Source organism: Sapajus apella, unplaced genomic scaffold (genome assembly GCF_009761245.1).
Source record: "Sapajus apella isolate SASKATOON/1434 unplaced genomic scaffold, GSC_monkey_1.0 scaffold15, whole genome shotgun sequence".
NCBI lineage: Eukaryota > Metazoa > Chordata > Mammalia > Primates > Cebidae > Sapajus > Sapajus apella.
The window spans coordinates 23,501,165-23,645,343 of NW_022436955.1; the positions used below are offsets into that span (position 1 = coordinate 23,501,165).

Consider the following 144,179-nt stretch of genomic DNA (forward strand, 5'->3'; position numbering starts at 1 on the left):
GGTACTGAAACACTCAAAAGCTCACCCAACCTTGCCTTTTAGCTCACGGAGGCATGGCACAGACCAGAAAGGTCTGGCGAGCCTGTCATCTGTGGGCTGATTACCTGGTTTCTCTACTGGGGCACAGGATTGCTTCCCCCTCTTCTCCCTGATTGGAATAAATACAAAAAAAGAAAAAAAATTTTCCATGATCCCTCCACCCACAGATAATGACTCTAACCTTTCAGAATATTGCCTTCTAGTCTTCTGGCCAAATATAGTTTGTAATAAAATTGAGATTCCTCTGATAGCCAGTTTTATTTCTATACGTTTTTCAGTTCACGCCACATCGTTTAGCTTTCCCAAGCTACTTAATACCGTTCTTTAATAACAAACTTAATAATTGCATAATTGTATTACAGAGCTGTATCAATGTTTACTCCACAATTTCCCTCTATTCAGATTTTGTCTAACATTTTGATACAACAATTCTGCCATATAAGGATGGACTCCTTAATGAAAAAAGAATAGACTCCTTGGATTGGAATCAACTGATCAGAGATTGTTTTATTATTTTAGTGTATGTCTTTTAATAAATGGGCCATGTTCCTATTGCAATCAGACTTAATTCCAAACCTCTCAGCGAGAAGAGCCAACACCTTCTCAAACTGATTTTTATTCAGTCGTCTTTTGATTTTTGTCTTTAGCCACTAACACACACACACACACACACACACACACACACACACACACACACACACCCCTTTCATGTCGTAGCCTTGCTAAAACACCTGCAGACATCTCGGTGTGGCTCAGATACTCACACCAAGGCTTTTCTACGTATTTCTGTGACCATTGGGATGCACTTTCCCTCTCCCGAAGTGGCCACATTCTCATCTTTTCAAAACTCAAATATCGCCTTCTCTCTGTGAAGTTTTCTCTGAGCTTCCAGGCAAAATGAGCCGTCCCCGATCCACCCACCCATCCTGATGTTCCCATTGCAACCTGTGTGTTCAATAATAATAATTATATTGATCATAATAGTAATCAAGATGTATTGAGCCCTCATCATGTGCTCAGACAGTATTCTAAGCACTTTTCATGGATTATCCCAGCATTCATGGCTTTGTGGTTTAATGATCAGTTAGCACGTACATCTGTTCCCCCACCCCAGCCACACGCTGTTGACACAGAAGAAGGCTGCACCTTCTTCCTCTTAATACTCCCAGTAACTCAAAATGCCTGGCATGAGTAAACTACAGGGTAAACATGTAAGAAATGGGTATCTGAACCAATCCTCTACTCATGACTCAGCCAATTTAGGGCTGTGTTAAAAATGACTGAAGACCTGGGAAAAGACTGCCTAGATGCTAATCCCTTGATACTCCCCACCCCACAAACCCCCAAGCAATCTCCGCCCCTGGAGAAAAGCTGCAAAGGAAAACCATGCAAAGTCTGGATATGCTCGCAATGCAAAGGGCCTTTCTCTTCTCTCCAGAGCACTGTTGTTTATGTTGAGGTGTTATTTGTTGTTGTTACTGTTGTTTTGTTTTCCATTTTTTGTTTCTGACAGAGTTTTGCTGTTGTTGACCAGGCTGAAGCGCAATGGTCCGATCTTGGCTCACTGCAATCTTCGCCTCCTGGGTTCAAGGGATTCTCCTGCCTCATCCTCCTGAGTAGCTGGGATTACAGGCATGTACCACCAACCACAGCTAACTTTTTGTATTTTTGGTAGAGATGAGGTTTCACTATGCTGGTCAGGCTGGTCTCGAACTCCTGACCTCAGGTGATCCACCCACCTCGGCCTCCCAAAGTGCTGAGATTACAAGCGTGAGACACCATACCTGGCCTAGGCTGAAGTTTTTATAAATATCATCTCGTTTAATACTCTCATTTCAGATCCTGGAGCCCTCTGATACAGCTCTTTTCTTACAGATGGCTTGAAAAAGAAAACAGAAGCTCAACAATAGATATCGCTCACAACAAACTCAGAAGGCTGACCCTGTATGCACATTTTGCCTATATTACCTGCCCCAAATTTTATTGAATGAGCCCTTGAACTCCTGTCACTGACAAACATAGTTTCTCTTGAGGAAATTGAGGCTCAAAATGAAGTAATCCCCCTGAGTTTGCCCCAAGAAAGCAGGAGTATCAAGAGGAGAAGACAGGTTACTGGATTCTGCAAACTTCTCTGCCGCTTCTTGATTTCAACAGTTTCCTTGTGAGGCAAATCTGTCTTTTGAATTCTCACCTGCCTCTGCACGGGGAGGGTCCAAGGCCACCCTGCATTGAACATCTGTGATGTGCCTGGCGCTGTGCTGGTTTCTTTATAGACCTTATCTCCAGATTTTCCTGCAAGCTAAGGTATTATTTTCTCCTGGTTTAATGGCTAAAAAATTGAGGCTCACAGAGGTGACTTTCCTAAACTCGCTCTGCTTATAATGTGGCAGAAGCTAAAATTTGGGCGTGGGAGTATTTGTATCCCAAGTCCAAGCTCTTTCCACTATACCATGTCTTAAACTGATCCTCTCCAGAACATGAGTGTGCATATTGTGATGCCAAAAATTATTCTGCGCTCAAAGGAGTTGGTTAAGCAAAGATAAATTGCCTTATTAACTCTAGTACTCATCAAAGCTTTATATATACCAATGTCCATTGCGTATTTCCAAGAGTAGCTAGAATATGCCCCTAAATTGTGAAAATATTTGATTGCAAATCCCTGTTTTTGGAAAGCATCATGTGGGGGTAAAATGTGGAAGAAAACATTTGGGAAAACGTTTTATCACACTTGGATTCTCATGGCTCAGAATGTAACTCCATTCTTGTTAACCTGTTTACTGGTTCTCTTTACTTGCTCCTCTGAATTTATTACTGTGCCTTGATAAGATCTTTGAACTCATCAGGGCTCCTCTAGTAGGTCCCTCATCTTCTAAGGTGACCCTCTTCTGATTGTGCTGCAGGATGCACCTCCTTCCCCCAGTTCACCCCATGCCCCCACACCCGGAACACAGAGTCAGACTATCCTGCGTGTCTGACGCCTGCTCCAGCTCTTAAATCAACTTCCGGAACACAGTGCCCAGTGCAATTGGCTTAAATTAACAGCTGCCATAAACAGAATCCCCTTCCTGCTTCTAGACAAATTCTTTTTTTCCCGGTTCATAGGTTGCATTCCCATTCACCACCCTAATGGAAACAATACTTCAAAATCCTGGCCCCAAACTTGCACTTGATTTAAAAGCACCATGGTGTTCCATCTGCAAAATTATAAGACCAGATCCATTAATATGCTCAGAGGAGACTGGCTTAAAAGAGAGAGAGAGAGAGAGAGGGTGAGCAAATTTAATCTAAGCCACAGCTTATTTAAAAATTGATAGGAACTAATTAAATTAATAAAATTTTATTGAACTTTAAAACAAAAATCAATTCTTTAAAAATCCCCCCTTCGCTGAATTCAAACACAATGAAGTTCTTTTTAATTAAATTACATGGTTTTCATTCCACTCATTTTGACCTCAAAATAGAAGTTCTAAATTGAAAGTTTTCTCTAGCCTCAAGTACATACATTTTATTTGTCTATTTAAAATAAAGACAAAATCTTTGTGTGTAATACAGCTTCTTTACCTTCTTTACCTTTTAACGAAGCTGCTTAAATGTTTTACTTCCTGACTTGTCAATCCATGCGTGTGCTAGCCTTGGAGAGTAAGCAAGGACTGACTTGTGGCTTTGCCAATTTCCATGATGTAAATATTCCCAGCATGGCTTATGATTTCTGATTTCAAGCTACAAGGGTGACCGATGATTGTGAACAGGAAGCTAGGACAAAATGCACACAATCTATTCTTATGAGCTGGGAGGAACTGGCTCTAGCCAACTACTGTGGTCTTCCTTTATAATCTGATTCCACCAGTATCATCCATCTAGAACAACAAGATGGCAGCAACTTGCGCCTCATTCCCAGCCACACTTCATGGACATTAAAAAAACATGAAAAGTGCTTCTTGATAATGACAGTGGTGATTACCACACTGGCTCCAAAATATACTTAGGTACAGGGCATTATTAGATTTAGGAAAGATCTCTAAACTCTGGTTTATCAGCAATCCACTAAATTATTAATTAACTTTCTTTTTTCTTTTGAGATGGAGTCTTGCTCTGTCTCCCAGGTTGGAGTACAGTGGCACGATCTCGGCTCACTGCAACCTCCACATCCTGGCTTCAAGCAATTCTCCCACCTCAGCCTCCCAAGTAGCTGGGACTACAGGCATGTGCCACCACACCTGGCTCATTTTTGTATTTTTAGTAGAGATGGGTTCCACTGTGTTGGCCAGGACAGTCTCAATTTTTTGACCTTGTGATCCACCCACCTCGGTCTCCCAAAGTGCTGGGATTATAGGCGTGAGCCACTGCACCCGGCCCTGTTATTTAACTTTCTGTGGATTCAGTCCATCTACTTTCTCTTTAGAGTTTTATTTTTGTTTTTAAAATTAAATAAATGCTACAGTTGTTACAAGTCAAAGAAAATTTTGAATTCATTTTTTTTCGCTCCACTATCCTTCCCATTCATAGTAAACAACTCAACCTACTTCCCAAGTTTGTTTAATTCCATGAAAGAAAATGTTAGAACTTCAATGAGTCTTCTTTTCTGGACTTGATATGTCATTTCTAGAAAAAAATATTCAGGAGTACTGGCCAAGTATATGAAATCTTAACTACGCCAACCAACTCAGAGAATAAAAAAGAAGGAGTAAATATAGGCAATTTTGAGAGAGGAAGGGCCCTAGCATTTTGGGAATGTTTACTATAAACTGTACTAAGGGTATTGCATATGTTATCACAACCAATCCTCAAAATGCTCTTTGCTGGCTATTATTATCTTTTATTTTTTAAGAGATAGGTTAAAATGCAGTTTCATTACATGCCCGTGGTCACACAACTAGCAGGTAGAGTCAGTGGGATTCAAATACAGTACTCTTTGATGGCCAAACCCATTATTTTTCCATGATGCTATATTGTCCTCTAAAAGTAGCCTAAAGATTATTTCATCCAGTTTTCTGAGTCTTTCCCTGGGCTTCTCTCTTCTCTCATCTTGTGACCTACTTATCTACCTTACCTTCATGGATTTGAGCAGATCTATTGCTCACATCTCTAAGGCTCAAGATAGAAAGCAGGTGCACTATCTCTCTCCACTCAGCTCATCCAAAACATTTCTGCCTCTGTGTAAGAACTGGGAAAGCTCTCCAAATAAATAGAAGATTTCCTCTACCATAAGAGTCAAGACACATTCCAACATATATTGCCTCTGTGTTGTCTCTCTGGGCAGCAAGGGTCTTTACCCAGGAAATCAGCACCCCAGCCTAAGGAAACTGGTCTCCTCTACCCTCTTCCCTCATTCATGCAGATGCCTGTTTACAAAACTGCTAAGGCCCTTGCAAATTTGCCCACAGCTCTTAGGTATGCCCAGATCCAGCATTTGGATATGATCAGGTTAGAGTATTAAGGGACCTAGTATTTGGCAACCTTCTATAATATGCTGGGCATTTGACTCCCATAGGGTCACAATCCTACATGTAATTACCCATATGTTTCAGGACAAAATTTTTTCTGAGGTATCAAAGACTATACAAAAATATAAGGTAAAATAATAAGGCAAAACATATCTTAAGTCTCAGATCATGTCACTTCTCTGCTCAAAACCCTATAATGGAAGAGAAAAATCGAACACCTTTCCATGGTTTATATGGCAGATTTCATTTTCTACGGTTGCCAAAATAGCATGACCTATCCAATATTCTCCTCTTACTTCCCCATAAAGAGAAGTCTATGCTCCATCCTCTTGAAACTACATATGACTTTGTGACTGCCTTGATCAATCGAGTATGGTAGAAGGGACACTATGTGACTTGAAATTCTAGATCATAAAAATGCCAAGTACTTCTGCCTAGATCTATTGGGATGCCTACTCTTGGAACCCAGCCACCACAATATGAGAAAGTCCAAGCTGCCTAAGGAGAAGCATACAGCCTTTGAGCTCCCAGCCAACAGCCAACACCACCTTACCAGTTGTATAAAAGGGCACATTCTCCAACCCTGGCATCAAGCTGCCCCAGCTAATGCCATGCGCAGCAGCAAGGAACCATCCTTGCTGAGCACTGCCCAAACTGTAGGTTTGCTAGAAAAATAAAGATTGTTGTTTTTAGCCATAAAATTTGGGGGTGATTTGTTATAGAATAATAGATAACTAGAAAAGCCTAAAAGGTCTCACATGGATTGGCTTTCTGTTAACTCTCCGATTTCCCATCTAGTCACTCTGTATTCTTTTCACTATCTGTACTAAAAAAAAAAAAGAAAAGAAAAAAAAACTTGGCAAGCACAAGACCACTTTCAGACATGGGCTGCAAATGCCACACTAGCCAGGAGGATAGCTAGGGGAAGAGCAATCCAGGCAAAATGTCATACTCTTGAAAATCATTGCACAAATCCAGTGAAGTTCACACTCACTACCGTACTTTAAAAATATCTAACAAGCAGAATGAAAAGTATACAAATTGTAATTATACAACCTAGTGAATTTTTACACACTGAACACACCCATGTAACTCCCATCCAGATCAGAAATACATCATTGACAACCTCAAACTCTCCTTATGACCTTATCCAGTCAGCCAAAGGTAATAATTATTTCAACTACTGATGGCATAAATAACATTTGATTACTTTTGAATACCATATACATGGAATCATATATGTTCTTTTGCATCTGGCTTTATTTACTCAACATTATGTTTGAGAAATGCATCCACAATACATTTTTTGCTACATAGAATTTCACTATATTAACACAAGGTTTATTTATTCATTCTATCACTGAGGGAAACTTGGCTTGCTCTCAGTTTTTGGCTATTACAAATAATGCTTCTAGAAACACTCTTACTTGTGAGGCTTCTGGTGTACATATAAATGCACTTTTGTTGTATATATATACCAGGAGTGAAACTGCTGGGTTACAGAGTATGTGTATGTAAACTTTGGTAAAAGCTGAAAATGTTCCAAAGTGGTGGCTTCGATTTTTGCTCCCACCAGCAATGCGTGAGTGTTTCAGTAACTCTGCAGCCTGGAGAATGCTTGTTATTGTTTTCTATATTAACTATTCTGGTGAGTGAGCAAAGGTATTTTACTGTGGCTTTACTTTGCTTATAACCATTTAAATATCACTTATTTTTATATTGCTTTTATTTTTATTATTGATTTGTGTGTGTGTGATATAAACGCTTTGTTATATGGTTGTAAATATAATCTCCATTTTATAGTTTATCTTTTCATTCTTTTAATGGATATTTTAAGACATACACAGAAGTCTCTAATTTTAATATTAGTTTATAATCTTGTCCTTTAGGGTTAGGGCTTTTTAAGTCCAGCTTAAGGATTTTTTTTTAACCCTAAGTTCATCAAGATTCTCTCTTGCATTAACTCCTAAACATTTTAGTATTTTACATTTAGATCTACACGTGGAATTAACTTTTGTGTTTGCTTTGAGATAAACATTTAGTTTTTGTCCATGTGGACAAAATTAATATAATTGACTTGGCATCATTTATTGTAAGGCCCATTTTTTCCCGTTTCTCTCCAAAGTCATCTATGCCATAAAGTGAGTGACATGTATGTTTCTGCACTCCCTGATAATAGTTTGGATATTTGTCCCTTCTAAATCTCCTGTTGGAATTTAATTCCCAGTGTTGGAAGTGGGCCTGGTGGGAGGTGTTTGGATCATGGGGGCGGGTCCGTCATGAACAGCTTGGTGCCGTCCTTGTGGTAAAGTGTGAGTTCTCGCACAATTACTTCAAGGGAGATCTGGTTTTTTAAAAGGGTGCAGCATCTCTCCCTGTGCTGTCTCTTGCTTCTCCGTCACCATGTGACTTGTATATTCTCACTTCCTTTCCCCTTACACCATGACTGGAAGCTTCCTGAGGCCCTCACCAGAAGCAGATGCTGGTGCCATGCTTCCTGTACAGCCTACAGATCCATGAGCTAGATAAACCCACTTTCTTTATAAATTACTCAGCCTTAGGTATGCCTTCGTGGCAACACAAGATGAACTAAGACACGCTTTTTCCTTTGCATCACTTTATTATTCTATCCTTGCTTCAATACTACACTTTCTAATTTACTGTAGCTTTATAATGAGTCTTCATAGTTGATAGTATATGTCTACCACCTTTTTTCTTCTTCTTCAGGATTGTCTTGGCTACTCTTAGCCCTTGAAAACTACATAAATTTTAGAAGACATTTGTTCATTTATTCAAATATAGAAACCTATCAATTATTACATAAAGATTATACTGAACATATAAATACATTTGGAAATAATCAACACATTGCTATATGCCTCCATTTATTAAGTCTGCTTTAATGTATTTCAATTATATTCTATAGTTTTCTTTGTGGAAGTCTTACACATCTTTCATTAGGCTATTTCTAATAATTTAATGTGTGTTATGATATTGTTAATGCCATATTCTTAATTTTATTTTCTAGTTATTTATGGTTTGCATATGGATATACAAGTGATTTTTGCATATTGACTTTGTATTTAGTAAGCTTGATAAACTGAGTTCTTAGTTCTTATATTTTATTTGTAGGTGCTTTTAGATTTCTACTTTTCAATATTGTGAATGTCTGCTAAGAATGGTTACATTCCTTTATTTCTTAATGTTGCATTTTTAAAAATTGTATTCCTTCACTTATTGAAACTGAGTGAGATCTGCATGCAACATTACATAGAAGTAATAATAGGGAACATTCTTGTTTTATTCTCAGTCTCAATGGAAAGCTTTAAATATTTCACCTCTAAGAATAATATTTGGTGTGGATTATTTGTTTGTTTGTTTTTTGCGGGATACCCTTTATCAGAATAAAACTTTAGGTCAACTCAGCAAGTATTTGTGATCATACATTATGTCTAGTCTCTGTCTTAAGCAAAAGAAGAATTTTATAATGAATAAGGCCAGGTACAGTAGGTCATACCCATAATCCCACACTTTGGGAGGCTGAGGTGGATGGATCACTTGAGGCCAGAAATTTGGGACCAGCCTGGCCAACATGGCAAAAAAACTCTACGAAAAATACAAAAATTAGCCAGGCATGGTGACACACATCTGTAATTCTAGCCACTTGGGAGGCTGAAGCACGAGAATTGCTTGAATCCAGGAGGCAGAGGTTATGGTGAGTTGAGGTTGCATCACTGCCCCCTGGTCTGGGCAACAGAGCAAGACTCTCAGAAAAAGAAGGCGAAGGTGAAGGAGAAGGAGAAAGAGGAGAAGGAGGGAAAGAGAAGGGGGAGCGGGGAGGAGGGAGAGCAAGGGGAAGAAGAGGAGGAGGAGGAGGGAAAGGAGGAGAATTTTATAATGAATAAGACACTGTCCCTACTCTGAGGAATTTATCATTCTAGGCATAAAATAGACATATACAATAGAGATTGGCAAAGGGAATCAGAAACACAACTCATTTGTTCAGGGGAGGCAGGGAAGGCTCTCAGAGCACAAAGCATTATAGAAGGGGGTCAAGGATGAGAGAAATTATTTTCAAGCTAATAAGGATGACATGCAAGGGCTACTTCCTTAAAAACTACTTTCTGGGTGTTTGTGTATATATGTAGACCTCTTACCCTACATTTCTGTATAACATAAAATTGGAATGCTAATATCCTAGAGTATTCCTAAAAGAGCTTGGAATTGAAATAATAAAGAATTCTGTAGTAAATATTTTAGTGAAAATTCCTGAATTCTACATATTTGAGCTTTCTAAGAATATCATGTGAACCAAAACGCTGAGAAGGAAATTATGTTTTCCATCCCACAACGCCATTGTTAGCTCTCTTTTCATTTCTTTTCCAGCTTTATTTGCCAATAATACCACAGAAAATGAGGGGGGAAATGGTTTTCTTAGAACAGACAACACAACAAGTGGTTTCGAAGTATTTACCTTCTGTAATCCTGATACATATTAAGTGCTACATAAATACTTGCTGATTTGGCTTGGCCTGGTTACACGTGTAGCCTCCCAAAGAAAACAGTCTAGTCAGAATTATACTACCTTGAGCCAAAGGCTGTTGAAAGACATACAAATCAAAGACCAGGTGCACTGGGATCTTTCAGTTTTAATATTCAAAACAAAAAAAAAAATGGTATCTGAGAGTAAGAATAGGTAGCATTTTAAAGGTGGTTTCCCAAGAGGAGTCATTAGACTCATACGTCATTTTGGCGACTAGGCAGAGTATCCCAAATAACGTTAGCCTTGCAAATAGATTACAAAGTTCTGTTCATGTCTGCCTTCTCCAAGAGAATCACAACCCTTCAAGTTCATCTCCAAACATCTATCTTTGTTCTGAAAGCAGAGAATGGAAGAAAAATTGATTCAGACCAGGGCCCTCAAAATTGAGGATTTTTGGCTTGAAGAAGTCTGGGGGTAAAGTTAGCCTCCTATAAATATGGCTTTGGGATTTATAATGGTAGGGCCTGCCAGCCAAACTTCTCAGGCCAGCATTTGCATCTCTTTGCCTAAGGGCTTTCTCTGTAGGTTGGAGTCCATTCTGCCCCAAGTGCTAAAGTGTTAATGCCCCCAGTTAAAGCACTCAAGAATGACTGCTGAGTATCTGTGTATCTCTGTCAGGTGGGAACTCTAAGCAGAGTTCTACACTGGTTCTCAGAGCTCCTCAGTAGGAGTGAGCTCTTACTCACAGAGGTCATTTGCTATCTCACTTTCCCAATCCTCTATCTATTCATGTTTTCTGGGATCACCTCCTGGATAAACCATGTGCATGTTTATTTGAAGTCTTATCTCAGGATCAGCTTCTTGAGGAACCCAAACTACAGAAGTTGTGTTTGTTTTAAACAAAGGCCATCATTCTCCATCCCTCCCCATATCCCTTCCATTTAAGAAGATGGTGGCATTGTCCAAAAAAAAATCACGCACTCTCTCAAGGAACTCACACATTTTGCAGTAGGGTCATAGAGAACTTGAAGCAATTATCTGGACAAGTCAAGTCAAAGCTACTGTCAATGAGACTCATGGTTCACTGGAGCACATGCATTGGTTTTTGCTTGACTTATTTGCATAATTGCCTAGATTCTCAGCTTAGTGTACATAGACCTGATGAAGAACAATTAATGATCTAACATGAGGGGGACCCATTTATGTGGCTTCTGGCCAAGAGGGAGACATATCACTGTCAAAGACAGCTATCTAGGGACAATCTCTCAGGGGGAGAATTTTCCTTTCAATTATGAGCAAACTGAAGGCCATAATGAAATTATGAAATCAAGCCATGGAAATTAAACTTTCAGGAAAACAGTTCATATTTTATCCTTGGAGCCCTCTCTCTGTTTCATAGGAGAATTGTCCAGGACATGCCAGACTCTGCCATAGGCTCCTATAGCAGGCTTGCTTTTGACGTTTCAGTGAACTCAGTGAATGTCTGCGTGAAGAAGTAGCATAGCTTTTGGAAGAAAATTGCATTTAAATTTCATGTTTATTCCTGCTATAGGGGAATCAATGTAATAAACAAAACTCTAGTCTTAGGTTTCTGCTCAAATTAGAATATGCAGTAAAATTTCAAAAAATTAGTGAATGTAAGTTTTGGAATAATTCCTTAATCTAGGAGTAGAGGGCTAGGATACTAACAATGAGGCTCAGTGATATTATATGAAGAGTAATAGATCAGCAAATAGCACCAAAAAGAAAGCTTCTCTGTTGTTTCTTATTTATATCAATCGCTGGATCTCTTTAAGAGCTGAAGGGCTGGGCGCGGTGGCTCAAGCCTGTAATCCCAGCACTTTGGGAGGCCGAGGAGGGTGGATCACGAGGTCAAGAGGTCAAGAGATCGAGACCATCCTGGTCAACACGGTGAAACCCTGTCTCTACTAAAAATACAAAAAATTAGCTGGGCATGGTGGCGCGTGCCTGTAATCCCAGCTACTCAGGAGGTTGAGGCAGGAGAATTGCCTGAACCCAGGAGGCAGAGGTTGCGGTGAGCTGAGATCGCGCCATTGCACTCCAGCCTGGATAACATGAGCGAAACTCCGTCCCAAAAAAAAAAAAAAAAAAAAAAAAAGAGTTGAAGAGTGAATTTAAGACTTTTAGTTATTTTATGTTTAAATCTGTCTAAACTTATCAGAAAAAGAAAATAACATCTTCACTCATTAGTCACTATTATTCTATTTATATTTTCTAAGATCCATCAATACAACACTGATGAATGTGGTTTAACTAAAAGGAATCCAATATTATTTTCAATATATTCCCATACTCTAAAAAAGCCATATTATTTTTGCTGAATTACAGGCAAAAATAATATAGCTCACAGCAGAATCAGGTAGCTTCAGATAATTAATATCAGGAATTTTTGTTTTGTTGTTTCTTTTCTATTTTTTTTTTCACTCTGTCATTCAGGCTGGAGCACAGCGGCATAATCTCGGCTCACTGCAACCTCTGCCTCCAGGTTCAAGTGATTCTCCTGCCTCAGTTTCCTGAGGAGCTGGGATTACAGGCCTGCGCCACCATGCATGGCTAATTTTTGTGTTTTAGTAGAGATGGGGTTTTATCAAGTTGGCCAAGCTGGTCCCAAACTCCTGACCTTGTTATCTGCCCACATCAGCCTCCCAAAACGCTGGGATTATAGGCATGAGCCATTGCACTCAGCCCTATTTTCTTTTTTTTTAATGCACAAACCACAACCATGAGCTAGTATCTTCTTCCCATATGTGGAAGACTTTTGCTCAAACAGATCCATGTAGCGGAGAAGTCTCAGCTACAAGGTTAGCTTGGGGATGATCAGAGGGAGTTGTCTCACCTGGAGTCAGGTGAGATTCAAAAAATGTTCAGACTGAATGATCCACATTGAGTTTTTGTTTCTTAATCGCTGCATGCCATGTCTTGCCTTGGGGCTTTGTATCCACTATTCTCCAAGCCTGCAACACTTGATAGCCTGCCATCCCTCCAGCACCCCACCCACTTACTCTCATGCTGCTAGGATTCATATTTCAGATCTTAGTTTACACTGGGTTTTCCCAGAGCGGGTGGCTCTTTATGTGCTTTTTGCACTTTGGATATGTACATCGTCATTCCACTTCTAATCCTTGGTTGGTTTGTCTGCCCATCTCGGCTCACAGCTTATCTGCATCCTCCCGTCCAGGTGTTCTTTGACTATTCCTCCAACTTGGCTTTGGCATACACAGTCTCTCCTAATCTGTCCCATGGACAACTTCTATTCCACGCCCTTCCGTTTATGGCCTCTCCTTTATTCATGCTCTTGGGCTCCTCTCTTTATTGCAATATTTCCAAAGCGTTTCCAGGATCCCTTCTAACTCTGAAATTACAGAAATCTAGATTTATATACTAACTCTGCATTTATTTGTATGTGATCTAGGAAAAATAACTTCTGGCCAGATCTGAACTACAGCAAAAGTCCCCAAAATGGACTGAATCAGAAGTCAACAAATGCTTTTTTAAACAGCCTGATAGTAAATGTTTTGGACTTTGCCGGGCTGGACGCCCATCTGAAGGTTCTGGGAAAGAGCATGTTTCCAGGCACGTTTAGGTTTGGTAGAGTTTAGTTCCTTGTGATACAGAATGGAGGTCTCCATTTCTTTGCTAGCATCAGTGGAAGCCGCCCTCAGCTCCAAGAGGCTGTGCCCCAGACCCTCCATTGTCAAAGCCAGCAGCTGTGCATCAAATCCTTGTGAGTCCAATCTTTCTTACTTCCTCTCCTGCCACCAACTGGATAAAACTGCTCATCTTCCTATCTTAAGGTCAAAGAATTGGTAACCTTAATTACATCCGCAAAATCTATTTTGTCATGTAATATAACAAAATCATAAGAGTAATATCCAGTATATTTATATTCCTGGATATTAGAACAGGAACTCTTCCAGACTTGGGGAAAAATATTCTTTTACAATTCTGCCTGCCACACTTACAGGGGGCTTTGTGCATTGGCCCTTGACTTCAGGCTGATTCCTTAGACCTACAGTTATTGGTCCGGCTCTGACAACACCTTCCTCTTCTTTCTGTGGCAGACATCTGCTTATTGACTACATCCTCACTAACCCTGGTGAAAGATATCCGCCTCCACCTCCCACCTGATACCCAGCATTCCCTTCAAGCCTCATTTACGAGAAGAACTGGAAAGTGACATGGGAACCTATTTCTGCTTTCACCCCACTCTCCAGGCGCTATATTCTAATCCTAGTGGTTTCTTAATTGTTTGTTTTATTTTTCCCCAAACCACCTCCCTGTTTTCCAGGATAAAGAAGAGTATCTCCCCTTCCATATCTCTCCCAGGTTCACTCTGAAACTCAGGGAAAATCTATGCCTTCTGGGACTTCTCAGCACTACTATGCCCCCTTTCTTTAAGGCTGGCCAATCCTCAAGGTCATCCCAGTTTACTTTTGGCTTCAAAAATGCTCAGAAAAATGAATCGTAACAAAAATGAGTTTTCCTTGAGATGAGTCAGATGAGACAATAGCAGAAACTCAAAAACAGAAAACCAGTCTAACCTGCTTTCCCACTCATGGTAACTTGGGCTCTGGACATCATTGCTCCTGGAAAGATAAATGGTGTCTGATAGGAGCCAAGGGGAATCCCTGCTTTCATGCCTGAACAGAAAGATATTTCCACAGAGGCTAAGGAACAGTGGGTAGGGTTTGGGTTTGGATTGTCTGGGGGTAAAACACTTGGCTCTACTGCAAATCAAGCCAGAAGACAGAAAGCCACGAAGATGAGAAAACCAAGTTAAAATCAGGCAGAGAAGAGAATTTTCAAGGCTGAACATTACCCCCAGGAAAAATGTTCCCAAGTCAATATATAAGAAGATTAATTGAAAGAGGATTCTATGATCAAATATGGGGAGGAGGAAATGGGTGGAAAAGAATTAAACAAGTTTCCTGACTGCAGAATGTTTCACTCTTTAAATATATAATGGGCATCCAGAATCTCCAAAGATGGGATACAGTAGGGTCAGTGAACATTTTCTGTAAAGGGCCAGAGAGTAAATATTTCAGGCTTTGCAGACCAAATGGCCTTTGTTGCAACTACTCAACCCTGCCATTGCATCACAAAAGCAGACACAAACAATATGTAAATGAAGAGGTGTAGCTGTGTTCCAATAAGATTTTCTTTACAAAAACAAGCAGGGGGCAGGACCTGGCCTTTAGGCCAGAATTTGACAATCTGCAGGGATAGTATACAAAACATTAAAAACATTTACTGGACCAGAGAATCTCTTATTCATTCATTCATTCATTATTTTTTTTTCTTTTGTATTCATTCTTTTCATATATATATATATATTTATAAAAATATTATATATATATAATTGCACTTTAGGTTCTGGGGTACATGTGCAGAACGTACAGGATTGTCATATAGGTACATACATGGCAATGTGGTTTGCTGCCACCATCCCCATCACCTATATCTGGCATTTCTATCCACGTTATGCTTCCCTAACTCCCAGCCACCCACTGTCCCTCCCCTAATCCCTACCAACAGACCCCAGTGTGTGATGCTCCCCTCCCTGTGTCCATGTGTTCTCATTGTTCAACACCTGCCTATGAGTAAGAACATGCAGTGTGTGATTTTCGGTTCTTGTGTCAGTTTGCTGAGACTGATGGTTTCCAGATTCATTCGTGTCCCTACAAAGGACACGAACTCGTAGTTTTTTTATGGCTACATAGTATTCCATGGTGTATATGTGCCACATTTTCCCTGTCCAGTCTATCATTGATGGGCATTTGGGTCGGTTCCAGGTCTTTGCTATTGTAAACAGTGCTGCAATGAACATTCGTGTGCATGTGTCCTTATAGTAGAACGATTTATAATCCTTTGGATATATATCCAGTAATGGGATTGCTGGGTCAAATGGAATTTCTATTCCTAGGTCCTTGAGGAAGCGCCACACTGTCTTCCACAATGGTTGAACTAATTTACACTCCCACCAACAGTGTAAAAGCGCTCCTATTTCTCCACATCCTCTCCAGCATCCGTTGTCTCCAGATAACTGGCATGAGATGGTATCTCAATGTGGTTTTGGTTTGCATTTCACTAATGACCAGTGATGATGAGCATTTTTTCATATGTTTCCTGGCCTCATAAACGTCTTCTTTTGAAAAGTGTTTGTTCATGTCCTTTGCCCACTTTTGAATGGCTTTGTTTGTTCATTTCTTGCAAATCTGTTTTAGTTCTTTGTAGATTCTGGATACTAGCCCTTTGTCAGATGGGTAGATTGCAAAATTTTTTTCCCATTCTGTTTCTCCACATCCTCTCCAGCATCAGTTGTCTCCTGACTTTTTAATGATGGCCATTCTAACTGACATGAGATGGTATCTCAATGTGGTTTTGATTTGCATTTCTCTAATGACCAGTGATGATGAGCATTTTTTCATGTTTCTTGGCCTCATATATGTCTTCTTTTGTAAAGTGTCTGTTCATATCCTTTGCCCACTTTTGAATGGGCTTGTTTATTTCCTGCAAATCTGTTTTAGTTTTTCGTAGATTCTGGATATTGGCCCTTTGTCAGATGGGTAGATTGCAAAAATTTCTTCCCATTCTGTTGGTAGCCAGTTCACTCTAATGATTGTTTCTTTTGCTGTGCAAAAGCTCTGGAGTTTAGTTAGATCCTATTTGTCTATTTTGGCTTTTGTTGCCAATGCTTTTGGTGTTTTTGTCATGAAGTACTTGCCTATGCCTATGTCCTGAATAATTTTGCCTAGGTTTTCTTTTAGGGATATGGTGTTAGGTCTTATGTTTACATATTTAATCTATTTGGAGTTAATTTTAGGGTAAGGTATCAGGAAAGGGTCCAGTTTCTGCTTTCTGCACATGGCTAGCCAGCTTTCCGAACACCATTTATTAAACAGGGAATCCTTTCTCCATTGCTTGCTTTTGTCAGGTTTGTCAAAGATCAGACAGTTGTAGACATGTGGCATTGCCTCCAAGGCCTCTGTTCTGTTCCATTGGTCGATATCTCTGTTTTGGTACCAGTACCATGCTGTTTTGATTACTGTAGCCTTGTAGTATTGACTGAAGTCAGGTAGCGTGATATCTCCAGTTCTGTTCTTTTCGATTGGAAGTCACTTGGCTATGCGAGCTCTTTTTTGGTTCCATATGTAGTTTAAGGTGGTTTTTTCCTGTTCTGTGAAGAGGGTCATAGGTAGCTTGATGGGGATAGCATTGAATCTATAAATTACTTTGGGCAGTATGGCCATTTTCATAATATTGATTCTTCCTAACCATGAGCATGGAATGTTTTCCCATCTGTTTGTGTCCTCTCTTATTTCCTGGAGCAGTGGTGTGTAGTTCTCCTTGAAAAGGTCCTTTACATCCTTTGTTAGTTGTATTCCTAGGTATTTTATTCTCTTTGTAGCAATTGTGAATGGCAGTTTGTTCTTGGTTTGGCTCTGTTTAAGTTTGTTATTGCTGTATAGGAGTGCTTGTGATTTTTGCACATTGATTTTGTATCCTGAGACTTTGGTGAAGTTGCTTATCAGTTTCAGGAGATTTTGGGATGAAACGACGAGGTCTTCTAAATATATAATCATGTCAACTGCAAATAGAGACAATTTGACTTCCTCCTTTCCTAGTTGAATACCCTTTATTTCTTTTTCTTGACTAATTGCTCTGGCTAGAACTTCCAATACTCAGCTAGTGCTCGACTTACGACCACGATTGCGACTGGCAGACCGGTCACAACACGATTTGGTCGTAAGTTGAGTAGGCTATATGTACAGTTGAAATGGTGCACACGGAGATGGTAGTGCTGCTGGAAGCTGGTCCGCCTGTCGTATGCCCAGCTTGGCAATGTATGCGCTGCCAAACGCGGAGCAGTCATGCCTAGCGATTGTGGTTGTAAAGTCGAATGGTCGTAAGTTGCATAGGTTGTAAGTCGATCAATACCTGTATTGAACAGGAGTGGTAAGAGAGGGAATCCTTGTCTAGTGCCAGATTTCAAAGGGAATGCTTCCAGGTTTTGCCCATTCAGCATGATATTGGCTGTGGGTTTGTCGTAAATAGCTTTCATTATTTTGAGATAAGTTCCATCGATACCTAGTTTATTGAGAGTTTTTAGCATAAATGGCTGTTGAATTCTGTCAAAGGCCTTCTCTGAAACTACTGAAATAATCATTTATTTTTTTTGTCTTTGATTGTGTTTATGTGGTGAATTACGTTTATAGACTTGTGTATGTTGAACCAGTTTGCATCCCTAGGATGAAGCCTACTTGATCGTGATGGATAGAAGCTTTTTCATGTGCTATTGCAATTGGTTTACTAGTATTTTATTGAAGATTTTTGTATCTATGTTCATCATAGATATTGGCCTGAGGTTTCCTTTTCATGTTGAGTCTCTGTCGGGTTTTGGTGTCAGGATGATGTTAGTCTCATAAAAGGATTTGGGAAGTATTCCCTCTTTTTGAATTGTTCAGAATAGCCTCAGAAGGAGTGGTACCAGCTACTCTTTGTATGTCTGGTAGAATTCACATGGGAATCTATCTGGACCTGGGCTTTTTTTGATTGGTAGGCTATTAATTGCTGCCTCAACTTCAGCCCTTCTTATTGGTCTATTCAGGGTTTTGACTTCTTCCTGGTTTAGGATTGGGAGGGTGCAAGTGATTTCTTCCAGGTTTACTAGTTTATGTGTATAGAGTTGTTTGTAGTAATCTCTGATTGTAGTTTGTATTTCTGTTGAATCAGCGGTGATATCCCCTTTACTGTTTTTATTGTATCTATTTGATTCTTCTCTCTTTTTTATTAATCTGGCTAGTGGTCTATTTTGTTGATCTTTTCAAAAAACCAGCTGCTGGATTAATTTTTTGAAGGATTTTTTGTGTCTTTATTTCCTTCAGCTCTGCTCTGATCTTAGTTATTTCTTATCTTCTGCTAGCCTTTGAGTTTTTTTGATCTTGCTCCTTTAGCTCTTTCAATTTTGATAATAGGGTGTCGATTTTAGAATTTTCCTTGCTTCTCATGTGAGCATTTATTGCTATAAATTTTCCTTAGACACTGCTTTAAATGTGTCCCAGAGATTCTGGTACATTGTGGCTTCATTCTTGTTGGTTTCGAAGAACATCTTTATTTCTGCCTTCATTTCATTGTTTATCCAGTCAACATTCAAGAACCAGTTGTTCAGTTTCCATTAAGTTGTCCAGTTCTGAGTTAGTTTCTTAATCCTGAGTACTAATTTGATTACACTGTGGTCTGAGAGACTGTTTGTTATGATTTCCATTCTTTTGTATTTGCTGAGGAGTAATTTACTTCCAATTATGTGGTCAATTTTAGAGTAGGTGTGATGTGGTGCTCAGACGAATGTATATTCTGTGGATTTGGAATGGAGAGTTCTGTAAATGTCTGCTAGGTTTGCTTGGTCCAGATCTGAGTTCAAGTTCTGGATATCCTTGTTAATTTTCTAACTCGTTGATCTGTCTAATATTGACAGTGGACTGTTAAAGTCTCCCACTGTTTTTATGTGGCAGTCTAAGTCTCTTTGTAGGTCATTAAGAACTTGCTTTATGTAACTGGATGCTCCTGTATTGTGTGTGTATATATTTAGGATCCTTAGCTCTTCTTGTTGCAGTGATCCTTTTACCATTATGTGATGCCCTTCTTTGTCTCTTTTGATCTTTGTTGGTTTAAAGTCTATTTTATCAGAAACTAGGATTGCAACTTCTGCTTTTTTTTTTTTTTTTTGCTCTCCTTGGCTTGGTAAATCTTCCTCCATCCCTTTATTTTGAGCCTATGTATGTCCTTGCATGTGAGATTGGTTTCCTGGATGCAGCATACCGATGGGTTTTCACTTTCTAATTTGCCAGTCTGTGTTTTTTGATTGGATCATTTACCCCATTTACATTTAAGGTTAATATTGTTATGTGTGAATTTGATCCTGCCATTTTGATGCTAGCTGGCTGTTTTGCCCATGAGTTGATGCAGTTTCTTCATTGTGTTGATGCTCTTTGCCATTTGGTACGTTTTTGGAGTGGCTGGTACTGGTTGTTCCTTTCTGTTTAGTGCTTCTTTCAGGAGCTCTTGTAAGGCAGGCCTGGTAGTGATGAAATCTCTCAGCAATTGCTTGTCCATAAAGGAGCTGGACTGTCCCAGGTCCATCAGTGCTTGCTGTGAAACTCTCAATCCAGAGCATTTCAGATTGCTAGTTTTTGCGGGGGTACAACCCACTGAGCCAGATCACCTGGCTCCCTGTTTCAGCCCCCTTGTTTTTTCAGCTGAATGGCAACTCTGTCTCCCAGGCATTCCAGGCACCAACTGAAATGCTGCCCATTTCATATATATGAGTTTTTGTGCAGCCACCCCCTGCGCCACCTGAAACAGCCATACTGGAGACTTGTGGTGCTTTTCTGCCCGGGAATCTCCTGGTCTGTGAGCAGTAAAAACTCGTTTGGAAATGCGTCCTCGCTGGGAACTGCACTCCTATTCGGCCGTAGTGGATCGTCTCCTGTTATTTTTATGGGACAAAATTAAGAGTCTTAGCAGCAAAGCATGACTCTGGTTGACTATTGTTTCATGATGTCTATAAGAGAACTCAGAATACAGAAGACTCTCAAACAAAATTTGTTGAATAGAACACACGGAATTAAACAGTAAAATAAAACAATCTTTCCAGGAGAATGAAATACACTGATGATAGTTGATATATTTGAAACAATGTTTCAGAACAAGAAGCCACTATGTTTTAGAATAAAAGAAAAAGGAGAGAAGAAGACAACTCAATGAGGAGAAGGAAGAGAAGGCACAAAACAAGGAAAAAAGTAGTATATTAAGAAGAAGGAGAGAAAAACGAAGAAATGGAGGATCAAAAGATGAGTTTCCACCCACAAGAAAATGGGTTTCTCTGCCCGACTGTGTATGAGAGCATTGGTGTCCTGAAAGGGAAAACCTTTAATGAGGTGCTAAAAAACCCTTCTTGGCATTAATTAACAAGATCACTAGGCTGCCATAATTGCAGAAAGATAAATCATCAAGAGATATTTCTTAACGGAAATGCAGGTCATTACAAAATATTATTTAAAGTCACATTTACATATAAAAGAATCAAATGGATGTTGTCCCACGTGGCACCCACGTCCCCTCCCCTCTCCATTGTGCTCCATGCACACAAATCAGCACACAACTCCAGGTAAGCCAAGGGCCTTGAAATCTTTACAGAGCATCCTCCCAGAGGGGCTTGATGGATGCAGAGATGTGAGAACCGAAGGAAACCTCTGCGGGCAAAATCTCAGGACTGAAACACAATGTCCCCACCTGATTAACCACCACTTATGTTACTAAATGCCTGAATCCCTCACTTAACTGGGGTCTCTGTGAGACCACTGGCCTTGTTCTTTTTTTTTTTTTTTTTTTTTCCTACATTGTGTTCTTAATGCTCATCCTGTACTAGGACACTCAATACATGTATATTAAAAGCATTCATCAATTCTTCAGGACTCAGCTAAAAGCTGCCTCCTTTCAGAAGGTTTCCCCTATTTCCCAGTCTCGATGTAAGATCTATATCCTGAGACGGTATGGCACCCTATGCTCTCTTGCATGGTAGGACTTAGAGAAGCAAACAGCAATAATTACAATAGCAAAGATATGAAGCAACCTAAGTGCCCATCAATGAATGAATGAATAAAGAAAATGGTACATATACACTATGACATATTATTTAGCCATAAAAAAGGATGAAATCTTGTCATTTTGCAGCAACATGGATGGAACTGGAGGTCATTTTGTTAAGTGAAATAAGCCAGGGAAGGAAGGACAAATATCACATATTCTCACTCTTATATGGGAGCTTAAAAAATGGCATAGAGGTAGCGAGTAGAATGGTGATTATCAGAAACTGGGAAGGAAGAGGATGACGAGAAGTTGGTTAAAGAATACAAAAAGGCCAGGCATGGTGGCTCATGCCTGTAATCTCAGCAATTTGAGAGGCCGAGGTTGGTGGATCATGAGGTCAAGAGATCAAGACCATCCTGGCCAACATGGTGAAACCCCGTATCTACTAAAAATACCAAAAAAAATTAGCTGGGTGCAGTGGCACACGCCTGCAGTCCCAGCTCCTTGGGAGACTGATGCAGGAGAATTGCTTGAACCAGGGAGGAGGAGGTTGCAGTGAGCTAAGGTCATGCCACTACACTCCAGCCTGGTGCCTGCTGACAGAGTGAGACTCTGGATATCCCAATTACCTTGATTTGATCATTGTGCATTGTATACAGGTATCAAAATATTATCACATATATTCCCAAAAATATATACAACTATTATACAACAATAAAAGTAAATAAAAATAAGTCATGCTGCTACTACATATCTTTGAAGTGAATGGATGTTATAGAAATGACTACATCTGTGTTCTTCCTTCCAAAACCCACAGCCCCAGTCCAATCATGAGAAAAACACAGGCCGAAAGCCCAGTCGAGGGCCATTCTATAAATTAAATGACCATTACTCCTTAATGTCAATGTTATCAAAAACAAAGAAAGTCAGAGAAGCTGTCACAGCCAAGAGGAGCCAAAGGAGACAAAATGACTAAATGTAATGTGGGATCCTGGGTGGGAAAGGGAGACTAAGAACTAAGAAAATCCAAGGAAAGTAGAGAGATCAGTGAATCATCATGTATTAATATTGATTCATCAATGGTGACAAACAGCTACATTAATGCAAAGTGTCAAAAACGGGAAATGGGTGCGAGGTACGGACACTTCATCTGTACTTTCCTTGCAACTTTTTCACAAATCTAAAATGACTGTAAAATAAAATGTTTAAGAAAACAAAATTTTGAACAAATAATAACAAAAAACAAGGCCCCCCATGAAAGCCCTGGGGAGGGCTGCCATTGTTTACAGTGAGAAAGGCATCCCTGGGAGTTAAGCACACAAGCCTGGCTTAGGCTACACCACCCCACGTCTTTTTTTTTTTTTTTTTTGCCATGGTGGTTGGCTGCATTCATCACCCCATCATCTACATCACATAGTTCTCCTAATGCTATCCCTCCCCTAGCCCTCACCCTCTGACAGGCCCCACTGTGTAATATTCCCCTTCCTGTGTCCATGCGTTCTCATTGTTCAACTCCCACTTATGAGAGAGAACATATGGTGTTTGGTTTTTTGTTCTTGTGTCCGTTTGCTGAGAATGATGGTTTCCAGCTTCATCCATGTCCCTGAAAAGGACATGAACTCATCCTTTTTTATGGCTTTCTAGTATTCCATGGTACATATGTGCCTCTAGACCGGATTTAAGTGAGGACCCTGGGTATGACGCCCAGTGCCTCCCTCACCAATATTTGCCAGGTATCTTGTGTGTCCCATTGATAGCAGCATTTCTATTATGGCCATTGTTGCTTGATGCTCTCTGATAGGAGGACAGAATCCCCTGCTTTGAAGTGCTAAGTATCACCTGGGGGTTCTTGTTAGAATGAAGATTCCTGGGTTCCACCCAGAGATTTTGACTCAATCTGTCTAAGGTGAGTCTAATTCATCTTTATTTTTAACAAACCTTGGAGGTTGTTCTGGTTCAAACATTCTGATCAAAACTGATGTAAAAGGCTAAGCCTGTTGTGAAGTGTCATTCCTTCACTTCTTTTTCCACATTTAGCACCATGATGCTAGGTGCCATGTGCTTGGCAAGTAGTTGACACTCAATAAATATTTGATGAAAAAATGAATGCATGCATGCATGAACTGTCAGGCTCAACATCCTAATTTTTGTGCTATTCAAGAAGACTGACATTGGGTGTCATGCTTAGGGAGCCATTGCTGTTAGGGAGACGCAAACCATGGGGAATTACATCAACAAATGATGCCCACCAACACCCAAGATCTTTCTGTGTCCAGACTGTGACCAAGACCCAACATGGTGGGAAAGATTTTCTTTTTAAATGTGAGATGCTTTTTAAATGTGAAAGGGCTCCCTGCCATGTGTTCTGAGTCTCAGATCATTTTGAGATTTTTTCTTTTTCTATTTTGTAGACTCAATTAGGTGGGCCAGTCTTCTGAATCAGCAGCTCAGTAATTAGTCTGGTTGCATTTGCAGGTAGAAAACTGGAGGCACTTTTTCCCCCCACAGGCAGAAAGGTGCATCTGTAATTAACTAATTGCAGGCTGACACACACCTGCTATAGAGGCTAGACACACGCACACATACACATCTTAATATCCAAAATGTAGTCTCTGACCTAGGTGGCAGGAAAGAAAGACACAGAGGATATATGCTCTGAAGAGGTGAGATGTTTGAGTAGAGAAAACCTCCTCTTTCAACAGGGACTCCTTCAGAGGTCATCCTTTGTGCGCCCTCAGGCGCAGAAGGACACATGGGAAGGTGGAACATTCCCTTTTCCCAGAATTCCTTTAGAATGGCCGTCATTGTTTAAGTTAGAATATTGTCGGTTAATTGTTGGCTCCCAAAGAAAAATTATGAGCAGGGGAACGGTTCTGCATGGATTTAGTGTATTTGAATAATTTAGACCCCCGCCGTTAATTTGACAGGATTGTTTTTCTCTCGCAGTAGCCTGCTGCTACAAGAATTAAAACTGTCGGGAGTACAAGGGGTTGTGCTGAAGCTTAGTAATGAGGTTTATCAGTCAATAAATGATTTTATGCAGCAAATTAAACTGTAAATTTTGTTTGGGTGGTAAATATTTAGAGAATAAAGATATCTGGTTAATGAGGAGGGCTGTGTGTTTAAAAAAAGAGAGAGAGAGAAAAAAGGAAATGTCAACCTTTTAAATCTTGAATGTGGTTGGAATGGGATGACAATTTGCTCACTTACAGCTCTCTCTCTCTCTCTCTCTCTCTGTGTGTGTGTGTGTGTGTGTGTGTGTGTGTGTGTGTGTGTGTGTGTAAATAACAGAATGCCTTCATTGTTTTGTATTTAAGGACCCACTGGAAATTCCTCCCATCCTTTACTTCTGCCTACCACCAGAATGAGGTAATGCTTCTCTCACAAGGTTCTTAAAAACAAGTAAGAACATAGATCTATGAAAACGCTCATGAAGTAATACAGTATCTGGCCCAAGTTTCATTATTTTTTTTCTATTATGATTTGTTTTTAAATGCAGATTCTCCAGAGCCGTGCTTGCCAATATCATTGTCTCTCATAACATGTGGCTATTGACATTTAAATTTATGTAAATTAAAATTACATTAAAAACATCTAGTTTTCACGGTTGCATTTCCTGCATTTCTGGTGTGAATGGTTACATATGGCTAGTGGCTGCTGTATTGGACGGCACAGATATAAACATTGCCATCACCACACAGAGATATGCTGAAGAGGGCTGCCCTGGAGTCTTTCTGATAACTTGAGCTGGGGCACCCAGGAATCAAGGGATACCTGGAATAATTAAATTGGTACATAAATTTTCTTCTTATCATTACTATGTACATTATGTATCTGTATGTATATAAAAAACGGTATAACTATAACTCTTATTAAATCTGTGATTTCATACGTATCTTTACTTAGCACAAGGTTTTTAAGTAACGTAAAGTAAAAAAAAAAGCAAGTCAGTTTAAAGACTATGTTAAAGAAATACATATTGCTTATGATTATTTAGCAAAAATCTTAAAGTGGCATATAAAGGAATGACTAATGTTTGAAAAATATTGTGTCAATGGACATCAAGGATGGGGAAGCGTAAGAGGTGAAAGAAAGAAGAGGTGAAACTTCCTGAGCATGAAAGAAACATAGCGGAGTTCAGAGGGAGAGGTAAGGATGCTAAAATCAGACGTTTTCTTTTTGTTTTTTGGAGGTGGAATCTCACTTTGTGGCCCAGGCTGGAGCACAGTGCTTATTATTCACAGGTGCAATTACAGTGTACTACAGACCTGAACTACTGGGCTCAAGCAATCCTCCTGCCTCCACCTCCCAAGTAGCTCAGGCTAAACGCACAGGCTGCATGCACATTGCACCAGGCTTAAAATCAAACTTCCAGTTTTGCCCTGGGCTGATGCAGACCATCATATCATCACTTATTAGAGCTACCTGAATCCTGTACAGTCAACGTGTCCTCCCTATTACAGCTCGGTCCTTTGTGGCATTTCCAGGAATCTCATTCGATACGAACTCACTGTATGTTTAAGATCTCTGGAACAAGGTCCCAGAAACTCTAGGCAGTAGCCTACAGATCCCAAATATGACTGATACTTGCATAGAGACGTCGCAGGTCACAAGACAAGAGTGAGGATTGGGATGTTGCAACCTGACTCCCTGGCTCCCCACATTGATAGGTCCAAAATCAAGTCACCGTCAATGGGACGGGTCCCTCTGCCCTCTTTTACCCCATGTGGCTTGTTCCAACTACCTTCATCTTCCTGTCCTAGTCCACCAGCCACTTTCCTACTGTCTGCTCAGAGGACAGCCTTCATGTTGGAATCTGGCATTCTGAGACCTTGGTGACCTTGTACTATAATCTGCTCAAAAGAAAGTCACAGGAGACTAAAAGAGACCATCGTCATCTTCCAATGTTCCAATCATAATCAACTTGGAACAGTGGAAGAAAGGTTGATAAAAAGAGCATTGATGAGGGTATGATCGTGGTCTAAGTGAACCACAGGGTTTAGCACCAAGGAGGCACCATTGCTATCATTAGACCTGCAGGAACAAGGGAAGTGGGGAGGGGTTGTAGGACACCTGGAGGGAGAGAACCACCTAATGGATTGCTGTGATCATAAGTGAGGGACACAGCCACTTCTGTTGACCCGCAGGGAGGGACCCAGAAGAATAAACACCACAATCACACATTTCTCTGTTTTCCTCATCTCCTTACCAATTCTTCCATGGTTGAACCCAACTGAGAGCCAGACAGCAAGGATTTTATTGATGAATCCTGCCTTCCAGGACAGGGAATGGGGTGCAGAGGGGTGGGTTGTCAGGGAGGAGCAAAGGAAAGGGAGGCGACCAGCCCACTTGTTCCCCCTGTTCAGGTTGACTAAGCCTCGTTTTTTCTCCAGGTATGGGTGAAGGGGGTGCTGAGGCCACAAAGCTTGTGCTCTGTTTGCGCCACAGTGTCCTTGCAGGAGTTTATTCTCAATGGGGGCTCTCAGCTCTAGGGCATCACTGATTGTTTGGTGGTCTGAGAAGCACCTTTATATCCTGTCTCCAAGAGGCGGAATGCATTAGCTAATTGCCTGGCTCCTGTGGAGCTTGGCCGTAAGACTTGGGAGGTGCCAGGCTTTCTCTTCCGCATTGTAATCTAAAAACCCATACCTCAGTGCACCCACTTCCCTAAGCTCTCAGGAAATAAGGCCTCTAGGCCATGTACAAGTATCAATGCTTTAAAAGCAGGTAAGAGAAAACCCTACTGCAAACGTGCTTGAATGCTAAGGAGGTTGACTGGGTCACATAATTTGAAGTGCAGAGGTCCTCTGGACCTCAGATTCTGGCTGTGCCTCCTCAGTCTGTCCTCCTCCCTGTGCTGGCTTTAGTCTGACAGCCAGGACGGCCGTAGCAGGTCCTGGCCTCTCTCTGCATACAACAATATTCGGATGAGAGGGGCACTCGAAAACAGTTCTGTTGGTAGAAAAAGAACGGGAGTCTCAGATATCACTATACATTTTCTACTACTCACATTTAAAAACGTAAAAAAGGAACTGGTGAAATTAAATTTACTAAAATATATTTTCTTTAACCCAACATATATGTTGGGTTATGTAAAATGCCAGCATTTCAGTATGTGATCGATAGTAAAGTAAAAAAAAAAAAGAAATATTTTACAATCCTTTTTCATACTAATTGTTGAAGTGCTGATGTCAATTTACATTCACCACATTTCAAGTGCTCAGTAGCCATCTGTGTCTAGAGGTTACCTTGTTGGAAAGTGTAACTGCAGAGATTTCTAGAGGAGGGAAGAAGCCTCCCCCACAAATTGTGACTTGTATCCCAGTGGCACTATGGAGTCACATGCCTTTTATGAAACAATCACTGGATGGGAGATAATTTCCTTAGGACCAAATCAAGCCCACCTTTGCTGCTGTGGTTGGAGGCATATGGGCTACCTAAGAAGATGGGAAACAAAATGTAAATTTAAAAATAGAATAAAATGGGTTTCTATTAGGAGAGGTGTGTTGTACCATTGGATGGTCTGCCAACAATGTCCGTGAGAGACTGGCTTCTCTGTTAGAGACTTTCATTGTCTCCTGGATGCAGGGTCTGTCCATTCTCTCTTAAGTCCCTTTCTTCTGAAAGAAGAGATCTCAGAGGTTTGGGAGTTGGGGAGGTTTCCTCCTCTTATGGATGCAAGAAAGCTGACAGTGATGTAACAGATCCTGCCATCCAACTCCACAGAGATTGATTTAAGAGGCATCTGCCTCGTGGGGCTGATGGGGCCTTTTTGGGTTTAAAACTGCTTTGTCAAATAAACCCTATCCACTGTTTAAGCAGCTTCTGTGCCCTTAGAATACAAAGGAATCGGAATCAAAATTCAGGTGCTTTCCTGTAGGACTGGGAGAGGCTATGAAGTGTCAGCACTCTGAGTGAGGGATTGTGTAATAATAACAAGTTTACCAATAATTAAGCACACACTAAATACTTACAGGATCCCCAATTTAATTTTCTAAAAGAAAGTAATGAGTAAAAGAATGTGAGGTGGAAGCAAAGGGGCTTATGTTCTTTATTCAAGAAATATAAGTCATTAGATTTCATTTGCTCAGTGTTCATCCTTGTGATAAAGACAAATATTCGGGAGTTGGAGCAACAGATTGTGGAATGCTGAATGTCCTCCGAGCATTGATATTGCAAGGGCTTGTTACTCAGGAGATGGAACTTAGGCACAGCCTCTCTGACCCTGAAGCCAGGGCATTGCTGCACTTAGGTTAGAATCAAGAACCCGCTGCCCCCACCCCCCTCCATTCCCCACCCCCGAGCAAAGCACATGGTCCTTAGGGATATTGATTATTCCTCTGTGTCCCTAGCTAGGTCAAGGGAAGATCAGGCACAGAGAAAATATACATTGAGTAAAACTGAAGCTCAGACACACATCTGACCATTGTGAAAGCATGAACTTTGCTTTCAGCAAATCTGGGTTTCATTTAGCAATCTATCACTTTCTCATTACATGATCTTGGACAAACGTCACGATATTTATAAGCCTCAGTGTGCTCATCTGTATAACAGGGATAGTGCCTACCTCATGGTCTCAGGGTTCGGAATAAACGAGATGATGGAAGTCAAGCAGTTTCCACCGAGTTTGTCACATACAGCCAGAGCTCAGTAAACATTAACTATTCTTAGTACTATGTTATTAATATTCACTACTTTTGCCACAAAAGCAATGATAATGAAGCCAAATCCACTGCATACAAAATACTTTACTCCCTGTGCTTCAAGCCTTTTGACAACAGACTAACTTTTATTCACCATTGCAAGTGACAAAATAAATAATAATAATGTACTGGAGAAAAACAAGAAGAAAATAAATATTCACCGAAGGATGAATAAGTAAATGAATTCATGGGTAAGATGATATGGGAGTCGCTATGGGTTGCATGAAGAAAGAAGGTCTCCCTGACAGAAGAGAGACTCTAAAGTGAGTTCTTAAACCAGGCATCAGCACATTTTTTTTTCTGTAGAGGGCCAGATAGTAAATATTTTCATCTTCATGGGCCATTCCGTCTCTGTCATGACTACTCACTTCTGCCACTGTAATGCAAAAGCAGTCACAGACAATACCAAAGGAAGGAACATGGCTCTGTTTTAATAAAACTTTCTCTTTTTTTTTTTTTTTTACAAAAACAGGTGGCAGGTCAGATTCGGCTCATGAGCCTTAGTTTGCTGACCTCTATCCTAAACAGAACTCCTGTATGCTGTGCTCCTGACTGCTGTGCAATCAATCACTCTCCCCTTTGCCATCCTGTAGCCTTTCGTTCATACATCTACTACAGACAGTACATACTGAATAGTTTTCTGGTGCAACATGACATGTTTACCACCTGCCATATTTACCTTTGATTTTAGATGAGGAATCAGGACCTTGCAGACTTCGGTATGGGCAAAGACTGACCCCTGGGGTGCTCAGCCTCCTTTGAGGTTACTTCATGATAGAAGCTAAAAGAAGAGACTGTCATTCTTGTGGAACAAATGATCCCAGATATTCCAGAAGAAAGGCATGCTTTACCTGGTAGAAATGTTACTGACCACACAGAAACTTAAGGCAGGGCTAGGGAAAATTACTCTTAGGGTACTGAGAGCCCCTGCTCCCACTTCAGCTCAGCACAGCCCAGATATTTCTCCAAAATCAATGCATGCACAATGAACCATTCTTTTGTTGAATATGGCATCTGTTAAACAGCTTTTAATAATTTTTTAAAAATTCTTATTTTATCTGGGAACATCTGTGGCCATCTGGACACTCTCCTTCTTGTATTTCACTTTTAAGTTGGATGCAACTATCAGATGTTTTTGCACAGATTCTGGGACAGATCTGGGAATCACTGAACAGACATCAATTATACCGATGTCATGAGGCATGTCAATCTCGGCAGGGAAAGTGACAGCTTCCTCATGATCAAACCAGCCAACCCCCTGCTTAATTTGCTGGTATTGTCAATAACAGCTCATGGTAGTATTCAGTATGAGCATATTGTTCTTCACATCATTCTTACTTGCTGATTTTCTTTCCCCCAAAAAAAGTGAATGTGGCTGGGTGCCATGGTTCACACCTGTAATCCCAGCACTTTGGTAGGCCAAGGCAGGCACATTACCTGAGGTCAGGAGTTCGAGACCAGCCTGGCCAACATGGTGAAAACTCATCTCTACTGAGAATACAAAAAGTAGCCAGGCATAGTGGTGGGTGCCTGTCATCCCAGCTACTTGGGAGGCTGAGGCACAAGAATGACTAGAATCTGGGAGGCGGAGATAACAGTGAGCCAAGATCGCACCACTGCACTCCAGCCTGGGGGACAGAGCAAGAAACAAAATATTTTTTTTTCAAAAAACAAAACAAAACCTGAATCTTCTCTATGGTAACTTCCCACATTGTGGGCATTGTTATTTCTAGAACTGAGTGCCCCTAATAGAAAGATCAATTCCTCCTTTAAGTATGACTTTAGGACCATGGAGACTATCAGCTTTTGCCTTGAACTATGTCATTTTAATGTTGCTTTTATTCCAGAAGCATATATCTCAGAATGTTTTCCAATTTTGACAAGTCCTGGGAAACTGATTTAAGCATGACTAGCAATTAAATAAATATGTAAGCCAATTCTACTAAGGGAGATGACTAGAGATCATCTATATTAACTTGTTTCTAGAGACCTGTTAGATCTCTTTGTGCTTTTTAAGGAGTTTGGTTACAGCTTTTGAAGCGGTCCTGTTTTCTATGTGCTTCAGTGAATCCTCTCATATCTTTATTTTTTTGAAATTAGGATACAGCCACATAATAAATCCCTACTCTAAGATTTTATACAGTTAGAATATTGATTTCACATTGTTTTATTTTGTTTTTGACTTTGCCTTTCTATCTTTCACAAAATAGACGATTTAAGTTTCTCAGTGAAGCCTTAAAAGTCATTTGATGGTTTGAGGTGAATTTGATGGGCTCTTTTATAATTTCCTAAATGAAGAAAATGTGGGAATCCACCCTCTGACGCATTATTGCTTAAGCACAAGAATGACTGTTCTGGCTTTTGATAACTAAACTCTCCTTTGCCCGTAATTTCAGGTCTATTAATCACCTATTTGAAAACTGCTTCTTAAAAAATTTTTCTACAGACTTCTATCCTTATGCATTTCAGGTTATGAAACACCAGAGGTTAGCAATGTCCCCTCCAGGACTTTTGGGGAGTGCCTTTTTTAATGTTACATACCAGGCATTCAATTGATCTGTCAACCCTAAAGTCAACGGGCAGTGGTTTATGTCATCATGATAGTTTTCTCTACAATGAAACAAAAATTGTGTTTGAGAACAAGAAAACTGTGTGGAAGTGGCGCCGAAATGGATTATGGGTTGTAGCCTGCTAAGACAGTCTTCACGCTCAATGCAAAGTGTGTCAAAGAGCCTATTTCTCCAAACATAAAGTCTCTGCGTTGTGTTTTCTCATCTACCAAAAATAACTGTAAAGTTTAGTATGCATTTTTGGATCTTTTCCCATCCACCCCCCAACCTTTTATCTGAGAAGATCTCCCTTCTGCGATCCATGAAGGGACCTCCAAAACCACATGGTGGCAAGTGAAGTCCCTATTCCCTCCTACAGTGGTCATGTACGTTTGCACCAAAAATTTTCACTTGCCACATGGGTCACTTGTCACTTAGTAGTCCAGCTAACTGCTTTCTACTACTTTCCAGCTAACTAACTAACTACATAGTTAGCTGGACTACTAAGCTCTTTCCCTGCTCAGGAAAATAAAATTGGGACATAAGCATTCTGGGTCTTAAGTTGTGGACACTGAGAATGTAGTTTGCTATGGCCTAGTCATGTTCGTACCACATACAGTGAGGCAGAGAAGGAAGATAGCAGAGAGAGGCCTGCAGAGAATTCAACTCAAAAGCTGATGTGATTGCAGGAAGGGGTGATTTCTTTGCTTCCGATGGCAACATTCCAGTCCTGGCTCCCATCCCTTGTATGCCTGGCTTCCACTTCTTCCCCGCGGCTTCTGTAAGACCCCTCTGCATCTTTCTACTTCACCCTCCTTTCCTTTTGGTTAATCTTATCTTTGCTACTAAATACCTTAAGACATAAAGATAAAAGGCGACGGGCATCTAACATACCTTGTTGAGCGAATGACTCAGATATAGCCAATACTTTAGTTTCCTTTGCCACGTGCAGGCTGGCATGGGATATGCACACAGCAGACAGGGTTTGCATTCTGAGAAATGCTATTGCAATAAAAGTTTAAATGGAGTGATATTATCAATAGGTCTTCAGGTAGTCCGTGTCATTTAGACATGGAGAAAAAAGAAAAATGTCTGAGTCCAAGCATGTATGATTTTAACTTCAGTGTGTGTGTGTTTGTGTGTGCTTGGGTGTACACATTTTAAAAAATAGTTTCAGATTTCTTTTTTTTTTTTTTTTTTTTTTTTTTTTGAGACGGAGTTTCGCTCTTGTTACCCAGGTTGGAGTGCAATGGCGCGATCTCGGCTCACCGCAACCTCCGCCCCCTGGGTTCAGGCAATTCTCCTGCCTCAGCCTCCTGAGTAGCTGGGATTACAGGCACGTGCCACCATGCCCAGCTAATTTTTTGTATTTTTAGTAGAGACGGGGTTTCACCATGTTGACCAGGATGGTCTCGATCTCTTGACCTCGTGATCCACCCGCCTCGGCCTCCCAAAGTGCTGGGATTACAGGCTTGAGCCACCGCGCCCGGCCAGATTTCTTAACTCTATGTTCATCCGATTGTTAGTTTAAGCCATCAGGCCTGCCCTCTTGCCCACAATACATACAAATGACTCTTTATCCATTTCCTCCTTCTTTTCCATCTTCTCCTCACTTCCGAAATGGCTTTATAAGAGCCTACGTGATGAAATAATTAATTTTGATTCTGCTAGAGGCAGAAAGTAAGGACCACAGAACTGGCTTTTCCAAAATAACTAGGTGATTACATGGGGCAAGGAACAATCAGGACATTTTGTAAAATAAGTGCTTTAGAGACATAATTTTATGTATTAAAAGAGCATAGTAGTTTGACCCTGGGAAGATTGAGGCTAGACTGTAAGAAGCCTTGATAGTTATGATAAAGAATATGGGTTTTAGCTCAAAAGCAAAAAGGTCCCGCAATGAATGGATAGACTCCAAAGACAGCCTCCAGTAAACTTCACCGTCCTAGTATTCGTGCCCTGGTGTGGCTACCTCCCATATTGCCTCTAGGCTGCTCCTGTATTCACTTTCACTAATAGAAAGCAGCAGAAATGACTGCTGGAAGCTTTCTCTTTTGTACTTTTGAGAGCCGTAAGTCACCATGTGAGAAGTTTCTCTCCATTGATGGAGAGAACACATGGAGAGGCCACCTAGGGAGGCTCCTTGCTGAGGTGCTAGACATGTAAGTGAAGCCTTCTTGACAATTCTATCCCAAGCCTCCCTCTGACTAGTGCTGCATGTAAAGTCCCAAGTGAGATCAGCAGAAGAATCTTCCAGTTTAGCCCTAGACAATCCAGAAGATTGCAAGGCATAATACAACGGTTTTGTTTTAATCCAATAAGATAACCAGAATAGGTCCCTTTGCTTCTCCCTCTGTTTTTCTGCATACCTTTTCTGTGTTGTCTTGTCTATTTCACTCACACCGGAATTCCTTCCACATGACGTTATTGCGTATACACTGTTACATAAAGGGTTCCTGGATCAGGCTTTTGTTAATACATTCTCCTATCATTTTTTTTCCCCCGCTCTTCCAGTTTCCCTTGGCTCTTTTAGGGGCTGCATGTATCAGGCGAATGTTGGAGTTAAAATACAAAGAGCAATCTCCAGGGAAGAACTATCATTGTGCTCCCGAACATTCTATGTCCCTCAGGGAAGTATTTAGCAACATCCAGCATTAATTTCCAAGGTAAATTGGCTTTTGGGAGTAGGAGTACAACATTCACAAACCTGGAGGGGTGGATTTTCTGATCAGCATGGCAAAGGATTCTTACCACTGTCCTCATATGGTATCCTGTCTCAAGTGACTTTCCATTCTCCAGATGTGCTGACAGTCTAAGCATAGGTAAAATAACATTTAAAAATACCAAGTATCTCTGTGGCCTAGGTCCTTCCTACTTGATCATGAGTTTCCACTCCAGAACAGGACATACGCCTGCTTCCATCCACCCACACACGTTAAGTGGTTCATTCTTCCTTCTCTATTCCATACTCCCCCCACCACCACCACCATCTGGTATCTGTCCATGTTTCAGCCCAGCCCTGCCCACTGACTTCCCGGCTGTGTAATCTTTGCTGATTTTCTTAATATCTCTATATCTCCGTTTCTTCATAAGCAAAATATAAAACACGAGCTTCATCTTAAATATGAGGTACTATAGTACAACATCTAATGCAGTAGTGGACAGCAGGAATTTCAGCGTCACACAGACTTTCACCTGCTTCCCACAACTACCTGGATAGACCTGGGCACACACTATTGGCTGTTAAGAGTCTCACTTTTGAATGAAAGGAAGTGTAGTCCCTATGAAGCGTTGGTTATGAAGCACAAACTCAATAATACATCCCAAACCCTGAGCAATATGTCTGGCTTCTGAGAAACTGTTCATAAATGTTACCTACCATTTTAGTATAAGGTTGCTGCTACTTTTTAACTGATAGATACATTTTGAAAATACTGTCATTACGGGTGTGTAGCGGGAGGAGGAGCCCAAATCAACAATGTGAAAAATATTTGACTTCATTTGGAGATCCCAAGACAAGAGGACAGAAATGAGATGGCAAAGGTGCTTCTTTATTTTTATTTCTTTATTTTTTTGAGACAAAGTCTCCTTCTGTCAACCACTGGAATGCAGTGGCACAATCACAGCTCATTGCAACCTCCGCACCCTGGATTCAGGTGATTCTCCTGACAGCCTCCCAAGTAGCTGAGACTACAAGCACACGCCGCCATGCCAACCTAATTCTTGTATTTTTAGTAGAGACATGGTTTCACCATGTTGTCCAGGATGGTCTCGATCTCTTGATCTCGTGATCTGCCCACCTCGGCCCCCCAAAGTGCTGGGATTACAGATGTGAGCCACCGCGCCTGGCCAGTGCTTCTTTATATACCATGTTGTTCCTGACAAAGACTTCATCCTTCTCTTCATAAAAAAAACTGTAACTGCAGCTAAACTTTCTAGGTGTGCTTCCTGATTTTGGAAGGAACCAGCATCATGCATGGTAAATGGGGATCAGCAGTATTTTCCCATGGACTTTCCTAGCTGCTTTACATAGTTGCGTCTTTACCAAATACTACTTTTTGAATACTAAAATGCTCAAAATCTCTTGATCAGGATGTTGAATTAGGAGTCCTAGGTTCAAGTCCAGGCTCTGTCACTTGGTGACTGTATGCCTTCAGACAAGTTATTTAAGTTCTCTGAGTCTTGGTTTTTCTCTCTTGCAAAATGGAGAGTACATGAATGAGATCAGAATGGGAATTAAAGTATTGTTAAAATGTGATTTATCTGGGGGCAATAAACTGCACCATTAAAGCAAGTGTTCCTTGGCATGAGCCTCCTAGATATCCCTGGCCAAGGACCTATATCTCCTGCAGAAAGAGCTAGCAAGGCAAAGATGACCTGTCCACTCTGCTTGGTTATGACTGCCTAGGAAATTACGATGAAAGGGGTTCTGAGGGTGCATCTGTCTGAACATTAGTGCTGAGATTTATTAGTGATGTCTGCCATGGGCATGGGGGGAGATATTACTGCTCATATATACTTTGCCACCTCAGGTGAGGGTACTCGCTTTGGGGCTAGCTGACTTGAAAAGGTCACATTTTATAAACTTAGGGGTGGAGAGTAGAGTTCTGATTAACTAGGTGACTTTCCCTCAGCAAGTGGGAAGCAGAGGAAGCAACCATTATGAAAGAGAAGCCACTATCTGCAGGCAGGCATTCTCCCTTCATTTCAAAATGAGCAGGCCCAGAGCCCCGGCCACAGCCCAGCTTCATTCCAACAGGTGTGAGAGACATTCACTCTTCACATTGCCCCAAAACTGCTCTGTCAAGCGTGACATTGAAGAGTTGACACTGTGCCAGCCCAGAAGCTCAGAAAGTCCTCTGCTCCTGTGGCTCAGAAAACTCCCCTGGCTGCCTGGTCCCATTTGCAAACACTGAGTTGCAGCAGCTAACAAGCTCTGACACAGGCGGCCAGCACAGCCATTCACAGGCAAAAAGCTCATTCCCGGGCTCTGCTGGCTTTGCCTGTGCCTTGTTTTTCTACCCTGGGATGAAAAAGCACACGAATGACCCAAGTGAAAAGCTCAAAGCTTTCTCAAACACCCAACTAAACACATGGGTCTGAGCATGTTTACTCTTTCATTTTCGTTTTGTTGTTTTGCATTCACAAAATCTTCAACAAGGTGTAAAGCAAGACGTTTGTTTGTAAAACACCCAAACGAGAGTGGCTGGGCTGTCTGCCTTCGTTATTTTAACCCTGGGATTGACAGCAAAAGACATAATATTTCAATAAAATAAAAGTATTGTCAGCAAAAAAAAGTATGATGACATACTGAGATGCACCACTATGATAAACTAGTAAAAAAAAATTGATGAAAACCAGAAACACATAAGACTGCAATTTAATCTTTTTATTTGAAATATAAATATTGTTACTATCAAGCTTGACAGTATAGAAAATGTGTGCCCTGCAGCCTTCTAACAAAACAAAATTTATATTTAAAACTTCCTGAAATAATACCTTTTATCCATAGGGTTTTGTCACATTGCAATGGCTCTGAGCCTACTGTATGGCCCTGCACCTTTAATTATTTTATGCCTAGAAGACACATTTTAAATAGAAGAGGCGGGTTACAAGAGTTTTGACAGCTGAAGCTGATTAAAATACTGACAACATGCACTCAATAGAATTCCCTGAGGTTTTTGTCAAAGACCCATAGGAAAGTTAAAGTATTTTTACCCACCAGCGTGAAACATTCAGGCCAGGCTAGTGTAATCCGCTGCCTGGCCCTTGCCAGAGAGACGTTCAACAAAAATTCCCTTTTTCAAATGTTGGAAGGCCGCAGACTGGAAAACCAGTCAGCTGATGGAGTTTGCTAATCTGTTTCCAGTTAACAAAGCGCAGGGCCTCTTTCCAAGGCCAGCTGTTTCATCTCATTTGCCGAAGAGGAGAAAAGCTGGATGGCTTGCTTATTTATTTATCAGTCTCTTTTACAAGGGTGTTACCAACTGGGCTGGTTTCCTGGATCACGGCTGATCTAGTCCCCACATTGTTTCTCATTAGGGAGTGTGACTTTTACAACTTCAAGTGAAAATCTAGTCTCTACCAATCCAGTTACTCCTGTTGCCTGATGCCCTGAACAGGGAGCTAGAAGTCACTGTAGTCAAGGTGCTATCCATCAGTGGAGGATATATGAAAGCGGAGGGTCTCTTGATATCTGAGACTTGAATTTTTATTGCTGGATGTTCATGAGTCAAGGAAAAGGATATGAACTAAACCAGCTCATGAACATCCAGCCCTAAAATTCAAGCCTCAGATATCAGGCGACCTTGTTTTGCAGAGCCCTGGTCTTAACCATGTTGCAACACTGCTCCCTTATCATCTTCTAAAACTTGTCCTACTCATCATTTATGTTGTCTTCTAGCTCTTTTTGAGAAGTCCCGGGAATGACCATTGTTCCATATTACAAGACTTAGAATTGTTAGTGAGTTTTCTAAGAAGCCAGAGCCATTAGATTGATGTATAAACTCCATGGAAGGAATCTGCTATTTTCTAATGAAAGTTGATTTTCTGGGAGATAGGAAGGTCAGCAGGTCACTGAGTCTGTTGGGGGCATCTTGAAATGGTGGTACCAAGTCCTGCACTAGGTCACCTTTCCTGAGGCTTCACAAATCACTCAGAGACCAAGCCAGTGCTTTGAGAATCTACAGAGCTGGCTCCACCCAATCACCTCTTCCTCTCTCTGGGTACGTCCCCAGAAATATCTACCTGTGCTTTTTCCTTTGGCCATGGTTTTTACACGTCTAGAACATTCTGAACAGTCTTCTCTGTGGAAAGAGAATGGACATTAGCTGCGGATCTTATTCACACATTGCTTTTATGATGTGATTGTCATTAGCATGTGGTGGCCAAATGTCTTCATTCTTGGCATTGGGCACTGTAGATGGTAAGAGTGTGCTCAAAGATGGCATCATCAGGGACCCCTTAGTGTAAGGACGCAATGGGAGCCCCCAAAACCTGCTAACCCAGGCCTGGACATCCACCACTCAACCTTTCCCTTAAAACTTAAACCCTGAGTAAAAGTGATAATCAGAGTTCCAGGACAGGGACTCAATAGCTAGGACCCTCTGTTATCGAGTTAAACACATGCCCGGCCTAGGAGTGGGAGAAGCTGAAGGAGGCCAGGGACGAGATGCAGTAATGGCAGGCCCAGGTGCTGCTTTATGCCATAGAGGTGAGTCAGCAGGTCAGCGATAATGTGTGTGAGCTACAAAGTGGCAGATGCTCACCTCTCACCCTCCACATATCCCTAGAATCTCCCCTGTGGCCTGCCCTAACCAAAAACATACAAAGAAAGAACTCAGGGAGATGGAGTTTAGCTAGCTTGATCTAGCTCACACACTGCAAAGTCATTACAGGCACACAGAGGTATTCGATGTGCCTCTGAATTAATAAGCAAAAGGAAAGAAGGGAAAATGAGAGTAAGAAAGGGAGAGGAAGGAGGGAGACAGGAAGGGAAGTAAGAGAGAAAAGAAAAAGGAGCAAAAATCAAGGCTATCTAACTGTTATAACGACATGGCATTCTGAACCCAGCATCTGACCCCGCCGACAGGCTTCCTAATTTACGTTGTTTTTCGGCATCTTTCTACTCCTTCATTCCCACCTCCTGTGAGCTCACTGTTTTCAGTCTTTCCCACAAATCCATACTCTTAGATTCTGAAACAAATGAACAAACAAACTAGAGTGTTAATGTGCTCCAAGATTCACCCCTAAGATAAGACAGAATTCAGAGTATTTGCTTTCACTCAGGGCTTAAATTTCAAGGGAAATGATGAGTGGTGGATGTCCAGGCCTGGATTAGCGGGCTACAGGGGCTCCCGTGACTTCCTAACATTAAGGGGTCCCTGAGGATGTTGTATTTGAACACACTTTTCCCATCTACAGTGCCCAGTGCCATGAATGAACACACTTGACCACCACATGTTAATGACAATCACATCATAAAAGCAATGTGTGAATAAGACCTGCAGCTAATGTACATTCTCTTTCCTTAGGAAAGACTGTACAGGATGGTCTCAGTCTAGCTTGAGAACTTAAGGAGTGAATTCTACTGATACCCAGCACTCTCTGCATATGCATACCATCATAAGCAAAGGATATACATAGTTCCTCTGATTGCTACCAGATGAATATCCCCGAATTTTTCAAATCCAGTGGAAAATGCATAGCTAGACCCTCCATACTTAGACCATTGTGGGGAAATCCTTCAAAACATTCAGAGATAAATACCACCCAGCAAGCTAACACTTCATCATTCTTTAGCATTCAATTCAAAGGAAATATCCTCCCCTAGATCCTCTCGACCCCTTTTCACCAGGTAGGATGAGTTCTCACTGTCTCATAAGTCTATTATCCATGCATTATTATACAACAATAAACATAAAGATGATGAGGAGGAGTATGGTGATTGAACATTTGCAAGCTGCTAAGCTGTAAGCTGCACACTTTCTGTCCATATTCTTATTTAATCCTTACAACAACCCTGTGAGATGGACCTTATTCTTCCCATTTTACAGATGTGAAAATGGAGACTCAGATCAATTAAATACATTGAAAAGTCCATACAGCTGGTATGCGGGGCAAAGCTGTGTGTCTCACAGTTTGGGGAGTTTTATGTCTTCAGTGCATATGAAAACGTCTGGCTCACAGCAGATGTTCGGAAAGAGTTCGATAAATAAGGAAATATTGAATGATCTGCTGGGATATTAACTCCAATCTTTCCCCATCAGCGAGTTTATTCCTGGTTCTCTTTATGAACAGGTCACCTAGCAATACTAAATTTGAAATAAATTATTTTTCTCCTTCATTTAGTACTAGCTACATAGTTTGTGAGGCCCAGTGCAAAATAAAAATGCAGAGCCTCTTCAAAAATTACTAAGAATTTCAAGAGAGTGAAAACAGACTTAAACCACAGGTTGGGAGCTTTCAGCACAAAGTCCCATGCAGCTGCACAGATCACACAGACACCCCTGAAGCCAGTCCTGCCTCCGCCCAAGGCTGGAGATACTTTGGCAGGGGTCTTTCACATGGAGTTGGGGGTAATCCCAAACTGGGGCATACTTTCCCATTCCCATAATCTGTTGTTTCTGACCCAAAATAACTGCCATGTTCAGGACCCAAGAGGAAACCACCATGCTGCTTTTTAGACTATATCCAAACATGCATGGTCCTGATGTTGCAGAGAAATCCCCAGATACCTCCAAAAATGGGTAAGGGCCAACCCTGAAGATAGTGGGAGCCATGATATTGGTGGCCACTGCCATCTGATCATGATTTTCAAGAGAACTTCAGGGGTTTGCTCATCACTTAAACAAAAGGCGTGATGTGGTTTAAAGACCCAGCTGCCACAGTAAAACTCATTGCTGAAATTTGGGATGTGCTATGTGTCTTAGACACAGCGACAGTGGCCAAGCTCTTGGTGGTTTTCATTTGTTACTTAGGGGCCTAATAAGAAAAATTTGGCTTCCTCATGCTGAATAAAGTGGGACAGGGACTCAGACTTTATCCAGAACTCACTGACCAACTCTCTTTTCCCAGGAGACCCATCAAACAAACGAAAGCCAGAAGATCAAGTGGGGAAAAGGACCACAAAAACATTCAAACACGATCAATCCAAAAATGCATTTTTCCCCAGTACGACTTGCTCTGTATCAGGCAAAGTCTGGTCCTCGTGTGGGAGGAGGTCACAGCGGGCAGGGCTAGGAGAGACAGTCTGAGTGTTCCACTGGCTCTGCTTCAGGCTGCCTGGGCTAAAACTCCCGCAGCATGTTCCCAGAAGGGACATCCCTGGAGTGCCTGTGTTGCCAATCCACCCAGGCCGCCTACACACCCCAGAGAGAACACAAAAACATGTGCTGTAGTGACACCCTTAATTCAACTAATTCCAGGGACTCTTCATCCAAACAGCATTATGGAATGGGTACTGAATTTCAAACGAGATGAACATCTCTGGTTTTTTACCATAGAACTTGAAATCTCTGGAACAGCAACATACAATAGGGATTGAGTTAAATGGACTGATGGCCTGGCACACTCTGGGTGCAAAGCAAACATCTGTCTCAATAAGAAGGCCTCCGATAACCTGTAAAGTTGTCATGAAGGGGCGTGTAACAATGTTGATTTCTAATCCCAAACTTTGCCAGGCTAAGGGCAAGAAAGACACGGATGTTATATCCACAGTAGAATAAGAACAGTTGCTTGCAATGGGATTGGTGTTATATTAGATTCTAAGAAATCAATGTCCATTCCATGCCATCCCTATACATTTTCCAATGCTAATTTGTCTCATCCTTGAGCTCGGTGAGGCTGCTCTGAGGCCCAAGACTTAAGGGGTCTGCTCTGGATCATAAAGCTTACTAAGTCAGAAATGAACCGCATGTCAGTGTATTGCAAAACTGCAGCGCTTATTCCTACACAAATTCACCCTAAAGACTTCAGCACAAAACGTCAAACCACCCCAGCCCTGTAATCTACAAAGGGGAACTAGCACTAGAGGTGAGCTGCCGTTCCCACCGGTCATCAGCTGCTTCGTACGCAGGAATCCCAGGCTCATTCCACTCCTTCACTGTTTGCAGCTTATTAGAAGCCAATTGTTTGTGAAATCCCAATCGATGCCCGAGATAATTCACATCATCCTTTCTTGCATCTGTTTTGCCTCATCTCTTTTCATCTGAAACACGATTATTATTTTGCTTTTGGTTCCAATTATGAAAAAAAAAAAAAAAAAAGATGAGCAAGGAGTAGGAAACAAGTTTCGTGACAGATGAGAAGAGAAGCCCCTTTACAAATAATTGGTCTTTGAGGTCTTTAATTATTTTGGTCTAACTTAAAATAACTAGGTGAGGGGAGATGTCAGGGGATTTAGCCTCCAAAGACTCAGCCAGCTCGCGGAGGTATTGGAGGACTGGTTAGCTTTGAGAACTCCTCCTGGGCTTGCTAAGTAGATCATCTGGGGAAGGTTATATTTAGCAAGACCACCTAATTCCAACTTGCTCGGTTTTGTGTTTGATTTGGGACTAGATGTCCTACACTCCAGGAAACTCTTCCATCCCAGGCAAATGGGATAGTCACCCTCGTTAGGCTGGGGTAAAGAGGGCAGATGAGAAAGGGCAGGGAAATGACCTTAGCTGGCATTTTAGCGCAGCAAACGTGGGCCTGTATCTATGCTCTACAAACCAGACCTACTCTTGCCTCTCTCAAAGTTGAGAGGGTATCCAGCAGGGGTAACAGATATTTTCAGATGTTTTCTGGAAAACTGCAAAGCAATATGGCTTATAATTTAAGAAATGCATGAATCACGTTTACAGGTTAAGAGGATCTTCTGTGGTGGACTTGGAAAAAAAACAGCCTTCCACTCAGCAGAGAGATTTGATCTGAGCTTTGAAGAATGAATAAGGCGTTGAAGAAAAGGCACAGGGGAAAGGGCACTCCAGGTGGAAGGAGGGGGAGGGGAGAGCTGGAGGCAGGAGGGAATCACTGACCCAGCAGGGCTGGAGCAAACCATCTTTGGGGTAAAAGAAGGTGAGGCTAGAAAGGGTCAGCAAACATTTCCTATAAAGAATCAGATAATAAATACTGTAAGGCTTGTGGGGGGACACAAGCCTCTGTCACAACCACTTCGCTGCTGCTGAAGTGCAAAAGCAGCCACAAGTCATATATCCACCAATGGGCACTGTTGCTGGATTCCAGTAACATTTCTTTCTGTTTACAAAACCAGGTGGGGGCCCATATTCGGCCCCCAGGTCATAGCTTGCCAATTACTCATCTAGAAAAAAAAAAAGAAAAAACCCGTAGGCAGCAAATCTTGTTGGGCTTGAAATGACTTCCTAAGAAATGTATTCTATAAGCATTAGGAGCCATTGAAGACAGCAAAGGAACAATTTTCCTTTGAACTTTAAGGAAATATCAAGAAGTAGAAGTTGCTTTTAAGTATATTATGCATTCTTCTCTTTTAAAAGCTTATAAAAGCAATAACTAAGATAATATCAAGTAGTTACTTTATTCCAAGGACTTCACCTGTATCATCTCATTTAACACAATAGTCTCAAAGCAAGATGTTTCTCCTTCCTTGTATTCCCATGGGCTTGGAGTAGGAAAATCTCAGCTACTTTATGTACAACCAGAGTTGACTTCTACAGCTCAGCCAGTTGACCAGAGGCTCAGAAAGTCAGCAGGCTCCCTGACATTCATGAGTCAGGTGGGTCAATGCAGGAAGCACCTACGGGTACCCTAGGGAAGCAGGGACTAGGATAGAGCTTGGTTGTTAGAGTTTGGAATCAGCTACAACTAGTGAATATCAAGAATGAGAGACAAGCGAGGCACTTTCTACCATTGGTGGGCACTTGTGGTGTTTTCTTATTTGAGCTATTACAAAGACTGCCCCTGTGAACATTTTACTGCGTGTCTTTCAGCTCACATATGTCCACAATTATGTTGGATGTATATTTCTTAGATGTGTTTCATACCAGCATGTTTGCCAGACACTTGCCCATTTATTAATCCCATAGATGCATGGTATCCCCTCTGGCTATATACCCCTTTAACCAGAAATCCTGAAGGCACAAGTACTGAACCATGCCCCCAGATCCCAGTGAGGCAGAAATAGAGGGGATGGTCAGAGGGATACAGTGTCATCAGTGGGCAAGACTCAGGGAAAATTCACCTCCAACCTGGGTCGGAAAACCCAGCTCATTATTACTTTATTGTGCTTTGATTCACACTTAATATCATTCTGAATCACTCCCCTTAAGCTAGTCTTCTATGTTTCCCCTGCATACCGCCTTAAATAGAAATAAATTGCAACATTAGTTAATGGCATTACATCATGTGAATTTTAAACACCACAACTTGGGGGAAATAAAGCTTTATTAGGAGTCGAGTTATAAATCTGCATTAGACAAAGCTGCAGATATTTTTGGAAAGCACTGGCTATTTGAGCTACTGAAAGAAAATCAGTTTCTTTCAATTCTCCTAATGTTGTGACTTTCACTGATGCCATTGCCAACATTCAGGGCCCTATCTGTGACAAAAGCAAGAGAATTGTGAACTTGGCTTCAGAAGCTGGGAGATGGAGAGGTGGCGAGGGGGGGAGGTGAGGGTGGGGTGCATGGTTTTGGAGCTTAAGTTGAACTTAAAGTTGACCATAATATGCAAAAATAAAGAAGCTCTCAGTTGGAGGCAATCAGAGCTGGATTTGGAAAAATCTGGTGTATTTTCTTACATCCAATCTTTAAGTCTTAAGAGTTCATATCACTGAATATTCTCAGTGTAAGGACAGCATGAATTGTATCAATTTACCATTAGGTAGTTTCTCAAAACAGAAAGAATGTGAAATTCAGAGTCAGTTAAACCTTGTTATAATTTGTGACCTTGGGTAAGTGTCTTCATTTTTATGAACAAGATTACCATGTACAGTTGCACAGGTTGCTCACTACAAAAAGTTGTCCACCTGAGGGGCCAAGCGAAGGCTGATATCTTGCCTATGTCCCGAGTCACCAAGTCAAAACACCGTGTTTACCATGGTCTCATTTGCACAAAGTCACTATCTAGGCTTGCGGTGGCCCTGACTCTTAGCCTTATTTTTGCCACCTATAGAATAGAGAGAGAATCACACGAACATCGCAGAATTACTGTGGGAATTTATTTTTTAAAGATCACACAAGTAAAGGGTGCAGCACACAGCATGACACCTTATGCATAACTGTTCTTCACACTTTTTGCCTTTCCAAATGTGATCTGGGAATAGGATACATTCTGAGAGCGCTGCAGTTTTGATCTCCTGCCTTGGAGAGTCTCTCACTACCTTTAACTGGCAACAAAGTCCCTTTGAAGCCATTTGAGCAGAGAGCCGATGCCAGGTAGCTGGGTTTACATTCAGGGCAGCGAGCTAGTACTGCTAACTTTTCCTGCCCTGTAAAATAAAACAAGGGTCAAATTTCCCTTAGCCTTCACCTAGCTAAATATCTGATTGTCCCAAATTCACTTTTACAGTCATTCATTCATTTAACAGATACTAACTGAGTGCCGGGTATATCTCTAGCTGTGGATGTTGAGAAAAAAATAGGCTCCCACTCAGCAGAGAGGTTGGATCTGAGCTTCGAAGAATGAATAAGGCGTTGGTATTAGGGAATGAGGAAGTAGATCAGACAGGTGCTAGGAAATAGACAGCAGTATATCAGATAGGTGCTTGGATATTTTATTAAAATATCCAAGAAGTAAAGATGTATACTTTTTAAAATACTTAAAATGTCTTTATTGATGGTCTTACTGTCTGTATTTGTCAGGATTCTCTAGAGAAACAGGACAAATGATATATACAGATAAAGAGAAGGATTCTTTTTAATTTTTGCTTTTAGTTCTGGGGATACATGTGCAGGACGTGCATGTTTGTTACACAGGTAAATGTGTGCCGTGGTGATTTGCTTGTCTTGGTGCTAGGAAATGTAGCAGTACATCAGATAGGCAAAATGTCTCTTTTTGTAGGGGTTACAATGTAAAGGAAGCTTATCTCTTCCCAGATCCATCTGCAAAGGTTGCCTCTGTTTGGGTTGTTATTTTGTTATTAAATGCAAGATAATGAATGTCACAGGAATTTGGGGGACTGGAAAAAATCCTACTTATAATCACATAGTGCGTTATCATCATGTCTGTGGATATGACGAAGACTATTGTGTGACAGAGTTTATCAAAGAAGATTCATGTAAATCGAGACACATATGACAACAAATGATACTTGAAGGTGGCTTTGTGCTTCTATTGAAAAAGATGATGTTTATAAAAAACAACTAAGTCTGGATTTCACCAAAAGACCAGAGTGACTGCTTTCGGTCAATTTCCATTCCATGGATTGGATCCCAAATGTTCAATGTGATCCAGTTACAGTCACTGAACCATTACAACCACTGGCATGAGACAACCCTATCAGCTCAACTCTTCAAGTCACTAATCTAATTTTTGCCACTTGACAATTGGACTAACTAATGTGATTAAAATATGGTCCAGTTAGTGACAGCATGGAGATATCAACTATGATTGATTGATCAAAGAGGCGAGTATACAGAATGTGGAAATGCAAGACAGGAAAAAAGATTGACTATGCCTGAGACTTGACCCTAAGTCCAAGAATTGCTTTTACATTAGCAGATGATCCGTCTATGGGGCAATTCCCTGACCAACAGGGAAGTCCCCAGAGGTGTACCAAACAGAGATGCCATGACCAGTTCAAGCTGGAATGAGCCCACACTAAAACAGGAGAGGCTGTCAGAACCGGGGAAATGGACCTAAAATTTAAAACCAGAAACATGGGAACTCAGCGCATTTAGTTGGAAACACGAGGAAAAAGATGGGGTGGAGAACGTTCAAGTCATGAAAGCTAAGAGAAAGTGTAAGTGACTAGCAGATCAAAAGAGAGTGATGTGTTTCCGCTGTAATTTTGCATCTGTAACACGTCTGTTCTTAACATCTGCCCTGAGATTGATTTTGTGATAGTCCATGATTGATAGAGGAGAGTTTAGATGGGAAGGCTTTAAAGGAATAAAATAAGTCATATAAAACGAACAGTAAAACAACACTCAAAGAGCTGGGGTGTGTGTGAATGTGGTAGACAATAATAGAAAATATTAATAATAAAAAGTAAGTTCAATAAAAGTGGACACGTGTTTGTGTTATAACACTGGATTATCATTCACTTGGCATTAGTCTTTTCAACGTATTTAAATGCTTGGGGTACTTTTTCTTATTTAACTTCATTTATTTTATAATTCAAGACTTGGGCATTGGAGATAAATTCCAGACTTTATAAATCATCGCCACTTTATAAGAACATACAATAGTTGATAATAGGGATTACCCTTGGCAAAGAGAGACTGACAGTTTTAATCTAGGTGACACAGGGTTTATCGGCATTTTTATCATTCCCATATTTTTGCAATGAGAATTCATTTGGGAAACACGTTTGTAATTAAAAATAAAAGTTTAATAAGAAATGATTGCTATACTTAATATTTTCAATTAGGTTTAGATTCACACTCAGTAAAATTGGCTTTGTGTGTGTGTGGTTCTATAAATTTTATCACAAGCATCAATTCATGTAACTACTGTCACAATCAGAACAGCTCTGTCACCCTCCCGTAAAAACCCAAGTGACATCTCTTTGAAGCACCCTCTCCTCCCATCCCTAATACTTGATAATCACTGATTCATTCTCTGTCACTATAGTTTGGTCTTTTCAAGAATGTCATATAAACGGAATGTAACAAAACCTTTTGAAGCTGGCTTATTTTACCCAGTGTAATGTCTTTTGGATCCATCCAAGTTGTGTGCATCAACAATTTATTCCATTTGATTCCTGAAAGTACTCCATTGGATAGATGCACCCTGTTTTGTTTACCATTCATCCACTGAAGGACATTTGGTTTGTTTCCCACTTTTAGCAATTATGAAGAGAGCTCTGATAAATATTCATGTGCAGGTTTTTATGTGAACATAAGTTTTCATTTCTCTAGGGTAAATACCCAGAAGTGAGATTGCTAGATCATATGGTAAGTGTGCGTTTAACTTTATGGAATACTACCAAATTTTTTTCCAGAGTGGTTGAACCATTTGAAATTCCCACCAACAACATATTAGAGTTCCAGCTGCTCCACATTCTCATCATCACTTGATAGCATCAGTATTTTTTTTGCCACTATAATAAGCATGTAGTGGTATCTCATCATGGTTTTATTTGCATTTCCCCAATTGCTGATGAGGAAACATCTTTTCATGTGCTAATGTGCCTTCTGTATATCTTTTTCAGTGAAGTATCTATTCAAGATTTTTGCTCATTTTTCAAAGTTAGGTTTTTGCTTTATTACTGTTGAGCTTTGAGATTTCTTTATATATTCTGTATATAAGACCTTTGTTGTACATGTGATTTCCAGGTATTTTCTCCTAGTATGTGACTTATCTTTTCATTTTTTTTTCTTTTTAGTCTTTGTATAGGTTTATGAGGTACAAGTGCAATTTCGTTATATGGGTATACTGCATACTGGTGAATATGAGCTTTTACTCTATCACCCAAATAACATATATTGTACCCATTAAGTAATTTCTCATCATTCACCCCGCCTTCCACTCCTACCTCACCCTTCAGGGTCTCTAATGTCTATCATTCGACACTCTATGTCCATGTGCACACATCACTTTAGAGAATATGCAGTATTTGTCTTTCTGTTTCTGAGTTATTTCACTTAAGGTAACAGCCTCCAGTTACATCTATGTGGCTGTAAAAGACATGATTTAATATTTGCCTGAACATAAAAAATAATTATATCAAAAAAGATGCATGTATACATGCACTCATGTATTTACTTTATTGATTGATTGATTGATTGAGACAGGGTCTTGTTCTGTTACCCAGGCTGCAATGCAGTGGCACAGCCATGGCTCACTGCAGCCTAACCTTCTTGGGCTCAAGTGATTCTCCCGCTTCAGCTTCGTGCATAGCTGGGACTACAGGCACATGCAACCATGCCCCAACTAATTGCTTCTTTGTACTGTCAGGGTCTCACTACATTGCCCAAGCTGGTCTCGGATTCTTGGGCTTAAGTGATCCTTCCACCTTGGCATTCCATGTGCTGGGATTACAGATATGAGCCACCATGCCTCAATCTTTTCATTTTCATAGCCTTGTCTTTCACAGAAGAAACAGTTTTAATTGCGATGGAGCTCAATTATAAATGTTCTTTCTTTAATAAATTATGCTTTTGATATCTTGTCTAAGAACTCTTTTCCTGTCTCCTGGTGACAAATATTTTCTAAAATTCTAAAGTTTTTTTCTAAGAGTTTTAACTTTTCCATTCTATTTTTAGATCTATAATACAATTTGAGCTAATTCTATGTAGGGTGTGAACTTTAAGTTCATGTTCTTTTATTAATATACCCAATTTTACAATAACATTTATTATTAAAAAAAAATCCTTTCTTCATTGAAGTGCCATTATAACTCTTTTAAATATCAAACGGCCATATTTGTGTGGGTCCATTTCTGAACTCTTTTGTTCCATTTGATTTATGTGTCTCTCCTGTAGCTAATAAACCACTGTCCCTATTACTGTAGATTTATATAGTAACTCTTACAAATAGGTAGAGTGATTTTTCTAACTTTATTTTTCTTTTACAAAACTGTTATAGTTGTTTCAGTTCCTTTGCCCTCCTCTATAGATTTTAGAATCAGTTTGTTTTTATCTATAAAAAAAAAATCTGCTGAGAGGTAAACTGGAAGTGCATTAAACCTATAAATCAATTTGAGAGAGCTGATATTTTACTATGTTGAATCTTCCTATCCATGACCATGGTATACTTTTCTATTTATATAGGTCTGCTTTTATGGCCACTTTATAGTTTCCAGGATACAGGTCTTGCATATGACTTTCAGATTTATATACAGATATTACATCCTTTTGAGCTGTTGTAGATTGTATTATTTTTGTTTTAAATTTTGACTTCAGTTTGTCACTGCTAGTATATAGAAATACAATGAGTTGTGTAGTAACTTTGCATTCTGTGATTTTTCTAAACAAACTTGTTAGTACCAAGAGTTTATACTTTTGTTGCTGTTTTTCATAGAGTTCCTGGGATTTTCTATAAATCCAATAGTGTATTCTGTAAACAGGAATTCTTTCTTTCTAATCTGTATATATTTTATTTCTTTTGCTTGCCCTACAATACTGGCTAGGACTTCCATAAAAATTTTTAACAGGAGTACTAAGATTGGATGAGATTAACACAAGAACTGGTATACTGAGTAAGCAGATTGTATGGGTGAGCTTCATCAAATTCACTGGAGACCTGCATAGACAAAGGCATATAAGGAAGAATTTTTTCCCTCTGCCTGATGGTCTTGCACTGCGATACTGCTTTTGGACCTGGACTGAAACTTGCACAATTGGCTTTCTTGGTTCTCAGGACTTTGACTATAGATCTTGCAACATTTCGGCCTCCACAACCATGTGAGCCAATTTCTTATAATAAAATTCCTCTCTTGTCCATCAATGAGAGACTGGATAAAGAAAATGTGGTACATCCACGCCATGGAATACTATGCAGTCATAAAAAGGAATGAGATCATGTCCTTTGCAAGGATATGGATGAAGCTGGAAACCATTATCCTCAGCAAACTAACACAGGAACAGAGAACCAAAACCACGGGTTCTCACTTATAAGTGGTAACTGAGCAAAGAGAATGCATGGACACAGGGGGAAGAACAACACACATTGGGGGTGGGGTGGGGGAAGGAGGGCATTAGGAAAAAAAATAGCTAAAGCCTGCTGGACTTAATACCTAGGTGATGAGTTGATAGATGCAGCAGATCACCATGGCACACATTTACCTGTGTAACAAACCTACACATCCCGCACATGTATCCCCAAAACTAAAAGTAAAAATTAAAAGAAAAAAAAAATCCTCCTCTTTATCTGTATATATTGTTTGTCCTGTTTCTCTAGAGAATCCTGACAAATGTAGACAGTAAAGACCATCATTAAAGACATTTTAAGTATTTTGAATAGTATACATCTTTACTTCTTGGATATTTTAATAACAGCTGTTTTAAAGTTTTTATCAGATACCTGTGTCATCTGGTCATTGGCTTTTATCTCTTCCCATTCAAATGGATATTTTTCTGGTTCTTTGAAAGCCATGTAGTGTTGGATTATAATCTTGGAATTTTTAAATATTAAGCTAGGGAACATAGGATCTTGTTCAAATTGTATAGTAAACCCTGACATTTTATTGTACCAGGCAATCAACCCTACTGGGTCAGGCTGCAAATTTTCCCCAAATGTTTGTTGGTTGTAGTTTCAAGTTCAATCCTGTGTCAAAGACTATAGTGCTATCTGGATTTGTCCTGCCTGTGCCCCATTCAGTGAGCTGTCTGAGACTTGGCCGGTGATCTCTCCCTTAGTTCAATTCTTCAAGTCTTTAGTATGCTCTTTGTGATTAGAAACAGACATGCTCAGTGGGACAGTCAGCCTGGGAGTTCATACATAAACATAAGGGGTTTACTGTATTTTCTTAAGTTCCTCCCTCCCCAGTACTTCCTGCCATTCCAAGGCTCCCTTTTTTGGTTACCCACCAGAGAGCTGGGGCTTTAATTTCATCGCTCTGCTGCAGGTTCCTTACAACTGTACCTACATCCGCAAACGACCAGCAGGAAGATAGAGGAGGGAAAACGCCACGAGGATCTGCCACCTACTTGGAATCAATTAGAGGAAGGTTCATCTCCACCAGAGTTTTGGTAGCTTGCATATCTCCACTGCCATCATGACACTGCACTGCCACCACCATGTAATGACTGGCTGGGCGCTGGGGCTCGAGAGAGCAAAGGAATTTTCCAAAGTGAGGGATTTCCTGCACTGTCTTTAAGCATTGTAAGTCCCCTTTCCTGTTGCTTAAGGAAGAGCTAAATGGTTGTGAGCTCTTTCTGTATTCATGGATGCCCGCTTTTGTGTTTTGAGTGGCCTCGAGTCCAGGCTGTAGGAAAGAGGACGAAATAAGATAGCAAACTCACCACTGGATCAATGGTACTTTGAATTCTGGTCTGTTTCCCAGTCTACTATGCTACTATTTACCTTCAGAGCCTTCAAATAGCTTCTCTAAGTATTTTATTGAGCTTTAATAGCTTCCTTCAATAGAAGAGACAGGATGGAATGTGCATACATCATCTTACCTGGAATTGAAACCTGCTGCATCTATGTTTTCGGGTTTATCCTTGGGAATGCATATTTTCATGGACAGAACCTAGGCACTGCAGTCAGAATTGGAAATGAATATTTCTTGGACACTTATTAACTGTGTAAATGTGGACATGCTGTTTGGCTTCTATAAACCTCACCCTCCTTGTTATTCTGGGAGACTTGTGCATATCATTTGATGTGCTGTCTCATTCAAATACTTAAAGTGGAAAGTGCCCGACACAGAGCAGGTGCTTAATTACTGTTCACTTACTGCTTTTCCATCTCCCTTTGCCTCCGTGATACTGCTGTCGTATAACAAGGACAGTGGCGACATTGTTTACACTGAATTTGCAACATCTTATGATTAGGAAGTGGTGAAAAGGGAAGAAAAAGGGATCACGGCTAGATGAACTTTAGGCACCTTTAAACACAAGGACCTCCCCATACAAACAAGGTACAAAGAATGCAAAAAGCCACTTAAAACCATCAAGGGAGCAAAGCTGGGCTGCTACTGTCCTATTTAACATACCATTAGGAAGATTCCTATTAATATACCACAGCAGCTATTGACATTTCATTATACATGCTTAAGATATGACAGCAAGAAATTACAATATGCATACTGAAAAGCCCAGCCTTAGATTTCCAACACTAGAAATAAAACGAAATATAATAGGAACTGATCATCTAGTCAATGTTAAAAAGGGAATTGCTTCCCAATTCCTTTTGGGAAGCAAAAGTATGGTTTTATAAAAAAAATATATAAAAATTATGTTTAGGTATAGTCATACATAAAGGAAAATGCTTCAAAGTATTAAGTCTGAGTGGCCAGAACCACTCAGCAGATACTTCAGCACTAAAATTGAGCCTTCCATGTCGGCAAGACCCCTTTTGTTAAGGGCCATTCAGGAAGCTGTACTATGGACTCTGCTGTTTTCAACCCGAGAGCAGCTTTCAGCATTTGGCAAGGGTCCCTCACTTTCAGAACCTCAGCAGGGATTTGCTCTCTGATGTCAGTAACAGTGAGAGCAGGACATCCCCCGAACGACGATTCTGTTTTTCTTTATGCCCTTCTTTGTGTAAGTTGTGTAGGATGCATATCTGTGGCCCACCTCCATCCAGGGAACTAAAAGGCACGATGTGTTTATGCACTTTGTGTACTGACCTCAGCACTGGTTTTGTCTGTCTGTGGTAGGTATGTATGTCACTCACACTATGTAAGAAGGAAAGACTTTGGCAAAAACCGATCTCTTGATTTCTAGGTCACTGTAGTCTTTCCTCCTCACCGTTGCCAAGAGGATTATTCTGCAAAGTCAGTCTGAGACCCTTAGGCTTCTGCTCAGGAATGTTTCATTAAACCCCTACATTTCAAGACATGGGGAGACAGTAGGGTTTACCAGCTTCAGGTTGTGGGCTGTGGGAGATGCCTGAGCCATGCTTCCAATTCCAGACCAACCACAGTATGCCTTGGGCAAATGACTCAATTACTCTGTGCCTCAGTTTCCCTGTGCGTCTTCCACCTACCCTTTCAGTTCAGATCTCCTTGTGATATTTCCTATATCCAACACCCCAGTCAAATTTGTCCCTTTTTCTTTGTAGGTACTTAACGGCATCTTCTCCAAACTGGCTCAAGCCATTTCTCCTGCCAAAATACCCTCACTCCACTCAACAAAATTCAAACAATTCTTCAAGTGTCAACTTACATATTCTTCCACGGTCTGAAATTATCTTTCTCCTCATCATTCCTGCAGTATTCTGTTCTTGATATCTCTCTACAAATGCATTTATGTTACTTAATATACATGCTAATCATTATGTAGTACCTACTATTATGTTATAAGGCATTGGGGGAATCTTTGAGAGAATATATAGAAATGGAAACAGAAAAATATTATCTTGCACCTCACAGAGCTTTAACCAAGAAGGGAAAAAACAAAAATGTTTAAGGTTAGGAGACCATGAAAGAATCTAAATGCCACAGAACTTTAGGATGCTCTTGTCATCATTCTCACACATGTGTTGACCCTCTTTTCTTCCTAATTGCCTGTTTCTTGTCTGCTTGTGGGGGAATAAAGAAGATGATAATAATGATGATGTATTTATTACACATTGCTTATGCCAGACACTGTGCTAAGTATTTTCTATCAAGTGTTCTCAAACGTGGCTACACATTACAAATACCTGGGAAGCCCCTAAACCTCCCAATCTGTACCCCAACCTATTGAAGCAGATTTTTTAAAGTGTAACTCAGGTATCTCCATCTTTAAAGTCACTTCACTGTGCAGCCAAGGTTGAAAATCACTGTTTTCCATTATATAACACTAATTACATTAGTGTTTTCCACAGCAGCATGGTGAAAACTATCATCTGGAATGCTGGTTTTAAAAAAAGCAAAACCAAAAACAAGTCACAAGGCCTTGGACTCCAAAGCCACCGAATCAGAATTTCCAAGGGAGTGTCCCAGGAAGCTGTATTCTTTTTTTTTTTTTTTTGAGGCGGAGTTTCGCTCATGTTACCCAGGCTGGAGTGCAATGGCGCGATCTCGGCTCACCGCAACCTCCACCTCCTGGGCTCAGGCAATTCTCCTGTCTCAGCCTCCTGAGTAGCTGGGATTACAGGCACGCGCCACCATGCCCAGCTAATTTTTTGTATTTTTAGTAGAGACGGGGTTTCACCATGTTGACCAGGATGGTCTCGATCTCTTGACCTCGTGATCCACCCGCCTCGGCCTCCCAAAGTGCTGGGATTACAGGCTTGAGCCACCGCGAAGCTGTATTCTTAAGAAGTGACCTGGGTGATCCTTATCATCGAAGAACTACAGAAACACTGCATTGTGTCATTTTATTTCCATGACAATTCTTTTATTTATGTACTATTAATCTGACAGCTTTATAAATGAAGAAACTGGAGGGCAGAAAAATTAAAGCCCTAGTCCAAGGTCATACTGAGCCAGGGGTTGAACCCAGGCAGTCTTAGGTCAGAGACCTAAGACTTTAACCACCACTGGATTGGATTGGGGCACACTGAAATTGAGGGAGAGGTCCAAGTAGTAACAGCAGACAGCTTTTCGAAGGCTGGGACCCTGCCTGATGCATCCTTGTCCTACCTCATGTAACAGAGTGCCTGAGACCTGGTAGGCATTTAATGTTTGTTGAATAAATGAAAGAAGTGATTGATGAAGCATGACCTAGCAAACCTATCCTGGAAATACTGACCGCAGATGAAAGTCAAGTCACTTAACATTTGGACAGAACGGCCTGGGATACTAGTTTTCCATCTGGGCCTCTGAAGCTTCCATCATCTTTCTGTGTGACTTGAGGCCAACATTTAGCTTGCCTCAGCCCCGAATCTATAAAATTGGAGGAATGCCATTCATCCACTTCCTCGGGTAGCATTTTGGAAATCTCAAGTTGTATACAGACACCAAACAATGATACAAATGTGTGCCGAAGGCAGACTGTGCTTCAGCCCCCAACACATGTGCACCGCTCATCGCTAAATTGCTCATTAGGATCATTGTTGGAAAACCAGCACAGTTCTCCCACCCTATGATTTCCGCAAGTTCTAGAGAACATCTTGTAACTTAGCACCGAGTTTCTTTCCCCATCTATCTGTGCTGTCTGGGGAGGTTTCTTGGGAGAAGGTGCAGATGAGAATTGTGAAATGTGCTGGAGAGAGAAGGTCCAGGCATTCAATTCAAATCCCCCCCAGCTGGTGAGCCTCAGGCTGGCACTTCACCCTGCAGAGTCTCAGTGTGCTCATCTGTGAAAGGAAGATACCAACAGCACTGATCTCTTGGGATTCTGTGAAAATCAACCACAACAATGTTTGTAAAGCTCTAGACGTGCCTGGCATAGAGTCAGAGTGAAATAGTAGGTGCTGTTGTCATGCAATATCATCATTGCATTCGTGGTGCAGAAAGAATCCGGAGAGTCTGGATTTTGCTCTGGGAGATCAATATATTTCCAACATTGATGGGAAAGGATCCTCTCCAACAGCCTGACACCACCACCACCACTGCATCCTCTCACTCACACATACCTCCCAAGAACAGAATTTCCCAATGTCCACGGATGTGAGACGGTGGTTGCGTTGGGGGTCCATCCATCAGCAGTAAAACAATCCAAGGATGAAATCCAAACAAGGAAAGCTATTTTCAACTGCCATGCTTAAATCCCTTCCACTGTACTCCATTGCACTCGGAGTAAAATTTCCGTTAAAGGGGCCACACCATTCAGCCCCGGCCCATCTTTCCTCCTTTTGTTCAGCACGAACCAGGGACTTAGGGCGTCTTCATATTTTTCAAACCCACTACATTCATTTCCACCACAAGCCATTGTCCCTGCTCCTCTCTCTTTCTCGAACAGAGCTGTCAGTGATTGACATTTTCTCTTCTTTAGATCTCTGCTAAAGTTCCAACTTTTCAGGAGCTGATTTGCCAACCCAAGCTGCACTCCATCCCGCTCCTGGTTCCACAAGACACTCTATCATATAACTATTTCCTTCATAACACACATTTTACTACCTAACAGTATCTTATGTGCTCAGTTTACCTTTTTTCCTCCTCTCACTAGAATATAAAGACCATAAGAATGGGGACTATGCATAGCTTATTTACAATGTTATCTCCAGAACCAAACGGACTGCCAAACTCATCATAGGTGCTCAGTAAGTATTTGCTGAATGAATGAATGGGTAAGTACTCACGGCAATGGCACATAAAACATATGCTGCCCCATTCTGATATTTTTTATAAATAAATCTCTGCCTTCAGATGGGCATAATTAAAGAAAAAGCCTGGTTCATCATTCAATCATTTATTACATAGGTGCTCAGTGCCTCCAACAGTCTAATCTTTTCCCCCGAGTACAAAGATGAAGACATCAGTCTCACCCTTAGAAGCTTTCAGGGTAGAGAAGAGGGCAGTGTGACTCAAGGTTATTGAGCCCCAACTCTCTGGAGGCACCACCCTCGATGGTTTAATATGGATTAACTCTGTAAGATGCTTCACGTAGCCTAGGGGGAGAGCACTGATGCTGTCTTTATTTGACTGATGCTAACACTGAAGCTTAAAGGCATTAAGCAACTTGATCAAGATATGACAGTAATAAAGTGAAGAGTGAGATGAAGAATCTCTGAAACTCTCTTCATGCCCTACTGCTTCATGGGGGGATGCATAGGTTCCTGGGAAAGCAAGATGACTCCTCAAGGTAATTGACGGTCTTCAGAGATAACGCTGGGTGTATAAGTTGTCTGCACAGATGGCCACCAACCATCCCTGCCATCCTTGTGAGAATGTGCCACTGTTTGCACAGAGTTGGGGGATGTTTCCCCATCTCTGAAATCTAAGGTGGGCCTGTGCTTGCTGTGACCAAGGCAAAGTGGCAGCGTGATGTGTGAATTCTTAAATACGGTCCTTAAGAGTCCTGGAAGCTTCTACAGCCATTATCTGGGGATCTAGGTGTCATGTAAAGAAGCTCAGACTAGACACCTGAGTGGGAGACCATGCAGAGACAGAGAGAAAACAAGCCAGCCCCAGACATTCCCCACAGCAGAGCACCCACATAAATTAGTCACATGACAGCAACATCACCTGGAATAGAGACAACCCACCTCCACCTAACCTTGCTGAAACTGCAGAACTGCAGGCCAGCACATGGGTGTTGTTTTAAGTCACTAAATTTAATGGTGGTTTATGGCATGGAAATGTAATAGATCACTGAAACTTTGAGACAGTTTCTACCGCAACCCAATTCTATTAACCAGAGACTCTGAGCTTTGAATGAAGTGTTGGTGATCTAAATGTGGGCCATAACATTTGCTTCCTCCATTTACCTGAAAAGTGTCTTAGACGTAAATGTCACCTTAGAGGCACGTGTAGCCCATAGCACTTTTTTTTTTTCAGCTATTTTTCTCCAAGTTTCCTCTTACATACATGTTGCATGGAAGGGGCTGTGCTGTGGAATATGGCCACATTGAATCATGTACGTTGAGTGGTGCTCACCCTAAACTGGCTGTACCCATAGTCTAGGTACAGGTGGGTTGATATAAAAGAGATTTTTAGGTCCGGGTGCAGTGGCTAATGCCTGTAATCCCAGCACTTTGGGAGGCTGAGGTGGGCGGACCACCTGAGGTCAGGAGTTCGAGATCAACCTGACCAACATGGAGAAACCTCGTCTCTACTAAAATTACAAAATTAGGTGGGCATGGTGGCGCATGCCTATAATCCCAGCTACTTGGGAGGCTGAGGCAGGAGAATCGCTTGAACCCAGATGTGGAACTTGTGGTGAGCAGAGACTGCACCGCTGCACTCCAGCCTGGGCAACAAGAGTGAAACTCTGTCAAAAAAAAAAAAAGAAAAAGAAAAAGAGGTTTTTAAAGGGAAATTATATTCTTTTTTTCCCTTGGATTCTGAAACTCTCTGTTCAAATTCTGATTTTCCAGGTGAGGGAAAACAGCTGGTAACACTAGTTAAACAACCACTATTATCCTGGTTAACCAATCTATAATGCACATTAGAGTGAGGATTATACAATGCTCATTTCAGAGAGAAACATAATACACATTAGGGTTTCCAATTGGAAGTAGAACCCCTCGTGCTTAGAAGGCTTTAAAAGGCAGGCCTAACTGCTTCCTTACCTAGCCTCTCCATAAAAACCAAATGGCTCAGAAGTTATGCTAAATTACCCAAATTGATTAAACTAATTCAGAATCATAAACCAGGCCTTGGAAATCTTCAGTGGGTAGACATGTCCAATTCCTATCTAGTTCAGTAGGATTTCTATTACATATATAAAGTACCAATTGGGCAAATTCACCCTTACATTTAATTCATGCATAATATTAGTTTCTGAAACTTCTTCGCTTTAACAAAGATATAATAAATAGGTATAATTTTCAGCCAAAAGAAAAAGAAATACTGATATAGCAATGCAGATAGCAAGGCTTAATGAAAAGAATACCAGCTTTGAATGCTAAGTCTATAGGCCCTGTTCTTCTTTTAAAAGATACACACTTGTGCAAATATTTAAAAATTTCTGAGTGTGTCAGGTACTGCAGGTTGGCTGCCATGACCCCTTCCTAAGTCCCTTCTCTCTGGCCACTTCTCAGCTGCAGGTGGCCAAGAAGCAACTTCTGATCAAGGAAGCAAATGTGGAAAAGTCCGCAGGACAGGCTTCTGGGGAAGCTTTGGTTTTGGTGACATAAAGGGACGATCTCTGAGGTGTGGCTATTCATCCTCTCGTCCTTCACCCATTTTCATCCTGAAAAGTCTACAGGACGGTGGTGAGGAGAGAGAAAAAGAGTGTAGATATTTACCAGCATATTCTATTCCCAAAGTTCTGAAAGGCTTACGACTAGACTTCTTTGTTATAAAGGACAAGTTAAGCTACCATGTGTTTTGTCACTTTAAGTTCAGGTGTCTGTTTCTTGCAGCTTTTTGCTGTTTGTTTCTCTCTTAGTGATACATGAGCTTCCTCTATGCCCTAATCTAGAAAATGGCTACAGTGATTCCTGCTCTGCAGAGATACTCATGAGAAGCAAATGAAGTGATAGCAAGTGAGAAATAAGTAGGCATTTAAAGGCAGGTAGTTGGTGCTATGCTCCTAAATCAGATACTGAGGGACACTTCTGTCTTTGTTTTATTTCAGTGCTCTGTTACTATGGTATCTTTCCAAAGACTTGGCAATTACTTCATCTTAACTAGGAAAAGGAGTAAGGAGAATGAGTTTCGTTGAGGAGAGGGAAGTAGAGATTTTGTTTGTTTGTTTGTTTGTTTATGTTTTAGAATCTTGAGCTGAATGCTGTGGTATGAGCTATTAGGGAGGCTGAGGTGGGAGGATCACTTGAGGAGTGGAGTTTGAGGCTGTAGTACACACTGATCTTGCCTGTGAACAGCCACTGCACTCCAGCCTGGGGAACATAGTGACCCCTCATCTCTAACACATACAGAAATGTAGAATCTCACATATTTCTATTTTCCAATCTTTTTGTTATTTCCTAGCTTTTCTAGCGGATTCTTACATGTACATATACATATGCATGTACACACGCATGGGTATGTACGCACACACACCGTCTATGAAGACAGTGAAGATGACGCAGCTGAATTTGTCAGTAACAACTCACACAAAACAAACAGAATATAGAATCTTACATATTTGTTTTCCAATCTTTTGTTATTGCCTAGCTCTTCTAGCAGATTCTTACATATATACATACATATGCACGTACACACGCATGGGTATGTACACACACACCCCATCTATGAAGACAGTGAAGATGACACAGCTGAATTTATCAGGAACAACTCCATGTGTCAGAGCTTGTTGCCAATTTAAATTCTCTGGTTACTTCACTGCCAGTCAGTATAATCTGTATTTCTAAAATGTCATAATTGACCCATTAAGTCATACAGTTTTGCCATTTCCAAAGCACAGTTTAACAGTATATGGACTGAGTGGCAAGTTGACCAAAGAGGGCATTTGTTTGTTTTATTTTTAACCACAAATGGGAAATCAGCTTATTCCATAAACCTGGCTTTAGGGAGATTGTTTCATTAGATTGCAGGGTAATGTTATTAGCAGGCAGAAAATTCCTTTTGGCTTTCCAACAGTCTTAATCCAACTCTGGGACTATAATGCATTCCTAAGGTATTTTTCATTGTTCTCAATACACTAAAAACATTGACTTCAACTTGTAAAGCCATAAAATATTTGCAGTTCTTTTCAAGTAACAAAACCAGAAAGCCTGTATCATGCTGGGTTAATTCTTGTTTTATTTTATTTGATTCCATTTTATTTTTCCCAGAAAGTGGAGTCTGAGATAAAGTCAAGCTCCCAGCTATGAGAGATAATACACCAAGTACCCTTCTATTCATTTAGCAGTTTGTGTGGAAGATTCAAGGAGGTCTTCTGAGAAAATAAGCCACACGTCCTTCTGGGACCCAGTCAAAGATCTCACAGTGCATTCTGAGACCCAGTTGCCTCACTGGGACTCAAGCTGAACCATTTCCAAGGGAAACCAAGAGGCCAGTGTCACTTGGACATGTTCCCTGTCCTTGAATTACATCCCAATCTAACCAGGAAGCCAATTATTGGTCAAATTTTGTATTTCCAGAACTCAAGACATTCTGGTACTTCTCCAAGGAAAAATCAAAACAAAACTTTTTCAAAATGCAAATATCGTCTGTGGAATTTCTTGAGTGCACGGGTATTTAGGGCCACAATGTCAAAATGCCCTTAGGACCCATGGTGATCGTTTTCTTTTGGTTTCCTGTTCCTGGAAAACTGCTCTCTAGATTGTTTTGATTAAGCCCAGTTTGAGGAGCCAGATTCTTAGCACATTCTCCACCATATTTTATGATAAATCTCATTCAATTTCCCGTGTAGGGTGGCAAGCTTTATTGCTTAACAAACATTGCATCTACCCTGCCATAATTTATATCTGAATGGGTTTATTACAGGCGTTACATTTCATTCATTGTGCAGCTAATTCCATAACATGCTTCCTGCCTTCTGTGTGGCTGCTTGGCCATTATCAGCTTCCAAGACAATTGAATCTTTCCCTTGCAGTTTCACAAAATGGTTTATGAATATGTAATACAAACTGTGTTAACAAGGCAAATATACTTCATTTCTTTTATGGCTATTTCCAGGCTGTGGCTGGGAAGAAGAGGCATAACAGTGTGTCTCACTTAGAGTGTGTTGCGCCCTTAATATAGAAATGCGCTCCCCTTAGCGGTTCTCTGTGAAGGCCTGCATTGTCTTTGAGCGAGCCGTGTACTTTTGTGCGGCTCCCTGTGAAATGAGCCCCAGTCGACCTCCCATGGATTCAATTATCTTCTCTACACGGATGGCACGTTCTTCTCCTTGCCTCCCCCAAGCTCGCTCTCCTAGTGTGGTCCTACGTGGCATTCTGACTACAAAATAGCTCCATTTGGGCGCCCTGCTGTCATGGCGGGAACAGAATTGCTCATTTTCCGCATATGGCTCCTTCCCTCTGTACTTTTCCCCATGACCTTCACACCAAAGTCAAGGGCTTGTCCGGCTGAGTGGGAGGCACTCTGATCAATCTCTGCTTTGGAAAGCAGGGGTCCACCTGGTCGACAGCTGTTTATAATTCCACAGTGACTTGCTAAGAAATAGCTATCCAAATGCATTTTCAAGCCCCCTTGCACCCACTAGGGTGTGGGGGACTGCTTCCCACCTGGGTCACCTCCCTCTCCTTAACAGTATACAGAAGACCACTTTAAGTTAGAAGTCTATAAAACATATGAGATGTGCCCTTTATTGAACACCCATTATTCCAGGAATTTTACATCACCATACTGTTTTTGAAATAGGAATTATTTCCATTGACAGGTGAGAAAATTGAGGCTCTGAGAACCTAAGCAACTCCTTTTAGGTAACACTTCCAAAGAAGGCCCCACGAAGGGCTTCAACTTGCCAATATCTGAGAAACAAAACCCATGGCCCCCTGCTAAACCAATTTCAAATCCATCCACTTACGTCCATACCCACTGCCACCATCTTCGGCTGAACCAGCATCGACCTGCATGGAATACTGAGAAGCTCCTTCCCAGATGCTCTCCCACATCCCTTCTTCATCTGGTTGACACCCCACCCTGCAGTCAGGTGCTTCTTCTAAGGCAGCACCTTCCACTCTACTTTCTGCAGTGCAGGGAGTCTTTTACACCTACTATACTATGTGGTAGCCACGAACCACGTGTGCTTCTTATTGAGTGCTTGAAATGCAGCCAGTGGGACTGAACAGCTGACATTTTAAATTCCCAAGTTTTTAGTCATTTAAAGGTACAGAGCCATACATAGCTAAAGGCTACTGAACTGGACGGCACAAAGTATCGATCTGACCAAGTCTCACTACAGTGCAACAGTATTCAAAATATTCCCATTTCTCTTCGGTTGAGAACCCAAGTCTTTAAGCCTGCTTGCAAAGGCTGTATGATTCATCTTCCATGGAAATCCAGGATGAGTCTGCCCCATCTCCACCTCACCCTCATGTGCACCAGGGCCTCTGGCATCCCTCCACTTTCTAAACCATGCTATGTTCCTTTCCTGCCTAGGGCCCTCACTCATAATATACTCTCCGTGGAATTTCCTCCTGCATGTACCTTAGCCCACACGTGAGTATCCTTCTCCTTCAGGGAAGCCTTCTCCACCCATCAGTTTCTATGATCTCTCCTGGACCTGCTCATATCATCCTGTTTTCCTTCCTGTCCCTCCAGAACCACACTGTGAAATTATATATTTAATCTTCTCATTTTCCGATTAAAGCTTTTCTCCCTCTATTAGTTTCCGATTGCTGCATAACAAGCTATCACAAACTTAGTGGCTTAAAATAACACAAGTTTATTTTCCTACAAATCTGAAATGGACCCACAGGACTGTGCTCCTTCTGGAGGCCTTCTGGAGGGAGAACTCATTTGCTTACACCTCCCAGCTTCTACAAACCACCAGCCTTCTTTGGTTTGCTGCCCCTTCTCCATATTCAAAGCCTCCGACCCTCTGCTCACCTCTTTCATCAAGGACCCTTGTGATAACATTGTGTCCACCTGCATAATCCAGGTTAAGCTCCTCATCTCAAAGTCCTTCACATCTGAAAATTTATTTTTGTCGTGTAAGGAAATATCTTTAGAACTACTGGGGATTACGATCTGGACACTTTGAGGGATCATTATTCTGCAAACCACACTTCCCAACTTTATTATATATCTTGCAAGAGCAAGGACTACCATTGCCAAGTACGGTATCTAGCACTTATGTGTGTGTGTGTGTGTGTGTGTGTGTGTGTGCGCGCGCGCGCGCGTATGTATTCAATAAATGAACAAACAATACAATCTCTTTATCAGAAACCACCTTGCAGAAGAAACCACATACCCACAGTTTACCAAGCAACCATGTAGCCCATACATTTTTGGACACTACAATTATCACTCTTCTTACACCAACTGTAAAGAGAGGTGGGACTACAGGCCCTAACTAGCCTGTCCTCTTTGTGAGCTTTACGAATATGTCTCACTGGGCTCTGGCCTGCCTTCTCTTTCCATTTCACCAGGCTTGTTCAGCATCACTGTTGCCAGTTCTGACTGCTAACTCACACCTTGAATTGATCATATCCTTTAATTAGAAGAGAGATGTCACTTGAACAGGAATCCAGGCAAATCTAGGCAAATACCTTGATAGTGACCACAGTATTTGGTCTGACCCCAGAGAAGCACTTTCAAAAGTTGTTTTATTTTTTTTCTCTGAGGATGTTGTGTGGAACAGCAGACCTTAATAAGTTTCCACAAGCCACAGGGACCATTTTTAAGATCATGGGTTCATATACATAGAAGCACACACACATGTATATTTCTGTATAATCTGTTTTTTTAAGGCATACAACAAAAATCTAATGCTGACAGCTGTTCCCCCATCAGTAAATTTCAATATATATGTTTTTTCATAAATCATGCATCATTCAAGAATGTTTTGGAGCTGAATGGGCATTAAAATAATCAAATCCGACTGGGTGTGGTGGCTCACGCCTGTAATCCCAGCACTTTGGGAGGCTGGGGCGGGCAGATCACGAGGTCAGGAGATGGAGACCATCCTGGACAACATGGTGAAACCCCATCTCTACTAGAAATACAAATATTAGCTGGGTGTGGTGGCACATGTCTGTAATCCAAGCTAGCTGGGAGGTGAGGCAGGACAATCACTTGAACCAGGGAGTCAGAGATTGCAGTGAGCTGAGACTGCACCACTGCACTGTAGCCTAGAGACAGAGTGAGACTCTGTCTCACCAAAAAAAAAAAAAAAATCAACAAATCCAATGCCCTGATGTCTCTAGCCCCTTCATTCTCACTGAGGAATCTGGGGCCCAGAGCATGGAATTAGTTCCAGGCCTACCCAGGTGCTGGTAGCAAGGAATGCTTTGATCCCTAGGTCTGTGCTTTTTCAATAGTCACACTTTCTAGAAATATTTCCTAGAACTTTATTCCTTAGGTTTCTCATATTGTGATACTGCTGTGAATGTGGATTTACAGTCTAACAAATCTAGATGAAAACCTTGGCCCTGTTCACTTCCGGTGTTTCTGGCACTGACCAAGTTAACTTCTCTGACCACTTTTTCTTCTTGTGTAAAAGAAAAGAGAGGGGGCCAGGTGCAGTGGCTCCTAGCACTGCAATCCTAGTAGTTTGGGAGGCCAAGGCAGGTGCATCCTTTGAGGTCAGGGGTTCAAGATCAGCCTGGCCAACACGGTGAAACCCCATCGCTACTAAAAATACAAAAATGAGCTGGACATGGTGGTGCATGCTTGTAATCCCAGCTACTCAGGAGGCTAAGGCAGGAGAATCTCTTGAAGCCAGGAGCCGGAGGTTGCAGTGAGCAGAGATCATGCCACTGCACTCCAGGCTGGGCAACAGAGTGAGAAAAGGAAAAGGGGAGGCGGGGGGAGGGAGAAAAAAGAAAAGAGAGGGAGAGAATATTAGCTTTCTCATGTGGTTGTTGTCAGGATTAAATGAGACAATGCTTACAGAATCACATTTTACTGTATTTACCATCATACTGACAGAGCATTCTGTCTCTCTCCCCTCCTTCCTTCCCCTTTGTGTCTGCCTCTATGGAGACCTGTTCTTCTCTCTGCAATTTGTCAATTCATCCCCACAATACTTGTAGCTGGATCTTGATACTTGATACTTATCAAGGGCTACCATGAGTCAGACACTCTGCCAGCGCTGGGCACAGAAGGAAGGAGGCAGCCTTGTCGAGGACCTCATGGTGCTTAGAGTCTAGAGAAATGTCCAGAGAAGTCAACAAGTGAGGAGGTGCTCATGGGTCAGGGTGATTCAGGAGGCACAGCTGGGCCATAGGAGAAAGAACCCTGCCCAACTTTGGCACCAGATGGTATCTAGTAATAAAAGTGGCATCTGTGCTGAGACCTATGGAACGTGTAGGCATTAGTGAAGAACAGGAGAAAGTTCCCGCCAATGGGACAGGCATGAATGAAAACCAGGAGGTGAATGGTATGGACCACAGAAGGGTGGACGGAGGTGAATTGTGGCTGGATCTCGTGTTGTGGCGTGCGGCTACAAGTCAAGACTCAGAGTGGGCAGAGGAGAATGCAGCAGGACTGAGAGGCCAGGCAGGCAGTAGGGAAGGGAGGGATCCGTGTCCTCTGAGGTTGGTCCATTCCTGCACCTGACACTGAGCTGCGCCTTGAGAATGTGGCAGGGGAGGAAACAGAGCAGCTCCCTGATTCCATGGCCTTCCATTGTCTCAGGAAGAAACGAAGTAAGAGGCATGGCCAGCACATATGAGGAGCTCTGAGCATTTAGGAGTTACCAGGGAATTAAGTGTGAGCTCTGAGTCACAGACCGCCGCAGAGGCAGAGATTTCCAGTAGAGCCCAGCTCCCGGGGCTGCCCTGGCACGTCACAGTAGTCCGTGGGATGTGGGCTCCCCAGGCTCTTACATTAGTGCTCACAGAGTCAGGAATGTGAGCTTTTCAATAAAAGTGCAGGCAATGGGCCCAAAGGGAGCCCCGGCTCAAATGAGCTTTTATATTTTTATGTGGAACGTAATCAAGTTTAGCCATGATTGAGGCTGCCCGTTACTGCTATTAGAGCGTTTATGGTTCTAAGGGGGATATGAGACTTTGACAGTGCGTGCTTGCAACTAAAAGCAACAGGGTGTGCTGAGTCAAGAAGCCACCTTGAAATCCCAGGAACACATAGCTTGAGCTGATGTGCATTCTCTTTGAAAGCTTTGACTGAGAGGGCTGAGTATTCACAGGTTCCAGAGAGGGTGCTCTCAGGAGGGACAGTAGGATCATAAAAGTAATAACCATGTGTAGGTTCTCTGCATGCTTTATTTATCATCTTCAGGACCCCTACAAGGTCTTTCCCATTCATTGGGCAAATTTTCCATGCATTGAAACCCAGGCTCAGAGAGCTTAGTGGTTTCTCCCAGAGGGCATAGTCAGAAAGTATGTGAGTTTCTTGTGTCTGCTGTAACAAATCATCACAAATGGGGTAGCTTGAAATAACAGAAACTTATTCTTTCTCAGTTCTGGGGCCAGAAGTCCCAAATCAAGGTGTAGGCAGGGTTGGTTCCTTCTCGGACACTAAGGAAGAAATCATCCCTTAGCTCCCCCGGCTGCTGGCACTCCTCCGCATTCCTTGGCTTGTGGGTGCATCACCCTATCTCTGCCTCCCTCCTCACATGCCAGCCATCGAATTTAGAGCCCACCTTCATCTTGAGATTCTTAACTGACTATGTCTGCAAAGGCCCTCTTTCCAAATAAGGTTACATTTTGAAAATCTGGGTGAACATCAATTTGGGGAGGACGTTATTTAAGCATAACAGGAAGAAATGGAGACGGGGCTGAGCCAGGCCTCTCTGGGTGCAGCCACCCACACACGGGACATGTGGTTGTATGATGTTTCATTTGCTGACAGCACCTCTGGCTTCCCTGTGCTCCAGAGTCCCCTGCGGCTTTATCTTATTTCCTCACTGCAGGCTGGCTCCAAACCACTTCTGTCCAGTACAGACCAGGTCTCTACAAAACTCTCCTTAGCCAGGGATACAGAGAGCCCTGAAAGAGTCACGAAGCCCCCCCCAAAACCCTGAAGGGAAACACCATGGCGCAGGAAAGAAGAGAACCCCACTGCTCTTGGAATGTGACACAACAGCTAGTCTTAACACTCAGCGGCTGATAAGCTGGTAACTTTGGGAAAGTTCCTTCACCTCTCGGAGCCTCACTTTCCCTATCTGTAAATTGGGTACAAAATCCCTTAGGTATGCTTTTTGGGAATAAACAGGTTAAAGGGCATACAACTTCTGAAGGTTCCTGGCAAAGAGTAGGGGCTCATCAGATGTTTGCTGAATTTCAATCTACTTGCTTCTCTCAGTGACAGAGGAGGAAAGCAAGACCCCAAAAAGAGAAAGGGTATTTGAGCTCTGTCAAGTACAAGGTGATCTATGGGAGATGCTGTAGATATAACTGTACATCTGTCAGGGACAAGCATACATATATACAATGCATATACCCCAAATGTGTTTAAACATCATTAATGGAAATATGATGAATATGTGGAAACAGCTTTGTCTTATTTATCGACCCATCCATCCATCTATTCATTTGAGAGTCTATGCTATGCATCAGATCCCGTGTAAATGCTGCACTTACTTACAGTGAGTGCATTTAATCTTCATACCTAACCTTGAGGTCTCCATTTTTATATCCTACTGTACTGACAAATAAACACAACTTCCCCCAAGTTGAGTCACCCAGAAAGTGACTGGGGAGCACAGAGCATGAGCAGTTACCTCTTCATGGCTAAGGCAGGAAAAAGTTGAGGAGAAAGGTGGCATCTGAGTGGTGCCTTGGAAAAGCAGGAGCCACAGATCTCACAAATCATCTGTGGCTCACTATGAAGTAGAGGGAACATGGGAAGCAGAGCCAGATAAATTCAAGTTCATATTCTGACTCTGCTGATGGCTGGCTGTGTGACCTTGAGGTACTGACTATGCCTCTCTGAGCCTTTATATTTGCATCTGTTAAAAGTGGATGAGGCAGGATAAGGTGGTTCACACCTACAATCCCAGTGCTTTGGGAGGCTGAGGCTGAAGGATTGCTTGAGGCCAGGAATTTGAGGCCAGGCTGGGCAATGTGGCAAGACCCCATATCTATAAAACTTTTTTTTAAAGTTAGTGAGGACGGGGAATGGTGGTTCACACCTGTAGTCTTTGATACTAGCGGGGGCTGACACAGGAGGATCAATGGAGTCCAGCGGTTTAAGGCTGCAGTGAGCTGTGATCATACCACCGCACTCCAGCCTAGACAACAAAATAATATCCTGTCTCAACAGTAAAGGGGGTGATACGAGAACTCAGGGAATAAATGTAGCTAAAAAGATATAAGGATAGAAGACTGTTTGGCAGGACCAGTTAAAGCATAATATGATACTCGGGTGTACAACAGAAACGCACGTGTGTGTATGAAGAGACACGCGCAGAATGCCATTGCAGCACCATCCATACTAACTCCAGACGGAACTAACTCAAATGTTCACCTATGGTGAAAATGATACACTACGCCATATTCACATGATGGAATACATGAGCAAAGACAATGAACAAAGTACAACTAGAAGGAACAATATAACTGGATCTCACCAGTATAACATTCATCAAAAGGAGCCAGTACATACTGTACAATTCCATTTATGTAAATTTCAAACACAGGGGGAAACCGTGTAATATCAGGGGTTAGAACTGGAGTTAGTGGGCCAGACAGTCGCAGTGGTTCATGCCTATAATCCTAGCACCTTGGAAGGCCGAGATGGGTGGATCACTTGAGGTCAGGAGTTTGAGAACAGCCTGGCCAACATTGTGAAACCCCATTTCTACTAAAAATGCAAAAGTTAGCCACGCATGGTGGCACATGCCTGTAATCCTAGCTACTCAGGAGGCTGAGGCAGGAGGATCACTTCAACCCAGGAGGTAGAGGTTGCAGTGGGCTGAGATCACTCCAGCCTGGGTGACAGACTGAGACTCCATCCAAAAAAAAACAAGAGGAACTAGCGTTAAGTGGTGAGGGTAAGAGCGGAAGATGGTGAGACGTTGTACCTGGAGTGTGGTCCTCATTCTCTTTCTTGACCTGGGCACTGTTCCCAAGGAGTTATGTCTGTGAAATCCCTCGGCCTACGGAGTTATGATCTGTGAAATTTTTATACATATATACATGTAAAATATTTTAATAAAAGTTTTTTACTCATATGGCACAGCAGCTGGCTTGTAGAACGTTTTCAGCAAGTCTAAGTTTTCTTTTCTTGAATTATTCAATCACAATCTCTACAAGAAAAGAACCCTCCATCTACAAATGAGGTTCTTGGTGACCTCAAGCCACTGGGGCACTCACAATTTGGGGAGAGGAGCCATGCAGAGAGCCAGGAGGGCACAGAAGAAAGGTCAGAACATTGGAAAGGAGGAAGGGAGGCAGATAGGGGTCTTTTTCTTTTTCTTTCTTTCATTTTTTTTGAGACTAAGTTTTGCTCTTGTTGCCCAGACTGGAATACAATGGCACAATACAGCTCACTGCAACCTCCGCCTCCCGGGTTCAAGAGATTCTCCTGCCCTAGCCTCCTGAGTAGCTGGGATTATAGGCATGCGCTATCACGCCGGGCAAATTTTGTATTTTTGGTAGAGGCAGGGTTTCTCCATGTTGGTCAGTCTGGTCTCAAACTCCCAACCTCAGGTGATCCGCCCACCTTGGCCTCCCAAAGTGCTGGGATTACAGGTGTGAGTCACTGTGCCTGCCCGCAGGGGTCTTTTACATATCAGTTTCAGTCTCTGTGGGTTCCCAAAGCAGAGATTCCCTGATGACTATAAAAGTGGGTATCCATTCATGGTGCCATCTATTTTTTTTTTCAAAAGTTTTGAAAATCAACCTGGACTCCCAGCTGTATCATCCAAAATCTCTGCAGATATAGGCATTGCCCACCTGGCCAGCTTCCTCTCTGTTTCCCCTTTTTTTCATCCCCAGGTATTCAGTCACACTGACCTTTGCCTGGCTTCCACATCTCCAGATGTCAGCTTAAATAACAACCCCCCAGCCCACAGTAGCTTCCTCCTAAAGGGTTCTTTTTCTCCATCTGTGTCCTTTTGTCACTCTGGAATTGTCTCCGATTTTAATTCATTCACACTCATTTGTCTCTTTGCTTGTGTATTTTCTGCTTCTTCTTCTACCAAGTTCATGCTAACCATTGAGTGCACTATCACCCCTCTCTAGCGAATGCCAGCAAGCACCCTTCACACAGCAGCCTGGTCCAAGATACTCCTCGAATACATGGAATCAAAGCCATCTTAAGCTCGTTCACAGAAACATAATAGATTTTCTTCTCCCTCTTAGTGTTTAAACAGCAAGAGTATTTCACACCGGTAATTCCAGATTATATGGATCCTCAGTATCCTAAGTCATTGTAGAAGGGTGTTTGCAGTACAGGGATTTGAAACTATAACACAGGAGCCAGAAAAGATGTGAATGAATGACGGAGGGCCAGATATCGCAATAGGGAGTGGTGGGGACAGAGGCAACTGAAAAGCCAGCACAGGACCAAGCAGAATGCAGCAAGTGCCTGCCAGTTCTATCCAGCTGCCGCCATTTTAGAAGGTGGATGTCTTGTTTCCAGATCCCTCGGTTCTAAGACAGGACATCAAAGCCCCACTTTTTTTTTTTTTTTTAAGATGAAGTCTTGCTCCGTTGCCAGGCTGGAGTGCAATGACACAATCTCAGCTCACTGCAACCTCTAGCTCCTGGGTTCAAGCGATTCTTCTGCCTCAGCCTCCTGAGTAGCTGGGACCACAGGTGCATGCCACCACGCCCAGCTAATTTTTGTATTTTTAGTAGAGACAGGGTTCACCATGTGGGCCAGGATGGTCTCGATCTCTTGGTCTTGTGATCTGCCCACCTTGGCCTCCCACAGTGCTGGGATTACAGGCATGAGCCACCGCGCCCAGTCAAAACCTGATATTTTTAATGTCAACTTTACCAGTGTTTTAATATTGGTAATACATTTAACATTTCTTAACAAGTGTCTAGCCAGCTTTTGGCAAACTATTTCTGCCTGCAGCTGACATCCTCCATGCTGACCCTCACCAAACATTTTAGAAAAGGTAGACAGGCCTTCAGAGAAGGGAGATGGCTCAGCACACGTCACATGGCGAGGATGGGGCAAGGCGAGGACTGGCAAACTCAAGCTCGGAGCTCAACGCAGTTTCCACTTCACCCAGGATGAGAAACACCTCTGTGCACACATCTGACTTAATTGAGATAAACCAGCCGTCATAAAGTTAAATTATGTCTCAAATTAAATACATATATGGAGAAGATCCTGTGTGCCTCTCTTTATTAGCATTACTTGAAAGCCTACAGCTCAGTCGTAAGAGCCCATCACAACAATCTTAGGGAAGAGGAGGAAGGCTACGTTCACATTTGACATTAATTTCCAGCCGACCTGGGCTCAGGGCGTCCCCACAAGGTGCCCTGTTGGAAAATGTTCCATTGTAAAGACCTGAGCCCTCACTGCTTGCAGCAGCCCCTTTTTAATTCTGTCTCAGCCGCTCGGGCCTAACTCTGTTATAGAAAAAGTAATCGTAAATCTGCATGAAGTTTCTGATGATTAGTTTGGGTTGGAATTGGGCCAAAGAGTCATACTTTTGCCAATTCCATATGTACACGTGGGTTCTTTCAAGAAAGAATTTGTTAATCCTTCCCACTAGGCTGAGGATAAAAACTTCAGGGGTCTCATGGAGGAGACAGTCTCCCTAACTTTACTTCTATGTGGAGAGGGTGTGCAAGGACCAGCCACCTTAGTAAATGCTCTAATGACAATCCTGCCTCACTTTATCCTCACTGTGGCACAGAGGGACACAGATTATAAGTTTTTTAGACAGACAAGGAAGCTGAGACTAATTCTCAGTAACAGGCCTAAGCGTATGCAACTAGAAATATGTTACACTTGAGTCTGAACCTGTCCTCCCTGATTGCAAAGTCCCTTTGCACAGGCATGCAGCTGACATGTACACATTATTCTGTACCAAATGATGCCAACGACTACATTTTACCAATTAGCTAGCGGTGAATGATCCACGTTGCTGACTATCATCTACCTGGTTTCCTTCCCCGTTCTTCTAAAAACTCGGATGATGTGCAGGGCATGATAGCAGTTGACTTAAAGAGGAGAAGGAAATAAATTAAAAAGAAAACATAAAAACCAACCAATGGTAAAAGTGGTTCCTATACTATTTAAAATAATACAAACTAAAGAACAAAATAATTTAAAAAGAAAAAAAAAGAAAAGCAAGACTTCCAAATTACAGGTATAAAGATGATTTTAAATTTCATTTAATTAACCAGTGCTCCATTCTGATGGTGAACAGTTGGTTTTTGATGGGTTACAATGACTTTAGGAATTGGAAGACAGTAAAAAAGCCATACGCTGAGGTCGAGAGTCCATGGCTGGGGTTTCAGGCAATCAGGGCTATACCTACTCACATCTCTCTCTAAATACATGTCATTTGGCACATTACCTCATCTGAACTTCTGTACCCAAAATAAGGAGAGCATCCACTGGTAACAGATGAAATTTCTAGTCCAGTCAGAAGCAGGACAAAAGAAGGCTTCAGAAGGGAATTCCCATATGCTTTAAATTGACCTCCTATTTGTACCTGTACCCAAGTACCCCCACCTTCTTCCTGCTAGTGGGACTTAGAGCCATGTCTACCTGATTTTGAAGTCCTGTAGGGTATGGGAATGGGAATTGGAAAATGTGACTGCTTTGGCAGTGTGGGTTTTGTCATTGCAAAAGGAAGCGAAACTTGCCATTCCAAATCTGAGACAGTTTGATTTTCAGGCATCTGAGTTCTCTCCTGATGGCTGTGGGATCTCTACACAGGAATCACTTAGAAGTTGTGGACATTTGTGGGAAAACACACACACACACGTGTGCTGCAAATTCTAGCAGAGAAAATGCAGTAACTCCACCCCTATTGCAAAGCATCTCTGGCCTAAGTTCATTTGGGTGACAATAAAGAATTGAGAATCAGGCAGACTTGGTGTCAAGTCGCTCACAGGAAGAAGTCAGAGTGTGTGGGTGCAGATGCAGGAGGGAAGGTCCTCTGCTGATGGTTTCAATTTTACTACTCAACGCGACAGTGGGAAACCAATGTGTTCCCGGGGACAGCACAGAGGCAAAGAGAGGAGACTGAGTTTAAAGAACAGAATGATTCATCTTTTCCAGCTGTTGTGTCCCCACCAGATGAAGGACAGAGAAGCAAATGTCACTGAGCAGGTTTCTGTCATCACGTATTTGGAGAGTTTTAAGAATCCTTTAGAGATCATCTTTCTTCATTTTTTACAAAGAGAAAACCAAGTCCTGAAGAGAGATTAAATGACCCCTCACTTCTTGGAACAGATTAAGGCAGTGGTTCTCAACTCGGGGCTGTTTTGTCCCCCATCACAACCCCTGCCCATCTCTAGAGGATACTTGACAATATTTGGAACATTTTTGTTGTCACAACTTGGGACGGGGGTGGGTAGAGGTACTGCAACCAGCATCTGGTGAGCAGGACCAAGGATGCTGCCAAACATTGTACAATGCGTACGACAGCGCCCACCACAAAGAAAAATCCAGCCCAAAGTGCTTCAAGAGGGCCCAAGTTAGAACACGCTGAATCAATGTGACATTTAACTTGTACACAACCATATTACCCTCTCTAAACAGCCTGTGCCCGTTGTCAACTAAAAATCTTTGAATACCTCCCCTCCCCAATTGCTTGTGACACCGTGGTCCTTAAATAATTGACTTCTCTGGAGCTTAACATGCACCCTGAGAGTTCTTGATCCCTACCTTGTAGAGTTAACAACCAATATTTGGAAACATGTGGGTGTCAGTACTGCCAAATAGAGATGCTTGGCTGAAGCGGGGAATAACAAAAGTTAAGTTTCCAAATAAAAGAACTCCCCCCAAAAAATGCTGATAGAAAAATGGAATCTTCAAGGGCATGTTATGAATGCAAATGAAGTGCGAGCTAAAATAAACTAGGTTGATCTCCCAACACAAATGGCAATTGCGGGTTGAATTTAGTTTAGGTATGCTGCAATTGTAGGTAAACACACTGAATGCTAATGGTTTTATAATAGTCTTATTAATTCACCCTTCATAGTTAATGTTTAAGATAAACTCTGTGTCTTTAGAGTAATTTATGCATTCCACTTTTAGAGAATTCCAAATGAATGAATATGAACCTAATGATTTTACACAAATGTTCTCCAAGGAGGGAGAGGAAAGTATGAACTGGGCAAAGGCTCCCCACTGCTTTATTCATAATGGATCAGCCAATTCATTCCTTATTAATTTAATGGAGTACAAGTAAGCAGCGTAACAGCTTGAGTTTAGGAGTGTTTCACAAATGGGGCTTTTTGTTTGTAATCGCTTAATCCTGCAGGCTAGGCCTCATAAATTGAATAAAAGAGGGAGCTGGGTTTTAATTAAGTCCAAAGAACGAAGCTGCATCAAAAACACAACCACCGCTGACAAACACAGGGGTGAAGTGTGTTTGGTTAATATCCCATGCTAACAGCATCCTGGCCCCGGGAGCCCTGACTGGAACCTTTTGATGTTGGGCTGGAGGGGAAATCTTGTCCTCGCCATGGGCTTGGATCCTGAAGGGCACTGAGAAGAAAGTCCATGTCTCTGAGCACTTGCCAGTCTTGGCCTCCCCACCAAGCTGATGTTCAAGCTTAAAAGACATTCCTGCCCCTGGTTTTACATCTGTCCACATCTGGCTGAGAAAAAGACTTCTGACCAGGAGCCCAGTTCAGGGGAAAAGTTAAGAATCCTTTCTCAGGAACGTGTGTGCCGTATTAGAAAGAATCTGGACTTCCAAGCCAGACATACTCAGATTGAAATCTCAGCTGCACAATATAACAGCTATACGTCCTTGAATAGGATGGAGATAATGCTTTGCTGGGTTACCACTAAGATAAAGTGAGCTTACGTGGTCAGGCACTTGGCAAAATGAGTGACTCATTGAGGATATTCACTGGAAGGCAGTTAGCATCATGGTGATCATCTCTTACCTAAAGTAGAAATGTCTTTTCATAAAAACTGCAATAATAAGCCAAACTGGAAAAAAAATTCTCCATGTTTTCCTATAAATTTTTTGAGAGACTTTTACTTACTGAAGCCTTCAGTGGATCACCCCACTTCTGCAAAACTCCACTCGTGGTTCTTTGTGGGAGATCTTGTCTGCCCCATGGCACCTGGGAAGGCAGAATAATGGCCCCCAAAAGAGCATACATCCTAATCCGTGGAACCTGTGAAAGAGTTACCTTGCCTACCAAAGAAGAAGACATTGCAGATGCAATTGAACTAAAGATATCCTGGTTTAGCTGAGTCATCCCAATACAATCACAATGATGACAGAAAAAGAATGAAAGGGACAGGAGAGTTCCTGTGAGAGGGACGGAGCGTAGGAAAGCCACCAATGCTGGCTTTGAAGTTGGAGGGAGAAACCATGAGCCAAGGAAAGCAGGCAGCCTCTAGACATCGGACAAGTCAAGGAAGCGGATTCCTCTGTAGAGGCTTCAGAAGGAACACAGTCCTACAGACACCTTGGTTTCAACCCCAGTGAGACTTGATTTGGGCTTCTGACTTCTAGAACTGAAAGATACATTTGCGTCATTTTAAGCCACAAAGTTTGTGGTAATTTGTGACAGCAGTCATGGGAAACTAATACAGTGCCCAGTCAGACCATCCAAACCCCAGGGGAAATGTACTCTGTTTCTTTGGAAGTGAGAATCTCTGTCTGATGAGTTCAGCTTTTTTTTTTTTTTTTTTTTTTTTTTTTTGAGATGGAGTTTTGCTCTTGTTGCCCAGGCTGGAGTGCAATGGCGCGATCTCGGCTCACCGCAACCTCCGCCTCCTGGGTTCAGGCAATTCTCCTGCCTCAGCCTCCCGAGTAGCTGGGATTACAGGCATGCCCAGCTGATTTTTTGTATTTTTAGTAGAGACAGGGTTTCACCATGTTGACCAGGATGGTCTTGATCTCTTGACCTCGTGATCCACCCGCCTTGGCCTCCCAAAGTGCTGGGATTACAGGCGTGAGCCACCGCGCCCAGCCTCAGCTTTATTCTTTAGCTGACATACCGATTATGATTTCTAGTTATGTAATTTAAGATTATGAATTCTCCATGACAAGCACGGAGACTACTATCAGGCTCTGTTCAGGCCAGAGTCTAGCACATGTTTAAGAAATTTTAGTGATTCAAGAGAAGAGCTAACCTGCAAATTTTCTGGGATTACGTATTCCTCGAAGAACGGATATCACTGTAACAGAAAGAGTTCCCCTCTTGATAAAAACAGCAGAAACGACAGCCGCAAAGATGCCTACCACAGTGAGGATGATGCGGACCACGTCATTCCCATTATTTATTTCTAATCCTCACAAAAGCTTCACATGGTAGGTATTCTGAATGCCTATTTTACTAATGAGCACACTGAGAGGTTAATAACTTGCTGAATCAAGATCCATACTCAGTGTCTTTGGGTCCCAAAGACCCAAAGGAAAAGTTCTTTGGGTGGAAAAGTCCTTGACTTTTTCACTTCCCAGAAAACTTGAGAATAGATGTTAGTTTTGCATAAAGTCATTTTAACTATTTTTGTATGATTATGACATTCTCCTCATTACAATTTTAGGAAAAGTGTTAAGAAAAAAGATAAGGAACATTATTTTAAATTCTGCCGAACAAAGATAACACTCTCCCTTCCTTTTTGATAGGAACCAGGCAGAGGACTAGAGTCCACATGCTGAACCACTTAAATACACATAGCATCAGACACAAGTAGGCTAAGGAGACAAGGCTTTGGTTGGGCAGGCATGGAGGCTAAGAGAGTTAAGAGAATTCTCCTCGCCTAGCACAGGCCCAAGCTGCATCATATCCAGATGAAATGAAAAAGTCTTTTTGGCCGGGCACGGTGGATTATGCCTGTAATCCCAGCACTTTGGGAGGCCGAGGTGGGCAGATCACCTGAGGTCGATAGTTTGAGATCAGCCTGACCAACAAGGAGACACCCCGTCTCTACTAAAAATACAAAATACTAAAGCTGCACCTACAGGCGTGGTGGCACCTGCCTATAGGCCTAGCTTCTCAGGAGAATCGCTTCAACCTGGGAGGCAGAGGTTGCAGTGAGCCGAGATCACGCCATTGCATTCTAGCCTGGGTGACAACAGTGAGACTCCATCTCAAAAAAAAAAAAAAAGTCTTTTCTTCCAATCAAGCCAGCAGGAGAGTGAGGGTCCATGGTACCTGGGGACAATGCACCATGCTTATACCCTCTCTAGCCACATGTATGCTACTGCAGAATTGGCAAAGACAGGCACATTCCCATAGATGTGGCATATACACAGACTGATGCCTGGAAGCCACAAGCCCCTCCAAGGCTTTCCTGGGCTGAGCCTGATTTAGGAGCTGGGCGCCCATGCCTGACTCAAGCCCAGGATCTGGGCTGAACAGCCTCTTCTGCATTTTCTGACCTGAGACGTCTACTGTGTGCCCACTCTAGGCTTCTCATGACTCCTGCCAGTCTTTTCATGGGTGGAGGCTTTGAGTGGTCCTCAGAACCAGGAGAGCAAAGAGTGACTTATACAGGATCAGAATAACCATGCAGCTTCATCCCAGGAGCTGTGTGCTCAGGGGGTGATTAAATGTGCTGTTTACTTCGTATCCTCAGCTGTCTACTCAGAGTTCTTTTATTAAAGTTTGTGTAGTGCTTCCTAGTCATTAAAACAGCATTTGGTAAATGGGCTTACTTTCAGAAGCTGAGATACCCAGAAGCATGGTGGCGCCTGTCTGGGGTGGAGACACTTGAGGCATTATTTACAGACTTACGCGTCCAACAAGCAAAGCTGACACTCCTCTCCTATCCCAGCGTGCAGCCCTTTATAGTCATCAGTCTGTGGGAGAGATCTCTTTTGCACATAAAAGCATCCCACAGCACTGTGATCACACTAGAGAATGGGATAAAGAGAAGGAAGGAAGATTGTGACAAAGAGAAGGAGAGAAGCATTGCTGAGCGCCTTCTATGTGCTGTTTGCTCTGCTGAGCTTCAAGTTCTTCACATACAAAGGGGGAGAACCGTGATTCACAGGGTTCTTAATAATGAAGGTAAGGATACCCATGCCGATAACAATGGTCAGATAGTCTGCTCTCTGGACACTGTGCTAATGCTTTCTGTGCATTTTCTTACCTAAACCTTACAACATCCAGGAGGGACAGGTACTATTTTACAGAGGAGAAGACTGAGGAACAGAGTTTAAGGGAATTTCCCAAGATTGCCAAGCTACTGAAGGTCACAGACACTATTTTGTCCTTGAGTGGTTAGTCTTCTCGGCCCCATTGGCTTAACCTCTGTGGTATCTTCTTCCCATTTCGCAGGCATCACGTGTCCCACCATTTGGGATAATAGAGGAAAATGCCTAATACTGTCTTCCCACTTCAAAGCAGCACTATGAAAGGAGACAAACAGTTCATCTAACTGGAGAGGGCAGAGAAGGCTTCCTAGAAGAGGTGGTCCCTCTAGGTCCTTGCTTTTTCTACAAGCACTCCTGTAGGCCTAGCTTTGGGGGTTGGGAGGGGGCGTGCAGGTGCCAGACTGAAAAAGTACTTCTGTTCCTTCCTACAAAGAGAAGAGAAAGGGGCCCAGGGAGAAACAAACATACAGGTGCCCCTCTCCAGCTTTCAGTATCCGAAGGCTGATTTCGAACACGTTACGGCCATTTGGGGCCGTGCCTAGAGGAAGAGAATATTGGAACCATTCTCTTCTCTTCTTGTGCCATCACTTTTAGAAGCAGCTTGGGAAGAAAGTTTAATCAAAGTGGTTTTCAGACAGTGACATCCCTGAGTCAGGCCCCCACACCTGTGAAGGCCACTGTGTTCAGATTCCTATAATATCTCTTATGCAGATATTCTACAGAATACAGATAGATAGGTATATGTTGAAAAATACCAACTCTGAGAATGAATCTCTCTCTGATAACTGTTGAAAAGCCTCTTTTATTAAGAGCAAATCCTTTTGTTTTGTCTTGCCCCTCCAACAACAACAACAAAATTTTTAAAAAGAATAGGAATCCCTATTGGCCTTCATTCAAATGCACATTTTTAAACCTAGGACTTCCTTCCTTATCCAAGCAACGGCTTTCAGACAGATTATAAGATCTTGTACCAAATTAAGCAAAATATTAGGAGAATAAGGACACACTGAGAAAACATGTGCTGCCTCTTTAATATCTCGGGTTTTCTTTAAACATAAAATTATAGCACAATGCACAAAAGGACGGCAGCACTATCCTTTATCGCAATACCCAGCCAACTTTAACTCGTCTCAAGTGTTATTATAAGAAACAGAATTTACTGCTATGGACTTCTCTTCAATACCACTCCTTCCCTGTTTAATGAAATGTCATTATTCCAATACAAACTCTTTCTTTTTGCAGCCTGTTCCCCCCCACCCAACCACTATATTTCATTTCCTGTAGTTACGTGATATTATTGCCTTTTTTCCACAGCTATTGATTTAGGTGTGTATGGTTATTACAATGCAAAATAAAACAGCTCCCCCATCCATTCTACCTTGTACCACTGAACATTAACTTAATTTGTTTCAAATCTGCATTTGATTTGGCAAGGAAACCATTTATCTTTATAAAGAAAGCCCTCATAAAATAGAGAGTTTAGGAGATCACTGCTTTAAAAATTTAATAGCCTTGTGTCTTATACACTAGAAAAATGAATTAAACCTTCAAATAGTATGTGTCTCAATGTAACCTTTTTGCATTTCATACTATGTTTAATTTATTATATTCTGGAGGAGGAAAGAAGTTAGAGGACAGATCGCAGCATGTGGCTTGCTTGGGCATTGCATGAATAAAGTCAAGGTTTACCACTCATAAGCACTGTGATTCACTAAGAATTCTGGTTCATCTCATGCTGAAGTTGACGTTACAATTTCAGTTGCTGCGAGAATGGGTTTCATCCTGGTTTTTCCCACAGTAAAAGAAGGGGCCGTCTCCCTGGAACACTTGATGTGCAGTCTGGGGACAGGGGGAAGGAAGTGGGAAAGTAGAGCTAATGAAGTTATAATGATGCTTTTAAAAGATTTAAAAATAAGAAAATGCTCCACTCAGAGGTAGCAGAGTGCCTCTAGGAAGGTGGGAAACAATGTCTGAGCTTAGGTCTCAGGACCAGAAGAATGCCAAAAATAGCATCATGTGTATCCCGTAAATACATACTGCTAATATATACTCATAACTAAAAACAAAAAATTTAAAAAGAAAAAAAATTAAAAAGGAAGAACTGAGGCTCCAGCCCGTGCTACCTCTTTTAATTGTAGGCCTCCTTTTCTTTCTTGCCGCCTCCATCTATGGCATGTGTGGTTAACACAGGTTAGTGGAAGATCAAGTTTAAAGAATAGAAAATTATTTACTTGACAAATTTCAGTGAAAGAAGAAAATAGTTCAGTTCATACTTTGAAGAGTATAGGGTGAGTCCACCATCATCACCAACATCACAGTCATCACCCCCAGGACTAGGACTATCACCATCACTGCCACCACCCCAGCATCACCATCATCACCAACCCCATCCTCACCAACTCTATCGTCATCACCATCATCACCAACATCATCACCATCATCACCACCATCACAGTCATCACCCCCAGGACTATGACTATCACCATCATTGTCACCACCCCAGCATCACCATCGTCACCAACCCCATCCTCACCAACTCTATCATCACCATCATCACGACTATCACCATCATCACCACCATCACAGTCATCACCCCCAGGACTAGGACTATCACCATCACTGTCACCACCCCAGCATCACCATCGTCACCAACCCCATCCTTACCAACTCTATCATCATCACCATTATCAACACCATCATTACCACCAGAGATACCACCACCGCTACCATCCCCATCACCAACCCACCACTACCACTATCACCATCACCAACCCACCACTACCACTATCACCATCACCATCATCAACACCAGAACCAGCACCATCACCATCAGCGCTACCATCATTATCGCCACCATCACCACCATTAATAACATAGATACTTTTATATATCCAATAAGCTAAACTCTCTCCTTCAAAAATTCAAAAATGTTGAATTGTAGGTATCCATCGCTTTTTGCCAGAGAACTCTGGAAGGTACAGGAATGGAAAGTGAGTTGCATGATGTTATAAAGCAAGAGAAGCCAAGATGTGAATCCAGGTGTTTCACAGTCCCAAACCATGTTGCATTTTTTTGTGTGTTTTCACTAAACCACTTCAGCCCAAGATAATCACTTATTATTTAGGACACTTTTCCTTTTCCAAGAACTCATATGCTTAACTATTATGATAAAGTTTGAAACATAATCTAATGAACTGGTCATCCTCGTAGAAAGGGTGAAAGGTCCCAGTGACTTGGCTAGAGAATGGTTCAGAGGAATGCCTCTCTGTCTCTTCCAATCACTGAGGACTTCCAATGTTGTTCTGGCAGACTACAGTGCCTCCTCGCTTTGTATTGGCTTCCCTATTCTTTACTCACCTCTTCTTAAGCCCTTCTTTCTCCAGCTGGGCACTCCTGATTATGCCATCTCTAGCAAATCTCATTTTTTTTTTTGTCACAGTAAGTATTTGTAATAAACAGCCAGCATTTATCTTATGCTTGCTATGTGGCAGGCTTTGTGTTAAGGTCTTCCCATGGATTATCTCATTTAATTTTTACATTTCTGTAAATTGGTATATCGTTATGCTAATTTTAAAGATGATTAAACAGAGGCTGAAAGAGATTAAACAACTTGCCTGAGGTCACACATGTAGACTCGGGAACTGAACCTTAAATTCTGTCTCCCTGCTTATCCCCCTGTACTCTGAGTGCTCTGTTCCTTGCAGTTTGGCACCAAATTGCATTCTGTACCTTTTTCACCATAGGACCTCACCCAACCTGTAAGAGCCCCCAACAGCACAGAGAAGAATATTAGGGATGTGGGTGCTGTTACATGCATTTGTGTTTCTTGATTGACAATACCCATCAGCCAGACAACCAGAAACACACCTGTAAAACAGTTAGGTTTATTGGCTTGTTGGAATTTGAGAAAACCACACCAAAGCGAGCCATGTGTCATCTTGGTAACAAGGTGCTAGAAAGAACTTGCAGGATTTGGGATTGTATGAGGTGATTTTCAAGCAGATTTAAGGAAGCGAAAGTTTGTTCTAGATTGGGTACTGAGAGTAAGTGGAGGCAATTCTGTGATTGTGTATCTTAGCACACTGACCTATAGGGAGGGCAGACGACTGTGAGGCTTCAGCTGTGATTGGTAAGGAAGCTGCAGTCACCATATTATCTAGGAATGTGGGATGGTTGGCATTTTGATGGTTGGTACTTTATGTTGTATTTCTGAACAACACTCATGTTTTGTGCTGAGACATGATTACAGACTGGTCTTGTTTTTGCCTGACTCTGTCATGGTCACAGAGTACCCTATGTGACACTGGAGTTTTCATGTGCAACAGAAGAACACCAGGGCTGCTGTGAGGGTCAGGCCAATTCCCAAAATTACAAAGCTTTTTACAGTTAGATCAGCTCTTAGCTGTTAGCAGCCACTTTTTTCTTTCTCAATGTATTGTTGTTTCTCAGGAAAATGTCCCTGCCTGGAGCTCGAAACCAGTGAGAAAGTTTTCAAAGTACACTTAACACAGAAGTTAAGGAAGGATCCAGGCTCACCAATAACCATGGACTAACCCCTCCAAGTTTACGCTGAGATCTACTTCCAAACACAGGTATTACAGGCATTGGGAGCAGAAAAGTTTCGTGGTCAAGAAAAAACACCCATAGAGTGTCTGGATTCCTATTTTACCTTCAGTAGATATTAGTTCTATGATCTCAGGGACATATCTTACTCTCTGAGCTACCATTTCGTCATCAGGTGGAAGGAAGAGAATAATACTGCCTTTGTCATAGGGTTGCCATGAGAATCTATGAAATAATGTATAAAAAGTGCTTACCGAGTGACAGACACATAGTAATCCTGAGTAAACGGTAACCAACATGACTTCTTTTGCTACCCTCTTTGCTTACAAAGCTACTGAAACATTGGTCTTCTTTCTTTCCTTTAAACGTGCCAAGAGCCCTTGCTCTTCTTGGTGTCTTTAGATGGTGAACTCTGCCCCATATATCCTTATAACTGTGTGATGCACAGAATAATGGTCCCCAAAGATGTCCACGTCCTGACCCCCAGAACCTAAAAAAATACCCATAGTGTTTAGATTCGTATTTTGCCTTTACTAGATATTAGTTATGTGATCTCAGGGACATAGCTTAGGCTCTGAGCTACCATTTTCCCATCAGGTAGAAGGAAGAGAATAATACCGCCTTGTCACAGGGTTGCCGTGAGAATCGATGAAATAATATATAGAAAAAGAGACTTTTCACATAGAAAAAGAGACTTTGCAAATATGAATGAGAGAAAGTGAGATAAAGACCTGAAGATAAGATTAGCTTGGTTTATTCAAGTAGGTTTAATGTAGTTAGTCATAAGACTCCTTAAAAGTCAACATGAGAGCGGAAGGGTCAGGAAGATAGATGTGAGAAGGACTAGACCCACCATTGCTGGGTTTAAGCATGGAGGAAGGGGCAACAAGCCAAGGACTGTGGGTGGTCGCCAGAAGCTCAAACAGGCAAGGAAATGAATTCTCCCCTGGAGACTCCATAAAAAAAAATCATTTCCCCGATAACATTTGGATTTGGACCTAGTGAGACCTATGTCTGACCAACAGAACTATCAGCATTGTCTTAAGCCATCATGTTTACGATATTTGTTACAGCAGCCAATATAAAACTGAATCCTTCCTGCTCAAATCAGCAGCAAATGTCTCTACTCAAGTTCCTGACTATTCAATCTAAACTGCACATCCCTTCCCTGCTCCCCAGACACTGTCCAAGTCTCTCATTCTGGTTTTCACTTGGTGCTTACTGCTCTTTGCAATTACCTTCCAAGGTATTTACATGTATAGTCAGGTTGGAATATGGAGTGTGAGATCTCTTCCTCTGAATATTTGAAGGGCTGCCAAACAGAAAAGGATTAGAGCTATTCTATGTGGCTTCAAGGACACTGAGACAACCCTTCCATTTGCATAATACATTCCCATAATTTACTCATTTAATCCTCAAAACAACCCCATGTGGTTGCCATAAAATCACAGGAATCTATGATTGGGAGGGGATAAGTGCCTTGCCCAATTCACACAGTTCAAAAGTGGCATGATCAAACCTCAAACCCAATCCTCTTTACTGAATGTCCTGGGCTTGTTCCATTATGCTTAATTACCTGTAGCATTCATTCAACCAAAGTGGACTCTGCCTGTGCTATAGATCTTGTACTCTGCTTGGCTCTGAGAATTCAAAGACAAAACAAACCTGCCTTTAAGAAATTTATGGTCTAGTGGTAGAAATGCAAAACTTGCCCCTTGAGATCTGACATGATAGAGGCTACAGGAGAGATGTGAGATAATGTACAAGAGTACAAAGAAAAGGGAGCCAGTCCCAAGGGGAGGCGATACATGAGACAGAGAACACCAGACCTGGATGGAGAGACAGTATAGAGAGATCATAGTTGGTTGAGTGTAATAAAGAACTTCCCACCAAATTCGCCAAATATAGAAACCTCATTTATTCCAGTATCATCGGAGAAGAAATTTAATAGATTAATTTTTATTTTACTTTAAGTTCTGGGGTACATGTGCAGATATTGTAGGATTTTTACATAGGTATACACATGCCATGGTGGTTTGCTGCCTCCATCCTCCTGTCACCTACATTAGGTATTCTCCTAATGTTATCCCTCCCCAATCACTCTACATCCTGCTATCCCTCCCTTTGCCCCCCCACCCAACCCCCAACAGACCGTGGTGTGTGCTATTCCCCACCCTGTGTCCATGTGTTCTCACTGTTCAACACCCACTTACCCACTTATGAGTAAGAACATGTAGTGTTTGGTTTTCTGTTCTTGTGTCAGTTTGCTGATAATGATGGTTTCCAGATTCATCCATGTCCCAAAAAAGGACATGAACTCATCCTTTTTTATGGCTGCGTAGTATTCCATGGTTTTCTGTGCCACATTTTCTTTATCCAGTCTATCTTTGATGGGCATTTGCAGTGGTTCCAAGTCTTCCCTATTGTAAACAGTGCGGCAATGAACATACACGTGTATGTGTCTTTGTAACAGATTGATTTATAATCCTTTGGGTATATACCCAGTAATGGGATTGCTGGGTCAAATGGTATTTCTATTTCTAGGTCCTTGAGGAATCGCCACACTGTCTTCCACAATGGTTGCACTAATTTACACTCCACCAACAGTGTAAAAGCGTTTCTATTTCTCCACATCCTCTCCAGCATCTGTTGTCTCCAAATTTTTTAATGATTGCCATTCTAACTGGTGTGAGATGGTATCTCAATGTGGTTTTGATTTGCATTTCTCTCATGGCCAGTGATGATGAGCATTTTGTCATGTTTCTTGGCCACACAAATGTCTTCTTTTGAAAAGTGTCTGTTCATATCTTTCACCCACTTTTTGACAGAGTTGTTTTTTTCTTGTATATTTGTTTTAGTTCTTTGTAGAGTCTGGATATCCCTTTGTCAGTTGGATAGCTTGCAAAAAATTTCTCCCAGTATATTGATTGCTGGTTCATTCTAATGATTGTTTCTTTTGCTGTGCAGAAGCTCTGGAGTTTAACTGGATCCCATTTGTCTATTTTGGCTTTGTTGCCAATGCTTTTGGTGTTTTAGTCATGAAGTCCTTGCCTATGCCTATGTCCTGAATGATATCACCTAGGTTTTCTTCTCGGGTTTTTTTATGGTGTTAGGTCTTATGTTTAAATATTTAATCTATCTCGAGTTAATTTTTGTATAAGGTGTAAGGAAGGGGTCCAGTTTCAGCTTTCTGCATATGGCTAGCCAGTTTTCCCAGTACCATTTATTAAATAGTGAATCCTTTGTCCATTGCCTGTTTTTTTCAGGTTTGTCAAAGATCAAATGGTTGTAGATGTGTAGTGTTACTTCCGAGGCCTCTCTTCTGTCCCATTGGTCTATATCTCTGTTTTGGTATCAGTACCATGCTGTTTTAATTACGGTAGCCTTGAGGCTACCGTATAGTTTGAATTCAGGTAGTATGATGCCTCCAGATTTTTTCTTTTTGCTTAGGATGGTCTTGGCTATGTGGGCTCTTTTTGGGTTCCACATGAAGTTTAAGATGTTTTTTTCCAGTTCTGTGAAGAAGGTCAATGGTAGCTTGATGGGGATAGCATTGAATCTATAAATTACTTTGGGCAGTATAGCCATTTTCATGATATTGATTCTTCCTAACCATAAGCATGAAATGTTTTTCCATCTGTTTGTGTCCTTTCTTATTTACTTGAGCAGTAGTTTGTAGTTCCCCTTGAAGAGGTCCTTGACGTCCCTTGTTAGTTGTATTCCTAGGTGTTTTATTCTCTTTGTAGCAATTGTGAATGGGAATTCACTCATGATTTAGCTCTCTGTCTGTTATTGGTGTATAGGAATGTTTGTGATTTTTGCACGTTGATTTTGTATCCTGAGACTTTGCCAAAGTTGCTTATCATTTTAAGATTAAGCTGCATGGCCAGAAAAACTCTAGGTACTAGCTGAAAGACTGAATTTAGTGGCTCCTTAACTTTTTTCCTAAATTTTGTATGAGATCTTGGCTTTTCCATTAATTATTTGATGATTTACATAATTCAATTCTATTTCACAAGTATTTGGTGGGTACCAATAAGCTTCAGCCCCTAAGAACTCAACGACTGTGCTTGAAAATATCTCAGCCCAAGGAAAGAAAGGCATATGAGCCACCACCACATTTTTAAAAATACATAAAACCCTGGAAGTATATGCTTACTAGGTTGCTCTTTTTTTTCAATTACAAAGAATTTTCTACCAGGAGTTTCTTGTCTTCACAAATGACCCTAGAAGGTAGGCTGTTACCTTTTGAATATTCATTTACTCATTTAATCCACAAATACTCATGGAGTTCCATGCCTCTGTTAGTTGCTGAAAACTTCTTCAACCCAACAAAGGCCTTCCTAACTCAAATGCAAGTAATCACTGCCAATTAGCCCTGAAGGGTCATGATGGTGTCTGGCATCCTTGGACCATTGTCATGGAAATGAAAAGGGAATCTAGAAGTTTGGCCCATTACTTCTTAGGAAAATCTTCAATAAAAGCTTTCAACAGGCAATAAAATGAAATGATAATAATAAATAGGAACGTTTTACTACACAGTAGATACTTGGGGTAGACATAATGATGCTCTAAAGATGCCAACAGTCTAATTCCAAGAACCTGTGAATATGCTACTTTATGTGGCAAAAAGGGGAGCTTTGCAGTATGATTATGTTAAGGATCTTATAATGGGGAGATTCCCCAGGTTATTCAGCGTATTCAGTGTAATCACAAGGATCCTTACAACAGGGAGACAGGAGAATAAGAGTTAGAGGGAGGTTTGAAGAAGCTCTGCTTCTGGCTTTGAAGATGTAAGAGGGGGCCATGAGTCAAGGAGTGCAGATGGCTTCTAGAAGCTGGAAAAGGCAAAAAAAAAAAAAAAAAAAAAAAAAAAAAACAGTGATTCTCTCCTGGAACCTCTGGAAGATTGCAGCTCTGACAATACCTTAATTTTAGGATTTGTGACCTCCAGAATGGAGACATTTTTGTTTTTTACATACTGAAGTTTGTGGTCATTTATTACAGCACCAATAGGAAAATAATACAATGCAATGGTCTGAGACGTGTCCATATCAAGCAATTTACGTTCACATACTTAAAAAGAAATACTCATTGAGTAAGATATTCTAGGAACTATGCCAGGTTCTAAGGATACCACAGCAGCCCAGTTTCGGTGGTTGCTTGCAAGGAGTTTGTACAATCTCATGAGTAGTACATTTTAAAACAGCCCAATAAGCTTGGCATTGCTACCTCCATTCTAGTAATAAGAGACTGAAGGCACAGGCTGGGCACAGTTGTTCACGTCTGTAATTCTAGCACTTTGGGAGATCAAGGCAGGTGGATCACCTGAGGTCAGGAATTTCAGACCAGCCTGGCCAACATGGTGACTCCATCTCTACTAAAAATACAAAATTAGGTGGGCACCATGGCACATGCCTATAATTCCAGCTACTTGGGAGGCTGAGGCAGGAGAATTGCTTGAATCCAGTAGGCAGAGGTTGCAGTGAGCCAAGATGATGCCATTGCACCCCAGCCTGGGCGACAAAAGCAAATCTCCATTTCAAAAAAAAAAAAAAAGAAGAAGAAGAAGAAGAAAGAAAAGAAAGAATGAAAATGAAGGCACAGAGGAGTAAAGTAATTTCTCCAAACTCTTTTGAGTTATAAATACCACAGCCAGGACCCAAACCCATCCACCTCACAAAAAGCCAATGCTATTTCCATCACTGTCCCATTTCCTTAGGGACAGTTCAAAAATGCAGATCTAAAATTCTTTCACATGCCGAACTCTCTTATTTTCCTCTACATTCCCTGAGAAGCAGCAAACATCCTTTCTTTGGATGGGACAGCTGCCTTTCTAAAGTTGCTTTGAACCATGGTATTTCTTAACTCTCTTCTCTGGGAACACAGACATGTATCTTGTTATATGCACCTGCTAATATTTTGTTTATTTTGATGCAAATCCATCACCCATAATAAATCACCCTGCTTTGAAAATGCAATCGATTTTAGAAGCATGGAAGCAAAAACTAAGTAAGCTCTGATAGTCTTTGGGAGTGTCTGTGATGGGAGAGACCTAAGAAGCTAAAAGCTATTTTCTTCACTGTCAACCCACTGGATGATTTTCCTTGCACAAACGCATACCCATAGAGTCTGACTAATGCTTGCCTTTTTGGACATATGTGAGCAAATAAATGTAATTACGAGCAAGATGTAATCACAATTGCTTTGCTATTAGAGCTGCTGTACACTCTTATAGCTTGGTTAACAATATATGCAGAAGGGTGGAATTGCTTGCTACTCTCCCAGGAAGAAAAACACGTAAAAGTATGGCCTCTTTTATATTATATCTGCGAAAATACAACATTTAAATGCAGAATTTGACTTTCCAGGAATTGCACCAGAAAACCTTTTAACAGAAACAGCAGGGAGAAAAAGCTTTTTAAATCATGATACTCCATGAAGGATTATGAAAATGGAGGTCATCACACAAGACAAAATTGCAAGTACAATGAGGAAAATCTTCTCCTCTGTGTAAATACATGAGGACAATTTATTCTTCTCTGTTAAGCTATCAGGGGATATTTTCAGCTTCTAGAAAAAGAAAAAGAAAGAAGCCACCTTGTCCAAATGGATCTATTCATAGTGATGTGCTTGGCTGGTACCTGGTAGTAATGGTCAGTTTCTTTTCTATTGTACCAGAGTGCCTGAGAAGAGCTACCCTGAGACTTTCTTTCTCAAAGCTTGTTAGGCAACTGGGATATAAAGGCTCACTGGACATTCTCACCTGCATCCAGTCGTTAAGAGCAAGGAAGGGCAAATCTACTCATGTCAGACTGTCCAAATGCCATCACAGCAGGCCAGTGATGTGGTCAATACAATCAGTTTTTAATTACGTTTATACTCAACTAACTTGTCAGAAATATCTTACCTACCAAATGGGCTACATGATCAGCACTATGTGCTGGACTCTGTGGTGAGACTGTCCAGAGAAAAGAGGTTACTGAACAATGTATCTGATTGATAAGACATAGTGAAAGATCTGTAAAAGTAGAATCTTCATGCTACCATGTGTGTGTGAAGTGGTATACCCAAACATGAATATGCCTTGGTAAGGAGTCACAATAGATAGATAGATAGATAGATAGATAGATAGATAGATAGATAGATAAACATACATGATAAACAGATAAATACCTTGATTTTTTTTTCACTTGACATTTCGTGATCACTTATAATGAGCTGGGTAACTATCTCAACACAAAATATAAATAATATAAGACACAGAGGAATTCTACCCTCAAGCGTGCTAGTGTCTATTTGGGAAAAACAGGTAACTAAATAATACACCAATAACAAGCAGCAAGTGCCATGTGATAGTAGGTAAAAGGGAGGCTGTTTTCAATTTGTCCACATAAGCTCCCAAAGTCTTGACTTTTATTATGAATTGGACTTATTAAGTTCAAACATTTTTGTTAAACTCTCAAAACTGTACTGATGTTGATTTTTTTAAAATTTTGGACTTGTAATTAGAGCTAGGCATTTTATTTGAATGACCAATGCATACAATAAAATAAACTATACAGCATTTTCTACATAATGATCTTAAGCAATGCTGTATTTATTCAATTCTAAAGTTCAGGTTTTCACATTTTTAGCATAGTTGAAAGTAAGTTGTTACCTCCATCCATGGAATCCCAAAAGTATAATTAGTATAACTTTCTTCTTCGTTAAATAAAATTATGTTCTTACTTACTTTTAGAGGCTATGGACTACGATCTATATGAATATATGAATATATATTAATATTATACAGAGTACTGATTATGTAGTGTTGTGCTCATAAACACTGTTATATAAAGTGGTATGCTAATAAATGTTTAACAATGAGATTTCTGGGGAGAAAAGCCCATGATTTGTAAAATTTGCCATTTTTGTGGTGTAAATTCTCCCACCATGGCTGATTTCAAGCTATGAAGGTGACATCATTGAATGTGAGTTAGGAAAAGTTGCCCACAGTTGGCTCTGGAGAGCCTGCCCAAGCCAGCCCTAGCATACTGCTGCACACACCTAAATCTAGGGCTATTTTCAAGCTCCTTTACAACCAGTGTGGCTCTGGTGGCAGAGTAATGCCTGCCTGAACAACCTGTAAAGCCCTATGAAAATGTTTTCTTCATGATTCCCCTGAGAATAATGTTATAAATAACCTATAGCATGGTTCTGATATTAATTTGAAGTCCCTTCTCATTAGGCTCTTATCCTTTGTTTGTGAGGGAAGTATTTCTGTCTTTAAATCCTTTATCCAGCTTAAGTCCTTTTGGTCATTATCTATTTTGATGTGTAGAATGCTTTTCTCCCAAAACTTGGGGCAACTGGTTCTTTCTCATCACTTACGTCTCAGCTCAAATGTCAGCTCTTCATAGAGGACTCCTCAGATGACTGTTCTAAAGTATTTCCTTCTGCCAGTCATTCTCTCTCAAACAAAGCTAGATTCAAAATGGTCTTCACTATCTGCAATTATCTTACCTATGTGTTTACTTGTGTAATAATCTACTCTTTCCTGCACCAGAATGAAAGCTCCACTCCAGCAGAAACCTGCCTTCTTTGTCTAGAGACAAATCTCCAGGGTCTGGAAGTCTACCTGGCACTGTTACATAGTAGACATATAATAAATAGCTGTTGAATGAGCCAATCAATCATTCAGTCCAAGATTATGATATCGACCATATATGTGCCTTCATGTTGTTTTTTATGAGGAACAAAATTTTCTCTACATAGTAAAATAAACTAATCAATCATGTAAGTGATATAAGAGTTTAAAGTCTTCTCTTTTTATTATAAAATATATTTAGAGTAGACCTAGGAACTTCCATTTCCAGGCAAGGTATAGTAAGTAATACCTGATTTATCCTCCTTCCTAAAACAACCAAAGAACAGACATATAAAACAATGGTTGGCAAGACACTGGATATTAGTCAATGAAGGACAGTGATCCAAAAAAGGGGAAACAAAATGCCCCAGCTTCTTTGACCTGCTCAAGAGTATGCATGAGAAGTCTATAATATCACATTCAATGGCAAAAGGCTACATTTTTCTCCATTTGATAAGAAAAGATATCTACTCTGACCACTTAAAATTCAATGTTGTATTAGATACTCCTGCCAATGCAATAAGGAAAGCAAAAGACACAAATGTCATCCAGCTGAAAATAAACAGTTAAAAATATCTTTATTAATATGATATTGATGACAATGACATGATAATATGACAATGACATGATCTTCTACAGAGAAAGTCTGGTGAAATTCCCAAAAAAAAGGGCTACAACTAAAAATGAGATTAATAAAGTTGCAGGACACAAATTAATGTACAAAAGTCAAATGTATTTTGATATACCATCAATAAACAACTGAATTCTTAGAAACATACAACCTACTAAAATAGTAAGAAATTAAAAAGCTAATCATACCAATAATGAGCAAAGAGATTAAATCAGTAATTGAAAACTCCCAACACAGGAAATCTCAAGGCCTGATGATGTAACCAGTGAATTTTACCAAACATTTATATAAGATTAATGCCAAGCCTTCTCCAACCCTTGCAAAAATTAGATAGCACGAACACTTCCACACTTATTTTACAAAGGTAGCAAAAATTCTCCACAAAATACTAGTAAACAAAATTCAACAGCACCTTAAGGGATCATACAACGTGATCAAGTGGAATGTGTTCCTAGGATGTAAGAATTGTCCAACATATACAAATCAAGAAATGTGATACAGTATGTTACATTAACAGACTGAAGTATAAAACCATACGATCATCTCAATAGACGCAGGAAAATCGCTGGACAAAGTTTAACATTATTTCATGATAAAAAAAATTCTCTCTTGCTCCTGCTTCACCATGTGTACTGCCTGTTTCCACTTTCCTTCCTGCCATGAATAAAAGCTCCCTGAGGTCTCCCCAGAAGCAAATGCTGACATACTTCTTGTGCCAAAGTTACTGGAGGTGAACTGTTTGAAGACATAGCGGAAAGAAAATACTACAGTGAAGCTGATGCACTCACTGTATACAGCAGATTCTAGAAAGTGTAAATCATTGTCACGTAAATGGCATAGTTCACAGGGACCTGAAATCATTGTATTCAGCAGATCCTGGAGGCTGTGCTACACTGCCATCAGATTGGCATGGTCCATCAGGACCTGAAGCCTGAGAATTTGCTCTTAGCTAGCAAATCCAAGGGAGCAGCTATGAAATTGGCAGACTTTGGCTTAGCCACAGAAGTTCAAGGTGACCAGCAGCCGTGGTTTGGTTTTGCTGGCACATCTGGCTATCTTTCTCCAGAAGTTTTACATAAAGACCCTTCTGTAAAACCAGTGGATATGTGGGCATGTGGTGTCATTCTCTATATTCTACTGGTGGAGTGTCCACCCTTCCGGGATGAAAATACTACAGCTTCACTGTAGTATTTTCTTGCCACTATGTCTTCAAACAGTGCACCTCCAATAACTTTGGCACAAGAAGTATGGCAGCATTTGCTTCTGAGACCTCAGGGAGCTTTTACTCATGGCAGGAAGGAAAGTGGAAACAGGCTCTACAAAATGTGAAAGCAGGAGCAAGCACAAATTTTTTTATCAACACAGACCCCATCAGCAGATCAAGGCTGGAGCTTATGCTTTTCCATCACTGGAATGGAATATGGTGATTCCTAAAGCGAAAGACCTCATCAATAAAATGCTTACTATCAACCCTGCCAAACGTATCACAGCCTCAGAGGCACTCAAACACCCATGGATCTGTCAGCATTCTACTGTTGCTTCCATGATGCACACACAGGAGTCTATAGGCTGCTTTAAGAAATTTAACGCCAGAAGAAAACTAAAGGGTCCCATCTTGGCAACTATGGTGGCTACAAGGAATTTCTCAGCAGCCAAGAGTTTGTTGAAGAAACCAAATGGAGTAAAGGAGTCAACTGAGAGTTCAAAGACAACAATTGAGGATGAAGATGTGAAAGCACGAAAGCAAGAGATTACCAAAGTCACTGAACAACTGATCGAAGCTATCAACAACGGAGACTTTGAAGCCTACAGAAAAGACTGTGACCCATGCCTTACCCGCTTTTGAACCTGAAGCTTTGGGTAAGTTAGTGGAAGGGATGGATTTTCACCAGTTCTACTTTGAAAATGCTTTACCCCAAAGCAATAAACCAATCCACACTATTATTCTAAACCCTCATGTACATCTGGTAAGGGATGATGCTGCCCGCACAGCACTGCACACACAGTACATGGATGGCAGTGGATTGCCAAAGACAATGTAGTCAGAAGAGACTTGGGTGTGGCACCGCCGGGATGCAAAGTGGCAGAATGTTCACTTTCATCGCTCGGGGTCACCAACAGTACCCACCAACTAAATATCAACAGTGCCACTTCTGCGTTCTCTGTTCTCAAGGCACCTGGATGGCGACCCTGGGCTGTCCTCTCCTCCTCTCTTCATGCATGTTTCTGAGTGCATGAAGTTGTGAAGGTCCTACATGTAATGCATATGTGATGCATCATCTTATCATATATTCCTTCCTATACATTGTTTACACTGCAACTATGGGGATGTTCCATGCAAATTTAAATTACTGTTGGCAAAACAATAGGGAGAGATTAGACAAAAACAATTTTTTCACAATATTCCAAGTATGACTCTTCATCAAGTTTCTCTGCTAATGCCAAGATTTAACAGACTTAAGAACCATTGTTCTCTGAATGACAGTTTGTAAGAGAAATGTAAATTTTTTAGAACTCTTTGCTGTTAATCTGTTTTGGCTTATTCGTTTTTGTTTTTGATTTTTTTAAGAAAAACGTAAAAAAATATACCTTCAGTTTTCTGGTGTGATCCTGGTTAAAATGAATGATTTTTCATTGAAAGTTTTGCTGTTTAACAATTAAAGTGGGTTGATATGTGGGCAAAATCACTTATGAAAATAGAAGCAAGAATCGGTTGGTTTGCTACCACATAAAGCCATGCTGGTTTTGGTCAAACCGTGTAAACTGGAAAAATGCACATCATTTCTGAGTTTAATCACTTTAGGATACATTCACATTTTTTTGGTGAATTTTTTTTCTTAAATCTGTGAACTCTTTTCTTTATCCTGTGTCTTTGTTCCTTTTGTTTGCTGCCTTTTTTATTTTTCTTTTGTTCGATTTTTTTCTTACTTTTTTTCCTTTTTCCTTTTTTGGGGAGGCTGGGCTAGTAGTGTGTGAGAAGAGAATGAAAGGGAAATTTGCATAATGAAGGTAAAAGGGAAAAAAAGGTCTTTTAAAGGCAGCTAAACTAGCACTTTTGATTATTTTCAGGGCCCACAAAAATGTTGTCAAGATTTTAAAGGTTTATAACTCTGCTTCAGCTCTCGTTTGGACTTAGGTATCCTAAATATGTTGGAGGCATTAGAATTGTTTAAATATAGGAAAAAAGAAAGTTCCTCCTGTGACTGTAATGTCTTACTGACAGGGACAGTTGCCAGGAGGATGCCAAGTTGATGACAGAGGGGGTTTTGTAAACACACTTACCTCCGTCTTGAAGAATGACAGAGTCACTTGTGCATCATCACTAGCTAGTTTTCTAGAGTTAGGGAGGCTTACAAATGTTCCATTCTCATAAGGGTTTTGAACTTGGTCTTTGTGACTTGTGCTTATTTAGCTTCTCTCTTGAGTCAGAGTATCATTATATTACTTCAAGGAGCTAGGATTTTCCAGTTTAAAACCAAAAGGGAAATGTCCTAGGTTTTCTTTGTGCTTCTCATTTTTCCTTTGTTGATTCAGTTCCTGTGCTATTTTTTTTCTTCTTGAAAATGCTTTTCGGTACATGGAATCTCCATCGTCGTTATTTTAACGATAGTAATTCACAGTCCTTAGAATCCTATTTTTAAAGAGAAGCAAAAAAGGAAAACAAAAGAACAAAAACAAACCTTCGTCTTTTCTCTCATCTCAACTTTCTGTGTTGATTACTAATCATCTTAGATATTATTGCTAGTGGATGTATGGGTAGATGGGAATTATTACACAATTTTAAACAATACATATTTAAAGTAAATATATACAGTAAATATATAGAGCCATGTTAACCTGCCAATGAGATCTATGAAAAAATAATGGCCTCATTTTTCCCTTTTTAATTATTTTAACCTTTTGTGAAGCAGCTTTACATGGCATACATGTATTTAAAGAAAAAAATAGGTGTAAAATGTTTTTTTTAACACTTTTAACTTAGCATGTGGTGTTGAAGTATTACTGCAGATCAAGTTTGTCCTCTGCACTAAGATGTGATAAAAATGTGATTTGTTCTCTCCGCCACAACTGAATTACACATTTATTATCTTCTATCATTGTGAAACGCTGCAGTTTACCATGGGACACTGTATGTGTTTCTTGCCATAATGTTAAATGACTGATTGATATACAAAAAATTATCAACAGATTAATTATAGAAGGAACATACCTTCAACACAATAAAGGCCATATGCAATAAGCCCACGGCTGACATCAAACTCATTGGAGAAAAAGCTGAGAGTTTTTCTTCTAAGATCAGGAACAAAGATGCCTACTCTCCCAAAGTCTATTCAACATATTGTTGGAAGTCTTAGCCAGAGCAATTAGGCAAGAAAAAGAAATAAAAGCACATCCAAATTGGAAAGGAAGAAGTAAAATTGCTATTATTTGCAGATGACATGGTTATAAAGATCCCACCAAAAAATGTTGGAACTAATAAACAAATTTGGTAAAGTTGCAGAATATAAATTTAGTCTACAAAAATGATCATTTCTATATACTAACAATGAATTACCTGAAAAACAAATCAAGAAAATACCATTTATGATAGAATCAAAAATAGAATATTTAGAGATAAATTTAATCAAGGAGGTGAAAGATCTATATGCTAAAAACTAAAAAACACTGATGAAAGAAACTGAACAAGACACAAATAAGTGGAAGAATATCCTATGTTCATGGATTTGAAGAATTAATATTGCTGAAGTGCCCTAAAGCAATCCACAGCTTCAATGCAATCCCTGATTTCAAAATATACTGAAAACCTATACTAAACAGTATGATACTGGTATAAAAACAGACATGGAGACCAATGGAACAAAATAAAAAGCCCAAAAATAAATCCACATATTTATAGTTAATTGATCTTTGACAAAGTTTCCAAGAACATACTATGGAAAAAGGACAGTCTCTTTAATAAATAGCGTTGGGAAAATATATCAATATGCAGAAGAATGAAATTTGACACTTATTTCACGCCATATACAAAATCCAATTCAAAATGAATTAAAAACACATAAGACTTAAAATGTAAAACTTTTAGAAGAAAACATAGGTGAAAGGCTTCTTGATATTGGTTTGGGCAATTTGTTGTTGTTGTTGTTGTTGTTGTTGAGACAGAGTCTCACTCCGTCACCAGGCGCCAGGCTGGAGTGCAGTGGTGTGACCTCGGCTCACTGCAACCTCCGCCTCCTGGGTTCAAGCAATTCTCCTGCCTCAGCCTCCCGAGTAGCTGGGACTACAGGTGCACGCCACCATGCCCAGCTAATTTTTTTGTATGTTTAGTAGAGACAGGGTTTCACCATGTTGGCCAGGATGGTCTCAATCTCTTGAACTTGTGATCCATCCGCCTCGGCCTCCCAAAGTGTTGGGATTACAGGCGTGAGCCACTGGGCAATTTTTTTTTTTTACCCCAAAAGCACAGGCAATGTAAGTAAAAATAGACAAATAGGATGATATCAACTACACAGCTTCTGCAAAGCAAAGGCAACAATCAGCTAAGTGAACAGAAAACCAACAGAATGGGAGAAAATACTTGTAAACCATATATCTGATAAGGGGCTAATATTCAAAATTCATAAGGAAGTCAAAAAACTCAATAGTAAGTACTCAACTCAATTTTTAAAAGATGCAAAGGACCTGAATAGACATTTAAATAGACAAAAAATGAGATGCAAATGTTCAACAGGTGTATTAAAATATGCTCATTATGGCTTATCATCAGGGAAATCGCTATTATCAAAAAGACAAAAAGTAGCTGTTTTCAAAAAGAATAGAATAACTATTATCAAAAACAATAGCTATTATCAAAAAGACAAAAAAATAAGTGTTGGTGAGGATGTGGAGAAAATGAAAACCCTGTAAGCTATTGGTGAAAATGTTCATTAGTGCAGCCATTATGAAAAACAGTATGGAGATTCTTCATACATTACATGTTACTAATCCTAATTAAAATAGAATTACCCCATGATCTAGCAATCCCACATTCCACTCTGGGTATATATCAGAAAGAAATTTAAAAAGTTTCTCAAAGAGATGTCTATATTCCCATGTTTACAGCAGCATTATTCACAATAGTCGTGATAGAGAATTAACATAAATGTCTGTCAACTGATGAATGAAGAAAATATGGTATATATGTACAATGGAATATAATCCAACCTAAAAAAAAAAAAAGAAAAAGAAACTCCTGTAATTTGCAACAACATGGATGAACCTGGAGGATATAATGCATAGTGAAATAAGCCAGGCACAAAAGACAAACGCTGCATGATCTCACCTACATATGGAATCTCAAGAAGTCAATTCATAGAAGCAGAGTATAGTAGAATGATGGTTGCCTGGGATTGGGGGCTAAAGGTGGGAGGATGAGGAGATGTTGGTTAAAGTGTACACATTATCAGTTCAACAGCAGGAACAAGTGCTAAAGACCTATTGTACAACATGGCTACTATAGTTAATAATAACATACCGTGTACGTAAAACTGCTCAGAAAGTCAATTTTCAATTGTCTCACCACCAAAAATAAGGAAGTGAGATGATAGACATGTGAATTAGCTGATTTAATCAGTTCACAATGCATACATATATCCAAACATTACTATAAATATATGTGATTTTATTTGTCAATTAGACCTTAATAGAACTGGGAAAAAAATAACCCTGAAAATTGAAATTTTAAAAATATAATTAAAAAATATAAAATGTGTAGGAATAAATCTGACAAATATTAAAAGACATGTACCCTGACATGTGTAAAACATCACTGGACAAATTAAAGACCTAAATAAATGGAAAGATACACTATATTGTGTTCATGGGTCAGAAGCCTCAATATGGTTAAGATGTCAATTCTCTCAAATCAAAATTCCAGTGTGGTTTCTTTAATAGAGATTGAACAATCTTATTCTAATACAAAGGAGCTAAATTAGCCATTAGAACTTTTTAAAAGAATAAGGCTGGAAAGCTAACACTCCCAGATTTTAAGACTTACAATAAAACTCCAATAATCAAGATACAAGCAACTGATTTTTTACAACTGATTTTTAAGTGCAAAGGCAATTAACTTGGCGAAGGACAGGGTTTATAATAAATGGTGCTAGAACAATGGGATATCCATATCTGAAAATGTTGACTTTATACCTTGAACAATATAGCCCTGGATTTATTAAATTTTTTATATTTCATTTATTTTATCTGTCTTATGACATTGGCTGTGACTTCCAGTGAAGTCTCAGACTCAGAGAAGGGGAGAGACATATAGCCCTGAATTAAAAGCTAAAACTAAAAATCTTCTAGGAGAAAACCTTTTTGACATTGGGTTATGCAAAGGTTTCTTACACATTCCTCCAAGAGTATCCAGAAATAAACAAACTGATAAAAAGGACTTCATAAAAATTTTAAATGTCTTCTCATCTAAAGACACTTTTAGGAGAATGAAAAGACAAGCCATAATCTGAGAGAAAATATAAACAAATCATATGACAGGAAAAAAAAAAAAAAAAACTTGTATCCAAAATATATAAAGAACTCTTGAAAGTCAATAATAACAAAACCCAATAAATAAAAAGATACGTGGGTGGGAAATAAGCACACAGAAGGCACCCAACATCATTAATCATTAAGGAAATGATGATTAAAACTACAAGAAGATACCTCTACATATCTGTTTGCTTGACAGAAACTAAGATGACTGATCACATCAAGTGCTGGAAAAGATGTGAAAAAGCTAGCAGTCCCACACCCTGCTGGTGGAAATGTACAATGGTACAACTAATTTGGAAAGCAGCTTAGTTGTCTCTTAAAGAGTTAAACGTCGAATTACCATATGGTCCAACAATTCCTTTCCTAGATATTTGCCCAAGAGAAATGAAAACATTTGTCCATACAAAGTCTTTTACGTGAATGTCTGTAGAAGTCTTATTTGTAATAGCCCCAAACTGGAAACTACCCAAATATCCATCAACAGGTAAATGGTTAAACAAATAGCTATATTCATACGATGAGGTATTTCTCAACAAAGCAAGAATAAACTCTTGATACACACTACAACATGGATTAATCTCAAAATAATGAGGGTGAGTGAAAGCAGCCAAACAAATGTGAGTACATACTGTATAATCCCACTTATATAAAAATTCTAGGAAATGCAAACTAATAAATAGTGACAGAAAGCAGATCAGTGGTGGTCTATGGGAAGGAGTGGCTGCAAAGGACACAGGCAACATTTAGAGTAATGGACATGTTCATTATCTTGATTGTGTGATGGTTTCCCCATGGTATACACATATCAAAACATATCAAATGGTACATTTCAAATCCATGCAGTTTATTTTATGTCAATTATACTTCAATACAGCTACTTTTTTTGAAAAGAAAAACAGATACAGAAATTATTTTACTGCCAGAATTCTTAAAATATCCCTATACAAAGTGGATTGATGAATCAGAATAAAGAGGTAGATAGACTAGGCTGGACATGGTGGCTTACGTCTGTAATCTCAGCACTTTGGGAGGCTGAGGTGGGCAGATCACCTGAAGTTGGGAGTTCAAGACCAGCCTGGCCAACATGGTGAAACCCTATCTCTATTAAAAATACAAAAATTAGCCAGGCATGATGACGGGTGCCTGTAATCCCAGCTAATCAGGCAGCTGAGGCTGGAGAATCGCTTGACCCCTAGAGGCAGAGGTTGCAGTCAGCCTAATGGAGCCATTGCACTCCAGCCTGTATGACAGAGCGAGACACTGTCTCAAATTAAAGAAAAAAAAAAAGAGGTAAATAGACTAATATTGATGATTCAGAATAAAGAGGTGGATGGACTAATTTATTTATTTATTGAGACATGGGTCTCACTGTCTTGCCGAGGCTGGACTTAAACTCCTGGGCTCAAGAAATCCTCCTGCCTCAGCCTTCTGAGTAGCTGGGGCTCAGGCAGGCACAAAAATATCTAGCGTGTTTTTTTTGTTTGTTTGTTTTGTTTTCTTACAATCAGGGTATGGCTGTGTTGCTCAGGCTGGTCTTGAACTCCTGGGCTCAAGGTATTCTCTCTCCTCAGCCTCCTGAGTAGCTGAGAATACAGGCGCCAGCCAGGTCACACTGCTGCATTGCCTGATTATACAGCCAGTTTTAGCGTAATTTATTTACTCTGGGTAGTGGCGTCTAAGTGCCTAAGTATTAAGTAATCAGTCCAATCACCTTCTGCCTTTTTAAATTGGCTGTTTTTGTTAATGTGTATTCGTTTATTCATTCATTCACTAACTACTGTGCACCAACTGATAACCAGCACTCTTCTAACAAAGTATTCTAAAAACATAAAGTCTCTATTTCATGGAACTTGCATTCTAGTGAGACGGATGATTAAAATGCAAAATGAATCGATAGTTATCCTTAAGCAGATAATCATTTTGTGCACCTACTGTGTATTAGACAATGGAAAACAGAGGGGAACAAGCTAGGGTTCCTGTCCCCTGGGAAAGCAAAGCCTGTGCTAAGAGATGGACACAAAGTAGTGATGATAATAAAGTGTATGCCATAGGACTGCATACTAGGGAAGCAACTTTCAAAGGGCTCGTCTTCGACTCCCAGAGAAAATGAGGTTGATGCTGAGATTTTTGCTCTCCCGAGTAGCTATTTTGCAGCTCTGCTTCCTGAAGTTTGAGGGTTATGTTTCAGGATAGGCCTCCAGATGGTCCTATGTGAGCAACATTACAATCTGCCTTCTCTGAAGTACCAAAAAAGAAAAGTACAGATAATGTATCGAACAACAGACACCCAGCCCCAGCAATACAGAAGATAATAGCTACGGCAAAGAGATATTTAAATTGTGATTGGGGTATATTTTAGTCATTCCTAAACAGATGAAATATCTAATCCCCAAACTTTGTATTCTCCTATCTTTAGAACACGTCTATGTTTAGCTATATCTTCACAGTAAATAAAGGTCAATCAGCAGAAGCATTAAATTCTGAGTAATGGCAATGTCTACCTACTAAGAGAGAAGGAATTCTTTAAACACGGCAAGGAAGAAATGTGTACACATCAAAGGCACTATACAGAGGGCATAACTCTCAGAGGTGCTTAAATTCTAAACCAAATCACCTTTCAGATGTCAGCAAACATCTGAAACACTCACTCCATCAGTCAATATCAGATTTGCTGTGCTCAGAATCGTCTTTTGAGTCCTCACTCAGGAAGAAACACAGAGTTTTTAGCATGAACATCAATAGTACTTCATGAGATGACATAAAAGGATAAATCAATTATTTTTTTTCTACAGGGCAAAGTGGTCTTACAGGAAATTTGCTGTCAGTCTCATCCTATGAGACCAAGTCCTCACTAGGCAGTCAAATAAAGTCAACAACAGCAGCAAATAAGCATGCTTCTAATTACCTGGCTTTGGGAATAAGAGCAATTTTAGTGGTGCCAGAGAGTGACTAGGATTTTTTTTATCAGAAATATTTTTTTATATCTTGTCCTTAAAACTTTATCAGGTACCAAACCAAATTTTCATATATTTGATGTCCCAAATAGACCATCAGGAAACCAGAATATTTGAGCTGGAGAGAATTTGAAAGACTAACCCAACATGTTCAATGTACAGATGAGAAGACTGAAGTGTAGAAATAGAGTCCAAGGTTTCTCCAATATCTCATTTCTATTCATTCAATAAACATGTACAATATGCCACGCATATGCCATTTAATTTCCACAACATCTTTGAAATAGGAGTTATGCTGATATTTAGATGGGGAAAACGATGAGACTACAAAGTCTTGTAAGTTGTCTAAGTTATTAAGTGACAGAAATGGACTTCAAACCCACATCTTAAGAGAGTCCCAGTCCAGTCATCTCTCTAACATGACTCTGGCTGATGTCAGAAATGTTACAACCCATAGCTCATGTGTTTAAACTTTTTCTCTCAGTAAAGCAAAAGGACTTGACAAAACTGCAGCCGTTTAGATTACTTTCTGCGGCAACAAAGTCTACAGCTTCCTCTGCTTACCAATGACCTCTGGCTAGGGTCTAGGGCCATGGGTAATAATGCTGTTGTCATGCCTTCAACTCTTGGCTATGACCCTCTTTAGATGTGTTCTTACTGTGACCCCATTTCAGTACTTGCAGAATTGGAATAAATAGAGCATGGACAGTGTTCTTGGAGGAAACATTTAAAATTAAAAGATGCAGCTGGTTAGAGGTTGTTCCTGGGAAAAGGTTTATTTTATCTGAGGTCCCGTCAGGTTTGCAAATGCATCAGATCCCCAGAAGACCAGTCACCCAGTATGAGTAAAATGTCCACAGAGACCTTTCCAAAATGTGTATCTGATCCTATCTCTCCTCTCTTCTCTTCAGCCCTCAGGATAAAGTCTTCATTCATTTATAGGGCTCACAAAACTTTTGAGATATGGGCCATCTTTCTCTATGTCCATGCTTGCTGGATAAACTGATCACCACTCTGCTTTCTTCATACATGCATACCCACTTTCCATTCTCCGTCTCCCTAAACTGCCCTCTCACCTCTAGATGCTTGCACAAGCTCTTCAACTGGTGAAACTCCCCTCAACCGTCAGGTCTCTGCTCAGATGTAAAAGTCTCTGAGAAGACTTGCCTGTGGCCTCAAGACCATAGCCAAGGTCCCTGGACTGGACCTCCTGCTCTCTCCACACCATAGCCTTATCACAGTGTGATAGAATCACCTGTTTAATTTTGTCTCTTCACCACTACATTATAAGCTCCCAATACACCATTGTAACTAATGCCAGGCTTAATATCTGGCATACAAGAGACATAATAAGTATGTAAAATGAATTAATAAATGCATGAATGAATAAATAATGGATAAGTAAGGTTGTGACTTGGTCTATAAGAGTTATACTAAAGTTGCTTCAATTGAAAGCAACAAAAGATGATTGGAAATTTAGATTTTTTATTCAAGTGAGTTTTTGGAGAGGTCATGGGGTCAGCCCAATTCTGTCATCTGTATCCAAGAGACCGCACGGAGGATGCGCTGAATGCACATTCGTCTTCTACATGTGAGAGGCTCCAGGAGAATCCAGCTCCAAAGAATCATCCACCAACAAAGGAGGTGACTCTAAAAGCAAACATGCAACATCTGCTACAGAATGTATTTCTCATAGATACTTAAATGGAACCTGAGAGAGACAGAGGCTTAATGAACAAAGACTCCAGAAGAGGCAGACTGTCCCTGGGTAAAATGAAATCACTCCCGATTACCTGCGATGGACAGCAGTCATGAGCTCCTGTACACAATTTAAAGGTAATCTTGTAATTTAAAAAGAAAAAAAATATATTGCCAATTGAACCTAATGGCAAGTGACACTTTGGCTCAGCCACGATTAGAATCAGGCAGCTTTCCTCGGGTGGTTTAGTAGCAGCAGCTTCCCTGTGTTCACAGAGGGTTAATTCTGTGATCCTTGGGGACACCTTAATGGCCCTGGTTATCCAAACCTTGATTCAGAGCAGAGGCCGCAGATGATGTTTTCTCTGCACATCGACAGACATATTAGGACATGAAGTGAAGATGACAGGTAGAGACTATTTCCATTCTCCTCAGAAATGCCCCAAGAGAGTTTTCTGTGGCGACCTCCTCAGACCCTGGCTTTGCATTAGAGTTATTGTCCTGAGAGAAGATTCAGTTAGAGCCTCTGATTCATTTCTTATAGTGCTCTCTTGTTTATTCTTGGTGGCAGCTAACTTGTAAAATTTTATTATGATTTTTTTCTTGGTTTGTGTCATGGGAGGACTTAAAAAAAAAAAGCAATGATTCTATCATCAGCTCTAAATGCAGCTGTATAAATCCACACCAAGGCTGTGTGTCTAGAGGGGAAATGCAAGATAACAGGTTGTTCGCTTCCAAGCGGTCCTTCTCTGGGTTTAGATTTCATGCTTCTAACAGCCCAGAAGACAGAGGGAGGGAAGGAGGAAAGCACAAGGCTTGTAGGTACCACTAGTATAGTGGTCAAGCTTATTTGGATTTCAAATTCCATGCTCTCTCCACACTGGTATTAGGGTGATCCTTATCAAGCACAGTATGATCCAGTCGCCACCACCAATCAGTGATTAACCAAAATGACCATGGCTTGCTGTAATTGACGCATTGAGGGTTTCCCAGATTCTGCTGCCCCAGCTTCAAGCTATGTGTGCCAGTGAGACTAAATACAAAGCATCCATCATAGATTCACTCTTTCTTTTTTTCTTTTGTGAATCTTCTCAAAGAATAGATTCACTTTTTCAAGCCTCTATGCCTTGCTTATGCTTTTCTGTTAGAACACCCTTTATTTTCTCTCTCCATCCTTTTTTCCCTAACTGCTACCTATTTGTCCAGAATTAACTCAGATGTCATCTCTACCAAGCTGGTTCAAAAAAAAACCCTACTGAAATTAATCAATCTACTAAAATAACCCATTATATTTACTGCTTGTCAAAACTACTCTCTGCTGGGCATGGTAATCCCGGCACTTTGGTAGGCTGAGGCAGGCAGCTCACCCGTGCTCAGGAGTACAAGACCAGCCTCGGTAACATGGTGAAATCTTGTCTCTACAAAAAATACAAAAAAAATTAGCCAGGCATAGTGGTGCATGCCTGTGGTCCCAGCTACTCAGGAGGTTGAGTTGGGAGGATTGCTTGAGCCCAGGAGGTGGAGGCTGCAGTGAGCTGGGATTGCACCACTCCATTACAGCTTAGGTGACAGAGTGAAACCTTGTCTCAAAAAAGAAAACAAAATAAAACGGAAAAGCTATCCTCTACATGAGCATTCAGGCCATAATACATTCATATTTCCAAAGCCTAGCACAGTGCCTGGCACATGACGAGTATTCAACATGCCTTCACGGAACTGTTCATGCTTTATCCTACAGGCCAATATCTCCAGGACGTGATATTCTTCAAAGCTTGGTGGCTATTTCCTTATTCCTTCATGTAGCAGACTATTTCATCTCACTTGCAGCGTTCATTGGCATTTTTTTAAGTTTACTTGTCTACTTCTCCCTCCGGATCAGGAGCTTTGCAAGGGCAGAAAGCACAACCTCTCTGTTCACCAGGGCATGCCCAGAGCCATGCAGAGTGCCTAGAGCAAAATAGGTGTGCAGTAAAAACATGCTGAATAAATAAATGAGTGAACAAGGTACACAGAGAAAAGGCCCCCTTCACAACAACGCTCAATAGTTTGAAACACCTTGATTGTCCCTGAAAAGGTGAAAAGGTTGAAGAGAAGGAGGAGGAAGAAGAGGATGAAGATTACAGTTAATGTACATAAATGAGAGAAAATAAAGGAAACCGGGATCTTTGACTGGCTGACTGACTGTGCACCGACCCCGTGCTGGCCATTTGGTGTGTGTGACTCCAGTTAACCTCTGTAAGTCTCTGTGGTAGAAAATGAATTCTGCTTCTCTTTAGAAGTGATGAGAAAGGCCCAGCAGAGCAGAGCATGGGGTCGGTATGGGAAGGAAACGCTGAAAAAAGGATTTAGTGTCTGGAGGAAAGTCTTTTGTTCTGGAGATGTTTTCATCAGCCTTTGGTATTTTATTCCCCTCCCCTTCTTCCCTGCCTCTGTCAGACGCTGCGGACAACTAAAAACCACCAGGAAAGTCAGGTGGTTCCCCATTATATCTGTACAAGTTCAAATTTCCATAAGTTCCACAAGGTATTGCTGTTTCAACTGACTGTCTCATCTTGCCACCGTTTCTCAGCATTCTCAGGACTATCTAAAATATGCATCAGGAACTCTGGCATCTCAGTACCAGTGAGCTAGAGTCATGCATTTAATTAACAAAAAGCCACAATTTCATATTTACTGGCTAATGATGCTGTGAAACAGCTTTCTTCCTACCCTGCCAAAATCCTATCTGTTTGCAGGACCTTCTAAGTGTGTTTATACACTTGGGGAGTCCTCCCATTGAGGTTTCTTCCTGGCTTCGACACATCTTTAATTCCCTTAAGGTTGGGCAGCCAAGTCCCTCTCTTCTGGGATCAGTAATCTGGATTTCCACTGACTGCACTGGTGCTCCTCAAACAAACTCCTGACTAAAACATCAGGTCCTGGCCAATTTCCCCAAAGCAGTAGAGGATGAATTCCCTTCTCCTTCTATGCATCTATTCGTCTTCTACACAACCGTGACCTTTCCTCTCTCTTCGTGTTAAAGAATGGTTCTCAGGTCCCTTTGAGTGCTCCCTTCCCTACCTTTTGTACCACAGCCCAAACCATAATAAACTCCCACCAGATCAACAGTGCGACTGACAAATGATGAAGATTGTAGTCCCTGGAAGGCAATGTGGTCTTGGATTTCACTGCAGAAACTGTATAGGTAGCTGAAGCAGTTGAGATGTCGGTTAAATGTACAAGAAACCCACAGAGGTAAGTTATGCTGTTTCTGGGCTCACACATCCGAGGGCTGCAGAGAGAATGAGAGGTGCCCAGAAAGCATGTAACCTCTGCCTTAAGGATCATATAAATTCCACACTTGAGAGTGGGCTTGAGAAACCAAGGGCATCATTACGTCATCTTGTTCTGCAGTTTTGAGGCTAATGAAATAATATAAGTGGCAGATTGTGTCCATGACACAAAAGATATTCACAGAATAAAGTAAGACACAGTTCGCTCTCTAGGTACATGACATAGCACAATCAAGCATGTGGGAGATTTCCAGTTTAAATATAGATTAGATTAGATACCATTATTTATCATTATTAATAATTTGATTTATTATTTTTAATGAAGGTAACCACCTTATGTTGATCACAAATTAATTTGAATAATCTACAATCCAGAATAATCTACAACCCACTCACCTCAAATCTGCTCTTCAGTCTAAATCTCAATGAATGTCCCCAAAACTCTAAACCAGAACCTTTGAAATATCCCTGACATCTGAATCGTCTTCCTCTTTCTCTCTCCTTTTTAAAAAGTCTCTCCAATCCACTTTTTATTTATCTCCACTGACATTCCCTTTTTCCAGTGATTCTCAACCTTAACATTATCATCTTCCTAAAATGCCTTTTAACACATTTTTTCTAATCTCTTCCAGTGAAATTTTAACATCACAGATGAACACTGTATATCTGGTTATGCACTGTGTGTAGAGCTGTGCTTTACATACTTAAAAGCTAAACTTGTTATCACCCCTTAAGAACCAAATTTTGCCACCCCTGGGGTGATTATCACTCTGCTGAGAAGATAAGCCTTTGTCCTTTTCACTGTAAACTCACTCTTGTTCAGCCCCATGATATGAAGCCAACCCTAGCAACCTTGGGCTCCAAAGTCCTCAGAAAGTTCTCTGCACATTCCCACGGCTCACTATGCCCTGCTGTCCGTACAGCCTGCTTTGGCTGTGGTCTGCCACACCACAAAAAAATACTGACGTATACTCCCTGAACCACAGGATACATGTAGGCTTGGATTGAAGATCTGAGGTTACTGCTCAAAGAAAAAAAATCATGTTTTACATAGGTATCCTCCACTCCCTTCCCCCTTCTTCTTTACTCCCTCTTCCTCATCTTGTTCTAGTACAAATAAAACATTTCTCTCCTCACCCAGCTCATATAGATCTTCTCATAGTCTGAGCCACATCTCAATAGAATTTATCAGTGAATGCTTTCTGAACACATAAGATGCCCCAGGAAGGAATTCTGAAACACCTTCCAGTTTCTTTTTTTTTTATCCTTTCCTTTTTATTATTTATTTATTTATTTTTTTTAGACAATCTCACTCTGTCACCCAGGCTGAAGTGCAGCAGCATGATATTAGCTCAATGCAACCTCCACCTCTTGGGTTCAAGCAGTTCTCATGTCTCAGCCTCCCGAGTAGCTGGGACCACAAGAACATGCCACCATGCCCAGCTAATTTTTTATTTTTAGTAGAGACAGGGTTTCACCATGTTGGCCAGGCTGGTCTGGAACTCCTGGCCTCAAGTGATCCACCCAACTCAGCCTCCCAAAGTGCTGGGATTGCAGGCGTGAGCCACACTGCACCTGGCCCTGCCTCCGATGTCTTATACCTGCACTCCTGCAACAGTCTCCTTCCAGCTCTCCTTATATTTCTGACATCCCCTTTCTAAAATACACATATCATTATTAGACTCTTTAGGAGCCAAGATGCTCTTTCTAAAATAAAACCTGATCATTTTACTCTTCTTTGAAAGGTTATTGAATAGCCATTCTTTGCCAACAAGAGAAGAAAGTTTAACAATAATAATGATGATGATAACAGCATGATATACAAGGACTATCAGGATATGGCTGCTATTGACTTCTTATCCCCATTGCTCATCACATTCTGTTCTTTTTCCAGTTTTCTGTGCACCTATATTTTTACGTTCCATCTGCATTTTCAGGAAATCTCTTATCCATCCATCAAAACCCAGCTCATATAGAACCATAAACTTTTATGGCCTTCCAAGTAAACTTTTATATTAACAGTCATTATGATGCAAAATAATTGATAGTATCTATAGTTTCTTCTGCCAGGCAGAGTTTATCCAAATACCTAGTGCTTGGCACACAGTGGCTACTCATTAATTATTTGTTGAATTGAACTGCACTGTCTTACAAGCACGCATGATCTAAAAAGAGTGCAATTGATTAAGAATCCAACAGATCTTTAAAGACAAAGATGAAGGTCTTTAAAAACCATGATCTCACAAGCATGGCTTCCAGATAGGGGCAGGTGGGAGAGAAGCTCTTTCCATTAGGAGTAGAAGCCCTTCTCCTGCCGTGTGGGTGCTTAAAGCCCAGAACACCAAAGTGCCACAACATGACGACAGATGAAAGCTGCAAAAGTAAATTCAAGCTCATCTTGCAATTTTGTGTTTAGCCTTCTGCTGCCAACTAGGAGGTGCTTATACAACAGCTTAAGGGATTATCACTAATGCCTTCCTTAAGACAGCATTGTATGCTGGCAGTCAAAGCTCCATACTAAATTGCTGGTTTTGGTGGTGGGTGTGTCAGTAGTTAGGGAAAAGGCAGAAAAAATAAAAACCAATGGGATTAATCTTTCAGCTGTAATTCATTGTTGCTGGAAGGGGAACAATGACTTTTGAGTTTTATTATGGTTCCAAATGAAACGGATGGAAACATTCCCCTCCCTAGTCTGTATTATGAGTCTTGATTTGGGATTTGTTTCAACGTAGGTTTATTCTCTCTCCTCTATCTTGACCATGTTCATTCCTCTAACCTCAGGAGAAAGGGGACTCCATGTATTTCCCTGAATCTTCTTCAGCCCTCCAGTTTACATCTGATTTCTGGAAACAGAACTATCTCACCAAAATCAGTATTAGTGTGAATGGTAGTTGACTTTGACGTTTCTCTGAAATTTGCTGAAAATTTCTACCTGAACTGTGTTTCTACAAAAACATCTTAATAGATGGATTGTGTTAATGAAGCAGGAAAAAACTGGATTGGTTAAGGCTGAGGAGGAATTTCACTTCAGTCTGGCTGGGGAAGAGGTGAAAGCCATGTGGTGAAAAATGGCCCTGCAATCAATTTGATCTGAGTGTATAATTCATGCTTTTGCAAGTTCATTATTTCAAGTAAACTTTTTACTGAAGTCTAACATATATAAAGGAATATCCCAAATTGTAAGTGTGCAGCTCGATGAGTCTTCACAAACTGAACACACCCATAGAACTATTAGGTTGGTGCAAAAGTAATCGCGGTTTTTGTAACTGCTATTACTTTCAATGGCAAAAATACAGTTACTTTTGCACCAACCACACCCATACAAATGAACATTACAATAAACACAGGAGCTCTGCACGTGCAACCTTAGTCTCTACTAAGCCTCAAGGTAACAATTATCCTGACCCCCATCACCCTACATTAATTTTGCTCCCTTTGAAACTTAAAGTGTAGAATCATATGACATGAACTATTTTGTGGCTGGACTCTTACTCAATATTTGTGACATGCATCCGTGTTTATATAGCTACAATTCATTCTCAGTATTGTATAGTATTCCATTGGGTTAATATACCACAATCAATGTATCTATTCCATTGTTGGTAGATATTGAAGTGTTTCCACTTTAGGGCTATTACAAAGAGGTCTTCTATGAGCATTCTATGAATACGAACATGCCTTTAGGTGAACATGTGCATGAGTTTCTGAAAAAGTACATATGAGTGAAACTGCTAAGTTACAGAGTAACTTATGTTCACCTTATACAGCCTCAATGTCAAATTCACCCTACTCTTTTTGGGTGACATTAAACATGTCACTTAAAACTTAATAAAAAATAAAAATAAAAAATAAAAAAATAAAAACTCTCAAGCCTATTTCTCCATCAGTGAATGGAGAGGTTTCATGTTACAGAGTTGTTTCAAATATAAAATGGGGTAATTTAAAGCATCTGGCACAGTTCTGAGGTGTAAGTGATATTTGTCCCAAAGATGTTCAGTGTTCCCTGGATAGTCTACATGGCTCCCCTATCCTTCCTGTCCTTTTTGAAGATGGATTGGAGCATATGACATGAGTTTTGGCCAGTGGGATGTGAAGGGAAATGAGTTGTGCTGCTTCCGGGCCACCAAGTCACTCATTCAATTCTCTCTTCCCTGCTTCAGAACCCTGGAAAGCAAGTGTTGAAGTGGTGATATCACAAGAGGATGGGGTTCTCTAGGGTCCCTGAGGAACTGCATGGAGCAGAAACTTTGCCAACTGGCACTGACATATTATATGAGCAAGAAAGCAATTTTGGCAGTGTTGAGTCACTGGCATTTCTAGGTTAATTATTACTGCAGCATACCACAGACTATACGGAAAAATACAGTAATCAAAGGATGAGATATGGCTCCACCCCAACGAAACCTCTAGAATTTCCCTTCAAAGAGTGGTATGATTCAGTTTCAACACAGACATCAAGTATTACTTCATTTCTGAATGACAAGGAAATCTTTTCTTACTGTGACTAAAGAGGAAAATTTGAAAGTGATCTTTGGCTGGAATGTATTAATTGAAGAATCTCCCTTCTCAGTTGAGAAACCAGATTGTAATGCCAAAATTGTGTCTGATGTGCCCCAAACAGCACTGCCTTCTAAAGAGAAGGTCCTTGGTGATTATTAGTTTAAAAAAATAAAATTCTCTCCCACCAGGTTCAAAGCCAGCCTCATTCTTTTGTTCCTATAAAGACTTTCTTTCTTCATGTTCCCTGGTGTCTGCATGGCCTATGAGCTTGCTCTTAATGATTAAACTCCTAAAAATACTACAAAGCATGCTTAATAAGGCTTTTGTGTTTTTCTGGTTGCTATAGAGACTATTTAGTATAGGACTTTAAGTATGTGTAAATATGTATTTTGGGTGGGGTATAAAGACACATATAAATTTACCCAGCCATAACAGCTGCTTCAGAGTGTTGCAGTTCAGTATGATAAAGCATATGTAAGGCATTCTATAGTGTGTTATTTATAGTTATTTACTTAACAGCCTAGAACAGCTTCTTCCATTGTATAAAAGAAATAGGCATTTACCCTGTTTTAACAGTGAATATCATTTACTCCATTGTACTAATTGATAGTCTTGGGTACCATGCAGGCTGGTAAATATGCAATTGGTATAATGTTGATGCAGGAAAGAAACAATGTTGACAGAGAGTTACTAGGAAAACAAAGGGTCCTGCAGATGAAGTCCTGAGCTCATTAGGGAAGTTGTTGACTGAGCTACTCTGACAGGAGAAGAAACGCCTGAAAAGAGGCCACAATCTGCTTTGAAGTCCCCCCAAGGAACATACCCATGAGTGAAACAGCAGAGAGAGTAATAGCAACAACTCATAGTGATTAAGTAAATTTGACTATGGACGGCAGGCATGGTGCTAAGGGCTTCACATTCATGATCTCATTTAATCCTCTTAGCACCATAACTCTATGAAATGAGTACTGTTATTATCATCACTTGTTGCCTAAGGAACTGAGGCAGAGAGGTTACACAACTTGCCCAACATCTTTGCAGGAAGATGGTGGATCCAGGAGTCAAATCCAGTCTGTGTTCTCCAAAGCTTGTGCTTTTAAGTGTTGCTCCATGTCACTGATGTTCCATCAGGGACTTCTTGAGCTACCTCGAGGTTAGTTCTTTCTCCGCAATATAGACACTAAACCTGCAGCACACACATTTTCCAAGTACACTGCATTTTGGGCAGTGTTCACTTCTGCTGTCTAAAGAGAAAGACGAGCTCTCTACTGTTCAGGTACTTTACACATGTCATCTTTTACAGCTCACAAATCTTCGGCTCCCAGACTTCATCACCCACTTTTTTCAGACAAGGAGCTAACTCTCAAGACAGACCTGTCCAACATGACACAGTGTGCATGTGGAAGAGCCAGTACTCAATACCATATCAGGTATAATTCAGAAAAACTTTCTCATTATTGAAAAGCACAGATACACACGTTTCTCTGCTATGGGACGAGCTGTTTCCCAGGGGATGTCTGATAATATCTGGAGACACTTTTGGTAGTCACAGTGGGTGGGGAAAATACCACTGACATCTAGTAGGTAGAAGTGAAGATGCTGCTGAACATCCTACAATGCACAGACTGGCCTCCCACAACAAAGAATTATCCATCCCCAAATGTCAATAGTGCTGAGGATGAGAAAGGCTGACTTCATGTAATTAAAGACAGGCCATGATGGAAAAGGCAACATTATGTCAGTTGAAGTTAACTTGAAATTATGCTGGTTGTTCATTTATCTGCTAAGTTGGAAAAATGGGTTTTATGATTTAGGATTTTAAAAGTTTGAATAGTCAGTTCTTCACTGGTATACTCAGTCATTTCAGAAAGGCATCTAAAATGTACTCATACTCTAAAATACGTTCAGTGAAACTTGTGATCAGTATGGACCCTGGCAGTATCTGAAATGAGATGGGTAAGAGGCTCCGAGCTCATTTGGATACAGAGTAAGCTGACAAAGAATGTTTATCTGGATATTAAGCCTGATGAAGGCAAGAAACTGTCTGGTTAACTACAGTTTTTGCCTTTCCAGTTATGGTACCTAGCACACGGTCAATTCATGGTCATTACACCATCTAATGAGTACCTGGTTCCCAGTAAGAATCATGTAATGGCCCCAGATTAATCCACCCTATCTCTCCTCCCGGATCTTTTCCTTGTATCTCTCACAGCTATGTACTCACTGGGTCAGTCAGTCGGTTAATAAATATCTACTGCATATGCATTCCCTCTGGGATCTCTACTAGACTGGAACTCATTCTCGTCACTATTTTGATTTCTCACAAAGCGAAAAATCTAGTATCATTTTTGCAAACTACATTTAAGCTCTGTAAGGACAGATGACTCCTCTCTGGCTTGTTCATCTGCATCCTTAAATGTGTCCTCTTCTAGGCTAGTATCTGGCATATAGGAGTTGGTCACTAAATACTTGTTGACTAACTAAATAAATGAAATTACCATATTCTATGATGTTGGGAAAACTCAGAAAATAGGAATAAAATTCAAGATGAACCAGACTACTTACAAAATAGAAACACCAGAGTGAAACCAGTTTTAGACAAATGCCGGATGGGTATACACATGTACAAGCTATACCTGCAGGATGGAGAATGGAAAGGCATTCTAGAAGAGAAAGAAGTCCAGGGAAGTCTTAGGAGTGGAAACATGTGATAGCTGCCCTTTTGGTAAGATTCATTGTCCACTTATTCTCATCACTGGGGCCACCCTGAGGGGAGTAAGCCTTATGTTTTAGCTATTTATACTTTGTTCCCTAATGGATCCAACCTTCTGAGCGTTGTTAGAGACATGGGCCTGGATTAACAAGAGTCCTTCCCTGAACTTTAGGATTCACCCTTAAAAGTAATAATAAACACAACAATCCTTTATGAAGCATTTTTCCATGTGTCAGATGCTGAGCCAGGTAGTCTATTTCTAGTCTATTATAATTTAATCTTAATTGAAACACCACAAGGAAGGTACAACCATTCCTATTTTGCAGTTGAGGAAGCTGAGACTAAACTGCATAATGGCTAATTGTCTTTGGCTTTACAAAAAAAAATGCATTCTAAGGAGAGTATGTGAAGTTTCTGGGAGGGAACTCCAGCTAAGAGACTGGTGATGATCTTATAATGCAGTGTTGGTCCTTCATGTCATCATGGGCCTAGCTCAGCTGCAATTATGCAGCTTTGCTGGGATTCCCAAGCAGGAAGTATCTAAGCAGGAAGCTGAAAGTGGTTAAGAAGTGTTAAAAAAAAAAAATTAGCCAAGCCAGAAAAGCCATAATAAAAACAGTTCAGCAGTGTTAATCATTGAGTCAAAGAGGATGTAAGGAACCCTAGGATCAATATCCAGCTCGTCTGGACCATGGGCATGAGATAGGGAATTGTCCAGTTGTCAATGGAAGGAGGACTTCACATCAGACAGGTACACAAGCATTAGGATGAGGTTTATACAATTCTAGGAGAGGGTTGCAAGACACATGGTCCATCTCTGAACATCTGGGCTGTCTTGAATTAGATGAGGGGGTCTATACTGCAGCCCATGGGATAGACACAAGTCCAAGACGCACTTGGAGCATCAAGCTGAAGGAACATCAAGATTAGGCGAATCTCCAAGGGAATGGAGGAAGTAGGAAGAATCCATCTGGCAAATATTTGCTGAGATTTTTTTTATGTGCCTGACACTGGGAATATGGTTGTAGGCAAGAAACAAGTGCTATCTCCAACGAGTCTACTGTCCAGCAAGACAGACAAATGAGATGTAGGTGAGCTTCTGGTCAGCCCTGCTACAATATTCAACAATGGAGAAGGTGCAGCTGATCTTCTATGATTTTGCTACTCCAAATGTGGTTCACAGACCAGCAGCATCAGCATCACCTGGGAGTTTATTAGTTAAAAAAAAAATCTCAGACCTTATCCCAGAGCTTCTGAATCTGATCTTCTATGATTTTGCTACTCGAAATGTATTTCACAGACCAGCAGCATCAGCATCACCTGGGAGTTTATTAGTTAAAAAAAAAAAAAATCTCAGACCTCATACCAGAGCTTCTGAATCAGATTCTGTACTTTGGCAAGATCCCAGGGGACCCCTATTTTCATTAAAGTTTGAGAAGCAGTGGTCTGCAAGCCCTCCTCCCAGAGCAGGGTCTTTGCTATATACCACCAGCACTGGGGTGCTGTCATCTCCTGCCACAGATGTCCTCAGAGATATGAAGGTTATACTAGATTCGGCAGAGAACAGGCAAAGGGGAAGCAAAGTGTATTCTCAGGAGCTCCTGGAAATAATTACCGTTCTCTTAATAATAAATGAATAGGCTGCAGTCCCAGAACACACCGAGAACAAAGCAAAACATGTCAATATAAAATCCAGCAAATAAAACAATCAATTTAAAATAGATTTCTCTAAATGGTTTCCCTGCTTGGGCTAAGTGCCCCGCCTCTGGACTCACACAGCATATTGTGCTTATTCCTGCCTCCGTCCTTACTTTTTGATCTTGAACTTTCCTGACTGTAAGTTCTTTGAGGATCTTCTGCCCTGAAAAGACAAGAAAAGGATCCTGGCCCTGAAAAGGATTAGAGTCAGTAGTAAAAGGCTGAAAGAATAGTTCTCTACGTGAAATACTTTCAAAAAAATAGTAACGCAGGCAGTTCCAAATTCCTTCATAAATATGGGCTGAAAGGTTCACTCCCCATACCCAGTACCCAAAACCTCTCACCCCCTTGGAATATTCTAGATTCTCAGTATCCCATGTCAGCAATTAGTATTTGCCAACACTGTGAGTGGAGTCTGCTACCTTCTGAGACTTTATATATTGTTCACCAAAGACAACAGAAGACACTCACGTATCTATGCCCTTCGATAGTGTCTACCCGTATAAACTCTGGGCTTGGCCGCATAACATGTCTCAACATATAGGAAAGAAGCAAACTCAATACAAGCAGTAGCCTAAAGAAACATTTCCATTTCCTCTCTCTTGTTCCTTCGTCTTCAGCAAGAGCCTGAACAAGCCTGGATTTGCCCACTGAAGGATGAGGAGACACATGAAGTGGAGTCCAGAACAAGTAAAAGAGTCCAATTAAGATCGGCAAATCTGCCTAACCAACCCACACCTATCTACCCACAGAGAAACGGAAGAGCTCTACCAAGCCCAGTTCATCCCAGTGGAAACGACTACCCATCTGCATGTGCAAAGCTAAATAAATGCTTATCACTTGAAACCACTGGGTGTGGGGTTGTTTGTCATGCAGCAATAGCTAACTGTTATAAACCATCAAGTAGAAGATGCTTCCCTTCAGAGAATACCTAATTTCTTTTGCATAGAAACCCACTTTCCATTTGAATTTCTTGGTAAGGCTGAGTGGGCTTTAGGTATGACTCAGGGAAAGAAAAAAAGTCAAAGAAATAGACCTTGCCATCAAGTATGCTCATATTTTGGTGATACCCAGAACGTCACTTACAAACTGCTTTGAGTCAAGAAATTATCCCCAGAGGCTATTAAGAACATTTTTAGGGTCAGTTTTGCTTCTCACTGTCTGTGAAGGAAAACTCTGTAAAGCTTGCATGAATATGAGTAGTAAAAAACAAATTGAACCAATTTAAACTATCAAAGAAGTAAGTAATTAAAGGTGCACGTGTCTGGATTTTTTTAGTTGCAAAGGACAAAAACCAAACTTAAACCAACATAAGCCAAAAATAAGGCACACATTGATTTATGTGACTGAGGAGTGATCCAAGGATATTCTGATTTGAGTCACAATTAATCTTGGAACTTCATTATTTTCCATTGTTTCCATCTTTGCCATGGGCCCATAGGTTCTTTAATCCTTTGGGAAAGATGTCCATTTAGCATATCTCCCAAGATTCCAAATTCTCCCCAGTTCCAAATTCCAGGCTCTAGATCTCTCATTCCAGATTTCAAGTACTCCATGAAAGGAAACCTGATTGTCCTGCTGCAGGTCAGGTGTGTACCTCTGATCTCATCTTCTGTCATATGACATACGGACAGTGTGTTAGACCTGGCCACACTCCGATAGGATCATTGTGTAAACACCCCCAAAGCTAATGTCATCTGAGACATTTTTCCTCTCTCCCCCATCTCACTTCTTTCTCTGCCCTCCTTGTTCTCCAGCATTCATTTTCCATATGTAGGATGTTGTTGAAAATGTTTGCAAACTGAATATTTGTGTTTAAAAGGATGGGGTGACATGAAACCTCTGTCATTTTATTTTCCTCTATGTCTGTTTTACCTCTAAATAAATACATTCATGTCATGGGAAAGAAAGACAAGGGGAATGTTAATACCCAAAGTTAGATTGTTAATGATCTCAGAGGCTCTGTTCCTGACAAGATGCAAGACTTTCTAAAAGTGACTTCACTTCTCAGAGCATCATTTTCTGAGCTATTAAATTCTCAGCAGCAGCGATCAAGTCTACCTTGGATAGTGGCTTCAGAGAGTCTGCAAAGCTCTGGATAGAAGCAAATTCTAATTCAATGACAATATTGACAACGGCTATCACTACTGTTACTTCAAATGATGACAACAACATATGATGTGGGACTCCAGATTCAACAAGGTTTAGTCACTCATGAAACAAACCATGACAGCTGAGTGTCTCTTCCAAGGCCTTTGAACCTCACTCGGTGACCTTAAGTCTGATGAGCTGGCTGTGCTCTCCTAACTTCTGCCTTAGTGTTCGTGTGTATCTTTGCATGTATGTGGCTATCTCTGATATCAGACTTTATTTCTCTGCCTCCTTCCCTCTGACTCTACCTTTGTCTCTCACTCCCTCTCCTCTTTCTCTTTCTGTTGTTATTTGTCTGTCTTCTGTACTCTTTCATTTCTTACTCTGTCTCACCTCCCCAGATTCCTCTGCCTACCTCCCTGTCTCTCTCTCTCTCTCACTAACCCTCTCTAGTGGCCTTGACACTAGATAGATTTCCCCACCTTGCTTCCGCCACCCAATCTGTCCTCTCTTGTGCTTCTTTTTCCCAGTCACAAACAGCCATGTCCTGTCTTGACAGCTTAAACAGCAGCAACAAAGAAGTGTGTGCCAACCTCTAGATGCTTAAGCCAACATGGTCTAGCTGGCCCCCTGCAAGGGGAAGGGTTCACCCAACTTGCCAAACCTGAGGCCTGCGTGAGCACCAAGGCACCCAGGGGTCACCTGACTGCTGTGACCCAGCCAGAGGCCCCAACCATTCCCTGGAAACCCCTAGAAGCAGGGATGCTAAAGCAGGTACCCTGCTCTTTGTTACCAGTGGGTGGGTGAGGAAGTTTCCAAGCTTGGCTTTGATGAAACTGAAAAGGTTGAATCATTATTAAATGTTTAGAGAATGGGAAGCTGGCATCCAGCCCTGTGTTTTCTGTAATATCAATTATTCCCAGAGAACGCTGCTGCTTGTTGGGCTGGGAAATATCCAAAAAGAGGGAAGTATCACCAGCTCACCTCTAAGCTGCAGAAATAATATTGCCACAGTAAGAGACTATGTGGGCGGCCTTAAGAAAGACTCAGAGAAGCGGTGGGGAGGAACACCACCAACTAGGTAGGTGAGCTGGAAAGAACAGAGATGACGAGAGAACAGGTAACCCACAGGATAGCTGCTGACTGCTCTCCTGTAACTGATTAGACAGACATCCAAGAAGTTCCTATTCTGTGAATGACGCTGGCCTGTAAATTACTGGACTGTCTTCACATCTATGGGAAAAGAGTGTAATTACTATTTTTGTCCCAAGAAATTCTGATCCTGTGCGCACCCACAATTTCCCATCTGCATATGCATGTCTTCTTACCATGGATCTCCAGGTGAGATTTCTTCTCTGAATTCCAGAATCTACCTTTATCATCTTCTCACTGTGTCCCCTGTGATGTACCAAGCACACTTTAGACTCATTATGCCTGAGACTAAACTAAAGCTCTCCCTACCCAAGCCTGGTCCCTACGCTCTCTCAGGAAACGGCCCCACCTGCCTGTTGTCCATATACTTTAAGTAACTTTCAAAGCATAAGCAAGAACATAAAAAAATGTATCTTATATAAAAATAAGATAAAATATGATAAAATAACATAAAACAAGATACCATATATGTATATTATGTATATGCGTATATAACTTATACATATATATGTATGATATATATGCATATACATAATATACATAGATATCTTATTACATATGTATAATATATGTATAACATACATATATATTTATATAATTTATGTGTACATTATACATAATTTATGTATCTTATACATAATATATGTATAATATACACATATAATATACATATAATGTTTATTATATACGTATCTTATACATATATAATGTACATTATATACATAATGTACATTATATACGTAATGTACATTATATACGTATACACATTGTATATATTATATACGTATAATATGCATATATAATATATACAATGTGTATTATATATTATATAATATATAATATTATACATATATTATATACATATATTATATGTATAATATACATATATAATAATGTATAGCCCCCCACCCCCCAACCTACCCCAGTGTGTGATGTCCCCTCCCTATGCCCACATGTTCTCATTGTTCAACACCTGCCTATGAGTGACAACATGTAGTGTTTTGTTTTCTGTTCTTGCATTAGTTTGCTGAGAATGATGGTTTCCAGATTCATCCATGTCCCTACAAAGGACATGAACTCATCATTTTTTATGGCTCCATAGAATTCCATGGCGTATATGTGTCACATTTCTTTGTCCAGTCTATCACTGGTGGGCATTTGGGTTGGTCCCAGGTCTTTGCTATTGTAAACAATGCCGCAATGAACATATGTGTAGATGTGTCTATTTTTTAAAGACATACAGATTTGATAATTAACCAATGTGACTCTTGCATATGATGACATTTGAGTGGCACAGCAGGGTATACAAATTGAGTTGGACTAAGGGTGCCAGGACCTGGACACCCCATGGCCAAGAGCATCAATGTGCCAGCAAACCCTTCCGTCATACCAGTTAGAAAAGTGCAATTTCAAGGAAAACATGTTTTTTGTTTGTTTTTGTTTTGGGGGTTTTTTAAGACAGAGTTTTGCTCCTGTTTCCCAGGCTGGAGTGCAGTGGTGCAATCTCAGCTCACTGCAACCTCTGCCTCCTGGATTCAAGCAATTCTCCTGCCTCAGCCTCCCGAGTAGCTGGGATTGTAGGCGCCCACAATAATGCCTGCATATTTTTTGTATTTTTAGTAGAGACCAGGTTTCATCGTGTTGGCCAGGCTGGTCTCAAATTCCTGATGTCAGGTGATCCACCAGCCTCGGCCTCCCAAAGTGCTGGGATTACTGGCAGAAGCCACCGTGCCTGACTAGAAAATGTTTTTTATTCTAATTTTATAATTTAAAAAATGGTTTCCTAATCCAATTAACACAGGGGCGTATTTGGAAACAGTTGAATTAAGTGGAGTGACCAAAGAACAAGAGAGGAAAAAGAGTGGGAAGGACACGTAGGCCTGGGTTACAAAGAAAAAAAAACTTTTCCCATGCTGTGCTTGCACACGTGCAACTAATACTCATCCACCTGACAACATACAGAGTGGTTGCCTGACAAGACAGGCTCAGGCAATGAGGCTGTGGGGTGAGAATGAGAGAGTGGACTGGAGACTCGGACAGTCCTGCAACAAACCCACATCCAGCCTCAGCTGGGCAGCCTCATGACAGGTGACCTGACCTCTTTCTATGACTCAGTTCCGTCATCTGTAACACACAGGAGAATAATTTCTGAGAGTTGTTAGGAGAGCTAAATTAGATAAACGCTTATAGAGCACACAGCATGACCCCGGGCTCACGGGAAACACTAAGATGATATTTATTATTTCATCATAATTCTATTATAACTGTAATTATTATTAATGAACGGCATTACAATGTGAGCCACAGCTCACTCATCAGCATAAGGTATGCGGGCCTCGGGTCAGACAGAACTGGGTCTCTTCCCGAGATGTAGCTTCACTAGTTGTTCTATTGAGGTAACTTTCATACTGTTCTCTTGCCTATCAAATGGGGGAATAACTTTTATAAGGATTGTATGAGGTCATAAAAACAGAATGCTTAGCACACAAGAGACTCCTCAGTAAGTCACAGCTATCATTCCAAACCTCAGCACCCAGCAGGACGGGCGAGAAAACTGGAGTGTTTTATTTGTTTTGTTTTGTTTTTAATTTTTCTCAGAGAACTTCATCTGGCTTTCCTCTGCAGTTTCGACACAGACACGCCCTCCCAAAGAACAAGATCTGCAGCTTTTCCTTTACTGCTCAAGTAGATTCCCTGGGCCAAGTGGAATCTGCAGCTGCCGGCCCCGGGCCCTCCCCCAGTCAGCTCCGCGGGTCAAAGCTCTAATTCACTCTGAAAGGGCTTCAGCACCACCCCTGTGAGGTCCTTAAATGTTTTATGAGCTCCCTGAAATGCTCAGATAATTAAAAACACTTTCTTAACTTAATAGCTTGGCTTAATGAAACCAGGGCTTTACGTTTTATTTGGAAAAGGTTGAACATCCCAGTCACACTTATTAATATTTTTAAGAATATGCCCAACTATGTCCAGGGATGGAGGGAAATCATTGCTTCAAGGAGGGAAATGGGCTTTCCTGAGTTTCTGACAAGTCTTGGGCTTATTAGAGCTCATTATATCCAGGAAGTCTGGAAACCTAAATTAGCAGTCACCGCACATGACGTGGCAGGCTATAATTAATGAGACCACTTATTATAGAAACATGGAATTATCAATTAGAAAGTAGTCCACCTAGGCCCCAAAGGTTCAAGAGGATTACCTGTGTCATCCAGGCAGCCACTTTAAAAGTAAGCTGGGAAGCTCCTATGATAGCAACTTTTTCTGTCAAGTCCAATAAACATGATCCTCTCAGGAGAAAGGTGCTATAATCCAAACAGGATGAATGTAAACCCAATTGGTTTGGAAGGACAGAGGTACCAGTGACACACAAGGATTCCAAGTTGTAGTGGCCACCTGGTCTCCAGGAAGAGCAGACTGTTTAGAGTCCAGTTCTTTCCAGCAGTGGCCACATGGTACCCTAGGATGGGCTTGGTCTTCAAGGTCAGGTGCAGTGATGGGCCAGAGCCAGCCTGCATCAGCCAATGAGAGAAGACTGTGCACATCTCTTCCCAGCTCTGCAGTTCATGGTGTCGTACTGACAGGTTGAAATCAGCCATGGTGCAGGTATTTACCCCATGGAAATCTGCAGACACTACAAACCAGTGCTTCATTTTTTCTTCAGGGAACCAGGAGTTAAACATTATCCGGCATAACACTGGATGTAGGTTCGCATCCTGGTTGGGCAATTGTGAATACAAGCAGGGATAGTTTATTTAACTTTAGTGAGCATTCATTTCTCTATGAAAAATGGAGATTAAAAAACTCTTTCCATACACAGCTATGTTTTTCTTTTTTCTCCACCATGGCACTTATCCCCACCTAATACTGTAATAAATCTGTATCTGTTGTTGTTATTGTTTGTGGTTATGTGTTTCTCCATAAAGCTCCTTCATTCATTCAAATATGTGTATTGAGCACCTACTATGTCTCAGACACTATTCTAGGTACTTGGATACAGTAGTGGGCAAAACAGACCAAAATTTCTAATTTCATGGAATATACAAACCATAAATGTGTGTAAAGGGTATGTATGTCAGATGATGAAAAGCACTATGGAAAAAAATTAAGAAAGCTGGGGAATACAGCATGTTAGGATCAGAAATGGGCATTGCAATTTTAATGAGGGTATCCATGAGGACATCCTTTAGAAGGCTACATTGGAGAAAACTGCAAGAGGTGAGAAAGTGAGCCCCGTGGCCAAAAGGGAAGGAGCATCCCAGAGAGAGGAAAAAGGGAACCGATGGGTGGGACTGCGACTAGTGTTTGAGGAATCCACAGAGGGCACTATGGTTGGAGCAGAGAGATTAAAGGGCAAGAGCCACAGAAAATGAGGTAACACCAGCAACGGGAAAGGATTCTATAGGGCATTCTGTAATCAACAGAACTCTCTGCAAGGATGAAATTGATCAATGTCGGTGTGCACACAGTGGTAGCTACTAACCACATGTGACTATGGGGCATGTGAAATGTGGCTGCAGCAATTAAGGAAATACATTTTTCCTTTTCTTCAATATTAAATAATTTTAATTTAAAAAGCCACATGTGGCTAGGGGCTGCAGTTCAGGACAGTGCAGTTACAGACCACTGTAAATATTTTTGGTGTTCATCCTATATGAGATAAAGAGCCACTGGGGAATCCCAAAAAAGCAGCTCTACGATCTGCCTGAGCTTTTCAAGGATTGCCCTGGCTGCCCTGTGAAGGAGAAATCACAGGACAAGGCCAGTGAGGAAGCTGTTGGGACCATCCAGCAGGACACGCCAATGGCTCCATGACAGAAGGGACTGTCTCTTCTCTATTTCCAGCACCTTGAACATAGGTTTTTTGTGTTTTTTGTTTTTGTTTTTGAGATGGAATCTTGCTCTTGTCACCCACGCTGGAATGCGGTAGTGTGATCTCGGCTCACTGAAACCTCCGCCTCCCAGGTTCAAGCAATTCTCCTGCCTCAGCCTCCCAAGTACCTAGGACTACAGATCCACACCACCACGCCCAGCTAATTTTTGTATTTTTTTAATTAGAGACGGGGTTTCACCATGTTGGCCAGGATGGTCTCAATCTCTTGACCTCGTGATCCGCCTGCCTTGGCCTCTCAAAGTGCTGGGATTACACGTGTGAGCCACTTCAAATATCCAAAAATTTAGGATATTTGAGCAGTTAAATTGAATTAAATAAATTAGCTCTTTTTTCGCTCATTCAGTGCAATTCTTTCTGTTTTGCCTAAAATTTACGAGTTGGCAATAACATGTAAACCATCTTATTTGTCAGCTATCTAGGGAAGAGTTTTGCTAAGTCTCAATATTATTTGATACAATCAGTATATTCCAAAGTTTATTCCACAGACATGGGTTTCATGGAATGTTAATGAGTACTAAATAGTAAAAGACATACAAATAAACTCTATGATGAAAGAAGTTTGGGAAATGCCAACTTAAGCAAAATAAAAATCTGTTTACTGCAGTAAATATCAATGTCCTTCATATATTAATATAAATCGCGTCACTCCAACAGGACACAAATATGCAGGAAGTATCTTCCAACTGTGTTTTCAGTAGGGCTCCTCATTTTTCCTTAGTTAGGCATCTAGTCCAGTGGATGTTCAACAGAGCACTCCTTAGGAAATACTGCATTTGACTGCTGAGTCATGGAAAGAGAGACTGAATGCAGGCTGCCACCCCAGACATACTCTAACATCTCAGTCCGCTGTATTTTATCTGTAGCACTCAGCACTACCTCAAACTATCACCTTCATTTATGTGTTGACCTGCTTATTTGACTATAACGTATGCAAGCAGGAAACCCAAGGGAGGTGACGGGTCTTGTCTATCTGCTCACATATGCACTCAGTCCCTAGGATAGGTGACAACGAAAACATTAACCGAAAGAATAGCCCGGGATCTACGATGACCAAGTCCCTAGGATTTTGTGGGACAACCTTCTTCAAGCTCTGAGAATGCAGAGGAGAATCCTGCATAATCCCCACCTACAGGCTCGTCATGAGTCTGAGATTACATATAGATGCTTTTTTTTTTTTTCCAGCTTGAAGTTCTCGGACACACATGCAGGACATGCCGGTTTGTTACACAGGTATACATGTGCCCTGGTGGTGTGCTACACTTATCAGCCCGTCATCTAGGTTTTAAGCCCTGCATGCATTAGGTGTTTGTCCTAACGCACTCCCTTTCCTTGCCCCCCACCCCTCCACAGGTCCCAGTGTATGATGTTCCTTTCCTTGTGTCCATGTGTTCTCATTGTTCAACTCCCACTTACGAGTGAGAACATGCAGTGTTTGGTTTTCTGTTCCTGTGTTAGTTTTCTGAGAATGATGGCTTCCAGCTTCATCCATGACAAATGCTTTAAGAAGCAAACTAGTGAGAAAGGATATAACAGGGCAGTTTTTGATCCCACATAAATGATATAGAAATTCACTGCCTGAAATCCTTTGATCTAGATGGCTCAGGGGACTCGAGAAGGTACAACTTGGCCCAACCTCTGCAGCGAGGAACAGAATACTTCAGAGAGGCTGGGACAAGCCCTGCTAAACACAGCAAATGGTGTTTGCTCTGCACAGAGCTGTGAACATGCACAGTGGACAGGGACCATTCTCCTTTGGGTGGTAAGCTGTAATCTCCTTGTCACATCAGACAATGTTCAACTCTTTGTACAGAGTAGGGGGCCAACGGGGACCTGGGGTGGTTAAATGAACAACAGTTCTAATAGCTAACATCACTCAAAGGCATGTACCAAGCATTTGACCAGCATCATTTAACTCTATCCATCTCATTTAACTCTCCCAGTAATCCAAGAGATGGATATTATCCCTTTCTATTAATGAGTAAGCTGAGTCTGAATTAAGAATCAAACAGTCTTAAACACCATGCTGTATTGTCCCCTCAAATAATTAGATTGACCAGAGTGGACAAGTTCATGTTTCAGAAAGGAACACACTTAAAAAGACAGATACTGAAACAAACCCCAAATTAGGACCTCAGTGGTAGAAGGACCACTCTACACTTGGCAGGAGTGTGGGAGCATGCAGGAAAGTTTTTACAGAGAAGGTAATGTTTGAGCAGCATATTAAGAAAGGATGACTCTTCCCTTGGCAAATGGGGTAAATGGAAGGGCATCATGAGAAGAAGGCACAGCCATTGGGCAAAGCAGGAAGACAGGAGGTGGCACACGTGTTCACAATCACAGGCAAAGGCCAATCTCCCTCAACTCATGTCTAAGTGAATGCTTGAATATTCAAATTGGTGTTTGAAAAACCAGTGACTGCCAGAACTCTCAGGGGTCATAAAAAATGATTTCTTTGGAGTGTGCTGGCAACAAAAAGCCAATTAAAGCCCCAGGAGTCAGTGACTGAGAATGCAAAAAAAACAAATCCTTCTCAGCGCACAACTCCCCTCCTCTGGTTCTCTTTCCTCCTTGATCGTATTTAACTGGAAGAAGTAGCTATGGGTAAAGCAGCCATGAGAGTTGAGTATCTCACTTACAATGGAGCCCATAATAATTATTGACTGTAGCTTCTATAATAGGCCCTATAATTTGCTACTCCAGCCTTGCTTCCTGGGCTTCATATCAATACCTCTCATGTGCAGTGGTGGCAAGTACTGAACACAGACTTATTTAAAATTTTATCCCTGAAATTTACTTTCTCTGTACTACATTTGCCATAATCAGGAGCCTAAATAGCCCCCAGCTGGGATAAAAGATGGCAAAGGATTGAGGAAAGAGACACAGCCTTGGTGTGAAGCTGACCTATCCAGATGCCGTCCTTCTGCTTTTACCACTCCCTGAGTTTTTTCCCAATTCTACAATGTAAGTACTACCTTTTAGGGTTGTAGAGGAAACAAAAATTAATAATGCATGTAAAGACCCTGACCCAAAACCTAGCACACACTAAACACTCAACATATACTTATTTCCTTTGAGTATCTACACTTTTAAGTTATTGTGCATGGGTCTGGATCGCCACTGGCTCTTGTTGAGGGCCTTTCCCATGTTCTGCTCTAGGATGGGACAGATGAAGAATATACAAGATGGAGAAGATGTACCTTTGGCTATAGGGGCCTCTGGTTTAGTTGAGGATGCAGGTTGTATAGACACGCTGAAACCAGACAGTGAGGATGGTTCTCATTCAAGGGCAGCTTCACAGGTTGCCTCAATGCTAAAGGAGTTCAAAAGATGCATGAGGAAAGGCTTCCAGAAGATGAGACTTAAAGAATCATGAGAATGTAGGATGGTAGAAGGAAGAGAAAATGAACACCATGAGCCAAAATCCTGGGTTGAGATGGTCTTCCGATGATTACAAAAAAATAATAACAACTGTTAGACCTACTAATATTTAAGAATTGTTACTCAATTTAGTAACAAAGTCAGCTCCAGAAAATTCTAGGGAGGCACAAATTTGAAATGTAAGCTTACAATTCCTCAGGCGTCAAGGGGGTGTTTTGTTACTGGTCGAAACTCTCTTGATTGTAGATGCATGGGCATGGTTTTCTGAGATGGTGCATTTAACCTTTGCATCTTCACATAAACATTTGTTATTTTAATGAGGCAAAAACTTAAGTACGCTCCCTGGCTTCACTTCAAAGTGATGCTCCAGCTCGCGCTGGGGAAAGGTACCAATCGTCTCAGTGTTTCTTAATGCCCCTAAAGACCTGTCTGTATTTAGAAAAGCTGTGCCTGGGGTATTAGGACAGTATATGCAGAACTTGTTCATGTCATAAGTTTATCTTCATATATGGCTTTGCATGATTCTAAGAAGAATGCATGCTGAAGCAGAAAAGCCATCAGGCACTTCTGTGGTTTGGGTTTTGCTGAATGCAATGCTTAGTGAGAAACCGCTCTGAGAAGAAGAGGTTGAAGAGGCTGATTTACACTGAGTATGAACAGTGAAATATCATTAAGGCATAATGAATTTATGCAGAATTCATGTCAAGTCAAAACAAAAACTGTTTTCTGTTGCTCTACCTGAGCTCTCTCAAAGACCCATGCCAGCTAAATTCAGGTCTATTTATCTTGTTCTTCAGAGTCTTATATAACGGGACACTACTCCACAGATCATCTTGTGCCTGCTCTTTACAACCAACCAACCTCTAGCCTGAACGTTCATTTTTTAGTTGAGGCATAACAAGTAAATAACAGGTGGCTACATAAACACTATCACCACCGCCTATCCATGCCCATTTTCCACAAACATACTCAGTTCTGTTACATCACTCTCTTCTTAGTTTTGAATTATCAATACATTTCAAAAAGTTCTAGTTCCAATCATTGTACTACATATTCTAGACAGAAGGGACCACCACGAGTTCAAAAATCATTTGCTGAGCAGCTACTACATGCAAGTGGCTCTCCTGGGGTTGCAAAAATAAGACAAAGGTTTTGGCTTCAAGAAGTTCAGTGTATTAAACTGTTGGCAGGTTTTGGGGTACAGGGGAGCGCTCAGCTCGCTCCTGGGTGGGTTCCAGGCTCTTGGTCTCTCACTCTGTCAAGAATGGCTCAAGAGGGGAACATGGCGGGTGTGCTCATAAAGTAAATACCAGACCCAAAAAGTTTATGTAGAAAAGCATTTATCTAGGTAGAGAAAGAGAAAAAGAAGAAGAAAGAAAGCCTCCACAAAGAGTGTGTGGAAGCGGACCCCAGAGGGGAAATCTGCCCAGGTGAGGCGACAAGGACTTTTAACCTGGGAGTAATTCCCTCCCTCTCCAAGTCCCCTGGCCAATGAAAGAAGTTCCTTTGGACTTCAGCTGGTGTGACTGACTTTTTGATTCTTCCCATGAGCGAAAATTAAAACAAAGACCTCTAATCCCCGATGGAGAGAGAGGGGAGGGGGCATGGTGCAGGGAAGTTCTTGCCCTTGAAACTACGCCCCCTTGTGGGCCCAGAAAGAGAACACATTCCTCAAAACCACAAGACTTACCTTCCCCGTTCTTCAGTTACCCTATTAGAGAATACTTATTTATTGATAAACAATTTGAAAACAGAGCTGAATTCACTGAATGCCTATATTCAATGTGATGTCTTGCAGCAGTGACCGAATTCCTCTGTTTCCTTTCCCATCTGACAAACTCCCAGTCACTGATCCTTCAAGAAGGGATTCAAAGGATTTACTCAGTTTTGATAGATAAGAAAATGTTACTCTGTCTTTTATGTCACACTTTGCTGAGTAGCCTTAGTTTCTCCACAAAAACTGTTTTATTGATGCATCTGCCTTCTTTATGAGACTTAAGCTCCTTAAATACGGGAAGCTGACTTTTTCATTTCTACACCCTGGCATCTAGTTTAGTCCCTGATCCAGTACACACTTGCTACTTGAGTCTGATGAATAACTGAGTTTGATGACGGTTGTTGTAATATGCATACGCTCTTCTGAATGGAAATACGTATTTGCTCCATTCTTTCAATGCAATTCCCACTCTTTATTGAGGTCCAGCCTAAAACTCACGGTTTTCAGATGATTACAAAAAAATAATAACTATGAGACCTGTTAATATTCAAGCATTGTTCCTCAATTTAGTAACAAAGTAAGCTTTGTTAATCGATGTTATTCACTTCATCTGGATATTTATCCAGAATTCTGGGGAGATAAAAAAAAAAAGGCAGCATATAGGCCAGATCACTCACATAGATGTGTTTGCATATATCTCTGGAATATACTCTTTATTTTTACCAGTATGTCTATCCTATCTATTTGAAGCAATATTCTCTTCACTATAAAAACCTACTATTATTATTTTGCTCAATGAACCCACATTCTATTTTTTTTTTCTGATGTAATCATGGCTACTACAGCTTTCTTTCATGTTTTCTTTACACAGAATATCTTTTTCCTCCCTTCTCTTTCAGTCTGTGTGAGTCTCTTGTAGGCAGCATATGGGTAGGTCTTTAAAAAAAAAAAAAAAAGAAAAATTTGGCCACTCTATCTTTTGACTAGAGTTTAATTCATTTACATTAAAGGTAATTACTGATGGGTAAAGACTTGCTAGTGATATTTCTTGTTTTCTTGTTATTTTCTAGATCCTTTGAATAAATTCATGTTCTAAACTTCTGTTTGCTTGTTTGCTTGCTTGTTTGAAGATCTAACTGCCACTGATGAAGTAAAGACTTCCTTTTCCTGACTGGTAGTCTGATCAGCATTAATAATAAATATTACTGCTCTGAGGTAATAAAACTCCAATCCAAACAAAAAAAATTAGCATGTTATGCTTTGTTAGACTATGCTACTTTTTTGTAGGGAAATACTTGAGTGATTTATGTTTGAAATACTAAGAATGATTTTAGAAACCCCAGTAATACTTCTGCACATACCTAGAATTGTGCAGACTTCACGAGTAACAGTAATGTTGAGTAACATGACTGTCTGTCAATTACATGCCAGGTAACTTTCTTGTCCTTGCTCTGCCACCACTATGTGACCTTAGAAGTTATGTTCCTCTATGTCTCTTTACCAAATGTGTAAAGTAGAAGGAGTATTCTCCTAAGAGTTATATAAATTTAATGAGATAATGAATAAATTCCTTATGTAAAGTGCCCAGTGTATACTTAGGTCCAGGGTCCTGCCCAATCATCAGTAGGTAGCTATTACTATTTTTCAGACTTTCTGTACTACTCTTTTTTCCAACTGTCTTACTGCATAACTACCCATGGCATTTCAGGGAATAAAGTACTATATTTCGAGGAAGAAATTTAATAGAAGAAATTTAATAGGATTTTGTCACCAGGACAGGGAAGAATTAAGGCAGATAAGCTTGGAGGTTTTCATAAATCATGCAGATTTTAATTGGAAGCAGTAGTGTTTGCTGTGGATGGAAGACAAGAGGAGGAGCAGTTCGTTATATGAGTATGTCAGCCCTCATCAGGCAGGATTGAGAACTTGGAGAGAGGGCCAGCAGAGAGCTACCAACCATTACTTTGACTTAAATAAACCAGTTACTTGTTGATGAAGGCTCATGAGCAATCTATACCATGCTAGTTCATAAGCAGGATTACTGGTTGAGGCAGAACTGCTAAGGTAAGATTGGAGTGATTTTCCCAGTGAAACGTGGTATGCCTGCTCCCTCTTTGGCTCACACTCAAAGAGAGAATAAAATTTAAAAATCCAAAAAATTAATACTCCACCAACCCAGGTCTTATGGGAAGAAGTCAGAGGCTACTTGGTTCATTTTATTCCAAGTCTCCTGGATCTATCATATATGGAATTTATAGTTGGCTCTAAGAAGTGATGAAACCCCATCCATTCTTATTTTTGCCCTCACAACATTGTAGCTTCTCATGAGCCCTCTCTAACCTTGCCCCTTGTTCACTCATCTTCTCTCTCCAGGGTGTTGGCAGCCACCAGGACACGGTTTTAGCAGTCTGTTTCGGATTATTTTCAATCATTGCATGGCCTGTGAATTGCCTGCAGGCAGCACTAGTGAACAGTTCACATAAGGAGCAAAGACATGAGGAAACGATTTCCTCAAGTACTGTTTGTTGGAATTCTAGGCCATGAAGTTCAAGGGATTCCATATGATGACATGTCAATATGCATGTAACACTGGTTACCACTGACTACAAATCTCCTGGGTGACCCAATCCATTGAGAATAAAGATTTCTTTCCCCAGTTTGCTTTGCCATTCTATTTCCAAGCTGTGTAACTGCAAATTCTAAGAACTAACTTTAATTTCATTTTGTAGGAATACAGTCAGGACCTCTAAGACATTAAATATCTTTAGAGTCTTATTAATCTATTTAAAAACCTTCAGCAATGTATAACAAGTTTTAACTTGGAACAATTTACACCCATATCTGCGTCCTTAGAAATCCTTATTTACAAGTTATCCAACAGGCCTGAGAAAACAGAAGCTTTCTTTAAGCAGTACATCTTCAGGGCAGACATGTATTATATTTATGTAATGAAGCGGTTGTCTGACTAGCTATATAACAATTCAGGTGTTTTTAAATAAGTAGAAAAAATGTAGCATGGAAACTTAATTCTGCTCCTGGAGCAGGTTGATAAATCTAGCCAAACATCTTTATTTTTTACAGTACATTAAGGGAACATTTTTATTTAGTACAGTCATAGATCTTCACATTATTGGGAAGTGTGTTCTTATATTGCTTTTTTGTCTTCAGAATTGCCTTAGGAAGACATTCTTTCACTGGGAGTTCTAGTGATGTTATTCTGGGGGAGAAAACGGTGCCCAAACTTGATTTGAATTAATTGAGGACTACAGAATGGTGTCTTCATGCCCCTCACTGCCAACGGCTTTGTCTGCAGAAGAGGAGGTTTGCTTTTAAAAGGATAGCCAAGATTTTTGAAAATGGATGATGAATACATGGTTCATCAAACTATTCTCACAACTTTTGTGTACTTTGAAATTTTCCATAATAAGTAGTTCTTTCAAAGGAGCTGGCAATAAAAGGGGAAAAGGATATCTATGGGAAAACTATGAAAATTCATTTCCCATAGATACATTAGCATTCACTGTGTCCCAGACTCTGAGCTCAGAAGTACAGAATGGAAACAAGAAACTGTCCTCAAGAAACTCATTCTCTAGTTGAAATAACTTCCATGGACTGAATGTCTCTGTCTCCTCAAAACTGATACGCTAAAGCCTAAATCCCCAAAGTGAAGGAGTAAGAGCTTAGGGAAGTAATTAGAGAAATGATCTCACCCCTATCTCCCCCCCATACACACTCTGTTCTCTCTTGCTCTCTCTCTCTCTCTCTCTCTCTCTCTCTCTCTCTCTCTGTGTGTCTCTGTCTCACTCTCTCTTTGCCATCGAAGATACAGCGAGAAGGAAAGACAGCCATATGTAAGCCAAGAAGAAAGCTCTCACTAGACACTGAATCTTCTGATCTGCTGTTGCCTTGATGTTGAATTTCCAGCCCTCAGAACTGAGAGAGAAAAAAATACATATATCCTTTAAGCCATCAGTCTGTGGTATTTTGTTATAGTAGTCTGCACTGATTAAGACAATACTGTATATGTATCTGGAAACTGGTTCAGGCTGGGATAAACTAAATGGTGTTTATCCATTTAGTTCATCACCCCCGAAAGTTAAAGCGGTGACTTAACTGTGAGGCTCTGGGAAAATTTTCTAGAGGAGGTGATTATTGAGAGGGCATTAAAAGATGATCATCGATTCAAAATTCCAAAGACGGTATGTGACATGGTTTGGCTGTGTCCCCATCCAAATATCATCTTGAATTGTAGCTCCCAGAATCCACACGAGTCGTGAGCATGACGCTGTGGGAGGTAAGTGAATCATAGTGGCCAGTCTCTTCTGTGCTGTCCTCATGATAGTGAATAAGTCTCATGAGATCTGATGGTTTTATAAAAGGCAGCTCCTCTGCACACGCTCTCTGGCCTCCCACCAGGTAAGATGGGTCTTTACTCCTCCTTTGCCTTCCACAATGATTTTGAGGCCTCCCTAGTCATGCGAAACTGTGAGTCCATGAAACCTCTTTTTCTTTTTAATTACCCAGGCTTGGGTATTTCTTCATAACAGTATGAAAATGGACTAATACAGTATGCTAGTCCACAGAAGAGTATAAACATAAAGAAAGAAAGATGGAGAAATAGGGAGTGTTCCATGTTCCCTGATTCACAAAAGAACAGTCTAGAGTGATTTTATTCATAGGATTCATAGGGAGAGGTGAGCTGAAGGTACATTGTATCCAGATAATTAAATTTCAGAAAGAAGCATAAAAAATTTAACCTGAAGAATTAAAAACTCATTCAAGGGACAGGGTTAAAGATACATCATGTTCCCAGTTTGACTTTAAAAGACTAATGTTCCTAGTTATGGGAAATATGAACTGAAGAAGACAGACATTGAAGATATTTAGATATAAACATTTTAATCTATCCACTTCTTTATCTAGGCTCCAGTATCAGTATCTCTTGAATCAAAAATAAGCAATGTACTCCCTGCTTTCTTTGCTTCTACTCTGACACTATAATCTGTTCCTCCCATTTAAGCTAGTAGTGAAGTATACTACGAGCTCTTGATGAATCACACCTCCTTTTGTCCATAATTCTTTGCAATGTGATTTTGTTGCCCCTTGTATCAAGAGTTAGAGACTATTTTCCTACCCCTGAATCTGAACTGGCTTTGTGAACATGCTTTGAGTGTGGCGTAAGAAACACTGTGTGACTTTTAAGGATAGGTCTTTGGTAAAGCAAGCTGAGAAAATGAAGGCCTTGCAATTTCTGGTTTTGCTCTCATCAAATGCTCTAGCCACAACATATGAAAGCCAGGGCTAGACAACTGAACAATAAGAAACAGCATGAAGAGAGAAAACCAGCCAATGGTTTGACAGTCACCTCCAAGGACTCAGACCTGTGATTAGAACCATCTGAAACACTCCACTGCCCAATATGCTGCTGGGTGACTGCATCCACATAACTAATCCCAGGTCACAGCAGGAGAAGAACCACCCAACTGAGCCAAGCCAACATAGAGAATCTTAAAAAACACAATAAATTATTGTTTTAAACCATAAAGTGTTGTGTCATTTGCTATGTAGATATAAATAACCAAAACAGAAATTGATACCAGAAGGGGAATGTACCCACAACAAAATTTAAAACATGTGGCATTGGCTTTGGGACCAGTTAGTAAGCAGAGACTGGGGGAAAAGTGAAAGAACTGCTGGAGGCTAAGAAAAAGGTGAGTATGTTATGTTGTGATAGAAACATTAGCAAACATTCATGTATAATAACTTGAAAGATAGAAATTATACCTAATGAACTCATAGACCTGGCTAAAGGAATCTCAAAAACAGAAGTTTGAAAGTACCAATTAAGGAAGAAAAAGGAGGAGGAAGGGGAGGAGGAGGAGGAGAAAGAAGAAGAGGAGGAGGAAAAGGAGGAGGAGGAAGAAGAGGAGGAAGGAGGAGGAGTAGGAAAGAAGAAGAAAGAAGAAGAAGAGGAGGAGGAGAAAGGAACTGTTTAGTTTTCAGGCAGAATTAGAAGAAAATACAGAAGACGAACAACTTAATGAGTTAAACAAATAAAATAAAACTGTCTTTCATTCCCAGTCTCTGCACCGGTAAAAACAACTCCCTATTTCAGGAAATAAGCCCTGGATCTAAGATCAAGTTAAACTTCTGATTGTAAGATTCTGAGTTAAGACCTTTGAAAGATTAAGTTTGTAAGTTTTGATCTGCTTTACTAGAAAAAAAAGAAGATTTTAATAATTTAAGGTGCTATCACACAGTAGACCCACATGTCGCCCAAAACAGATATAATTTATATCAAAAAGAATTAAGAATGCAATTTTTATGTTTGGAGTAAACCAAATAGGGTTTTAGAAAACCCACAAAGTTTTAAAAGTGTTAGATTAGTGACAACATTGGCAGCTTGGACCAAAAACGATTAACACAGTAGAAAATATAAAGAGGTCTCTGGATCCTCCTATAGAACCAAGGTACTCTGAGAAGGCTACTAAGCTGCAGTAGGATATTTATTAGGGCAAAAATAAAGAGTGTTCAGAGGATATAGCTAAGAACCCAGAATTAAAGGGGAACAGTGGACTGTGGAACCACTCCTAGAAAGTATAAAGAGCGAGCAAGGTGGCTTACATCTACAGTCTCAGCTACACAAGGATCCCCTAAGGCCAGGAGCTCAAGGCCATCTTGGGCAACGTAACAAGATCCTTTCTCTAAAAATATATATAATTTTTTTTAAAAAAGAAATGAAAGCATAAAGAGACCCTACGCAAAAATAATTCTCAGTCTCCAGAGTAGGAAGAGCTAGGAGGAGGTACCTGGCTGGATTTCAGAATCACTACCTACCAGTGCCTGCTATGTGCTTCCATTTCTTCCCCATTTTGAATAGTGTTATCTGTTGCTCTTACTAGATGTGCCTGCCTCATTATTAAATATTGGGTGTGAGGTAAGCATACAGCTAGTCATTTTAGTGACATTTATCTGGATCAGGAAGACCCTCAGTCAAGGAGCCACATCCCAAATGCCTCACTTGTCTGAACAAGACTCAGAACATGACATGCTTGACTTTGAGCTCAATGCTGTAATTGGATGCAGTTTAAATTGTTTTTAAAGGAGTTCGGTGTAATTGGCTTATGGGATAAATGGATATCATTTTGGCCAGAGGGTAAACTGCTGTAGATTAATAATGGTATAAATATTCACAATTACTCCCAACAAAAAGTAGATATATTTATTTTTTGTAAATGTCACTATAATCATATTACACATTGCTTTAAGTCCTTTTATTCATTAATCCAGTCTACAAACATATGTAAAGTATCTACTATTGCTTAGCACTCTCCTGGTCTCTGGCAATAAAATCAAATTAAACAAAATATCTGTCTTTATGGGACTTGCAATCAAGTAGAGTTAAACAAATAACATAAATAAATAAAAACACAGCATTAGGTAGGATGCTAGAACTGGGGGTATGGGGATGTAACTTTTACAGGATGTTAGGTCAGATGACTCTGAAGATCAACTACTTGAGATCTGAAAGTGGTAGCAGAGAATCATACACACATCAGAAAAGGGATGATACAAAAAGAAGGAACAGTGAGGTGGACATAACCTGGACTTTTCTTAAGAAAAGCAAAACTACTTGTGATCTGGGTCAGAACAAACAAGGGGGAGAGTATGAGTCTGGAAGATGTGGAAACAGCTCGGATCATGCAATAATACCATTGCTGTCCACCGTGGTGGAGGAGCACTTGGTTCAGTTTATCACTGGCCTTCCCTGGGTGCCATCTGTTCAAACACAGTATGGACGCTTGACTCCATGGTGCTATTAAGCTGTGGGTAGATGCTATCTATCTGTCTATCATCTCTCTGTCTACCTATTTACTTATCTATCTGAAACCACTACTCCCATAAAAATGTAGAAAATTTCCAGTATCTCAGAAAGATTCTCCCTCCTCTTTCCAGCTTATACCTGTCCTAAATGAAGCTACTGTATTGACCTCTATCACTACAGATCACTTTGGGCTGTTTCTGAACTTTATATTAGTAGTATCATATAGTAAGCATTCTGTTGTGTTTGGCTTCCTTCACTCAATGTTAATGCCTGTAGGATTCATCTATTTGTATGCATCAGTTATAAACCTCTGGTTTTACCCACTCCTTGTCCTCAATGACGTTTACCATCACGGATAATGACAAGTGCCTGTGTATTTGCTCATATATTTATTTCACACCTGCCCCCTATGCTAGAATGTAAACTCCCCCAGGCAGGGTCCTTGACAGATTTATGAATTTCTGCATACCCAACACCTGATATGAGAAGTCATCAACAAACATCCACTGAAGGAAGAAGCAGGAACCTGCCCACAGGCTAGAGGCTCTGAGAGCCACATCTGCCCCGAAATAAAAGTGGATCCGGCAGTCAGGGCAAATGGAGAGATTCTGAAGTTAGAACGAACAAGATAAAATGTGGAGGTGATGAGCCAGTGACTTGAAAGTGATTCAATGAATCTAAATCGGGTGACCAGGAGCATCTTAATGCTATTAAAAAAATGGAGAGCGCTGGGTGCAGTGGCTCACGCCTGTAATCCAAGCACTTTGAGAGGCCAAAGTAGGTGGATCAAGAGGTCAAGAGATCGAGACCATCCTGGTCAATATGGTGAAACCCTCTTTCTACTAAAAATACAAAAATTATCTGGGCATGGTGGCATGCATCTGTAGTCCCAGTTATTTGGGAGGCTGAGGCAGGAGAATTGCTTGAACCCAGGAGGTGGAGGTTACAGTGAGTCAAGATTGCGCCACTCCACTCCAGCGTGGGTGACAGGGCGAGAGTTCATCTTAAAAAAAAAAAAAAAAAAAAAAAAAAAAAGAATATGAGGGTCTGGATTACATCTGTTTGGTTTTTTCTTTAACCTTCTTTCTCCTTATTCCAATAAGAGGACTGTACATTTCCTTTGGGGAACCAATTTCTCCTCAACTCCTGCTCCAACTTCATGAAACATCAATGTGGAAATCAATTACAGTAGCTCACTCGCCTGCCCTAGACAAGTCAATAGGAGAATTCTACTATTCTGGTCACTGTACTTTCATTCAGGAGTAGACATGTGACCCAAAGAGGGCTGGATTCAGAGTCCCCTGGGGCTCAAACTATGGACATTAGGAGAGGAGCACCCTACTCCTCTGGAATTCTGAACTGTAAAAAAAAAAAAAAAAAAAAAATACCAGCTTAAGCTGTCTATGGCCAGCTTCCTGGATTTCCTGAAAGGAGCTCTAATTATATATGAGACAGCAGAGATATCACATCAAAACAGAAGAGAGGAGAAAGAGAAAATTCTGTTGACAGAGACTGGGCCCCTTTATCCGGCACCTTGATTTCTCACTTATGAGATCCAATAAGTTCCTTTATTTTCCTTAGGTTAGTTTGAGTTGTGTTTCTATCATGAAATATGCATTGCATTTCCTTCACTCTTATTTTCGAAGGGGAAAAAGCAACTCTGCAAGTAAAGAAGTGCAGCTGACTCTTCAGTCAAAGCCACAAAGAAAACTGTTAACGCAAAATATTTTTGCCTCTCTGAAAACCGTGCACAAGTGAAGCGCTGAAAACAGACTTATGTGGTCAGTAGAGTTGGGGTAAGGGCTATGATTCCCTCCAGCCTGATGTTAATTCTCATTTCCCAAAATTCAGTGATATCACCTTATTCATGATGCACTGATGGAACACCACGGTGTTCACGCAAAGCATTCTACTTTGGGCACTCACCTAGGAGTAATTTAAATAAGAAGAAAAAAAGTTGACGTTGGGGTTGGATAGAATTCCATTTGGAAAGACCAGGACATCACAGTTGATTGGTGGCTCCAGGCCCTGGTGAGCAGAGGCAGAGTGGCCCCCTGCCTCATCCTCCTTCTCTTGATATCCTGATGGCAGGGATTCAGCTGTGGACTCAGTGGGTGCTGGTGAGGGAGTTCAGTGAAGGCTAGAGATACATCTTCCTAATTCACTGTGGGATCTAAGACAAGGCATTTTCCCTTATGAGACTTAGTTCCTTCATCAGTAAAATGAAGGAATTGAATGAGAGGATCTTCATGGTCTTTGATATTCTAAGAGTCTATGCCAATGGACACAGCTTCCTTAAACCACAGGGTCTTTGCATATGCTGTTCCCTCTGCCTGGGTGCCACTCCCTATCTAGCAAACTACTACTCATTCTTCAGATCACAGCTAATGTACCAATTTCATGGGGACACCTTCTGTGAATCCAATGAAACCACATGCTTCCATTTCAGAACACATAGCTGAAACTATTCTGGGGGCTAAATGCTTATTGTCTGTTCCTTCTAGTAGATTTTTAGTACCTGGAGAACAGAGATTATGTCTACTTTTGATCACTTTAGATTTACGCACCTTGAGTGCATCTGTGGGTGTGTATGTGTGTGTGAAAGACACAGAGACGAGCTTTCTCTGCTTTCTAAAGCCAACGTTTGGCCTGAGAATTCCAGCTTCTCTCTGACAAAACTTGGCCAGTTGGTAGAGTGAGAAGGCATTTTTTCTTTCACATCTGCATCTTTAAACAAATAAAATGTTTGGGTTACATAAATGCCACCATAAAGAAGAGAATAATTGTAACTCGAACTGATTTCAGAGCCTAAGCTGAATTTTAGCCGAGTCAGCTCATTAGCTAGAGCACCTTCAGGGATTTCCGAGTGAGGCAAGAAGTGTGCCCACGGTGGGCTGGAGGCATTTCAGTGAAGGTGCACCACTGCAGCGCATGGATAAAGGTGTGGACAAAATTCAGCACACTGAGTGGGTGGGAAGACACAGACCCTGTTAACACATCAACAGTTGTCAGACTCCTAAGTTCCTCCCTATCCCCTTTGATTTCAAGGAATTTTCCTGGTTTTTCCAATCCCACCTGGAAATTGGGACCTCGGTTCAACCAGAGGAAAAAAGCAAAGGCAGAAAAGATGAGAGAGAAAGAGAGAGAGAATGAATATGAATGAACTATGTAGGACAAGAGGAGGGATCTAAGATGGTCAGAACAAGGAAAGTCCACAGAAGACTTCCATCAGAGGAATGAGCAAAATTGAAGGGGCCAGAGACATGCCTTGTTGCCAAAGAAACACAGCGGCTTCTTTCCAGCCAACTCTCTCATTTATGTAGCACAGACCACTCATCTGTGAGTCCCTTAGGCATAGAACCTCTTCCTGAGCCTCACCCATACACAGAGAAGTTAAGGGCCATCCGCTACAGCCAAGGGCTGTGTTGGAGCTGCACTTTGAATCAGGCGTGATTCAGATGTGTGGTCTATGGTCTATGTAGCACTGTGACATTCCTCCACACACACAAGCCTTGACCCCAAAGCCCTAATGCCTTTCATACATTCAGCTGGTAAACATAAATGGAGTGCCACCCAAGTGCCAAGCACTGTGCTAGACATTAAGGAAAACCATGTATACATAAAGACACAACTTCCGCTCTCACAGAGCTTACAGTTTGGTGGGGGAGAGATAGATCTCTCAAATAATAACCAATACCAGAGACAGAAGTTTCTAAAATAATAAACAATACCAGGGAAAGAAAAAAATAAACTGAGACCAGCACTCAAGGGAAAGAAATACTATCCTATTAGACTTTATAATAAAGAAACATGACCTAGAGATATCACTAAGCACCTACTTGATGCCAAACTCTCTACTGAACCCTGAAGGTACAGAGAAAACATGATGATATGTCCCCCAGGAACTTGCTGCCTGGAATAAGAAAGACCCAAGTAAACGCAACGATGCTGCACGAGGTGTGCCAACATCCTGAGGCCCTGCACAGAGCAATCAGATATTTGGAAACACAGATCTAAGATCAGAGGGAGGTTTCCAGAGACTGTTACCTGTAACATGGCCTGCGAAGTGGGTTAGTTAATGCTTTTGTGGACTATCACACACATGTAGAAATATGCCTTCAATACAGCATATCAAGAGCCAGAGCATCAGAATGGCGGATCTAAAAAATAAAAAAGGTCTCTGAGTTTACAGCTCTATGGCAGCAGGCTAGTGGAAGCTTGGTGTTATTTTTTATAATGATGGCTTAAGGTTCACCTTCATTGCTGTAAACCAGTTACGTGTTTCTAAACCAGTGTGTATCAACATCTCTTTGCATTAAAAAAAAAAAAAAAATTTAAACCCTGTGATGAAAAGAAAAAGACACTCCATTTAGACCAGACAGGAATATTCAGAATAGAAAACTCAATTTTTGTATTAATGTATGTTAAGGGGAGAAATTCAGCTCCCTGTCTCACTGTCTCCTGAAGACCAACAGGAAGTAGTAAGTCTGGCTGTGCATGACAGAGGTCCTCAGATTTGCAGCTGGGGCACCCAGTCACATTGTGTGGTGAGAGTCAAGTTCCAGAACTCCTCCTTGGCTGGAAAGAGTTCATTTTAGCCAAAGAAGCGAGGGGTCGATGGCCTCTCAAATGAAACAGATAAGGCAAACAGAGGGTTCTTATCAGAAACAAATGTTATGTCTCTCCCTCCTGAAAAGCTTACAGATGTTATCAGTAGGAGTCTAGTTGGGCCTAAAACGAGCCCCTGAGAAGTAATATTAACCAGACGCTTGGCAGATCGTTTATTTATCTCCAACAAAATTCAATAAAGAGACCCATATATAAATAAGGGAAAATAATGCGACTGTTAGTAATTTATCACTGGGGAGAAAGCCATTGTTGCCCTTATCTCTTCAACGATGTTCTATTTCCAACTGGTAATGAATTACGAGGTTGCCACATCCCTTCCCAGTGGCAGGTCACTGGGGCCAAGCTGGGGGCTACAGCCCAAAATCCCGTTCAGAGACCTGGTGGCAGCTGTCTCAGGCTCAAGCCCTCTGCCTTTGGAATCCTGTGTGGGCAGCCCAAGGCCAAGGCCTGGAATGTCCCTCCTCCTCTGGGAAAAAAATAAGACATTATTTCTAAGAGGACCATGTTCTTAACTTTTAGCTGCCTCTGCAGGAGGCGTGGCTAAAAGCTAATTAGTAAAGCAGCATATGGTTTGTTATTTTCAAGTTCCCATCTGCCTTTTGGCCATCTATTCAAGGACTGTGTTCCACTTGGCTACAGAGAAGTGGGTGAGATAGAAAAATCGGGAATTTAAGGGAGTCTGAGATCAAGAAATCAAAATGGTGCCTTGTTTTATCATAACACTAATCTTATTGGTGGTGGTGATAGTGATGGTGATGATGACAGTGATAATGGTGACGAAGATGTTGATGATGATGATAGGTAGTATTTACTGCATACTTACTGCATTCCAGAAATCATTTTAAGCACTTTACATGGATTATTTCATTTTGTTCTTCCCACAGACTTATGTGTGGGTTTTATTTTAATTTTTTAA

At 40.9% G+C, this 144,179-nt stretch overlaps 1 pseudogene across 1 annotated transcript; it reads left to right on the forward strand.

Moving 5' to 3' along the window:
* The first annotated feature begins 17,829 nt into the window (after nt 1-17,829).
* LOC116555846 lies at nt 17,830-96,250 on the forward strand (annotated as a pseudogene). Its single transcript, XR_004270697.1, has 4 exons — nt 17,830-17,893; nt 93,946-94,013; nt 94,065-94,392; nt 94,580-96,250. The product of XR_004270697.1 is annotated as a calcium/calmodulin-dependent protein kinase type II subunit delta-like (transcript).
* The last annotated feature ends 47,929 nt before the right edge of the window (nt 96,251-144,179 follow it).